At 43.2% G+C, this 144179-nt stretch overlaps 2 long non-coding RNA genes across 3 annotated transcripts; one reads left to right on the forward strand and one right to left on the reverse strand.

Annotated features, from left to right (window-relative positions):
- The first annotated feature begins 12027 nt into the window (after nt 1-12027).
- LOC128339604 (uncharacterized) lies at nt 12028-87637 on the forward strand. Of its 2 annotated transcripts, none has more exons than XR_008313115.1 (3): nt 12028-12140; nt 86301-86420; nt 87261-87637. It is a non-coding gene; the product is annotated as an uncharacterized LOC128339604 (long non-coding RNA). The 2 variants fall into 2 exon arrangements; XR_008313121.1 differs by having other exon boundaries at nt 12036-12140; nt 86297-86420.
- On the reverse strand, nt 78752-97744 carry LOC128339598 (uncharacterized). Its single transcript, XR_008313112.1, has 3 exons — nt 97683-97744; nt 81471-84326; nt 78752-79070 (listed from the first exon to the last, which is right to left on the reverse strand). It is a non-coding gene; the product is annotated as an uncharacterized LOC128339598 (long non-coding RNA).
- Between the last annotated feature and the right edge of the window lie 46435 nt (nt 97745-144179).

The following is a 144179-nucleotide window of genomic DNA, read 5'->3' on the forward strand; positions in this document are numbered from 1 at the left end:
AGTGCAAGAGAAGCTGCACTCAATGACTTCATGCACTCAGCCACAAAGCTATTAAAGGTACAGGAGTGCCCTTCATGGTTAGGTGTTGGCATCTGTATTTAATAAGATCCTTTGATGCCAAGCAGGGGAGGTAGACAAATGATCTCAGTGGTGACTGCACATTATTTGCAGATTTGGCCCTCATATGACTTTTGTTGCTGCTGCAGTTTTAGCACGTTAAAATGAAGTCAGAAATTCTACTGCAGGAGTCTGAGGGAAGAGAAAACTCATTGGTTTTTCTGGCGATTTTCAAGATTATTTCTTCCCATATCTATTTTATATCTGCATTTAAAAATAAGAAAGGACTCATTGTGCAGGACTGCCATTGGGGTGGAGAGCCTGTACACATATATCTGTACATGTGCAAACACCCTATTACCGATTGTCCCATTTGAGACATGGGCCTTTAAAAACTTTTATTACATATGTTCAGCACCTGATGTTCAGGCATGCAAATCGTGTTTATCTTGATTCAGATATCAGAAACAGGGTGATAATGAATGTTATATTATGAATGTTACACCTCTCAAAAGTTGGCTCCTAGTGGACATTTTACTTTCCCCCATTTTATCCTTCTTTCTTCACAAGGGAAGAAGACTTGTGAGATCACCAGGTCTATGTGTGCATCCCTGAGTGTGTGTCTGTGCCTCTCTCTCTAATTGATTGATTGAGGGTAGTGGCCTCTCAGCTCCAGGCAGTCTTGGAGGAAACTGATTATCTAGACCCATTTCTAACTGCCTTTCAGGTGGGCTATAGAGCTGAGACTGCCTTGGCCGGCCTCATGGATGATCTCCAATTGGGCATTGACAGAGGGAGTGTTGACTCTGTTGATCCTTTTGGATCTCTCGGCAGCTTTTGAAACCATCAACCATGGAATCCTTCTGGGTCTCCTAAGGGAGCTGGAAGTTGGTGGCACTGTTTTACAATGGTTCTGTTCCTAACTCTCTGGCAGATTTCAGATGGTATCACTTGAAGACTATTGCTCTGTAAAGCAGGAGTTAGTGTACAGAGTTCCACAAGGGTCCATACCATCTCCATTGCTTTTTAACATCTACATGAAACCGCTGGAAGAGATCATCAGGAGGTTTTGTACAGAGTGTTATCAATATGCTGATGATACCCAAATCTATTTCTCCCTAGCATCTTCGTAAGGAAATGGTATAACTCCCCTAAATGCTTGCCTAGAGGCAGTAATGGGCTGGATGAGGGATAACAAGCTGAAGTTGAATCCAAATAAGTTGGAGGAACTGACAGTGGTGGCAGAACTTGAGAGAGGGTTTAGATCTGCCTGTTCTGGATGGGATTGCACTCTCCCTGAAAGATCAGGTATGTAGCTTGGGAGTGCTCCTGCATCCAAAACTGTCTCTGGTCTCTCAGGTTGAGGCAATGGCCAGGGATACTTTTTATCAGCTTTGGCTGATACGTCAGCTATGCCCATTTCTGGCGGAAAATGGCCTTAAAACAGTGATACATATGCTGGTAACCTCCAGGCTTGACTACTATAATGCACTCTATTTGGGGCTGCCTTTGTCTGGAAACTACAGTTGGTTGGTAGCCAGACCGGTCTCAGGGATAACCCGAGGAGACTATATATAACACAAACCTTAAAATAACTACACTGGTTGCCAATATGTTTCTGAGAGAAATATAAAGTATGGGTTATTACCTATGGCTTGGCTCCAGTCTGAATCTCATCAGCTACCTCACTCCTCCATGGCCTTTTCTAGAAAGGAAGTGCAGCAGCGGAGGGACACACTCATAGCATGGGAGAGAACTCCTGGCCTCACCCAGCTTTCTGCTGCTTCCATCTTCATCAGTGCTGTATTATAATATTAGAGTCTTTTTCAAAAAGCAGTTAGTCTTTGTGGGGGATATGATTGAGTTTAATTAACAAAGTGGGGGCTGTGAGACCAGGGCCAGTGTATTTATTTATTTATACATTTATATCCCGCTCTTCCTCCAAGGAGTGCATGGTTATATTTATCCTCACAACAACCTTTGTGAGGTAGGTTAGGCTGAGAGAGGTACATGACTGGCCCAAAGTCACCCAGTGAGTTTAATGGCTGAATGGGGATTCCCCAGTCCTGGTCCAACCTTTTAAGCACTATATCACACTGGCCCTGCATATGCTGACAGTCAGATACAAACCAAGTTATCCAGAGGGTCTTAGGTACAAGTCACCGTGTTAAAAGAAAGCAGAAACCTCATCATATCCCTGCCAGCAACTAATATGATAATTGCATGAAGTACTTTCTCTGGGTTCAGGCAACTGATTCATGGCTTCATAAGAAACTCTAGGCCCAGGGATCTGCTGAAAAGTAGGTTAGGGGTAAAAAAATGGTTGTAATTGTAAGATTACAACAGTTTGGAATCCTGGTCTCAAAACCAGAATGCATTGTTCAGAATTCTCACAACGCTTTTGCTCTACTACGTGAGAAAAAGTCTCGAATGTTTCCAATGAGATAATGAGAAAGAAACCGAACATACTGAGTTTTGGGAACATGATTGGACTGCATGTGATGATAATATAATTCTTTGGATGATATTTCATAGGTCTTTTTCAGGATATAACTTTATCCACTCCAACTGCTATGCATATCAGTCTTATTGTCATACATTTTTACTTGCTCTCTAACTTTCCTCTGCAAATTAGATACTGTATGGTGTTCAGGGCCAATGGCAGCTGTTTTGTGTGGTATCAGGAGAACATGACACACTAGAAAAATTTCAATAGCTGAAAGTCAGCCATTACATGTTTTGGTCCAAGAATTCTTGACTGTTAAGCAGACCTGCTCAACGTAGCCCCTGCCCCAGCTGTTTTTGGACTACAGTTCCCATAATCACCAGCCACAGTGGCCAATAGCCAGGGATTATGGGATTTGTAGGCCAACATCTGCAGGATGGCCAAAGCTGCATTGAAATATTTAGTCTATTGGTTTCAGTTAGCATGACTAACTTCTCTACAATGTACCCATCATATATGAAATACTATATTATGTTGCAGCTTGTCAGCACTAACTTTCAGTTATCTCCTTCTTGTCATAGATGCTTTTAGACCACAGATGTTTAGAGAGGTAACTTTCTTTTCCTACCTGTCCACCCATTCACTTGTGCAGAAATGAACACCTGGAGAGGGAATAAGGTTGTACCTGCTGGACTCTCTGGCCACCTTCAGTCATAACACAGAACCGTGGGTCCAATAGATGTGGATCCACGCCCCACTCCCCCTGTTCTCTCATCCACTTCCGTAAGTTCAGGCAAGCTACCTCTCGGCAGTCAGTGAAACTGCAGAGAGGCAGGGGAGCTGGCTGTGCAGGCTTCCTTCTTGATAGAAGGACAGCCTGCACAGCCAATCCAGCCGGAGTGAGGGAGGTGCTTCTTCCCTCAACTCCAGGTCCGTGGAGCTGAAACTGCTTGCCAGCATCCAGATGTAATGCTGGCACCGCAGAGCTGGAGGTAAGGACGGCGAAATTCCACTCTGACTGAAAGTTCAGAGAGGAGTTTGGGAAGCGAAACCACAGGTCCCTTCTCACCCTTAACTCTGGTTTCATCAAGTCGGACATGTGGCTTGGGAAACCAGAGGTGAAGGGACCTCCGGTTTCCTAGTATGTCTAAATTCGGCAACTGTCTAACATCCACATGTTTATCCAAACTTGTGTGTAGGCTCTGATTACACAGTTGAATGCATGGAGGAGGGGACCAGTGGGTACGATCCTGCTTTCTCTCTCCATGCAGTCATCTCTACATGGGTAAATACATGAGCAGTTGTTATGACTGTCCCTTTGTTATAACCTAAGAATATTCCTTAAACAGGTCATTCTTAAACAAGTGCATACAGTAAAATCTCCCTGTCAGGTTTAGGTGATAAAGCATTATGAATACTGTTATCTCACTGGGAATGTTAGGTTGCAATCATATTGTTATGCACTCTCTCTGCTCTCCTCCATGTGGTGAGAATTTCATGGGATGCAGCACTACTCAGATTCTGGCTTTCTTTGGAGGAGATATCACTAGAGATTCCTGGTGTCTTTGTAAGAGTTGGTTTATTTACGCATCTATGAGTTGGGCACTAGAAATAGCAGAGCTTTCCTACCAGTCAGTAAATTAGAGCAAACCCTGCACCCCAAGGTGCTTCAGCCCTCCCCAGCTTTTACATTCCAGGAGAGCAAAACACAGCCTCTCTCACATCTAGCTTATATCTGCTGTTCCTTCACACTGGCCATTCAGACATCCCTGGCTGGGGGAGAGAAGGAAGAAGGATGAATCTTTTCATACCATCCCACCCCCTCCCACCAGGTGAAGAATTCTTACCATCTTGCAAGATGTTTAATGGCTTCCTCTTTCAGGCAGATAATTCAGCCACTTACTAGTGATCTGCCTAACAAACCAGTAAGCTAGCTAGCATTCATAACTGAAAATTCATTATTGTATTTTGGAAGGTGTTTTATTTCTTTGCCTTGCAGGTTAATGTCCAGGTAATTCAGGAAATAGTCTTGCTAATCGCCTCTTGTATGCAAGGGTGTGCCTTTGAAAACTTGGCCACCCTCCTTCTCATTGTCATTGTTCAACTTCACAATTTTCCTTTGTATCACCTCATCAAGGCACTAATTTCAAACTGTCCGACAAACAGAACAGGCTGCTTCCTGAGTCACCAGCACTGTTTATTAGAGCACCTGAGCTTTCATTTGAGGCTTCTCCATCCAAATATTTCACGGAACAGGCCTAGCCTTGTTTCCTTTATGAGGTCTGGCATGATCGCAGTCAAAGGTAGGATGGCTTCTAGCCAAGGGTACAAAAAGCCTTGCATCTTGAGCATATGTAGGTTCTCATTCTGTGCGCACACACCCACCGACACACACCTGAAACATGTTTGTTCTCCTGTGGCTAACCAAATCTCATATGCCAATCTTTAGAAAGAGCACTTACCAATTAAATGGAGACCTGATTTGCAAATGTCTGTTTAATTTTAATATACCTTTTGTGAGGGTGCAGACTGAACAAGAAAGGTGTTTTATAGCTGCTTCCCTAATACACACAAAGAAAACTAGAGAGAGTTAACTAAAGGCCACAACTCTATTTTCTCTTTCTACTTTCCCTCTCTTTTCCTTTTTGACCCCACCCCCCACACTTTCTACAGGATCCCCACCAGGACAAACATCCAAACAACACAAGAGATAACTAGATAGAATACAATAAAAGGCTTGTGAAATGGAAGACCTGTGCATCAAAGCAGAATTTGATGTCATACTTATCATGTAACTCAGTGGCTGCCGGTGAGGGCAGAGCAGGGGCGGCGATGAGATGTAGGTGGGGCAGCTGCTGCACAGGATGCTGGGTGATGTTCCGCTGCTCCATAGGGACCTCTCCATGCCCCACCTGCGCCACCCTCACTGGCTGCCACTGGTGTAACAAAACAGTTAAGCGTACTTATAGACGGAGCTCGTGTATTTGGCTGCATGGCAAGCAGGTTTCTTTTAAAAAATAGTTACTGGTATAATTCCATGAGGCTCAGGCAAGAGACATTCCCAGTGGATCTGGGCCCATATTTCCAAATGACCTGTGGGTACTCTTCACAGAAGCCAGGCTGAGACTATATCATGATTTAAGCAGAACAGTAAGAAGTAGGGATGTGCAAACAGGTTCAATGTCAAACAGGTCCAATGGTCTGATATCGAACCACAAACCCCTGGTTCAGTTCATTATCATACCCAACCCCGCTGGCTGTTTGGGGGGGAGGGGGTTTGCAAGTTTTTAAAAAAAAATTCGGGGCCCAGGCCATGCAGAGGCCCATTGGGCATGAGTGGCAGCCTCCAAAATGGCTGCTGCAATGGAGGGTAGGCCAGAATGGGCCAAACCCCCCTCAAACTGGGCAATTTGTACATAAATGGAGTCCAGCAGAGGGGAGTGGGAGACTTCTGGAGACCCCTCCCCGTGGCTGAATGTAAGCCCCTGGACCGGGTGGCAGTAAGTAAAAAAAAATTTTTTTAAAAATTATTTTTAAAATATTCATGGACGCCCCTCCCCCCCAAAATGGGGGGGGGGTTGGGGTGCAAAACCAAACATGCCCAGTCTGTTTTGGGTCTGGTCCTGACTCGAACTGAATTGGGCAATCCGGTTTTGTGCACATCCCTGGTAAGAAGTCAAGGAAAGAACAAGGCATGATTTGAACACTATACAAGTGGCATTAACATATAGTGTTCAGTAAGTAAGTTATGTGTGAGGGAACAGATAAGTGAAAATATTGTGCACTGGGGGAAAAAGTCTATCCCAGAACACTTCAAACACAGTTCAAGAAGAGCACTAGTAGGCTTTTGTGCAAGCAACTGATATACATCTTAGTCCACTATTTGGATCTATATCATGATGCTCATTAGGTCCCATTGAACCTGTTGGCTATATCTTTTGATATGGTGCACTGTCTACACATTCTCAACAAGCACACTGAGTTGTTGCATACATATAGGCTATTTTTTGGCAGTATCTCTCATAAGCCATTTTCACATGTTCACTGAACGCGTGAAATGGGATGCTGCTGCCCAGTCCTGATCACGAATGAAGCCCATGGGGTTGTACGTCTGGCACTGCAGGATCTCAGACAGCTCTGAGTGTGTAACTTGCTGCTCTGCAGTTCAAGTGTCCTTCTCAGCTCAGACTATCCTTCGCAGATTTCCCCCCCTCCCTGGCGAATCGTGAACCTTAAAGAGGCAGCCTTTTGGCCTGGAGCCAAACACACCTCTTCATCAATCAATCCCACCTGGTTCATTACTTGTGCTGGTGTCTAGGCTCTGAGGAGTGTGAGATCCTTCCTGCAGGCCAGTTCCTGGGAAGACTCAAAAGTGCCGCATGTACATTATCTTATCAACCATCCTTCAACATACTTAATTATTAGCTACTGGACTAGAAAGGATATAGGAGTTTATGAGCCAGACCAGGGAATCTGAAGAAGTCTGGATTGCCTGGTGTTCACTCTAGTTCTTTATTTTAAATCTGCCACTATACTCTTTCTGTTTTCACAACATTTTCAGATCTGACAAAAACATTATAGGTCACTGGAACTGGTCTTTTACTAGCCTCCCTTCGAAAGGAGTAACATTTATCTGCTCTTGAACAATTCAATGAGCCGTGCTGTCAAATTATGCAGTGCCTACATTGTTGCACAGCAGACCCAAGAATTGCAGAAAGGCTTTTTTGGTCACTGTTATTATCTTTTATTCTTCTATGTCATCATAATTCTTGGTTTCAGCATAATAGCTGAGATAATGTACGTGAAGGTCTTTAAGCATTCTAAATGGCTTTATAAATGCTGTCATCATTATGTTATTTTCATTCAGTTTGGTTCAAAGAAGCAGTCTCTGTTTCAAAAATCTGCAATGTAATCTCATAGAAGGTGTATTTATAAAGCAAAATTGTACTATATCTCTTAGTTTTAAACACTAACTTCATGTTAAGGTGGTGCTTTTATTGACAGCTATTCCTGACAGTTTTGCATTAATAATCTGAACAGACTGCTGCATAAAAATCTTTCGTCTAGTTTTAGCTTTCCAAGTATAGGCACAGAATTTCCTAGTAACTCCACCTAGTTAGGCATAAGCTGCCCTTCTTTTACACACACAAGCTGGGAAAGAAGGGTTTAAAAACATGCATTGTATCTTGTATCCAAGCAATGCACAGTGATGCTTTGTGAGGCACTGGCAATAAAACATAGAGTGCAAAAGAGAGAGAGAGAGAAAATCTGCACAGAGATACAGTAAGACTCCTGTTGTATTTGTTGTTCCTCAAGACTCAGGTGATGATTAAAAGCAAAGACTTGACTTGAAATGGCAAAGATTTGAATTAATGTGAGATGCAATTTGTTTCTAATGTACTTAGCAGAGGTTGCTGTAACACTCAAGATTTCTCTCTCTCTATCTTTCTCCTGGGAGACAAAAACAAACAACAGTGAGGAAGGGAGACATTTCAGGATAACCAAACATTTTGTTCCTCAAATTTCATTGCTCATAAAACAACCTTTTTCTTGCAACCTTTTCATACAATGGCCTTATTTCAAGATGTCTTTATGAGATTTCCAGATTTATGAGAACATATTTTTTCATATTTTTTTTTAAAAAAACAAGTCTGTATTTTTGAACTGTAAGTTGAACACTTCCCTTGATCAAGTGTTTTTGTTCTGTGTTAAAAAAAAAAAAAAGTCCTGGCAGGGCAGCAATTAGATCACAAATTATAAATATCTCATAAAAGCTTTAGATTGGTTTGGTAACAACAATCCTGGTTGGAGAACACGATTTGTGTAAACCATAGTTTGCCACATTCAGATAAAATGGGAAACTGCAGCTTATTGCAAACCTCAAGCAGAATTTCTTCTAGTGGATGAAGGAGAAGGGAAAGGGGAAAGGAGGAGACAAGGGAAGAGAGTGCATGCAGGCCTGGGGCTCACACATGGCTTGTTGTTATGTCTGAATCTTGCCTTGATTTGGCTCAATTTCCCTAGTATGATGGTGTGAAAGAAAAGACAAGAGGTACCCCTGTGCAGTAGGTTAGGCTGAGATAAAGTCAGTGGCCCAAGATCACCCAGTGAGGTGGCTGAAAGGCAGTAGAACCCAGCTTTCCCTGGTCCTAGCCCAAGACTCCATCCACATGAGGGGAGAAGAAAGCCTCTGACAGACTGCCTCACTTTCTAGAGGAGTCATCTGCCTTAGTAGGCAATGCTGCTGTTCTCACAACCAGCCTAACCCAGCCTGGGGCAGCCCAGCCAGAATCAGGCTGTTCATGAGAAATGGCAGGATCCTCACGGATCCCTATGCTCCCCGCCTGCCTAACCCTCTTAAGAAATCCAGCTGTTAGCCGAGGCTACGGGTGCACTTGCATCCTTACCCTGGCTACTGGGTTATTTATTTATTTATTTATTTATTTATTTGATTTGATTTGATTTGATTTGATTTGATTTGATTTGATTTCTATACCGCCCTTCCAAAATGGCTCAGGGCAGTTTACACAGTGAAATAATAAATAAATAAGATGGATCCCTGTCCCCAAAGGGCTCACAATCTAAAAAGGAACATAAGATAGACACCAGCAACAGTCACTGGAGATACTGTGCTGGGGTAGAAAGGGTCAGTTACTCTCCCCCTGCTAAATACAGAGAATCACCAGGTTAAAAGGTGCCTCTTTGCCAAGTTAGCAGGGTATCATGTGTCTCCTCGGACTGAGTTCAGCCTGACAGGGGAATCCCCACTGCAATGTGTGTGTTGTGTTGCCTTGTGGGATTTCCAGAGGCTGGAACAAGAAGTTCCAGCCCCGGATCCCTCCACCCTGCTCCATGCCTCACAGAACTGCGAGCAGCCCACCCCTGGCAATCGTGAGAAACTCCTCAGAATGTCACAACACATGAAAGAGCAGTTAGGCAGCTAGGTCATGCAACAGCTGGTATAGCTTTGGTACTACCGTGTTTCCCCCAAAATAAGACAGTGTCTTATATTAATTTTAGCCCCAAAAAATGCACTAGGGCAATTAGCGGTACATCAGAAATTACTGCTAGGTCTTACTTTCAGGGTAGGTCTTATTTTCGGGGAAACAGGGTAGTATAGCTAGAACAGTCACCAGGAGAAATGTGGTTGGCAATTATTTCTTTACCAGTGTACAACTGGTAGCTGTTCTTATCATCAATGGCTTGAGCTATGTTTGGTACAATAGATACTACAATCCTGCCAGGAAGCCATTATCCTTCATTTTTAATTATTATGCGCCACAAACACTGGTCTCATATGTACTGAAGAAGAGCAAAGCTGTGACTCTGCTCTCCACCATGAGATTGTACAAAGTGGATGAGGGGCCACACATCATTCTACATCAGGGATTCTCAACATTGGGTCCCCAGATGTCATTGGGCTTCAGCTCCCATAATCCCTAGCCCCAGTGGCCTTTGGTTGGGGATTATGGGAGTTGGAAGTCCAATAATATCTGGGGACCCAACATTGAGAATCCCTGTTCTACACCACACTGCTACTAAAAGTGGCATGGATAACCTGGATGTCCTAGTCAAGATGTATAGTAGCAAATGGATAACCAACCACTGGTCAATGGGTTCTGTGGTATGATCAATATTACTTGCATTGCAAACGTCATTGTCTGGATTGGCAGCACTCCAGATTTAGACTTCAAAGTTGCCAAAATGAGCAGGCATTTTCCCCAAGTGCACTAGAAAGAATTCACTAAGGTCATTCACACAATCAAAAACTATGTTCTACCCAGGTTTGGGAGCTGTGTGTGCCCCAATTTTCGGTTGTGTGGAAGCAAGGTAAGAGGAAAACCTGGGTAAAAGAGATTGTGTGGAAGCAAGGTAGGAGGAAAAACTACCCAGGTACCCACATGTTGCATGTGCACATCTTTGTTGTAGTAGTGCAGAGTTAGTCTGAATGTCAGTCATGAGTTCTAAGAAAGAGTCTTTAGATTCTGGGGAGAAATGCTGAAAATGCTGAAAAACCTAATTTATACCATTGTTTCTTTTGTTCCAGGTTTACTACATGTGCTGGGTGACTTTTAAACAGTAGTGAAATTTTAAAGCAACGCTTGATCATTGAATTCTTCTGCTAAAGATAAGTGGCTGTGGTGGTGCTCACTGGACTATTGCTTGTTCACTGCAATGTCAAGGCTGCTGTGCACTCATAAGGCAACCCTGAGGCTGCAGGGAATGAGTGGTTGCGCAATCAATGCTACCACACTTACTTCACAGTTATCTGAGTTGTCTTATGAGTCCACAAAAGCCCTGATGTGCCACTCAGCAATGCTGTAACACTCTGGATAATGACAGCCACAGCATATATGGCAGAGACCTTAATGGTAATTCATTTTGAGTTCTGGGAATACATCAAGTAAACTTTGGAATAAACCAGGGGTGGAGCCACCATTGGGCGAATGGGTTCAAAGAACCCAGGCCACCACCAATCAGGGGCCACAAATGTGGCCCCTGACACGCCCCCCGTGTCTGATGCCAGACGCGGGGGCATTATTTCGGTCCCAAACAAGGCTGTACAATGCAGCGGGGCCAATCGATCTCCCTCCCAAACATGCGGCCCTGTTTAGGAGAGAGATCGGCCCATGCTGCATTGGCAGCATGGCCAGAACGGCTCTCCCTGCCTTCAAGGCAGGAAGAGTTGCTCGAGCCCACACTGCCCAACGCAGTGCGGGCTGATCTCCTTTCCAAATGGGGCTGCACAGGGCGGCAAATGGGGCCACACGCAATCTCAGACACAGGGGTGGGGCCAGGGTGCCGTGGCGGTGGCCATACATGGGCCACCGCCAGCCACGCTCCATTCCTGGTGTGTTCTACATATTTCAGCAGGCATATACAGGCCAGATGAAATTATTTATGTCTGGTGGCTCTCCACTTACAAGTATAACCTTGCCACAGCTGAACACATGGAGTTATCCAACTGTCCCCACAAGGATAAATGATCTCCCATGCTACAATGGTACCATGTGTAAGCAGCCACATTCCTCATACTTTTATTTGCTTCAAGCCTAACTGGCCAGATGCTTCAATGTTTCTTTGTTTCTGTATCAAGTCTGATCCATTTCCTAGATTATACAGAGCAAAACCCAGGTTTGCCAACAACCATAGAGAGCAAAACCTAACAACCATACAGAGCAAACCCCAGGTTTGCCAGCAACCATAGAGAGCAAAACCTAACAACCATACAGAGCAAAACCCAGGTTTGCCAACAACCATAGGTGGAACTCGGGGGGGGGGAGGCAGGGCACGTGCCCTAGGTACCACTGAGGTGGGGGCACCACACCAGTTCCTGCCACCCCCACCCAATTGCCCACCTGCCCAGCCCCAGGGCCCCTCAGCCACTTGCCTACAGCTCCGGCCTAGGATCGGCAACAAGGCCTAGGATCGGAGCAGCCTACAAACTGCAGAGCTCTTCTCTCCCCGCCTCTCAGCTGATCAGCAGGTGGGCGGGACTTCCAGAGAGGCCTCTGAGTAGGCCTCCCTGAAGCCTGAACTCGGCAGGTACGAAGGGAGGCAGGAAGCCAGGAAGGAGGCTAGCAGAGTTCCCTGCAGCAGACCCTCTGCCCAGACCATCCAGTACAGCCTTTGCCAGGTAGGCTGTGAATTCTTTTTTGTGGTTACCCCCCCACACACACACACACAATATAGGGATCTGCTTGCCATAGGGCTTTGATATGGGGGGGTGGAGCGAGACTGAGAAGTCTCTGAAGATTTAATTTAAAACAGATTGAAAAATGTGCTGGCTTTAAAAACAAAAACCATCTAAAAAGGCCTATAAGTGGCTTGTTTCAGGGCAGAAAATTACAAAAACTTCTGGAACAAATATTCATTCATTCATTCATTCATAAATGCACTTATGTTCAAGTTGTTTTGCAACCCAGAAGGTCTGAGTGAGAACTGTGAAGCATGTGTTGTGCTTTTATTTTATTTTATTTTTCTTGTGTGTGAACTGCTCTCCAATAGCTTGCAGGGACTTCAGGGTAAATCTGGCCAATATGTGAATGCAGCACCTCCATTCCAGAGGAGATGTGTCTTAAAGGGCTTTAAAAGCCTCCTGTGAAAAACCTCCTGCAATCAAACTTTACTGAATTTGTTCAGAATTCTGAGAAAACAAACATAGGCTCACCCTGCATGTTTGGATGTCTCCTTTGCTAATCTGCAGCGAGGGGGCCATTTTAATAATTAGCATTGCTAGTGTGTTCTAGGCAGAGGCGTAACTAGGGAAAATGGTGCCCGGGGCAAGCACTGAAATTGCGTCCCCCCGCCGCGTCCCCCCCCACCGCCCCCCCCAACATACATCTGACTGACACACATGTTTCAGAAAACTTTTATTTTAAAAATTTAAAAAATTACAAAAATTACCAAAAATTTCAAAATGCACTACATACTTAGGTTTTTCCTCACAACAACCCTGTGAAGTTGGCTTGTATCTCAAACATCAGAATTATGATGCAATGATGATTATTATGATTATGATGCCCCTCCCTCACGCCCTGGTTCTGTTCCTGACTTTCCCTTGTGAGTGACTGTATTTTAACAAAACAAAAACCAAGGACTCCAAAGTAATTCGAGGGACTAGGGTGATAGTGCTAAAGACTCCTTATTCTCCCGCTGTTAAAGAAAGACTCCCCTTTTCCAAAACCACACACTATTTACACCAGAAAAGGTTTCAAATGGAGGGGGAAGCATTTATGCATTTATGCTTTGTTTTATGTTACGATTTCAAAGTTAGAAAAACTATAAAAGGGCCATTTTAGAGAAGATATGCACTGCCTTAGTTGCAAATCCTGCTTTTTTGAGATTCCCTGCAATTGAATAAAGCGATAATATACACCTTTGCTATTTAAATTGGTTGGAGAGTATTTATGACAATAAAAAATGAAATGGCATTTCAGATGCAACATTGGTTGCCTAAGACCACTCAGATTTAACTAATCTTCATCACATTGACAAAAAGAGCAATTAAAATTAAAATCCATGACTAAAAGAGCCCCTGGTGGTGCAGTGGTAAAACTGCTGCCCTGTAACCAGAAGGTTACAAGTTCGATCCTGACCAGGGGCTCAAGGTTGACTCAGCCTTCCATCCTTCCGAGGTTGGTAAAATGAGTACCCAGAATGTTGGGGGCAATATGCTAAATCATTGTAAACCGCTTAGAGAGCTCTGGCTATAAAGCGGTATATAAATGTAAGTGCTGCTATTGCTATTGCTAAAACCAAACCACTTTGGGGTTGTTTTTAATGAAAGGTGGTATATAAATTTAACAATAAATGTTTAGAAGTATATACTTTCACCCCCTGCCCAACCTACAATTAATTCCAGCTTATTTTCAAAGGGCTTCAAGTTTTATTTACAAATTGCTTGGCAGCACCAATGTTTAAGTAATCGCTAATTGCTCCTAATGATAGTTTTATTTATTGTTAAATTTATATACCACCTTTCATTAAAACATTCTCTGTTCATCTGATTTTCAGTCTGGTTAATTAAATCGGTGGAGGTTTAGACTTTCCTGATGGGCTGAAACAGCTAATCCATTTTGATGATGACATATAATTAAATTAGCTTGCATTACATAGTGAAAAAGTCCAGGAAGGGAGAGATGGGGGGATGTGGAACCCAAGGTTCCACATCCCCCCATCTCCCCCTCCCTGAACCTTTTCAGTTAAAACGTGTTTAGATTATAGGGGAGGAAGGACTTGAATGAGCAAAAAGGGGAACTGGTTCGGGCATTCAGGAAGTTGTTCAGAAGAGGGAGTTGTTCAGGAAGTTTGCTCTGGTGCGTGTCCTCCTTTCGACGCATGCGCGACTGGTGGCGGGGTGGCGGGGCGCGCCGGGGAGTGAGAGTCAGAGACTTGGACTACGAAGACGCCGCGGCTCCCAGTGCTGAATGAGCAATGCCAATGGGGGGGGGCACACCGGGACCGGGGGAGGGGGACTGCTCTGCAAAAAAAAAAAAAACAAATAAAAATAATAATAAAAAATTTTCCGGCAAATCGGCGGGGGCACTTTTTGGCGCCCCCTGCCAAGTGGTGCCCGGGGCACGTGCCCCCCCGCCCCCTATAGTTACGCCTATGGTTCTAGGCATTAAAGGAAGCACACATATATAGTACTCAATTTATATTACTATATATTGTGAAGTGTGCATGTGTGTATTCAGTGAAATGTATTTCCAGGCAGCATACTTATTTTGAAATATCAGACAAATCGTTGGGGGCCTGGGGTGTTTGGAGGCCCTGGACTTTGAGGGGCTGGGGGCCCATTTTGAAATCTCATCTTGGCCCATTCCAACCTTGCTATGCCCCTGGTGGTCACTACACATGGGTTTCTGCACAACACCTTTACAGAAGAAACTTCCATGTAGAAAATGTGTCTCTTGTAAATTGACCCTGAATTTTCCATCCATGACTGGGATATTTGAGAGTTAGAGTCAATAATAAAAGAACAGCATGCTGCTTGTGACAGGAAGGGGCAAATTACAATGATTTCTTAGTCTAGCAGGGGCTGGTTTTGGCCCTGGCAGAACTTGGCTGTCTGCTCCTGTTGCAAATGCCTCTGTCTAGTGTGGCAAACTAATGTATCCTCCTCCCTCTTGGTGTCAAAGTAAGCACTGGTGTGGTGAATGCACATATACCCCATCATGAGCCAACAGTCATCATAAGACAAAGGCTGGCAGGAATAATTCACTAGTTTATAGACACCACCACCTTCTTCCCCTATTTTGCTAGTGGCTATTTGGGCAGGTGATCCTCTAGAAAAAGGTCATGTTTTTTAAAAAGAATGAGATGAGACACTTGGGATGAGAAATGAGAAAATGACACTTGGAACCCTCGCATAACTCCTGACTGTTGTTCTAAGTCTTTTACAGAGATGGCTCATGTTTTCAGGTTTTGATCAACAACCATGTCTAGATGGTACAGTGTTCCTTTTAACAGGGATTTCCAGATATTGTTGACTACAAGTCCATCATTCAAATTTGGACAGGGGTGCAATTTCAGTGCTTGCCCTAGGCGCTATTTTCCCTAGTTACGCCTCTGCCAACAACTATATATGTAATAAGAAGTTGCAGCCAAAGGCTGGCATCCTATTAATGCACTACATAGGAAACACTGAATTTGCTCTTGCGATAGCTGAACTCCAGACTACAGCAGTATGGGCACTCACATGGGGTGCATTTTTCACTGAGCTCCTCTTCCCTCTGAAGCAGTGGTTCCCAACCTGCGGCCTGCCATTTGTTGATGAACTACAACTCACAGCATCCCCAGCCATAATAAAATGTAGCTGGGGAAGATAGGAGTTGTAGTTCAGCAAGATCTGGAGGACCACGGGTTGGAAACCCTTGCTCTAAAGCATTCTGTGCCATCCAAAAATATATCCCTGAGTGCTGCATGGAAGAGTGTACCTCTGTGATACATGTGTTTGCAAATATGTGGTTGTTGCATTCATAGGTTACCAACACTCGCATGCTTGTGTGAACCCATGCCAAGGTAATTTCTAGCCTAAGAATAATCCGAGATTCCCACCTTGATGTTGGTTCACACAATCATTGTAATGTTGTGACCTACATTAAATCTAATAAATTATGTGAACAAGGCCACTGTTTTGGAAGTGGCTAAGATGTGGAATAGTTGCTCTGAGAAAATAGATCTCAGTTCAGAGGGTCTTTTACTTCCTATCACTACGGGCTCACCATCATCTCCAACACCTCCATGCCTCACTGGTACAATATCTTGTTCTTTCAGTCTCTGCTGTCATGATTTATATATCTGAGAGTTCATTACTGATAAAATGCACAAACTGAAGCCAATACCAACTCTAGCAAATGGCATATATGACGGCATTTTGATATTTTGGATTCAAAGACTGGATGTTTCTGGCACAGCCACCTGAAAAATAAATTAAATATCAAGCTGACATCATCCCCTAAAATGATATTGGACTAATCTTTCTAGCCACAGTGTGTCATACCACCAAATATATTATAAAGGAGTGGTCTTTACTCATTGCCTGAAAAATGACCCTTTAAATTCCTGAAGCGGTGAAATCACTGAGATGACATTACTGAAACACGAATTATCTAAAGCAATATATAACTTTACATCCAAAGTTTATAGCCCAAATGCTGAAGCCAAACTCCAGCCTGGGTTCATGATGATATTACTGTGCTTATCTTTAGTGTGGCTAGTTCTTCCTCTTCTTCCAACTCTTTATCTGCACGAATATATCATCCCGGATTGGATTGTCAATTTACATCCCTGCCCCCTGTGCTATTTATTTTAATCACATTGTAACAGTTTCCTCTAGTGTTAGAACAAGTCAACAAGAGGTGACGTAATGGATAGAATGTTGAACTTAATACACACACCTCGCCGTGTGTGTGTGTGTGTGTGTGTGTGTGTGTAAGCTACTCTCGCACAATCATAAGGCTGCTACCAGGCTCATTAACTGTGCATGGTTATATGGAGCCAATTGCTATGAATAAGTTACTGGCCAGTTTGCCTTACATGGGGGTGGTGTGTGGACATGCAGTGGCTACAATGTAGTCAGTTTTAAAAAAAAGGGCCGCCACAATTGTGTCAATTACATCAGCCAAGCTGGGGCGCAGCTAGGGGAGAGGAGGCCCAAGTTTGCCCCTCTTCCTGGCGGCCCCTCAGAGTGAGGGAGATAATGAAGAAAATAGAGAGGCGTAGAGAAGGGGCCCCCTCAGGAGCTAGGGGGTCTCCCAGGAGCTGGAAGGAGGTTTCTTTGAACCCATCTGCTCAATTATAGCTATACCCCTGCATTGAAGAATGCACACCAATGCACCGGCAATAGTTAACACAGCTGGCACATTGGCATGGTCTGAGCTAATTTAGTCTGTTGTTTAATTGGATTTTTAATGATGCTTGGTTTTGTTTGTTATTTTGTTCAAGTATTGTTTGAGTGTTTGTTTTTTTAATTATTGTGAGCTTCTGGGTCCCATTGGGAGCTGAAAGGCAGGATATAAATTCCAGTATCAGGGGTTTTCAAACTTGGGTCCCCAGATGGTATTGGACTACAACTCCCATCATCCCCATCCACAATGGTCAATAGTTTGGGTTTAGTCTTGTCCCATGCTGTAAAAAAGAGAGGATATACATGTAACAAATAATACATGATTCTGGCCAAGATGCAAGTCAGGCAGACACTACGCACTCCTGTGAGCACTCATGTGGGGTGTCAATGTGTGACCCAAGCCAAAAGGGTTGGAAGATGCTTATCTAGTCCACTCTCATGCTGTATCACACAAACACACATGCACAGCCCTTTCCATTGCTATCCCTTTCAGCCCAACTCTGCTTTGGTTCTAGAATCCACCTGTATGATCCCTTTCTTTCTCTGAATGGATTTATTCCAGATTGCATTTTTTGCAGCTTTCATAAGAATAAAAAGAACAGCCACAATGAATGTACTAATTTGCAAACGAATACATTTTGTGGATTCCAGCATTTCTGTGTTAAGTACTGCTGCAAAATGCCCATATTTATTCTCTATGGTGGTGATATATTTTTTAAGGAAAACATTGATGTAAGAGGACCAGTTAAGATATTGAAAGCAAGTAAATGTTTAGCTGAGAATTTACTAGGAAGATGAAAAATCCTAGCCAGCCACAAATCTAAAAGCAACTGTTACTGTGGAGAAAGGACTACTGGCACTCAAACACTGGCACATCAACTATCATTCCTTTACTATTACAGCATTGCCAGTTTTGTGCCCTTTAAATGAGAACATGAAAAAGTAAATACAAAGTCTTGGGGGGAAAAACATAAGATATTTCTGTCTTCTTAGATAAGTCCATAATTAATCTGTTTGGTCATTAGGCCCTTTCCAGTCTGAATTTTGGTAAGTTGCCAGCATTCATTTATGAAGGTATACTATGCACACAGCTTTATGTAAGTCCAGCATAATGCATTATCTCACAAGAGATATAAGTAACCAGAAAGTTTTAGCAAACTTCTTTTTTTGTTCTGTAACAAACAAATTTAGGTAAAGGGATGAGAAAAAATTAATGTTCTAAAAAAGAGAAACAGTAAATAGTGTAAAGTAGGGGTGTGTACATTTATTTTCAGTATCATTGGATAAGGAATCGAATGGGGTCCATTCATTTGGCCTCCATTCTGAAATGAAGATGATGTGCAGTTAATGGGGTTTGTTTTTGGATCCTCGTTTGGACTCATTCATTATCCACTTGGCATTCAAGGAAGTTCACTGGGCAGAGAAAATCCTCTTTGCAGCCATGTGCTGATAGCTGCCATTTTATGTTGCCACAATGCCCCGGCTAATATTATATCCAGGAATTGCTAAGGGAAATGATAGGCGGTGGTGGCAGCAGCAGCTATCCTTTTATTTTCTCCCAAAGTCTGGGACACAACATTAGTCCAGACCATTATGGGAAAACAAAATGGTGGTTTCTACTGGCAGCTGCCATTCTACCTCATGATGTCCTGGACTGTTGCTATATTTCAGACATTTGGCAAAATAAAATGGTGGCCACCAGGAAACACCTGTGTAGAGGATCACTCAACCACAGACAGCAGCAAAAAGCCTAAGGCCAAAAACAATTAAAAAGGAAAGAGCGAATGAAAATGAATGTGAATAAAGAAATGTGTGTGTGGTGGTGGTGGGGAGAAACTGTATGTATGAGCACTAAAATGAATGCTGGGGAGTGAATCTTTCAGCATTCCACAAGTAGTGGAATTAACCAAACATTTAATAGCAAAAATAATGTGTAAAAAATGAACATTTTTTTACATGCACAACCCTACTTTAAAGCTTACACTAAACAATCATATCTGCTGCTTCCAGTTTCTTCATTGGGCATTTGAATCTCTTTGGTGGCCACAGAACATTTTCATTGATGACTAATAAGATCTAGCAAATAGCATTTCCATCACGCAGAGTAATCTGCAGTACGAGTGTGATCCAGACCAAGTCTGGCCCTTTTAGGTTGCATACACTTTGAGTTTCTGCTTCCATAGTATATGTTGGAGGTCTATACTAATACTAGTATGTATATGTAGGACATACTACTTTGCAAAGATTGTTTTTATATTCCATCTATGTGAAGGAAATCAATTTCCAATGCAATAAAATAAAATGTATGGAAAATTTTGTGTGTATGTGTTGATGCGCATTTTTCTAGGGAGGGGATCCATAGCTTGCATCAGATTCCTAAAGGGGTCCATGACCCAAAAAAGGTTAAGAACGATTGGTCTGTAGCCTCTTTGTTTATTCACAACCAGTGCTCAGAGTGGAAGTAGGTATTTTTGTTTCAAATTATGCCAGACTCAATTACATCTGTTGAAAATAAGTTGAATGGTTTTAGCACCATCTGAAAAGAAATGTGCTAGTATCCCACCAGACTTAATAATGCACTATTTATAACAAGCAACTTAGTGGATGCTTTCAGATGCAACTAGAATGCTTAGTTGGATTAGAGCATTCTGTTTTTCCACTGAATCTGCCTCCCTGATTAAATGCTGATTCAATTAGGCCAAATTAACCAAGCTCTGGAATCAAAGTTTGTAGTGGGTTTGTTTGCAACTGCAGTTGAATTTGCCATAATGTTACATCCGACCTGACCCTGATGGTTTGTTCTTGGCTTGTTGCAAGAGGCACAACACAGAGCAGCTGAGAAACAGCCATGGATTGGGTCAGGAGCGTAGCAAAGTTGGAGTGGGCCCAGAGACAATATTTTAAAATGGGCCCCTCGCTGATATACACACACAAACACACTTCACAATATATAGTGCACTCACACTCACATCGAATAGGGCTGGAAGAAAAGTTAACCCTTTTTTTACTCTCTGCTACTGCTGATCTCCAAGAGACTCAATATTAATTCATAGGGGGTGCAACACAGGTGGGTGGGGAGTCATGTGACATGCCTTTGGGGGGGCCCTTGATGCAGTGGGGCCCCTTGCCTAATGGTAGTTACACCCCTGTATTGGGTTGGAGGGAGGGTCCAAAGAAATCACTGGCAGGCAAAACAAACCATTCTGCTGCAGAGCATCTGCAGAGGGAATTCTCTGCTTGTTTTAGGATAATTGGTTAGAAGTTTCCATGGCTCTGAGTTGTGTCTGCAAAAGCCCAATGTGAAGGACCAGAAGGTTAGTCAGAAATATAGTTGTGCCTGAGGAATAATCCCCTGTGATCTGAAATGTAGCAGGGAGGTAGAGATCATATGCCTGTCCTTGCCAAGACTAAACGGTCTTGGTGTCTTTCAGAGACATCAAGCACCTGATAGAATTTTATGACTTGTCATCATTGACAGTGCATAACATGTGATGCTCTTTTCCAGGAATTGATTTACAGAAAGACTTTAGTTGGCTTGCCATGTGGATTTTATATGATTATGTCCGTGGATAAGCTGGTGCTTAAAAAGGACATAGCTAGGATTATTATCCCACGCGTCATCTCTTTCATAATCAAATGCTGGCACAATATTCGATGCATATACTGTATATGACATGGTGTAGGAGTGATTCAATCTGTGCAGCTCATGCTGTGTTTTATCTTTTTTTCTGTGAAAAAAGGCAGATTTCCTGGCACACTGATATGATGGATATTTGGGCTAGATAATGAAAGTTAGCTCCTGTGAATCATTGAGGATGTTCTCATGACCAGCCTAACCCTGCCTGGGCTGCCTCAAGCAAGCAGGGTTAGGCTGGTCGTGAGAAGCGGATCCCTCCACTCCTTGCCCGCCCAACCCTCTTAACCCTAACCCTCTTAAGAAATTCTTTAGCCTCTTCCCGATTGAACTTGATGTGAAATTTGAAATATTGCTCTAAAACTGTTTTTAAAATTTTCAACATAACCACATTTCCCCCCCAAAATTTTGGTTCAAAATACAAAAATGGTTTCTAACAACTCTGACATTCCTACAATTGGTTTCATGTTCATGCAACATTTGTCAAGGACCTGCTGACCTGGTTTTCTTCAAGGTATACAAATATTCTTTGAATATCACTATTCTGGTCCTGGGCTTTTCACCTTGCAAGTTGATCCTTATTTAATTTTACTTTAAAATCTGGTCATAATAGGGGTGTAGTGGTTAGAGTGTTGGACTAGGACCGAGGAGACCGGAGTTCAAATCCTCATTCAGCCATGAAACTCACTGGGTGACTCTGGGCCAGTCATGTATCTCTCAGCCTAACCTAACTCAAAGGGTTTTTGCAAGGGTAAATATAACTATGTACACTGCTCTGGGCTCCTTGAAGGAAGAGCGGGATATAAATGTAAAATAATAATAATAATGATAATGATAATATTGTTTTTAAAAGCTAGCAAAATATGCAATTAAGTAATTTTGCTTTCTTTGTACATTCTGTGTAAAACTTGCATTCACTATTTATTACTGAGACTATCAATCTCAGGATAAGAAGTGAGGGATCAAATACATTAACATATGGTAATTTTTTTTAAAAAAAGTATAGCAAATGTTTAAAATGTTGACATAGAAATCTAAAGATGAATGAAGCAAGAGAGTCCATATGCTATTATAAATGTACAATGGTTCTGGTTTTGATATTTTGGTTTATATTATGGATATAATGAGTTTTCACATATGGCTAGTAATGACAATTTTAGACAAGAGGTTTAGCTACTTGAGAAAAGTTTTATTGCCAGGTTTTCCTACAATTTTTATTGCACTGTGTTTACATTAAATGTGACTTACATATAAACTGTACTAATATTTTCTCTTCACATGTTTGGCTTTATGTTGCTCTGCTGATAACTATAATTTGACCTACAGTTATTAATCTGACATACTGTTATGTATCTACATTGTCAACAAAACAAATGATCTAACAAGAAGTGTCTGATGTTTCACTATTAAATAATATTGCAAAACTCTGTTTTGGAACCTGATTATTTTAAACATTCATTACAGAACCACAACTGAAATAATTCATGTCTAGCTCATGTTTCACAGAGATTTAAAGCAAATGGTGATAGGAGTCTTTCACCATCATCAATTTTCTTTCAGTAACACCACTGATAAATATGAAGCCTGAAAGAAAACAGAAGCACATCTATCTGTCTCCATTAGGGATACCTAGGTTTGGGAACTGTGTGTGCTCCCAATCTTCAGTTGTGTGGAAGCAAGTTAAGAGGAAAACCTGAGTAGAAGTGATTGTGTGGAAGCAAGGTAGGAGGAAAAGCTACCCCAGTTTTCTTCCTACCTTGATTCCATACAATCACTTCTACCCAGATTTTCCTCCTACCTTGCTTCTACAAAACCGAAAATTGGGAGCACACAAAGCTCCCAAACCTGGGTAGAACAGCTTTTGATTGTGTGAATGATCTTACAGAATAAAAGGCGGTGACTTGATATAATGCAGAAAATTCTCATCCAGACACCCAAATCTGTACTTTGGTTTTGCTATAACTGCCCCCCACCCCTGCACACCAACAAAACAGACATTAAAAAAAAACAAACCATGCAAAAACCGTGAAGTGTTTAGCATCAAGACTTTATTTTTTATACATTTTTATACAATAAAAGACTTGCTAATGGGTGAGGTGGCAGTGCTTCAGTGCTACTATCCTTAGTCATCATAAAGACTCTCCAAGCTTGGTAATAGCATCGACACAGCTTAGAATTTGATGGAACCAGTGCTGGTAGTTCATTCTTGGTTTGTTGAGGCATTGAACAGTATGTAAGCCCTGACCTTAAACTATAATACACAAATGGGGTCTTTTATATTTTAGGGCAGGCCTCTTCCCATATGAGCACCAGGGGTGGATTAAGCCTTTTGTCACCTGTAGGTGGCCAAGGATTTTCCACCCCCATCGCAGAGAGGAGGGTAGGAGTGGTGAGGAGGAAGCCCCCCCCTTACTACCAAATGCCACCGCAGTGACTGGATGAGGGCCAGTGAAGGTCACACAGTGGTGGCTGTAGTGAGTGCCGGAGGATGAGAGGCAAGTCCCCACTTTATATTCAAATATCCCTGCATGGCAGAATAGGGTGACTGAGAGGGTTGCGGTTGTGGGGGAGGAAGTTTCCCCACTGTACCTTAAGTACCTTAAGTAAGGCAGCTGTGGAGGCATTGGAGCTAGGGAGAGCTCCTTCCAGGTCCCCTCCTCCTCCTCAAATGAGTGTACGCCCAGAAACAGCCCATCCCAAAACAGGCTGCTTTGGGGCATGCCACTCATTTGAAAGGGAGGAGGGGACCTGGAAATTGCTTCTCATCACTCCAGGATGTGGAGCAAGGAGTGCTTTCCTTCATACTTGGGAGGGAAGTTGCTCAGGGGTTTTGCCCTGTGAAACAACATTATGAATGGGATGGGGGTTAAGACACTGGTTTTGTAGACTCCCCCCTCCAAATAATACTACTTTTCCAGTTTCCAGGAAGCAATTCAAAATGTTTATATTTAGGTCTTCTACAATGTTTAAATTAAATTGTTTTAATTTTTTTGAAATTATTAACCATTTTTGATATTTCTAAAATAGTATACTTTTCCAGTTGCTTGATTCTGTGCATTTTATAGACCTGTAATGTGTAGGGTTCTACACATTTTATAGAATTTTTAATCTGTTTTCATCTAAAGAAAAGCAAGTCAAGCTTAGCAAATAAACAAAAACCTAAATATGAGCTTTTTGATTACTGCATCACCATTGTTAGGCTAATAAAATTAGCCACAATATAGCACATGATATGCAGAAGCCCTCTGAGAAATGTTGTTTCTATTATAGAACCCATTTGGCTTTTCTTGAAGATTCTTAGATATTTTGCCTTGGTAGGAACTCTGAAATTTGCTTTGAATTTTATCGTGGCATTTCAGCACCATCCTTAGCTGAAGTGTGTCTAATTCACTAATGAATAATGATTGTACTGCATACTCTCATTCTATGGATACAACATAGCAACAATTCACTGAAATAAGCTTATCTGAGTTATCAACTTATTTGGAATAATTCACATCCTGGGAACTAACACACACACACACACACACACACACACACACACACACACACTTCTTTTTAAGAATTATGCTGGCCTTTGGCTTCAGTTTTGCTACGGATATTTAAAAGATACTTTATAATTGCATATAATCTTGTCTAATTATAGCGTTATTCCTTTAATCAATGGTTGAAAGTGACCAAAGCTGGAAGCTTGCATTGCAACATCTATTTACCACAATCTCAGGCATTTTAAATGAGAATAACATGGCAGCAGTAGATGTGCTGTTGCAGAGATGACCTGGCCAGCTCTGACCTAGATTTTTTCAGCGTGATTTAACAAGATAGATAGATAAGTTTATTTGGTCATTGACCAGAAAAATGTGATTTAACCATTCCATGGAGAATTCCAACAAAATGGAGCAAAAAGAGCATTTGACATCACTCTCCTAGCATTTGTAATCAATACTATGGTTCAGTACACAAGTGACTAGCACTCACATTGCTATACTGTATGGTCACTTACAAAAGGGCTCAATATGTGCATATAATGTGAGAAAAGTTAATTTTGCTTTGGATTTTGCCATGGTCCCTTCATAAAGGAGGAATGACTGGCAATTTTAAAATCCTGAGCAAGAGAGTCAGCTATTGGGCCCCTTCATTTCCTTGTCCCTATCCTGTTCAATAACTTCTGCCATTTTATTTCTTATAACATTGCTGATGTTCTGGTGTACCAAGAAACATGTACAGACAAACTGTGCTGTGTATGCAGTTCCCAATCCTACTTCCAATCCCTGAGGCTGGATACATGGTTCTGCTTGCTAGGTCCAGGTGATGTACACGTTTGGTTAATATTGTCAGATTTGGTGACACAGTTCTCCTTGCTAAAGGTGTGGGAAATCAGAATCCAGGCAGTACTGGGGAAAAGAACGTGCTCTTTTCTTCATATATACTGCTCAATCTGTGGTTTTCTGGGCATTTTGCCGCCAACAAATTGGTGCATTGATGTTGATGTCATGAAATTTCTAGGGACTGGCTGCTTACTTTGATGCAGGTTCTGTCTGCTGCAAACTATATTATGATTGTATATCTGGTCATTGACCATAATAAAGGTTCTATCTGTCTAGGGACTGGCTATGCTGAACATGCATGTCACAAATTTTTTCTCTCACTGCAATATATAAGGCTCAGTGGTAAAGAGGTACCAGTGACAAGTTGAATAAAATGCATTTCTATGGCAATTTCCAATTAAGACTCTCAAAATAATACACAGGTGTCAATTCAAAAAGTCCATATTTAAAGGGGCTATATTATAGTGTGACCTTCATTACTTCACAGATCAGAAGGCTGAACGCTAAAAAACAACAATAACAAAAAAACACCTTGGCTTATGGCTCCGGCTCCTACTGATGTCAATACAACCTAACAATCTTGCCCAAGGAGTGTCTCAAAAAGAAAAACACAAACAACCTGTAACATAACTGGAAACAGAACACAGAACTCCAGGTCTCTTGGCCCATGTATGTCAAAAGAGTATCACTTCTCGGAAAGTGTTTTGATTGGTAAATAATCTATTGTAGGTGTCACTTCTCATGCCAGTGAAAATATTTTCAGGAACACTAAAGAAAGACTTTAGAAGAAAAGAAAACAGCTATTTAAACTGCACTCCCCTCTAGACCTCCTCAAGTAACTGATACAGTACAGTCTACTTCAGAGTGAACAAAGCATCCACTACATAGCTAATGAATGGTAAATAAAGCCTTGTTCTGATCAGCAATAAATTAGCATTTCTTCTTTCTAGAAGCACACATTTGTCTCTCTGTTTATCATAATAGTGCACAAAGAGGGCATCTACATTAGCTCCTGCTTGATTTATGACTGAGGAGTATAATTTTCCATCTGTGTAGCAACACGTGTTCATGTCAGCCCATGAATACAGAAATATGAAGGGGAAACAATGTGCGTTAGAGTATTTGATGTGCATGAGATGGCAGGGAAACGTGCCCTTGAGTTGTACAACAAAGTTGAAAGCATTGATACCATAGATTTAAATATTTTTGTCTTCTCTCCTCATCCCTTTTTCTATTTGTATTGCATTTCAGCCATTATATTAAAATTGTAAACCACCTTGAGTGTTTTTAGTATCTATTTTGCATAAATATTATTATTATTGTTTACACAGTCAGACAGGTGTTATTGACTGGTTTGTTTTATCCAGACATCGAGTCCTTCCCAAGGAACTAGGAGGGCTGAATTTTATTATCTCCCCCCCCCCAAATTCAATTTTTATTAATTTTAACAGTAGTAATATTGTCATTCATTGCAAATACACACAAAAAGGTGGACTTCCCGCACATATCTCTTCGTGAATCATCAGCTATAAAATTTACCCTTGCTATAATAATAGGAGGGCTGAATTTTATTATCAATGTTGTTGCTGTTATTATTATAGATATTGTCGCAGAATATAGGCCGTTGCTAGTAATGCTGCTTTTTGTATTTGGCTGATGGTGATTTCTGTGGCCACTATGGTGTTGAGGTGCTCTTCAAGTTGTTTTGGAATTGCACCTAGGGTGCCAATTACCACTGGGAATATTTTGGTCTTCTTCTGCCACAGCCTTTCGATTTCACTTTGTAGATCTTTGTATTTTTTTTTTCTATTTCTTTTTCTTCTATTCTGCTATCCCCTGGTATTGCTATGTCGATTATTTTAACTTGTTTTTCTTTCTTCTCGACTACAGTTGTTGTTGTTGTTAATAATAATAATTCAGTTTCTATACTGCCCTTCCAAAAATGGCCCAGGGTGGTTTAAACAGAGAAATAATAAATAAATAAGATGGATCCCTGTCCCCAAAGGGCACACAATCTAAAAAGAAACATAAGACAGACACCAGCAACAGTCACTGGAGGTACTGTGCTGGGGGTGGATATGGCCAGTTACTCCCCTCCTGCTAAATAAAGAGAATCACCACATTAAAAAGGTGCCTCTTTGCCCAGTTAGCAGGGGTAAGTAGTGATAACAATATACTGTGGATATAGCAAAGGTCATTACAAAATTATAAGCTTTATGCTGAAAAAATAGAATTATGCTCCTACCCATTCAGAATTACCATTTTAAAACAGTAAACTTATATTCATGCAACATTATAAGCATAAAACAGAAACACAGAATGATATCCATACAATTCTGGACAAATATACTTTCCAAACAAAAGATCCCCCAGCTGTCTTTGCCAAATATTTTTGATGACGCTTCCTTGCCGCAGTGGTGAATAACGCCATCTTATGTGTGATAAAGTTTCAGTTGTTAGCAAGCAGTCTCCAAATTATTTCTTCCACTGGCCAGCTGTATTTTGAATGAAGAAAACACACCAAGAATCTCTGTGGGGGGTTAGGAAACTTAGGCTGCCTCCAGTTTCCCCACTTCCCCAAACGGTAAGCAGTTCCAGGAGCCTGCCGAGCCTTGGATTCTGCTTTCTTTTGGAAAAAGAGTCACTGGAGACTGACTGGTCACTGGTGTCTTTGTAGTATTTGGTTTACTTGAACAAATATACAGGTTGCGCATGGATGGAGACAGAAGATAGCACGTCATTCATGCAAGTCAGCAACAGATGACATCAGAGATGCCAAACCCAGCATCCTAAGATGCTACAGCTTTCTGCCTTGGCTACTGCATTCCAGGCCTTCTGTCCAAAAATATTTGGAGTATCATCCTCTAGCTAGCAGCCTGTTCTTTTTTACACTGGCTTAACACACACATCTTTCAAGGGAAGGGGGAACAGAGATTGAGATCATCCTTCACTTTCCCCTGATCTCTGCCAGAAGGCAGGAAATACAGGCCTTTGTCACACACAGTCAACGGCAGCCTTCTCTAGAATGAGAGCCACCTCGGATCAATTAGAGTAAACAACATGTCGAGATGTCTTCACCTATTCGCCAGCAATTAAACTTGCAAAAGACAGGCAGCCAGCTAAGTACCACAGTCTCACAGCAATACAGAGGGCATTCACTGACTTCCACGTTTTGTGTGCCACATATACATTAGCAGAGTCGATCTGGCAATTTCCTATATCTCTTTCCTGGACCTTGATTATAAAAGGTTAGGTCTGTAAAGGATGTCCTGAGAGCAGGAAACATTAAATCACATAAATATTCTTGTCTGCTATAGCTTATTTTTAGCAGACAAAACCACAAGGAAAAGATAAGATCAAAGTCAGAACTAGCTTTTCAAATATGGCATTTAGCTCTTCCAATAAATTTATCCTCCTTTTCAAATATATAGTGCTTCACAGACTTTGGTACTTCTTAGCTGAACCATCTTTAACAGATATGCTATATATTTAACTCTAAGGAGAACAGCCACTGCACTCATGGTGTTGAGCACCCTAGGATGCGGGAGGGGGAAGGCCTCCCTCTCCCAGCTCTTGCTGTCACTGCACTGTCACTCAGGTGGGCACACATCTGCCGGGGAAGGCAGGCGAGCTCCTGGCTTCCCGCAGCCCTTGGAAGCGGCAGCCAAAGGTTGTGTGTATGACCTCAATGTCTATCCTAATGGAAATAAACTAGTGGAGTTAATATATGTGATTTTATTTTTATTTTTTGTCAGAATTGGGGTCCAACACCCCGTATGAGATTTAAAGAGATCAGTTATCTTCATCTGATGCTTTTTTAGAGGATTAACATAATTAGCCAACAATTTATAAACCTCAGTCTGCCAAGTCCTCCTGAGCTCACAAACGTGAGAGCTCACAAACAAAATCAGAAACTGATGGTTTTATGGCTCTGGACAATTTAGGCAGCTTTTCTACATTCCCCATTAAACCAACCATGACTAGAAAAATTAGAAATCCTAGGAACATCAGAGTAGACCAAATAGGGCTCGATTATACATTAATAGCTCTCCAAAAGATTAACATTCTTAACTAGATGATGACATCTAAGCAGTTCAGTGGTGTTTCACCAATGAAGGTTCACCACCAAGCAGTGGTAACTAACCAACAAATCAGAAACACCTTACACAGGACTCTGGTCCATTTAAAATGCCTGTCCTCATAGAACATTGATCCTGATTATGGAACACTGGGAACTGGAGGGTCTTCCTTAACCAATAAATTGCAATTTTAAGAGAGAAAATTGGTCTGCCTTCCACTAAAATTTATTTAACTAAACAGACTAGGGGGATATAAATGTTGAAAATAAGTATAAATAAAATCTGGGTGGATTCTTACAGTCACAATGAGCCCAGTGAGAGGGGAATCAGGTGATTTCTGTGATGTGCATGCTTTCAATTTCTGATAGTAAGAACCTGGACATTTTCACTGATGACTGGTTGGCACTGTGTAAACCCAACATTTAATGGAGATCAGTTATCTGGGATTTGATCTACGGTGGAGAATCTCTGTTAAATGTCAGGTTGGTACATTGCCAACCTGACATAGACAAAAATTTCTGGGTTCTTACAATCACAAATCAGGAGCATGCAGACCACGGGAATCTTACAATTTCCCTTCCACCAGACTCATCATGATCATACAAATCCACCCTCTAAGAGATTTTTTCTCTACTGAAAGCAATAGAACTTAAATGCTTAACAAACATACAGCTGATCTTAATGAGATTCAAGTCCAATTAATGTTATCTTTAAGATATTATTGCCATTGCATGCACATCTGCTCCCTTTGGTGGCTCTCATGTTGCATTGGTACAGCATCTTTAATCCCAGGGAGAGGGGCTGGGGCTCTGGTTTGGTAACAGGTCACATGCTCTGAGCTATCCACTTGGTTAAAACCATGTTTCAATGAGAAAGTTATAAATGTACTTACAGTTCCTGTGCTGGAATGAATGGGACCTAAAAAGGCTTAATTTTGGTTGGGTCATGCCCTAAGATTTGTTTTTAAAGTACAGGCTTCCAGTAGTTCAGGGCAGCAATAAGGTAAACAACAGTATGGTTAAACCGAAGGGTCAACAGGGCAGGTACTCATTAATCTGAAATTTGCTGAACCACAATGTACAAATCCTGTCAAATATGTAGCAGAAGAAAAAGTCTGTCCTGTGGGGGAAAAGACTTTGAGATGTAAAGTTTTCATCCACTTTTTTGAACCTTTATTATCTCACATTCTTGCTCCATCACTGCCTGTTTAAAAGCTATAAATCACAAATCAAAAGAGAAGGTTATAATCTGTAGTTGGTCATATAGGAAGATAAAGATATATCTGGCCAAAAGAGTTATGTTTGGAAAAGTTATTCATAACCTGGGGAAACAGTTGTATTTCAAAATCACACTATCTCTTGCGAGATCCCACATCACTTTAGAAAATGATAAAAACAGTCATTATCATGAAATTGCAGGCATACATATTAGTGATTGCACAAAACTTTCACAACAGGTTCTTTTTCAAATTGATGCACACCAAAGGCTGTAATAGAGTCTCAGTCACAAGTACAGCTGTTTTGTAAATGACTATATTTTCTTTGGAAAGTCAATTCAAAAGCCTTGCCTTTGGGACTGATCTGCATTTTTTCATATTCCCAGTATGTGCAACTTAAAATAATGATATTCATATGTATGCAATGATCATTGCTGATTCCACATTTAAAACAAGGTAGACATGCTGCACTCAAGGTAAAATCAGTCCAGGATTAAAATGAGGAAGGGATCCGAATCCAGTGACACATTCGTGGTGTGAGAGCTGCTTCAGTATGGTCTGGTTGCATGCTACTAATGGTAACACATGTAAGTAAGCACCGCAGTGGGCAGGCATGATGACATGATTGCTTCCTGTGCCACCCTCACCTTGTCCCAGGAGTTAGTGTTGCTGTTTTGAGAAGTAATCATGCCATTCCATGTGATGCTTCATTACAGAAACAAGGTGAGATCAATTTGGCTGAATCAATGTTTATGCCAAACAAACATTGAATAGGTTCTGAATGTAATTTTGAGCTTGGTTGTTCGGCTAGGTGAGTGAGAAAGAAAGGGAGAACAGAAGGGAGCATAATAATTATGTCACCACATTAGCTGTGCTATTAATGTGTTATTAAAAAAGGACTAGACACAGAATCATCAAGTGAGGATAGCTGTGTCTAGCTACAAACCACAAGAGGATCCTTATGGACCCTCTGCTAGACATCCTACATTATTGCAGGTCCTAGTTTTTTGCAGATTCCTTCCTAATCCAATCCAATAGACAGGAATATCTATTACTTACAGCAAAGGATGTGCTCTAAATGCACTTGAAAAGAACAATAAAAGAGAACCTGAGTGTCAGGAACAAAAACATTAATAGCCTGCTTAAAGCCTACATTGAAATTCAAGTTCTGAATAGGTAATAGTGCCAGCGTGTGCACCTCCATGAAGCAGACTCAAGTGGTTGGCTCAGGAGATGCATTCACGGTGTGCGGGACTGCCATGGCCATCTGTCCCTGTTTCTGTCGGTTGTCTGCCACTCCTTCTCCTTCCTCACTGCCTGGATCTTAAAAGGAAGAGGGTGACTGAGATGAAGAGACAGTGTGGAAGAGAGGTGGGCTAGAGCATCTCCTCAGGGGGTTTTGTACTTAATTATTGATCAGGGTGGGTCTGTTCATGAGGTAAACTGAGGCAGTTGCCTCAGGAGATGAGTTAGCAGGGTATGGGACCCACATCCACCTCTGCTGTCCACTGCTGCTCCTCCTTCTCCTGTACTCCCTGGATTTAAAGAGGAAGAAAGGAATGGAACAGAAGAGGAAGTATAGAAGATAGGTGAGTGGTGGGCTAGAGCGTCTCCCAGGAGACATTCTAGCCCATCACTCCACTCCTCCACATTTCTTCATTTGCTCCATTCTTCTCCATTCTTCCAATATAACATTGGAACTTATTTCTCTATATCTGTTTACCTCTATTTTGAAAAGACTTAAGGGCTTTGTCATCTTTCAGGTTTATTTAGTTACAAAGTTAAAACCAAGCAGCCATCAGTTAGTGATGAAACTTCCTGAATGAGTTTATACAGGCATGCCATAATGTCAGTTCTAGTCTCTGCTTTCTATACTGTCCAGAGACATGGATGACAGCTTTCTGTTAAATAAAAGCATTTTTTCTTTTGGTCAGGTTTCCACCCCAGTCCTAAGCAGATTCACTTGGAAAGAAGTTCCAGCAAACACAATAGAACTCATTTCCAAGTAAACATATTTGGGATTACAGTGTTTAGCATCAAGAGTCAAAAATAGCTTCAGGGTCTTTTCTTCTTCTTTTCTTTTCTTGAAGTGTTTATCTAGAGTAGACCAAGTTTAAAAAGACAACAGAAACAGCACAGGGAGCACTGGGTGGATGGGAAGAGTATGCCAGCAATGCAGTTAAGTTATAGCTATCATTACTTGCTGGAGAAAACGTACAATTCAGATTTTACAGCACAGGAAGAAAAATTCTACAAAGCAAATACTGCATTCAGTCCCTGTCAATAACTTTGGAGAAAGGTTGAGGAGAAATGGCTGGTGGGAAAAATTTAATGCATTTTTAATGGCATTTCCATTTGATGTATCTTCAGGTTAATACTGTAATTGGCACATCAGAGGCCCGCTGAAACAGAGCTTTATTTTGGTAGGAGTTGTTTATACCTATAGTTTAGAGCATGGCTCTAAAATCCCTGCAGTCCAAAAATCCCTGCAGTCCAAATACACATAGAAGAAATGATAGATGTCAAGGTGGAAAGAAATGATGAAGTATCCTGTAGTCATTGTTTTAATTTATCCCTCACAACATCTTTAAACATGTGGAGAGTTGGTCATCTTTAGGCTCGAGCTGAGATGAGATAATCATTTTGGTTTTTATTTTTGTGGGAAAGCACTTTCCATTTTCAGTGCGTTTTCAGCTGCCCCTTTGAAATTTCATCTATCGTCACCCAACTCCTGAACATTAGAGGGAAACATGCAAAACTCTCAGAAGCTGTTTTTAAAGACTCTAGGGAATTGTGCAATCTAACCAAGCTCAGGGAAGCTTCCAGAACGGACTGAGCAAAAGCTTAGGCAGAATATCTTTATACTTATGCTAAAATTTCTCCCATGCATTCTAGTGACTGGTAATAATTCTGCCCTATTCCCATTCCAGCAATGCCAACAGTCACATGTGGGAAGACTATATAAAGGGACTCTATCTAAACTTTAGTTCAGTCATATTGGACAGTTTCCCTGAGTTTTGTCAGTGCACTAGCTCTGGGATAGAGTTTTTTCCTATGATCTTCAATTAATCTGCAGCTTTTGCACAATTCTTTCTAAGCCAAACCTGTACAACCTAGGGCCCTGGGGCTGCATGGATCTTTTTTCTGGCCCACAGGTAGCCAGCAACAGCAGGAACCATGAAAAACTCTTGGTCTCTCCTGCCCAGGGATTCTCAAACTTGGGTCCTCAGGTGTTATTGGACTTCAACTCCCATAATCCCCAACCAAAGGCCACTGAGGCTGGGGATTATGGGAGTTGAAGTCCAATAACACCTGAGGACCCAAGTTTGAGAATCCCTGCTCCTGCCCATATGGAGAGCAAGACTGGAGAGCACTGTGGTTTTTGTTCTAGATGAAAGGAAGGGTGAAGAGTCAAAGCTCAGGCAAGAGCAATCAATAGCTGTTCTTCTCAGTAGCAGAAGATTGGTTTGAGTGGAAAAGTCATTGTGAAGAAAGGCGACTGGCTGGTTGCTGATGGAGCTGCAGGAGCAGCTCCAGCTTGCTGTTCACAGCCTCTGCTCTGCTCACTTGGTCTGTAAAGCCGGCCCACAAAGTCATAGTTGTTTCCGGCCCACTGGGCCGTTTGAGTTGTGCACTCCTGTCTAAGCTGTGATTAATATCCAGGACTTGGATAAAAACCAGCACATCATTTTTCTTAGGTATTTGATGAAAAATTTCCCCTCATTGCACATAGAAATTGAATTGAAATGTGCTCTCTCTCTCTCTCTCTCTCACACACACACACACACACACACACACACTCTATAGGGTACTTGAGCTGAAGGTTTATGACAGAAAGAGTACATTTGTTTTAAGGTTGGGAACTCCTAGTCTAGAGGGGATAAGGAGGGAAATTCACTAGACATGCACAACCGGTCTATGTCAGGGTCAAGATTAGAAGTAGTTCCTTCAGAAACAAACACGCAACACGCTTTTCAATTAACTGTATTTTCTTCAAGAGCAATGTAACTGGCCAGTGTTTTCAAGCAAACACCAGTAAACGTCATTACTAGCAAATGGCAATGTTGAATCACAGAGCGGCTTCTTGAGTATATACTCTACCGAAGGAGCCAAAACCTCAGTCCTTATATAAATGACACTTGCAAAAATGTTTGCATAAGCTTTCAGGTTAAAAGAGAGAAAGGACACATGTTCACACCTCAAATAAACACTGCTGTCTGGAAGTTTATTTTATGTAAAATTCCTACATCTTGCTATTTTAAAGCTGGAAATAGCTCATTTACATTCTTGCATACAGTTAGTGGAATTGGGTTTGTGTGTTTCTTGCTCAGGAGTTCAACCACTTAAACCCTAAAAGATCAACATCTGCCTAGGATAAGGCTGCTATTGCTATTTTATGGGGCTATTCTTAAGATCACAAAAATCGGGCTACGAAAATCCTAGTCCAATTTTTGTGATCGTAAGAACCACCGGGCTCGCAGCCGGCTAACAGCTAACCTGCTCCTGTAGCCCACCCCTTAGCCTGGGTTTGCAGAGCGAGCACTCTGCAAACCCGGGCTATCTGCTCGTGAGTAGCCACGGCTAAAAAAAAAAGCAGCCTCCCGGCTCGGGGGTCTCCTCAGTATGCCCTGTGCGCTCGCACAGGGCATACTGGGGCTTCCGGGGGCTGCGCGGCCCCCGAGCTCCCCAGCTCCCACCGGCTCTGTCTCGGGGCCGGCCATCATGTGGGCGGCCGATCTGGCTACCCAGGGCTCCCTCCCTGCTCGTGAGCGGGGAGAGCGGACTTAGCCCGCTCTTCCCGCTCACTTCCAAAACCGGGTCTCACGGATCGTGAGACCCGGTCCTATATCTTTCTCTAATATCCAGCTTCTGATATATATGATGGCTGAAGCACACACAAGTAGACCCCTGAAAACGATTCATGGGGTGTGTGTGTTTTGTTCCTAACTCATCCATTGTTGCTGCTGCTGCAAGGTTCTTAGATTCTGTTAAATTCCAAAATGAGGTGGTGGTGGAGGAAGAGGAGAAAGGAAAAAGGAGGAGGCCCCACCCCATATTCCTCCCTCTCCACCTCCTATCAATTTTTGCTACTTTGATGCAACTAAGGAGAGCTTCACATAGAAAGTGCCTACTGCACATATATCATTCAGTGGATCAGGAAGCACTGAGCCTAAGATATGCATCCAAATGTGCAACCAGATATGAACACACATTTGACTGAAAGCAATGCAGTGCAGCTAGACCACATCTGCCCTTGCAATTTGAAATATGGAGGAAGGAGAAGAAACTTGGCGTAAGATACGTACACAGAATAACTCCAGGCAGATACAGAGCTCTTAACAAAGCATTTTCACTGAGCAACACACACACACACAAAGTAATATAGCAGATACAACAGATGTAGTTAGGTTCTACAATGCAGATTCAACGTATTGTTGCAGTAGAACCCAACTGCAGATTCACCCTTTCAACCATATCTAATACTGGGTTTTTAGGCAGTGCACCTGAGGACATACATTCTCCTCACCAAATTCCTCTCTTCCTTGTGTCCCTTTAAAATGAGAGCTGAATCCCCCTCACAGTTTAAAAAATGCTCTGCGGAAAGACATAGGGCTCAGAGGAGGTATGCCTGAGCATATGCTTCCTTTGAGGCCAATTGCCCTCCCCAAGATCCTTTAAACTGCAAGGGGATAAATCCTATAAACTATGAAGGAACAGTCCCCTTTCAGAACATGTGTGCCTGGATCTGAAAAACAAAACAAAACAAAACAACATATATTTATATACCACTTTTCAACAAAAGTTTCCAAAGTGGTTTACATAGAGAAATAATAAATAAATAAGATGGCTTATTTAAGATACACATTCTAGCCAGAGATACACATTCCAGCAGCTATTGAGTCATCTGGGATGCGGCAGCCTGGCTGAAGCAAAGTATGGACCTGATCAGTCCTTTGGATGAGAAACCAGTGGGAGCCCCTTGTAAGGGATGCATGTGACCATAATACCTATTACATACATTATTTTTGACCTATTAATAGCCTATTAATAGGATGCTGTAGTCACTGCCTTGGAGAGTTTGCTTTTTCCTTGTTTCTGCCTGTTCCTTTCTGTTTCAAATTAAAATAAACTTTTCATTAAGACATGACTTGTAAGCCATGTCTTGTTGCATATTCTGTTGTTGTATGTACTGGTTTGGTGCTTTCTATTTGTCTGTAAGGCTGTCACTATGGATAATATTGCTATTTCTCCATGAAAAAATAACATAATCATTGTTATTTTAAAATCAGTTGTAAATACTGAACACTCTCAAAATGCTTTGCCTAGTGTTAAAAAGGGGGAATCATTTACCTGCAAGGAAGAAACTGTAGGGGAAGAATGGCAGTTCAGTCCCCAAATAGCAAAGCAAAACCGGTTTGGTGAGAAAGCAGCAAAGCAAGAGGTCTCGAGACAGTGCTTAAGTGTTGAGGAACTACAAGGATTTATTTAAAGAAAAGGTTTCAAACATATGTGAAAAAGCCTGAAGCTTAATTTCAGCTGTAGCTCATGGCTGAAGAGAGGGACCAAAATAAACAGCCATCTCTGGAGAGACAAAATGGAGACTAACACTGGAAGAAGAAAGACAGGAGGAGTCCCCCACTTTTATTGATGACCCTAACCCTGCAGCCCCAGTGGTCACTATGGGACATTGCAGCTGAGAGCTGATGATGCCAGGGTGCTAGCTCCAACAGAAAATATGATTACTAGTGCTGACAGGCAAAGGGGGCAGTTAACTATTTGCTCAAGAAGCACAACCCACCAAAGAGATATGGGCCTCATTTGCACATAATGTGGTACTGTGGGTCCAAGTGAGCCATGGCTCTGCTTCCCCCACTCTCCCATCCGAATTCAGAAGTCATGGAGAGGTCCCTTTCTGCAGTTAGTGAGACTGCAGAGAGGATGGGGAACTGGCTGCCTCGGCTTCCTTCTTGACTAAAAGACAGCCCCAGCAGCCAATAGCAGTAGGAGCAAGGGAAGTGTTGTGGTCCAGGACTGATTTATATACTAAATATGCTCATTAGCTAGCATACAAAATTAGGCCTGTCTCATAGTGTCACCAAGTGACCAAGTTCTTTTATATAGTGACCATGTAGGATCTGGGTGCAAGGAAGAAAGGAGATCAAACCAATCCTAAATGATTCAATGGGCTTTATTGAGTATAAAAGAATAACAACATCAATCTAGCTGAGCAGAAAGCAGAACATCCTATCAGTATTACTAACAGTATTTCAACCCTAGCCAGCAACAATATTCACCCAGTGTTCCTAACTAACATATGTTTGTGTATTAAATCTTCCTAGAGCCTAAAATAATTCAGATATAGATGGAAAAGGGGGGTAAGGAAAGCTGAGGGCTGGCATGGTTTGGGGAGATCAGGAATTAGTAGAGGGAAGGGGGGGGGAGAAGGAGGGGAAAGGATGGAGGGATCCAAGCCTTGTGGGGTGGCATATTACGAGGATCAGAGGCTTGAGAACGGTGGATCTTTCAGCTGAAGGAGAGAAGCTTTTGGCTGGAGACAGGAGCCTTTGGATCAAGCATGCAGTTTGCTCAGAGCACGGCTGAGAGGCAGAGCACCATGGCTGGGGAAGCCTTGACTTCTCACAGCGCAGTGGAAGTCACAGACAGTTCCTGTCCATGGACAGAGTTCCTGCCTCTAGCCCCGCGGCTTGGGCAGCAAACTCTTGGATTACTCATGAGCAAGTCTTGCTTGTAGGCAGAAGATTGCGTGTAGGCACAAGACGGCTAGTTCTCTGTCCAGTAAGCCTCACTGTTTATAGTTGTATTTTCCTTTGATCTCTCACAGAGTCTATTCAAATCTCCTCATCTTTTCCTGGGTCCCCAAAAGGGTGACAATGCTGTTACCTTCTGGATAATGTCTTTTAATTATTCAGGATATTGGGCAGTCCAGAGAGATCTGAATCTCATCTTCTGTAAACTGTGCGCTTATAAGGGGGGGCATTGCCCAAAGCAAATCTGCATCTCTGAGCTGCAAATGGGCATCTTCTCTTGTCCCAGATTTGCTAGCCTCATCCCAAAAAGGTGTTAAAGTGTTAGTAAAGTAAGAATTAAAGTCTATAGGTGTTTTCTTTGTATGCATCTACCTATGTTGAATTTCTATAGAGAGCAATTGAGTCAATCATTGACAAGGATTAACATGGACTCTTGCAACAGGAGAGGGGAGATCAGCCTCTGGCCTCTTCCACAGACATTATCTGATAGTGAGTCACATTTTAGCATTTGGATTGTTCTGGCCTGGCTTTTGTGCTTCCTTGAGTACCCATTTCACAATACAATGCTGGATCGCCTCTTCCCTCACAGACCAGTTGAGATCTGGGGTGTCAATTCACCCTGAGTCCAGGCATTAATTCATTTCTTAATATAAAATGAAATCAGACACAGGCCTATATTCCACATACTTCTGGGTTGATACCTCTGAGTCTAAGGTTGGGGTACATGTGCCCCAACAGAAGAGCTTCTTCCCTCAACTCCGGATGCAAAACAACCAGACTGTATTGCCTCATTCAGATGAAATGCTGGCACTACTAAACCAGAAGCAAAACTCACTTCAAACCAAAGGTACAAATCAGAGTTTTAAGTCTTTAAATTAGTCCTTCTGACCTGCCAATAAACAGAACAAAATTGTGCAAACAACATTTAGCGCAAGGTCAGTGGGGCTATTGCCTATCGAAATCCATTGATTTTTTAAAAATTGCTCCTTTATGAAGGTCTCCCATAGTGCAGGCTGATATGTACTAGGGTTTCCAAGAAGGAGGGACATCCCCCTTTCACATTAATGCTTTGATTAGATGCAGGATCCTTGCTTTACTTGGATGCTTAGAAGCATTGCTAGGTCTTTCTGAAGGACTTTGTTCTCCAAAGTGCAGCCTGATCTGTGCTTGGATTGCTGAGAAGATGTCCTGCCTAATCACATTTCTGCTTTGCTTGGATGTTTGATATCCAGTAATCCAATAGGAGAGTGGAAGGGCTGCACCCTCACAGAGAGGCTTCAGCGTACCTGTGAGAAAGGTATGTTTGGCAGCCACACATGGCCAGAGGCAGTGTTCTCTCTAATTTTTTTCATCTGTTTGCGGAATGAATTTTGTTCTGGGTGGCAGTATCGAGGCAATTTGTGTGCAAGTATATTCAAAGTGGGACCATGCAGATTCTATCTGAGCAGGATCTAAAATTAACTGAGTGGACATCAAAAAACTTGTGTGCGCACGCCTTAGAGGGAACACTGGTCAGAGGTGGATGGGGAAGTGATTTTTGCTTTTCTCCCCTTCCTCCAAAAGTCCTTTTTACTTGTAGAAATATGATCCTGGGGATGTATGTAACCCCATGGGGACATAATTCTGTAAGTAAAAAAAGATTTCTGGAGGGAGGGAAGAGAAGCAAAAAATCCCTTCCCCTTCCCCCACTGCCCATGGTTGGCTGTAGATTAAGCCTTTGCCAAGGGTAAGCTGCAGCCTCTCTGCAAGGGTTCAGCCCTTCTTCTGCTCTCCTATGGCTGCACATGTGGGCCATCATTTCTATATTCCTACCCAAAAGCACTGTGATTGGAAAGGAACAGAGATACACGTGAACCAATTGCAGCAGCACGCTTTCAGAATATATTCAAGCATTGCACAGCTACAGATGTCAATCAGATAACTCCTCTCATTCCCCATGCCATCTCAGTATTTTTCATACATGGATCCTCACCAGATTTCAAAAGATACATGTTTTAGGACAAAACAGAGGAAAAGGTATCCCCATTCAATCCTTCAATACAGCCCAATGTGAGATGGAAAATATCAGTCAGCATTGTATTGGAGGGAGCTTGCTATTAACATATTTCCATTTAAAAGAAATGATACAGTGCAAAGATCACGAGTTATGGAACCTATCACATTGGAAACAATTATTGTTAGGTTGATGCATAGCCCTCATATGTATGCAATAATCCTACTCTTAAGACACATAGGTTGCTGCTTCACAACCTGGTCATTGGACATAATCTTTTGAATGTACAGCAAAAGCAGAAGACAAAGTAACCATGGCTCTTCTTTTCCATTCCCTCCATGGTCCTGGCCCCTTCCCTCACCTGCTATGAAGTACCCCGCAAGACCTGCTCACCACAGAGGGTGAAGGAAGGTATGGACAACAGAACTATGAGCAGCCTAAAGAAGAATCAAGGACTGCCTTGCCTCTGACATTAGCAGATAATTTCAAAGGCTATGTCCATTGTCCAAGTTTTGATGTGGACACCCAACGCACAAATGATACTATTTTTTCATGATAAATGGAACTGATCCAGTTTCAGATTCAATAACAAAACATTTATTGTTCTGAACCAGAACCAAAGTGGCACCATAAATGAATTTAAGTGTGTAATTGGTTTGACTTCTTGGTCATAGGGGCAGAAGCAGGGAACATCTAAACATGGGCCTCCCCAGCACAACTATTCCATAAAATCAATGAGCTCCTGCTGATTAGAATCTCTTCTGGCCAAAGGCAACATGGCTGGTGGTCAGAAGCAACATAAATGAGTTCATTCACTTATTTGTCATATTTTTTTGTGCTCACACCCAACACTGTGTGTCGTGCTGTGACCCAGATCAGCTGGATCTGGGTCACGGGCGGTGCTTTTACTGGAAGCTTGAAAACATCCTAAGAAGTTTTGCAAAGAACGTTTTAGAAGTTCACACCATTCCACTCTGCCGAAGCAATTCCTGGGACTCTAACAAGACTGAACACACACAGCCAACAAATGCAAATCTATGCCTAGTCCTGTATATTGAAAATTACAGTTCTGTAAACTATCATTCCAATGCTGGCTAAGATCAGCCAGTTTAAACCTAAGCACAACAATAATAATGCTCAGAGCACATGATGCCTCTTGAAGGCTCCAGTTCTCCTAATGCCAGGGTTTCCACAGTGGCGCCAAGTATCAATCCCCAACAGTGGAATGATCTTTCTGTTGCAGGAGGAAGCCCTTGGAACAGGAGTTTTCACTCTTAATCTTTGAAAGAGTTGATTCCTGTGAGAACATTCTTGCTGCGTTTATTCACAGTCTTGGTTTTTATTAGAAGCGCAGACTCCCATGTTTGTTTTGTTTTTTGTTTATTTTTTTACATTTATATCCTGCTCTTCCTCCAAGGAGCCCAGAGCGGTGTACTACATACTTGAGTTTCTCTTCCACAACAACCCTGTGAAGTAGGTTAGGCTGAGAGAGAAGTGACTGGCCCAGAGTCACCCAGCTAATTTTATGGCTGAATGGGGATTTGAACTCGGGTCTCCTTGGTCCTAGTCCAGCACTCTAACCACTACACCATGCTGGCTCCTAATCCCATGTAGTCTGCATGTTACACATACTAGAGAGGTGAATTTAAGATTTTGGATTTCAGCTTTGGGACAGCTTCTACATTATATTTATTTCAACCTTATGTCTGTCTGGCTCCACATATTCATCAAATGTTGTAGAATGATACTAAGCTATTCAGCTATTTACATTCATTTAGAACTTAACATAATAAATTGAACTGCCGTACCCTGAGATCAAGAGAAATACGAACTGTACAGAATGCCCTGTTAAAATATCTTTCTGTTCTTGAACGGTTACTTTATTTATGTTGCGATGACAATTACGTTTCCAAATAGCTCTATAACATAATATATCTCCTTTGTAAGTTACAGACACATTCCAGTGCAATGAAATGCTTAAACCCCATCTTGATGGGCTCACGCCTGCCTAGTTTGCAGCCACTATGTATTCAATATGGAAAACAATGTTATATAAATTACTGGAAATGTAAAAGGTTGTTTCTTTCTGACCATTTAGGTCAGAATTTAAATATTTAATAGTTTTGATTCTACAGATAACTAAGCATGCATTTGCACTGAAGGTATGAGTGAGGATCAAGTGTGGTGATGGAATAATTTCAATTACTGCAAGCGACAGAGTACAGCTTGTGGTGGTGCTTAACTTTCCCAGCTACATTGGTCATGCCATCTGTGGAGGGATGTTTGTGTAAGACTTTCCCGTGCCATTTCATAGATTCTTTTTCGGTGATTTTTGTCACTTTCAGTTCAGCGCTGAAGACCTGAGCTGGAAGCAAGGCAGCTTTTACTGCAGACATGTCTTCATACAGTGCTCTCCGCATGAACTAATTACTAATTTCTTCCAGCCTCTTGACCATGCCAACAATGCCACCCTGTAAAGTATGCCAATAAAAAGAAAAAGCAACAGTCCAGATTGCAACTCCAGATTGCAACAACCAGTGTGTCGGAACTGCTGTTCAGATGATTTGGCAATCCATCTAGATGAAAGCAGGAGTGTCAGGGGTCATCATGTCAACACAGGCCAGTGGCCACAAGCCAAAGACCATCAGGAGGCCCATGGCCCAGTGTCCAACTCAAATGGGAGCCTAGGTGGCTGCAGCATGCCAGAAGGTTTTTTGGCAGCTGCACTACTGCCATCTTTTTTAAACAACGTAATGCACTTGTCCAGTCATTGCCTGGCTGTGATATAGAGAGGGGGTTAGTGCATTACATTGCTACTAAAATGAATGGCAGTACAGCATGGCTGTTGTGAAGCAGACCTCACCAACGCCACTCCACCACCCAGGTAAGCCTTCTCCAAATCTTTACCTGGGTGACAGAGTGCAGTAGCAGTCTACAGCACTTTGTGGGAGTTGGCACAGTTACCAAAGTGCTCCAGACTACTGTCACCCTGCTGTCCACCACTCAGCACACCATTAAGGGCCCAGTGCAGGGCTTTCCCTCAGGGCCCCATGTCAATTGCTGCATGAGGTGCTGCAGTTACCATGTTTGGAGGCAAGTGATGCTGTGCAGAGCTCAGCTGACCTCAGAGGAAGAGGTTGATCTCGCTCTTATTTATTAATTGTCTCCCTAACTTTGGTCAGAAACAAGTCAAGACATTTTGGGGCCTGAGGAAGAAAATCCAAATGATGCTCTTGTAAGCATGTGACTTTGTTTTGTAACTAATTTAAAAAAACACAACACCATCTAGGGCCATTTAGTTGATATTCCATTCCTCATGAAATGAATGTAAGAAAACTCCAAATGAACTGAATGGCATATGTTATTTGGTTCATTTGAACTCCACATCTGTTTTTGTAACTGGGCTGTTGCGGGGGTGGATATGGTAGCGTGCTGGGTGGGTTTTTGGTTGTTGTTTCTTGCCTTTTAAAGAACACTCAAGCTTTAAGGAGATGACAGAGGGCCTTTTGGTGACCACCTCTCAGCAGCTGCCATTTGTCCCATAATGCTCTCGGCATTGCTTAATTCTGAGGCATTCTGGAAAAAATGTGGCCACCAGTGTTGGTCATACGTTTTTGTGGTAGGTGCCATTTTTTTCTTGATAATGCCCCAGAAAAATGCAACGTCAGGGGAATTGTGAGGGGGAAATTGCAGCCACTGCAGTTTTTAAAAAGAAAGAAAAAAGGTTGCCACATTGCCACATTAGAGACAAGCCCCCGAGCCTCCCACCTTTACAAAAACAAATGGAGTGATGAGATTGATCAAAATAACATCCAAAACAAATGCTATTTTTACAAATGAATAATGAAACAAATGATAATGCTAAGAACACAGATGAATGGAATAGTAATACAAATATTTCTTGCACATAACAACCCAGTGGTATTTTACTGAATTAAATAATTGTCAATGGTCTGTGTTTTAAGGGTGTTTCTGCATTTGTCAGTTGAGGTGGGCTCCTTCACCCCACCTGATTGTAGGGCCTGCTCTGACACTGTTACAAGGCCTTCTGTCACTAGGATCACACAGCTGCAAGTGTGCAAGGTTCCTGCAGAAACAGTCCCATTCCCATCAAGAAACCTTTTAAAAGGAGAGTGGAAGAAAATATTCTGGTGCTTCGAGCACCAGGAAATTGAAGGTCTGCTATAAAAAAATTACTATGCTCTAATAAATCTATGTTTTGTTTAATGTACATGTCTAGGCAATCTTTGCAATTTGTAATTTTTATCGTTCTTCATGTTCTTGCATTATTACTGACTCTCTGTTGTTACATTTATGGCCATTTTTGTTTAAAAGAGCTTTTGTGGTTGTTAACGACTGTATAAGGGGCTCCCTGTAGCCTGTTCTAATATTTCTGTAATTTAAGGGCTGGAAAGGCAACAACTGGATGACAGTGACTCATGTGATTGTCCATGCACATGTGGTTGTGTCATGCACACACTCACACTCCCTGTTCTTGAGGGATCACACTGCTGAGAGGTGCATGTGATCAGGACCTAATGCTTTAAGCCAACCTGCTTTCTTCTGTTTCTAGTATGTTTGACCTCACATACATTACACAGGATTCAGAGAAGTCAGGGTGGTCCTAATTTAAGAGCATTTAATTAGACAAGAGGTGGAGGAGAAAGACTGATGAGTACAGCATTAGTAAACACTTCTAAATGTTCTTTTCCCAGTGGGAATAAAAATAAGAGTCAGCCACAATGAATAGGAGTTCTGTTTTGCTTAAGCACAGGGTCATTTTGAGCTCTGTAGCTTCATTTTCCAAATGAGCTGCTTAAAGTCAAAATCAGACATTAAACTAAAGCCCTCTTAATCTGATCACAGTCTCGTCATAGAAAGGAATAGCATAGCAGATTCATCATTGCTTTAATTAGCTAATACCTTCATGATGGTTAATCTCAGCTCTTTTTGAAGAATAGTATTTTATTAAATTCCCAAAGGTCAATTATTTGAACCACAGCTAAGATGCTTTCGTTAAACATGGAGCAAAAGCGGGGCAGGGGGAGTGAGCCCTGATTCACCTGATACAAAAGAATCAGGTAAGCAGAAACACATTCAGAGGTAGGCTTTCCTTGCTTTTTTGTAATACAGTATTATCAACCAGCTCCATTTTGGGCCAGGACTCATACTGATGTGTATCCTGTTGGTATCTGTCTTTGCACAAGCAAAGCAAAGCATGAGCTTACTCATTTCACCTGCTATAACTATTGTGATCAAATCAACCCCCAGAGGTTTCTCCCATGAGTACAAAGTCCTTAAATAGAATAGGCCACTTGTATGCATGGTGAGTCTTTTCACTCTCATAATCCTGGGACAGTCCAGATAACAATAAGCACGTCTCAATCGACATCAATCTCTTTCCTACCCATTGGCATCATCTGTTTGATCTAGTTAACTCAATTGGTCAGTTCAGGTTATACAGCACTTTACTCAACATGGTAAAGACATGAGCATGCCACGAGTGTGCCTATCTCTCCCACATTGTACTGTTTTAAAATCATGTGGGGGCATGGTTAATCTGAACTGATTTAAAGTAGTCTTTGGACTGAGTGTAGAGGGTGTTGGGGCAAACCTCTCCATAGATTAAGAAACGGTGTGTTAAGCAGAGAGATGTGCACACTCACAGCATGTCATGACTGTTTCATATGGGGTGGGCAGGCAAGCAAAGTATCATCTGAGCCAGTGCAATTAAGAGCAAAAGTGTGAGCTTGTGATAAGATAATAGCAGCATTCGAATGTAACGTGGAAACACAGTTGAAGAGGCCAGAGCGTCCATGAGCTTTACGTGTGAATACAAGCAATTGGAGTTTGGCGCGGCAATGAACCTGAGTTTCAGATTTGGAACTCAAAGCTGAACCCTTGGGTTGTAGTGAGTTGCATTACCGCAACCCAAGGTTGGAAGCTCCTCCCTCAACTCTGGCTGTGATAGGCTGTGAAGGCTGTCCTTCAGTCAAGAAGGAAGCCCACACAGCCAGTTCCCCCTCCAGCAGCAGAGGGAGGCTGGTGGGGGCCCATGTGCAGCTGCCTCCATGGTCCCCTGGCCACACCCCCTGCATCTGATGTCACATGCAAGGGCCAGGCTAGCCAAGTCCGTGTGACTGACATCAGATGTGGAGGAAGTGGTCTCCCTTCCAAACAAGGCCGTGCAGCCCTGTATGGAAGGGAGATCGGCCTCCGCTGAATTGGGCAGCGTGGGCCAGAGTGACTCTCCCTGCCTTAAAGGCAGGGAGAGTCATTCCGGCCACGTTGCCAATACCATTCTGGCCCCATTCCAGCTGCATGGCCCCTTTTGGGAGGGAGATTTATCTGCCCCACTGCGTTAGCACTGAGACCAGGAGCGGCTCTCTCTGCCTTTAAGGCAGTCATTCCGGCTGTGGTGTCAACACAGTGCAGGCCGATTTTGGCTCCAAAAGGGGGCATACAGCCCTGTTTGGGACCAAAATAATGCCCCCCTGCATCTGACAACAGACGGGGGATAGGGTGTCTGGGGCCACGCCTGCGGCCCCTGATTGGTGGTGGCCCAGGTTCTTTGAACCCGTTTGCCCAATGGTGGCTCCACCCCTGTCCCCCTCCTCTCTGCAGACTCACCGACTGAAGAGAGGATTTTCTTCATTATGTCCAAATTAGGTCCAGAGGGAGGGGAGTGGAACCATGTTATGTGCAAATGTGACCAATGCGAAAAGCATGCAGTCACAGAGGGTGTTCGAAACAGAAATGGATGGATATAAAATAGGTCAGGTAGACAAGAAAAACAAGGTGATCATTGCTGAATGTGATTATCTGAAGTCAGTAAGGCTAATTCATTCAACCTCAGCTAAGAGTTGAAATGTGGGCTATCTGAGTTTCTGAATACTTTTCAGTGCGTGATAACATTCTACTTCCAAGGCTTCCAAGTATTTTGTTGGCATATATTGAAAAAACTGGCCTCTTCATGCATAGGTGCATAACGCCCTGAGCCATTTTGGAAAGGCAGTATAGAAAATGAATAAATAAATAATAATGATAACAATACATAAATAAATAAATAAATAAATGGGTGTGAAGTCATACAACCAAATGTTCAGCAATATACAAACTTATTCAGTGTACAAAATCATATTGTCAATCCACAGTGACCTATTCTCAGAGTCATGTGAATAATCAGCCCTCTCACATGACAATATCAGTTTAGACAAGTCCAGCACCAGGCTTTTTAAAGAATTGGAAATACCGATATCATACTTCCCCAGAGGCATATCTACCCAGGGTACAGTATATACATTTAGAATGCAGGCATGCCTTCAGTTACCAACTCCTCCTCCTCACCCTCCTCTTTCTCCTTTTAAGCGAACACATAGCAGTAGCAACAACAACAACAATTCATAGATTACATGTCCTGGCATAAAAGAAAAGATTTCAGGTCTAAGCCTGAAACCAAATTTAACAGACAATTTATTTTTATTTCAAAAATTCACATCACGCTTTTTGTAAGAAGAATTCAAAGCAGCTAAAAGCAATTAAAAAAAAAATTAACCATCAAAGTAACAAAACAAATCAAAGCAAATGCACAGCAACAGAACAGATGGATAGGAACATTTCAGCAGAAACTCAAAATCCGACAATAATCAGCAACATACAATGACAGCACAATCAGAAAGGTCTTCTTAAAAAGACAAAGAGGCTATTCACACACGTGTGTAAAACCAGGCTAAGGGAGCCCAGATCCCATCGGCACCACAATGGCAAACTCGCCTATGAAGCCTCACTTTTAAATGAAGTTAAGGTAGTGAGTGCTTCCTTAACCTCGTTTTTACGATCGTCTGTCAGTCGCGGCTGCAAGCAGCCACGGCTAGCAGACTCGGGGAGGGGAGGGGTGTTGTGAACCAAGCCTGATTTGTATACTAGATATGCTCCAGAGCTAGCATATGAAATTAGGCTGGTTTCACCAGTGTCACAAAATTACCAGTTCTTTATACAACGACCATATATAGTCTGGGCACGAAAGTAGAAATAAGACCCAAAATACTTCCAAATAATTCAATGGGCTTTATTATAGAAAGTTGCTCATCAGAATAAAATTCAAACAGGTCATCCAAATTAAACATGTTTCTGATTCAAGGTGTAGTGCAATGTGCCTAGCTATCATATGTGTGTGCAATCAATAATTGCAGCTGTCTAATAAATCCTACTAAAACATTTAGAGAGAAACAGAGAGAGAAGAAGAAAAGGGAGGGCTTAGGAAAGGGGGTGACAGAGAAACAGAGAGAGAAGAAGAAAAGGGAGGGCTTAGGAAACGGGGTGGTAGGGAGGAGGGAAGTGGGAGAGCAGGCTGGGCTGTGAGTTGAATCAGCATCTCACCAGGTTCACGAAGAAGCCTTCAAAGGACTTCTTCATTGCTGGGGCTTGAGAGCGATGCAGGCTTCAGCTGGGAAAAGGCTGGTGCTGGATTTCACAGACAGAAATCGCCCTGCAGCAAGAATCACTGAGCAGCCTCTTGTCTTCAGGTTCCAAGTCTCTGCTAGCTGTGCAGCTAAACAGCAGCACTTGAGCAAATATTGCTGTTTAGGCAAAGATTGCTAGCTCTCTGTTATAGTTGTTTCTTCCTTTTTATCTCTATAGAGTCTATTCAAAATATCATCCTCCTTCCTGGATCACAAAAGGTGTGAATTGCTGTTACCCTCTGGATATTGTCTTTTAATTATTAATATTTGTTCAGGATATTAGCTCAGTCCAGAGTGATCTGGATCCCATCTGCTGTTAACTGTTGTTGAGCAGAGTATTGTTCTAATGACATTCCCAAAGAGAATCTGCATCTTTGACCTTGCAAATGGGCCTCTTCTTTTGTCCCCAGATTTTTCTGGAGCCTGGTCCCCTGAGAGCGTTAAAAGGTGTTAGCAAAGAAGAATCACAGCTATAGGTGTGAGACAACAATTAAATCATTTTCTTTTGTGTGCATCTACCTAGGGTGGACTTTCTAAAAAAAAGTATAACAATACTTCTAATTCTACATAGCAAATACCTCTCAGAGAGAGACGGGATTATCCCCTTTGGGCTAAGCAGAGCAATCACCAATGATTAACATAGACTTTTCGTAAGACGGAATGCAAGCTCAACTCCTAGCTTCCCCCAAAGACATTACCTGAGAGCAAGTTCAGACAAATTTTAGGAGTTTAATCATTTTACTCCATTTGAATTCCTGTTGCAACGAGTTCAGTGGTACTGGCAGAGATCAGAACCCAGCCTGGCCCACTGGGCTATAAGTTCTGATGCAACATGCATGAGCTGAGCACCAACATATCCCAATTGCTGGTGTGTGTAAATCTTCCTGCCCTGCATCTGTAAAGGCATTCCATAGTGATAGCATGTGTGAGACCGGAAACCAAGCCTGGCCATTGTCTCTCGATTACCCATTTCACAAACATTGAGAAACAATGCTGGATTGCCTCTTCCTTCACAGAGCAAGTACCATCTGTCCAGAGGCAATTCATGAGACCTCGGTCAGTTCATCTGAATTCAGGTAGGCATTAATTGATTCCTTAATAAAATGCATCCAGACATATGCCTGGATTTCACATAATTCTGGGTTGGTAGCTCTGGGTCCAATGCTGTAGTCAGAGTAGCCACAACAGGGGGATCCCCATAATGCCCCCCACACTTGTGCAGTGCATTATTGGAACTCCAGGGGGGTGGGGCGATGCAGGGCAATGCTTCCCAGCACCCCAGCCCTCGGAGTTGCTGGCAGCAGCTGGTGCTCATCTGCGCAAGTGATCTGCCCACCCAGGGAAGGCGGAATGATCGTCTGCGGGGAGGTAAGCTCTTTAGGGCTCCCTGCTTGCAAACCTGTAGCCCTTTCTCACTGCTCATGAGAAAGGGCGCAGAGTTTCACCTGGCATCTGAAGGAACTCAGGGTTGGGGTTTAAGTAGGTCTTCTTCGCATTCTACAGATCTGGAACCAGTATCAAAAGGTTCTGCTCGTAGTAGCCACTGCCAGTCATTGAATAGCTTTGGAATTGGGTAATGATGGCAGATATGTTCAAATATAGGATCACTGTCCAATAAAAATAGTCAATGTATGTGTGTGGGGGGGGGGGGCAAGGGAGCAAACAATCTTTTGCCTATTACTGATCATCATTTTTTATCTTTTAAACTTTCTGCGTTTTAAAAATAAGGATAGCTTAAGTTTCCTTCACTGTAGGCCCATATCAAACTGATTTTTAAGTCATGAAGGGGAAAAAAAGCAGGAATCATTTGCTGATGTCAGTGTATGTTTCTGGCTTGAGCCTCTACCATAAAGAGCAGGAGTACAGAAACCATCCCATCCCGTCTGTTTGAGTCTGTTAACGTTTTGCCTCAAGTTCAGGCCTGCTATCCCATGGTGATGCATACCAAAATACATTTGCCAAAACGCAGTCTCACATCTTGTATCTGGCAAATCTCTGAGCTGCCTAGTAAACCTGAAAACCCTCAGAGCAGTTAGCTTTTATGTGAGAAAAATATAGATTGGTGGATGGAAGTATAAAAGCTGCATGTATGGGATAGGACAATAAAAGAAGTGGATGTTTGGGTGGAGTTTCCTTTGGGTGAGCTATAGGCCTCGGGATGGCTGGCGGGAGGACAAAAGCTCTGGACTGAAGACAGCCTAGGATAAAAGATCACATTTTCGATAGCCTCAGTAAATGTGGCCTAGTTCAAGGAATGTGTGCTGGGACACTTGGATTTGTATTTAGGCTAAGATTTTCTGATCTTTTATAAGCATTGTATAATTTTGCATATAAAAGCATCCCCTTCCCTAGCTGAAAAGTGGCTTCCCATTCGCCTCCTGAGGCCATTTGTTATAGAAGAAGCTCCCAGCTATTTGCTTCGCAGCTAAGAGGGACCTAACAGGAACCAGGCTGCTTCCCTTCAGCTTTTTCTGAAGTCTAACACCCAATCAAAACAGCATTACCTGTTTTGGTAAGTAAAGCAATAGTTTAGTCTTGGAAATTAATGTTTTGGAAATCAGATTACTATTTTGGTTACAAAACATTACCAGAAAGACTTTGGCTTGGTTCAGATATAACACTGAAGGCTGGTTTATGCCAGGGATTCTCAGCATGAGGTACTAGTACCCCTAGGGGGCCTTAAAGGGCTCCCAGTGGGTACTCAGAGCCCTTCTGCCTTCCCATGCTGCAGTCATGCTATTTGTTCCCCATCTGAGGATCACTGGCTTAAAGCTGATACCTCATCAGCGATGTTTCTTTCTACTGCAGAAGGGGAGGGATGAGAGTAAAGACCCTCCTCCACTGCTCCTGATTGGATGGCTACATGCTGAAGCTCAGCATGCCCCTCCTTTCCACCTGACTGACAGAAAATTAGCACTGAGTACTCCCATTGAAGTTTGTAGGATAAATAAATGGGTCCCATTAATTTCAGCAAGACTACTTATGAGGAACTTCGTGTGGATGTGAGTCAGTGACTGAAGTAGCCTGTCTCCCTAACTGTAACACTTAAATTGGTGTGTATGTCTACATGTGTATACATAAAAAAACAAATTTAAGGTTTATAGTTAGGGAGATGGGTTACTCCAGTCACTGGCTTACATCCAGATTTAAGTTACTCAGAAACAGTCTTGCTGAAATTAATGGGCAAGTTTAATTTCAGTGGAAGCCAGTGACTGTAGTAGCTCATTATAGTAACATTTAAATGTGTTCTCTCTCTCTCTCTCTCTCTCTCTCTCTCTCTCTCTCTCTCTCTCTCTCTATATATATATATATATATATATATATATATATATATATATATGGGTACCTGACCTGAAGGTTTGTGACAGAAGGGGTACACTTGTTAAAAGAGATTGGGAACCTCTGGTTTATGCTATGTGAATTGGCCCAAGGACCTGTGATGACTGATGGGCTCCCTGCCACAGTTCTTGCATATGTGCCCCTGTTAACTGCACAAAGAGACACCTTTTAAAGTGATGATTCTCTTACATTATATGTAGCAGGAGGAGAGCAACTGTCCCTACCCAACCCCAGCACAGCATTGCACCAGTGGCTGTTGCTGTTGCCTACCTTATGGTTCTATTTTGATTGTTAGCCCTGTTGGGAGAGGGAGCCATCTTGTTTTTGTATAAACTGCTTTAAGAACTTTTGTTGGGAAATGGTATAGAAATACCCATAGCAATACTAGAATGAAAACTTCCACTTCCACTTTAAGAACCAACTATAGTTCTGTATTATGTAGGCTGAGGCCACCTTCACACTTAATGGCGAACCATGGGTCCAACAGACCTACAGTTTGCCACCCTCCCCTCCCCCGTGTGCTCCCAGATGATCTCAATCCCAGTCTGGGAGTTGGCAGCAGGGGCGGGGCTGGCTGCGTAGGCTTCCTTGGACCATGGAAGCCCACACTAGGCAATCACATGGCAGTCGATGGGAGGCACTTCCTCAACTCTTGTTAAGAGAGGAATCTCAATCCAGATGACACACTGAAGGGAACAGGTCTGGTGAGTGAAACCTTTCCTAGGTTTGGGTGTAAAACTGGGACCACAGCGGGTCTGGGAACCACAGTTCTGATCATTTGGACACCATGAGGGCCAAAATAGAGATGAGATCGTCTCCGGCTTAGTGTGATGTCCAAAGGTGGCCTAAAAAACTAGTTAGAACAAACTGGGATATCAAACTTTGGATTGGTACTGCTTTGTTCTAACTCTACTTAGTTAACACACTGCAATACCCCAAATAGATGCATTCATTCTCCACTTTTATTTTAGAGAGAAGAGAGAAGAGGGAATCTATGTACCTTCAGCTTCCTTAGGCTCATTCACATTATAAAATCATGTAAATGACCATTGATGGTGGGGCAAGGGAGGATGCGGGGAAGGCAAGATCGGTCCTACCTTACTCCCACAAGAGCACAGTCTTCTTTCAGTCACACCACTCACGCGTCCACATGATCGACACTTCAGCGAGTGGCACAGCCTTCTGGAGGCCAGGGAAATGGAAACCGGCCTCCAGAAATCCCACATTGCCCTACACACGGAACATGCTGCATTGGAGGATTTCCCCACTGCTTGGCATTCTAGTTGCATGGCTCAATGAATGCAGGCAGCCTGAGCGTTCATATGACTGGGGAGTGGGGTAGAAGGGCGCACTTGTGCCCTTTTACCTCACTATAAGCCCGGGTAAAAATCTTGGGCTATGCCAGTGAAGAGCACCGGCATCAGGACTGATCCCAGCACTCCACATGAGCAAGCCCATGTAGGACTGCTCATGTAAATAATCTTTATATAAAACACCGTGATTTAGCATCACATGTGAACGTAGCCACTGCATATCTACAGAAGTCAACTACGCAGAGCCACTGGATCATAGTACAGGTGAAACTCGAAAAATTAGAATATCGTGCGAAAGTTCATTAATTTCAGTAATGCAAATTAAAAGGTGAAACTGATATATGAGATAGACGCATTACATGCAAAGCGAGAGAAGTCAAGCCTTAATTTGTTATAATTGTGATGATCATGGCGTACAGCTCATGAAAACCCCAAATCCACAATCCCAGAAAATTAGAATATTACATGAAACCAAGAAGACAAGGATTGTAAATAGAACAATATCGGACCTCTGAAAAGTATAAGCATGCATATGTCTTCAGTACTTGGTTTGGGCCCCTTCTGCAGCAATTACTGCCTCAATGTGGCGTGGCATGGATGCTATCAGCCTGTGGCACTGCTGAGGTGTTATGGAAGACCAGGATGCTTCAATAGCGGCCTTCAGCTCTTCTGCATTGTTTGGTCTCATGTCTCTCATCCTTCTCTTGGCAATGCCCCATAGATTCTCTATGGGGTTCAGGTCAGGCGAGTTTGCTGGCCAATCAAGCACAGTAATCCCATGGTCATTGAACCAGGTTTTGGTACTTTTGGCAGTGTGGGCAGGTGCCAAGTCCTGCTGGAAAATGAAGTCAGCATCCCCATACAGCTCGTCTGCGGAAGGAAGCATGAAGTACTCCAAAATCTCCTGATAGACAGCTGCGTTGACCCTGGACTTAATGAAGCACAGTGGACCAACACCAGCAGATGACATGGCTCCCCAAATCAACACAGACTGTGGAAACTTCACACTGGACTTCAAGCATCTTGCATTGTGTGCCTCTCCATTCTTCCTCCAGACTCTGGGTCCTTGGTTTCCAAATGAGATGCAAAAGTTGCTCTCATCAGAAAAGAGGACTTTGGACCACTGAGCAACAGACCAGTTCTTTTTTTCTTGAGCCCAGGTAAGACGCTTCTGACGTTGTTTGTTGTTCAGGAGCAGCTTGACAAGAGGAATACGACATTTGAAGCCCATGTCCAGGATCCGTCTGTGTGTGTGTGGTGGCTCTTGATGCACTAACTCCAGCCTCAGTCCACGCCTTGTGAAAGTCCCCAACACTTTTGAATGGCCTTTTCCTGACAATCCTCTCCAGGCTGCGGTCATCCCTGCTGCTTGTGCACCTTTTTCTTCCACACTTTTCCCTTCCACATAACTTTCTATTAATGTGCTTTGATACAGCACTTTGGGAACATCCAACTTCTTTTGCAATTACCTTTTGAGGCTTTCCCTCCTTATGGAGGGTGTCAATGATGGTTTTCTGCACAACTGTCAAGTCAGCAGTCTTTCCCATGATTGTGATTCCTAATGAACCAGACTGAGAGACCATTTAAAGGCTCAGGAACCCTTTGCAGGTGTTATGGATTGATTAGCTGATTGGAGTGGGACACCTGGAGCCTAGACTGTTGAACCTTTTCACAATATTCTAATTTTCTGGGATTGTGGATTTGGGGTTCTCATGAGCTGTACGCCATGATCATCACAATTATAACAAATTAAGGCTTGACTTATCTCGCTTTGCATGTAATGCGTCTATCTCATATATCAGTTTCACCTTTTAATTTGCATTACTGAAATTAATTAACTTTTGCACAATATTCTAATTTTTCAAGTTTCACCTGTATATCACTGGCAGCATTAAAAGAACTAGCTGTACTGAGCTGTTGAAATTATGTAATTTCTAGTTAACGCATTGTTCTTAAAAATGCTTTCTTGTTTTGCCAACATGCCCTTCTCAGAACATGCTCCTGAGAACCAGTTAGGGGAAAATATCTATGACAGAAAAAGCACCAGGCCACCACACAATCAGAGCAGCAAACTTTGCCTTAGCAGCTAAATTCTGAAGCTTATATTTGCATATTTATATTTCTGGACACTTCATTTTGGGAAGAGGTGAATAATTAGCATATGACAGCTTAGTGTACGATTTCCTACACTTTACCTTCTGAAGGGGTTACACTATTTGATTCTCTCTCTCCCTCTCTCTCATAAATTCCATTTAGCACAAATCTAAATAACTTTCCATACCTGGGATATTTTGGGTTAGCTGAAAAATCTTGCCAATGGAAAAAACTCTCAGTCAGGTTGAAGTGAATCTCCTGAATATATCTGTAAATCATTTTCGAGTTCTACTCTTTTTCTTTTGCTATGGAGATGATATTACACAGAGTAACTGGCATCGAAAGTGGCCGAAATTGATATTAGCTGGGCCTTTAGGAATAACATATTCTGTACTTGAAATGTCAGTTCTTCTCTGTGCTCTCTTGTCAGCCTATGATAAAACTGAGGTTCCAAAAATAGGCAAGATAATCTAGAGACATTGTGTTAGTTCCATATTTGCCAAATATGGTTACTTAGTTTACATTAAAATGACAGAGGGAGGACAAAAGGCATAGGTAGGGTGGTTCATTGAACTTTTGAGGAAGTCTCAGTCTGACCCATGACAGGTTTACTCAGAAGTAGGACTCACTAGGAAAGTCATAAAACATCTTTCCTGGGGGGAAAAAGTAGGATTTCAACTTTAATATCACTTTTGGGGGTTCTTTTCTCCACACACACACCTATCTATCTACAGGAAAGCTGGCCTTCTAGTAGATACATAATGGTATGCTTTAATGAGTAACAAGTTAAGCAAATGCCATTTCCACAGTGTACAAATGCACCTACCAATTTAACAGTTCGAGTTGCGATAGTATGTTTTTAATGAAGATTCATGAACCTTCTGCAGAACTGAGGCCTAGTTCAGTTTGCCTAGATATAGGGCAATGGTGCTGTATGGTAACTTTAGGCATTGAACTAAATATTTGGGTGGGGGGACTCACCTCCCTTCACCAGTCACCTACTTTCTTCAGACCTCCTTCCCTGCACACACTTGGGCACCTGTCTCTCCACCACTGATTTAAATCAGATTTTTAATTTTCTAAATCAGGCATTTCTTGAAGAGTATACTCTGAAGTTGTGCACATGACCGTTGGGTGGTGGATAGGGTGGGTAGTGGGGTAAGGCAGGGATGGATGTACCTTCTCCCCAGATGATCAGTGATGTTGCCTTCAGCACGTGGCCGCACACCCACATGATTTGCGTTGCTCCGTGTAGCACAGATCACAGGAGGCTGGAACTCATTTTCCTGGCCTCCAGAATTCCCACAACGCACCATGCCTGACTCTAGACTACTGACTCTGAGCATGTTTGGGCTGTGTGCACATGAGCCACCTAACCCAGCTTGGGCTGCCCTAGCCTGCGTTAGGCTGGTCATTAGAATAGCCTTACTATTTGGTTGCTAAAATAATCTAACAGTAGCTGAACCCGCACAGAGCATCTGTGCGGTAGTTTACTTACTTTTTGGGGTTTTGCTGACCCCGCACAGAGCATCTGTACGGTAGTGCACTGAGCCTGTGGCATCCCCCCTCTCCCCACTACCACTCTCACTTGCTCTCTCCCCCACCACTCTCCCCACCACTCTCTCACTCGTTCTCTCGTCCTCACCACTCTCTCGCTCATTCTCTCCTCCCCACCACTCTCGCTTGCTCTCTTGCTCGCACTCTCCCACCACCACTCTCTCGCTCTCCCCACCACAACTCTCTCTTGCACTCTGTCCCCCTACTCTCTCGCTTTCTCCCCCACCAATCTCTCACTCTCTCTCACCCCACACCACTCGCCCGACTCTGACTGTCCTTTCTTCCTCCTCCCCCCACCCTGCCTTTCCTCCTTTCTTCCTCCTTCCCCCCACTCTGCCTTTCCTTCTTTCTTCCTCCTTGCTCCCCACTCTGCCTTTCCTTCCTCCTCCCCCCCCCGCCTTTCCTCATTTCTTCCTCTTCCCTCCTTGCCATGGCTGGGACTGGCGCTGCCTCCACCGCCTCCTAACCGCCCGCCCCGAGTTTTCCCTCTACTGCTTTCCCTCTCTCCTCAGCCCAGCAACAGTCTCTCTAGCTGGCTCCTGCAGGCCTTGACTTCCCGAACAAACTACCCATTCCCTCTCTCTCTCTCTCTCTCTCTCTCTCTGTGTGTCATTTCGCCACCCTCTCTGTCCAGTTTCTCCTCTCCAATCTGCCTTTGCTCCCCCCCCCCGATTCTGCCAATTTCTGCTTCCTCCCTCACTGCCACTCCCTCCCCAGGCAATGGTTCCAGGCATCCAGATGCTCCAGACGCATCCAGACGTAGCTCTCCTTCAGGTCGGCCATAAGAGAATTATATATATAGATAGACATTGGTTTATATATAGATAGACATTGGTTTATATATATGTAGGAGCAAAATCCCAAACCACTGATCACACAGCCCACATGCATTTTGCACTACAGCCCACATGCATTTTGAACTACACCATTATCAACTTAGAAACAAGGGAGGCAACTGTGACACTGATAAACTTCTCCTTGGTTTGGTGTTTCCAGGCACGGATGGTAAGCACAATCACCTATTTGATATCTAGGGCCACAGTCCAGTACAGAGGTGTGTGTGCTGGAAGGTAACGTAAATGCTCAGAACTTTCTGGGAGGTTGTAATAAATACTGGTCAAAAGCAAAATTTCTCCATGAGATAGAATGTAAATGTCCATGCTGATTGGATAACAAATATTTATAGCTTTTGTGATAAACAGACACAGCCTATTGAGGATGGATTTGAAGGAAGGAAAAGAGGTGACATCTCGTACCTGTAAGCAGATCCAGGGTACTTTTACCTCTGTTTTTTCTAGCATCCCAGGTACTAGATAATTGCTTATTTTTTCTTCATTTTATGGACATGGTTTTTTTAAAAACTCAGATGTTGCCAAGATTGGCTAGCATAAGCTAAAGTAACATATCATATTGATTCATCATGAGAGAGGCTGGCAAACTATTTTTGCCTTTCACCCCTCTTAAACTAGACACAAGTGCAGCCCTGTATCATAGCCAAACTATGAGGCGGGTCTCATGATGCGTGAGACCTGCTTTTTTAGAAACTGCGGGGAGAGTGGGCTAAGCCCGCTCTCGCCGCAGACGAGTGGGCAGGGAGCCATGGGCGGCCGGATCGGCTGCCCACACGGTTGCCGGCTCTGTGACGGAGCCGGCAGGGGGTGGGGGAGCGGGGGCCACGTGGGGAGCGAGCACGCAGGGCATACTGGGGAGACCCCCGGAGCTGGGAGGTGGCTTTTCACCTCCCAGCCGGGGGTCTACTTGTGAATAGGCGCGAGGAGAAGGCGCACCGCGGCTAGTCACGATTGTAAAAAGCAGGTTTGCGGAGCACTCGCTCCGCAAACCTGCTTTTTACCAGGGGTTCCAGAGCAGGTTAGCCGCTCCAGAACCACCGGGCTCAGCTGTGAGCCTGGTGGTTCTGACGATCAGCAAAAATTGGGCTAGCCCGATTTTTGCTGATCATCAGAATAGCCCCTATATGTCCCAACATAGCAAGGCTCTTCTCACAATTACTGAGAAGAGCTTCAAGGGGGTTTGCGGGGAGAGCAGGCTTAGTCTGCTCTCCCCGCAGATGAGCAGACAGTCTGCTCTGCTCATGACTGCCGGCTCCATCACAGAGCTGGCTGGAGCTGGAGAGTTTGAGGGCTGTGCGGCCCCCGGAAACTCTATTATGCCCTTTGCAAGCGTGCAGGGCATGCTGGAGAGACCCCCGCGCCGGGAGGCTGCTTTTCAGCCTCCCAGCCGGGGGTCTCCTCATGAGTAGCCATGCTGTGGAGCCGTGCCATGGCAACTCACGAGCAAGAAAACTGGGTTCGTGGAGCGCTCGCTCAGCAAACCCGGTTTAAGTGCTGGGCTACATAAGCGGGTGACGTGCTTAAGAACCACTGGGCTCGCAGCCAAGCCCGGTGGTTCTCACGATGGGATGAGATCAGACTAGCGGAGGCTAGCCCGATTTCATCCCATTGTGTGAATAACCTCAGCATGTTACTAATGACTTGAGTGGAAAAAACTAGAAAACATGTCTCCATTTTAGAGAAGGGGAACACTGAGGTTAAGTCTAGGCTCAAGGACAATCTGTGAATCCTCCTCCTATTCACTTACTGGCAGCCGTGAAACTTCTGAGAGAGGGGGGAGGAGAGGGATATGGAGAGGGAGGGGGCTGAAACTGGATAGAAAATTAAATATATTTTATTTGTAAACTCCTTATTTTTAAATCCTGTTCTTTGCCTGAAAGCAGCAAAACTATTGGATCTTGACATAGAACATTTCTGAACCAGAGTGAATATAAAGGCAAGAATTTCCATATATTAAAAATGTCTTCAGGAATAGAAAACCAAATCAATTTACTAGGCCCATTCTATGGCTTGCAAATCTACGTACACAATTTTGTACTTGGCTTAGATTTTAGCCATTAATTGGATGTATGACAGTGGCAGCAGCACAAGTATTTATGCTGAGGATTATGTGATGCAAAGCCATCTCCTTAACTTCAATATCTTCAGAAAATGTGCCAGAACATTTAGGTAAACTTACGCCAAGTCCTAAATATGTTTACTCAAGCTCAGTCAAGTTTATCTCCCAATAAGCATGCTTAAGGTAGCCATCACAGCTCCACTAACCTTCTCCATTTAGGGTTTTCTAGAGAAGCTGGCAAAAGAGAACTAAACGTAAGAACTTAAGTGTTAGCCAAAGTAAATGTGAAAAAAATATATATACGTGCAACAGCCTTCTCTTCTTTCATATAATTTGATTGACTTCTCTAGATAGAACCCTTCAAAGAGTGAGATATAGGCTTAAACAGAAAACAATTTATTTGTCCATTTTAAGGAGAAAACACAACAAAAGCATAATTGTGCCAAGAGGTTCAAGGGACCCCACTCTGGTCCACTAGTTAGTTATTATGAAGAGTAAATGTGGCTAAATTGTAGATCATGCTTCTAGATGTGTATGTAATATGGTTTCCCTATTTCAATGACTGCAATCACATGTAACAGCAAACCACAGTTAAACATGGCTGTAGTTTCAATTGGTAATTCCAAATCGCGCCATAGATGTAAACCGCAGACCGCCAAACTCCAATTGCAGGAGAGGGTAGCCCCTCCCTTCTGCTTGGACTCTGAAGTAGATCCCAACAAGCTTTATGGCTAGAATGTGGGCAAAGCATCACCACATCAGTGGGGTGGCCATGACTGACCATTTCAAAGAAGGCGTGATGAATGTGATCATGCATTTTTGGAGTGCACTGCCCACCTTTGGCTAGGGGTGTGCACAGACCCCCTGTGACTGGTCTGGTTTGGTTCAAGGCCAAACCAGACCTGAACTGAACTGGGCCAGTTCGGTCCAACACCTCCTTGAACCCCCTCCCCCATCTGGTCTGGGGGTGGTGGTTCGCAGACCTTTTATGGAAAAAATATTTATTAAACACTTACCCCCTCCAGGGGGGCTTCTCCAAGGCAACAGAGGGTCTGTGGAGGTTCCCTCTCTCTCTGCCAGCCTTCCTTCTTTCAAAAATAGCTCTGTTCGGCCATTCTTTGGCCTGTTCAGGTCTTTCCCCTGGCACGGCAGCCATTTTGGAGGCTGTCGCACCTGCGCAATGGGCCTCTGTGTGGCCTGGCTCATGCCAGGCTTCCACATGCCCAGGTCATGCAGAGGCCCATTGTGCAAGGACGGCAGCTTCCAAAATGGACACTGTGCTGGGGGAAAGACCCAAACAGGCTGAAGAACAGCAAAACGGGGCCATTTTTGAAGGAAGGAAGGCCGGCGGGGATGGGTGGCAAAACCCCTGCAGACACACACACACCCCACCACCACCTCCACCTCGGAGAAGACCCTGGAGGGGGTAAGTTTAAACTTAAAAAAAAAATTCCTTAAAAGGTCCACGAGCCCCTTGAACGGGCTGGGGTGTGTGTGTTCGGTGTGAGGTTGAGCCAAACCGGGCGTGGTTTGGCTTGACCACGAGCCTTTGAACTGAACCAGTTTAACTTCGAATTGATTCGCTTCTTAACCTGCTTGCACATCCTTACCCTTGGCATGGGAGGGGAGCGGAGCGGAGCATGGAGACTTCCTAGAAGGGGATATGTAGATGAGGGAGGGCAAAGGATTCTGGGGGGTGCTATGGGCTATGTCTCACCATAACCTTGGATGATTTTGGGAAGGATGACACTGGCAAAGCAGTCCATGCAGACCCAACTGAAATCTGCCCTCCGGCAGCTTGCAGCCCAGCGGGCTCACCCTCTTATGTGAGAATCAGTCTACTAGGGAAGGCTGTGCCCATGTAAGGGCTTTACCCCACCCACAGACTGTGAGCTCAGAAGTTGAGCCTGCCCACCCACTCACCAATGCACCCAAGGGCCCTCCACTTGTGTGGATCCCCCAACAGTCAATGGTAAAAAATTGAACAGATCCCCCTAAACTCCCTACCCCCATTCCCTGTGGAGGCTATAATGCACCCAGAGGACATTTAGATGATCCATGTGACATGGCCTGGATGTGTGCATGGAGAGTTTATCATCGGCTACTAGTTGGCGGGCTATAGTCCACCTCCAGCCTCAAAGGCAGGATGGTTCTGATTACCAGTTGCAGGGGAGTAACAGCAGGAGAGAGGGCATGCCCTCAACTCCTGCCTGTGGCTTCCAGTGGCATCTGGTGGGCCACTGTGTGAAACAGGATGCTGGACTAGGTGGGCCTTGGGCCTGATCCAGCAGAGCTCTTCTTATGAGGGGCGCGGTGACACTGGGACATACCTTAAAAACCATTCAGAATCTAAGGTCCCAGTCCAGCATCATGCTGTATGCAGATCTGCAGTGTGGGGAATCATGGGAGAGGGGAGTTCCCATTCTCTGGCCACCCCAGGACAATGTGGGGTGGCTATTTGGGGGCACTGGCAAGGGCGCACATGTGGCTTGTAGGGTGCACATTTCCATGACAGCTTGGACCTAGTCCCCAAGATGAGGAAAATAGTCTCTTGGGTACCCCTACCCATAGTTTCCCTCGACATAGCAATCTTTCTCTATTTAGAGCTCCCATGACCTGACACTTTCGTGAGGGAGGTGTCCATGGGAGAAGGGGATGTTTTGCAATAAGGCATCATGTCTGAATTTGCTCGGCAATTCTCTCCCCTCCCCTCTGATGCTCCTTCTCATGAATTGTGTGCGGTGTCCCCATGGCCTGACACTCTCATGCCTGGGCAATGTGCCCCAGGTCGGGTCCTTGGCTGCTTGGTCATCCCTGCTGGGAGCTACCTTTTAAACCCTTCCTAATGCACCCTCCCAATAAAACACAAAGCATTTATGTGGACAGGGAAGACAGCGGGTTCAGGCACAGACCTTTAAACCTATTCAAAGTCCCCGAGTCTGATCCAGCATAGCACCGCATACAAATCTGCGGGTGCTGGAATTCCTGGGAGAGGTGAGCCTCAGTTTCCAGGTGCCCCAGGATGGTGGGGCACATCTCCACATGGGTGGGCTGGTGGGATAGCAGGGGGCACGTTTTTTTCAGAAACTTGGCTGCAGTCCCCAAGACAAAAAAAGCAGTCTCCAGCGTACCCCTCCCCGTGGCATCCTTCCACACAGCAACCTGGTTCTATGTAGAGTGCCCATGGCCTGGCACTCTCTTGAGCGAGTGCTGTTTGCCCTGAGTCTGTACCCATCATCATCACAAAGGAAAAATCTCTTCTTTCCACCGGAGCAAGACTGATTCGGCTGCCAGGCCTTGCTTATGAGTAAAGCTAGGGAGCAAACATCCCCCTGAGGAAAGGGCTGTGCCTCCCTTCTCCAACTTTTCTGTGAAAAAAATAGAACTTGGCAGCTCCAGAATCTCTGCTTGGGTCTGCCTTTTATACCCTCCCTGGTTCCCCCTCACCCCCAGGCATTTGCTCCCCTCCCAGAGCTGTGATGGGATGCCCTGTTTATGTTGTCACTTGGAGTGTTTGTGCATGTGAACATACATCACTGCTTCTCCCTTCTTGGGGAGCAAAGCACTTAGTGCCTGTCCTGTCATCCCATGCCTCTTCCCTACCGCTTGTCAGGTGGGCGGAGCATGGGACAGAGTGGGAAGAGGAGATGCACCCGAGTGACTGTGCAGCTTGACAAGCTGACAAGTCCTGGGTGGGCCCTGTAGCCTGGCAACTCCATAGCTGCATAGCTGATAGGAGGGGCAATGGAATTGTGATGTGAACTGAAGAACGAGACAATGGAAGGGGAATGTTGGAATTTTACTGTGTAACTAAGCATTGTCTCTTTTCTTGCCTGAGGCATACTTTCCTCTGTATGTCTGTGCTGGGTCCTTGCGGTGGAGTCAGTCTTCAGTTTTGTTGATTGGTTGTTTTATCAGTCCCATTGATTTTGCTCTCCCTCTCTTGTAAAAATGACTGTTACCTTGTTAGCTGGTGTTAAGACATAATAAATAATTAAGAAGTTGTTTCTACAACTAGCCTCTTGTTTATTTCCTTATAAATCAAGGAATTCCTCTGCCACACTAACATGGTATTGCAGCTGAATATAAGCTGAAGGAAGGGACAAGTATCCTAATAGCCAAGGATGTGGAGAGCCCAGGAACAGTGGGAGTTAGGGCTGTTGGTAGGATATATAGACCATGGAAATGAGTTATGTGTGGTCTCCAGAGTGAATACAAGAAGTGACACTTCGATCCCAGGAATAATATTTAAGAGACATTTTTCAGTTATGTATAATTAATATATGACATACTGCATGTCAGGCTGTCAGTATAAATCAGCAGCCAGAAACATATGGAGCTTCAATCAAGGAACCTGAAGAAACTAAAGAAGACCAATCAATTCTCCAATTTTTCAAAACAGACCAGGCATTTCATGGGGTGGGGAAGGGAAGGACCCATGTTACACATTTGTACCTGACTCAGAGAAATCACATCTTGGCACTGCATAGAAGATATGAACTTTGGACAAACACTGCTTCTGCAAACCTCTGTTTGCTCAATTTGAGTGGTGTGGTAATAGAGTTGAGTGGATTGCACCTCTGTTTTCACAAGATAGGGATGTGTGAACTGGTTCTACCTTGAGCCAGTTTGCCATCAAACTGGTCTGGCTGGAGGGCTTGCCCTCCAGCCAGACCAGGCCCGGTTTGGCTCAAGGTTGAGCCGAACCCCACTGGGCCAGATCGGGGTTGATCTGGGGGTTCTACAGTTTTTAAAAAATTAAACAACTCATTGCCTCCAGGGGTGGGGTGCCGCTGCTGCCACAGCCACAGAAGATTCTCCGGCAGTTCACCCTCTCTCCGCTGGCCTCCCCCGGTCTCCCCCAGGCCATTTTAGCCCATTTGGGGGCCATTCCAGCCCTTTCGGATGTGGTGGTATGGGCTGAAAATGGGTCAAAACGGCCTGGGGGAGAATGGGGGGAGGCTGGCAGAGGGAGGGGGAACTCCTGGAGGACCCGCCAGTGGCCATGGCAGCACCCCCTGGAGGCAGTGAGTTGTTTTAAAAAAGCTTTTAAAACCCCCGAACCAGCTCAAATTCAAGCAGAACTGGGGGGGGGAGGTTCTGTTCAGGGGGGGGGCCGGAAACTGGTTTTGTGCACATCCCTAATTTAGGATATTATTAAACCAGATTAAATGGGTGAAGCAAACAGCATGTTCTTCTCTTACATAAAATGCTTGCTCTGGGAACTACGAATCCTTTCATTTCAGTAATATCAGAACACAGATGTTTTCCCCTGAAGAGTTTGAATGAATGTTGCTCACTGAAGATGCCCTAACGTTTCCAGTTTTCCTGCCACACTTCCTATAATGAGTCCATAGCTCTAAGGACAAGAGTCTTTAGATATCTCATTGCTTTAAGGAAAAGACAGTATTTTAAGAAATGAATCTGCATCATGTTGAGCAACCATGCATTCTTATTTTACATTTAATTGGTGTCCATATCATATATGACCATTTGTACTCACCCTGGAAAAACAAATTCTTGCCTACTTCATAGATGATTGTGCACATATTACCTGGCACCCAGGTTATGTAAAAGGCACCTGGTGGTTCAGTGCATGTCTCCCTATGCTTTTAGGCCCCAAGCACTTCCTTCTTACTCACAAGTAGACTGCCATCATCTCACCCAAGGAGAACATCTGCCCAGCAGGGCTCTGGATTTGGGGTTCCCTAGACCCTACTTAATCATCTCTACTCCACAGAGCCGGATTGAGGCTAGGCTCAAGCCCCAACAGGTCTAGATGCAAGTAAGTAGCTTCACCAGCAAACAGTCATGTGAGAGGATGAACGCTCCCAGAGCACCCTAAAACCCACACTCCAAGTTAGGATTTCTTTGTAAGAGTTATTTATTAAACTACAGGAGGAAGGAATTGGTCTGAAGAGAGGGAAAAGCAGTCATAAGATATAAGATAAATCACTTTCTCCTAGCACTGTTCTAAGAGTCTAATGAATGTACTTACAAGCAGGGTCTAAGTCCATGTTCTGGTTCAGCAGGTGATGATAATTAACAGCTGGCACTGCATATAAAAACAGAGAACTTTCTAAGCATCCTTTCAAAGAAGAATCTGGTAGAGGGGGGAGCCTGTTCCTCCATCAGAGCTAAGCCACGTGGTTCTGGTTGACAGCTGCTCATCCAACAGGAAGTTGCAATGCCCTGCGGAGGCTTGGAGCCTACAGCATCTAGCAAGTCTGAACAGAACAGCAGGTTTGAGGAAGGCACCCCAACATGAGGGCAAGATATGGGGAGCCCAAGTGAGAATCTCATTTCCCCCTGCAAGACCACCCTTAGTATCATGAACCCAGAGTCAAAACATAGCAATAGCAATAGCACTTACATTTATATACCGCTCTATAGCCGGAGCTCTCTAAGAGGTTTACAATGATTTAGCATATTGCCCCCAACATTCTGGGTACTCATGAACCCAGAGTCCAATATAGAGTCTAATACTCATGACAATAGTGTCACGAACCCAGAGTCCAATACTCAGAATGAAGTCCAATACAGAGTCCAATACTCAGAATGAAGTGGTCTTTAAGCCAGAGCCTGACATGGATGACCTGCAGGATGGTTCAAGGGGCTCCCACCTCCACCAGAAACACCTATACCAACTGACCACCTCAACATTCCCTTACCCTCATAGTATCTGAGGATGAAGCAGACATGCCACCATCTCCACCAGTAGTTATCCAGCTCCACTGCAGCCAACACTAGAGAAACAGGGAGCAGCAGCCCCTTAATAAAAGGGACATTTCAGGCTTGGGTGGGGCTGCATTGCTGGCTCTGTACTTGAGGATTCAGTTTGCCTCTGCTAAAGCAACTTTGTTTGTACATGCCCTCTGGTTCCTAGTTCTTGCTGTGTGATTCCCTGGCTTCTGACCTCCTGTTCATGTTTGACTTTGACTTGGCTCATCCTTATGGCACTGATTCCTTGGCCCCTGGCCTCCTGCTCATTTGACTCTGGCTTAGCTCACTCCTGGTGGACTGATTACCTGACTTTGACATCTGGCGTGTACTTGACTTTGGACTAATTCTGCCCCTGGCAGTGCATCTCACCTCTGCTTTATCAGGTGGACTGCTTCATAACACACCAGCCCTGCCCAGGTACGACAATTAGGAGATGTGAGGTCCTGGAGGAAGGCAGTATGTTGAGGATGTGACTGGCCAGCCTTGCCCTGATGGAGGCTTGAAACCGTGGATGGTGCTCTCTCTTGTCACATATTTCATGCCCTGAAAAGTGTTCTACACATGTAAGTGAGCAGCAATTTTCACTCATCTCCCCTTCCTTCTGCATCCCAAACCAAACAGACCACTGTGCGTTCCAAAAATACATCAGGGTAGCCCACAACCCCCAGGGTCATATTTTTTGAGAGGGACAGAAGGCTGCAGAAACAGCCCTCTTTTCCCCCCTCCCCCACTCAACACATAAAATATTTCCCCTCCCCCACTCAACACATAAAATATATTGTGGCACGTGCAAAATTTCTTCCATAGTATAAAGAAGTCATATATGAAGTGTGACATTTTAATATGAATAGCCACTTTGTGGTCCCTTACCCAGGCACAATGCATGGCCACTACTACCTGTTTCTAGCTAGGTCTCAGTTATGAGGGAAGCTCTCCAAGAGTGGGAAGGTTTGTTGGCCATCTCCATTCCCATCTCCTTCTCTAAAGCAGCTGTAGCCGACTCTCTCTGAGCATCTACTTTGACAGTCAGCTTGTCCTGGGGATTTTTGGCCTTCCCTCTCTTCCTCCTTTGTCATACTTGGCCCCTTCCTTAAATATCTGGCCACAGACTCCACAAATTTTGCAAGAAGCAGGCCCCCACCCTACGTGAACCCATCCTCTCACAAGGACTCAGGCCTAGGCCAGTGCCTCCTCTCTACTTCCCTGTGGGCTCTACTTATTGCTTACCCCAGCTTCCTGCTCCCAAAAAAGGTGGTTCTGCCATCTTCCCCACTGCTTCCACTTCTGGATCAAGTGTGTATGTCTGTGCCCAACCACCAGCAAGCTGCAAATTTAATGAACAAATTTACATTACACTCAGTGCAATCTGGAGCCCACTATATGATTAAACACTTGAAGAACCCCTGCTAACTTAGCAAAGAGGCACATTTTAATATGGCGATTCTCTTTTATTTAGCAGAGGGAGAGTAACTGGCCCTATCTACCCCCGGCACAGTACCTCTAGTGACTGTTGCTGGTGTCTATCTTATGTTTCTTTTTTGTTTGTGAGCCCTTTGGGGACAGGAATCCATCTTATTTATTTATTATTTCTCTGTGTAAACCACCCTGAGCCATCTTTGGAAGGGTGGTATAGAAATCAAATAAATAAATCAATAAGACAAATCTTGAGGCAGATTCCGAAGATCAGTAGCAATGGAAGGGATCAGCAAGTTAATACAGAGTTCCTTTAGATTTTACATATAAAGAGTCTTCAAAAAGGAGCACAGGCAAATGTAAGAGAGGAAAACCAGATGACTATTGCATTCATGATAAAATATGTTTTGCACATGTGCCAGTTATTATGGTGATTAAAAATATTCCATTGAAACCAACAATATAGCATACATTGTACATTAAAAAGTTTTGACCATTCCTTAAAAAAAAATATACTCACTAATTCACTCACTATATTTTTACTAAGCCTTTCCACTCAAAAGAAAATAGTGCCTGGTAACTGACCTGTTGACTTTTTAACCTTCCCCAAATACAATTATGTAAACAATGTCAAGAGTGTGGCTCAGTGTCTTCTGGATAATATCTGAAATATGGATTGAACTAGGAGTGAGAGAAGTGATCTTCACAAGTGTCTGTAATGTGTTAGAGCATTTGGGCCATCATTTGCCATGCTGTCATGCAGATTCCACAAGGAAAACCTCCATTTTGCTGAGATTCATTGTCACTCTCAGCCAGAAACACACAGATTTTATCAACTTTTTATCAGTGATGCTTTTTTTTTTTTTTTGGTAACATAAACAATCTACTCAAAGTAACATTGAACTGTAGAGACACGAAGCTCATATCTCATATAATACTCTGATATAATACAAGTCATATGGTACTCTTATTAAATTTTGCAACTCCAGGAGAGAGTGGGCCAGTTCAGATTCTCAACTAATCATAGTTTGGATTGTGAACACAGTCCAGTCTTGCAGACTTCCTGTTTCCTTTACCTCCTTGTCAACATTCTGGCTGACATTTTGGTTTGTTTAAACTGGGATTCCACAGCTCATGCAAAGCCAGAAATAGTGACTTAGCTATGGCCACCTTCGCACACAATGCCAAACCTGAGGTGAACAAGCCAAGGGTCATCCGAACATATGAAACTGCAGTTCGTCACAAAGTGACTCACAGTTTTTGAGCTGAAAGTGTAATCTGAACCTTTGGTTGTAGTGAGTTTTGCTGCCCCAACCTGAGGTTCAGAGGCAGCATCGTGTCGTCTGAATTCTGCCATCACCATAACCTGGATTTTGTGCTGTGCCTGCTGCCAAAACCATACAGAGGGCAGCTCAGATAAAGTAAAGTTGTGCCGTCAAGTTGGAGTCGACTCCTGGCAACCACAGAGCCAGTTTTCTTTGGATGAATACAGGTGGGGGTTTACCATTGTCATCTCCTGCTCAGTATGAGATGATGTCCTTCAGCATCTTCCTATACTGCTGATGCCCAATATAGAATGTTTCCCATAGTCTGGGGAACATACCAGTGGGGATTCGAACCAGCAACCTCTTGCTTGCTAGGCAAGTTATTTCCCCATTACGCCATTAGGTGGCTTGGCCAGCTTAGACCAGCTGAGAAACATGCCAGCTTGATGCCTGCTGCGCTTCTTGCTGGCCACCTCTCTGAGTACTTGTCCCCCACCCCCGGTTGTCCTGGCACTCTTCCAGCCATTGCTATTTCCTTCAAGTCTCTCAATCATTTTGTCAGGTTTGTTTCAAACTTTTCATTAAGAACATTGGCAACATATTATTCCTATAACATTTAAGGCATGTTGAGTTAGTTTTGGAAGAACTTTAGGCTGGGTAAAAAGAAAGCTTGAATTGGAAAGCTCATTTTCCAGCCTAAACTGTGGAGGGAAAATGAATGGGAAAGATTCCCAAAGTAAACAATGATTATTTGGCTGTGAACCTCATGTTTATTTTCAGAACAGTACCTCTGGTGCCGTCATGATAGACTTTCCGGTCATAAACCCCAAACCTTCCTCAAATGCATTTTTGGCAGATTTAACTACTGTGTTGTTAAAGTCCCTTCAATTAATACAATATTCCAGTTTCATTCAATAAGTGCATTTGGGACCGAAAAAACCCCCAATACCCTCCGTTCTCTCTGTGATACTTGAAAATAGGGGATTCAGGTGCCATTTCTTGCTGTGATTAAAGAATGGTGGTAGGAATTATACAACAATCAGGATAACGTGGTTGATAATCAAGTATGATATGTAGTAGGGATGTGCAAATTGATTCAAATTTGAATCAATTTGTCTCAAATCTGGGTCAAAGTCAGATTTGAATTTGAATCGAATCACCTCTTAAAAGGGCAATGAGATTCAAATTAGAAATGAATTTTTGAAATTCAATTTGAGAGCGGTTTTGCACCTTTTAAAAACTATTCAGGCCCCCGATTGGTTTTTAAAAGGCATCAAAACAGGGCCGAATCAAATTTTTTGACTGAATTTTAATCTGATTTGAATTAACAATGAATTTTCAGAATCTATTTGAATTTGAAACAAATCAAAAAATTCATTTTGTGCACATCTCTGATATAAAGTAGGTAATAGTATCATTCACAGGATCAAAACTTGGGTAGGAAAGTGTTCTACCCACATTCGGGAGCTGAACACGCTTCCATTTTCTGATATGTGTGACTTAAAAATAAGGTAGGAGGCAGATAGCATGTGAACCACATAATGGCGCAGTGGGGAAATGACTTGCCAGTTTGAGGTTGTCAGTTTGAATCCCTGCTGGCATGTTTCCCTGACTCTGAGAAAGACCTCTATCAAGACCTATATGCAGCAGCGATCTAGGAAGATTCTGAAAGGCATCATCTCATACTGAATGGAAGATTGCAATGGTAAACCCTTCCTGTAGTCTACCAAAGACAACCACAAGGCTCTGTGGTCACCTGAAGTTGATACTGACTCGATGGCACACTTCAGGTAGCATTTGCAACCCAGATTCCTTTCCCAGCTTCAGAACAAGGTAGGAGGAAAAACTGTCCCACACAGCTGGGCCGTAGCAATCAATCAACCTCCTTGCCTCCTACCTTGTTTTAAACTCACACATGATAAGAAAACAGGAACATGCAAAGCTACTGAACTTGAATAGGATATGTCTCCTGCTCAACATATGATAATGTGAATGAGCCTCATATATATTCTAAAGCAATTGGACACAGTTACATGATTCCATGGCATAAAGTGCATAGGAACTTGTGGTTCTTGAGTTTTATCCACAGTGTTGATTTATGCACATATACAGAAGGTGTACTGGACCACATGGTCTTCCTTTAACCTCCTGCTTCAAGGTTTCTTGTGGCTTTCTTTAGGACTATGTTTATCTTGTCTATGAGTATTCTAGCCATAATTAACCATTTTATTTACATGTCTGCCTGCTTTTTTGCCCTTCTCTTTATATTCACAAAACAAAATTTTCATATACTAGCTCTCTCCCATTTGTTTCCTGCTAGGAGCATCACTGTTCGAATTTGTTGGGCATAAGGTTGGATGGTTTTTTTTTAAAGAAACAAGATAGTGTTGCTGCTATAGTGAGGCAGCTTACTTTTGTTTTGGTGATGTGGCATACTCCATTTACTGAGCTGGAAGACTTGCTGACTTGAAGATACCTTATCCAAACAGCACTGCAGTCAGTTTGCATATTTCCACTGGCTTCAGCAGACTTCGAATTAAACAGGATGTGCCTTTAACCACAAAGATTGTTCAAATGAGCAGCACTTCAACTCTTACATTGTACATATAGCTGTTTAAAAATGCTGATGTAGAAAAATAAGATGTTTTGCGGCACCTTAAAGAAAAACAGCATGAGCTTTTACTGACTTATATTACCACTTCATCAGTTGCCCAGTTCTGGGCATCTTATCTTAAAGAGAATAAAATCTGATCTGGAAGAGGCCAACTGAAAGAAAGCATCTTTGTCATGAGGAAAGGTTAAAGCATTTGGGACTTTTTAGTTTAGGAAAAACACAACTAAACGATGGCCACAATAGAGGTTTATCAGTGCACTTTTTAAAATCAATTCAAAACATCTATATTAGGTTTTCTGGATAAAACTATGTGTTGGCAGAATTCTTTCTAAAGCTGTTCTAAAGCATGAAGCCTTGGCATTCAGAAATATGGTGCTGAGAATATTGTTTTGGCCTTCAATATTTTTATTTCATAGGTTTTTCCATCTTCCTATTAGGAAGTTGGCAGTACGAATATTCCCACACCAAAATGGGTGAGGAAAAGGTTGGACTGAATGTTTGAAGAACCTTACCTGTGTAAATTAATGTTTTCTTTATGGTCTTCATGGAAAAAGTAAAGAATAGAGTGTTCCCACATAATCCTCTGCAGATTCTTCACTGGTGCATGTTAGGACTGACTATGGCAGTTACATATGTGTTGCTCACTATTGTGGGGTTGTGTTCAGCCCAAACAGATTCCATGCACAAGCCACCTGACTCAACGGGGAAGCATGAGAAGGGGAGCATCAAGTCTTGGTGGGCTGTGATGGAGAAGATTCCTATGCTCAGGCCTTCTGCGAAGGAGTTCCATGACCTGTTGATCTATATCGAGTCAATCTGTAGAGAAGTATGGGATGTGCAGGGTGATCTCTCCTCCTGACTGGAGATCTCCATACAAGCTGAATGTATGCAGATCTGTAACCCAGATTCAGCACATTCACAAGCTGGGCAGGCACTGGGGGCCCAATGTGCAGTGGGTGGCCTGTATCAAGAGGCACTTCAAATCTCAAGGCATTACTACAGATAAGCTTCCACTCATAGGTACAGTAAGTGCCTTTTCTTCACTTGTCTTTGCTTGCAGTTCATAGCAGATGGCTATCTTGAACACGGTTCTTCAATTTCTGTTCTAACTGACTGATACCTTGTGGAAACTGCAGGACACTGAACTTCTCTGTTGATTCATAGGCCAGGTGCAGTGCAGGTGGATGCAGGGATGTTCCTCCAATATATTCACTTAGCCACATTAATCCTTCCTCACTAGTCATAGAGAAATTTCCCCTTGAGCAAAAGAGGCATCTGTACTCAGATTTCAGGACCATCTCATGTTGTGTCTAAAGAAAGTAGAATGATCAAATACATGCTTCTTGGTTTTCATTGCACTAGGATTTTTAGGGACTTCCTAGAGATGATATATGTTGCTAAAGTTGTCAGTATTTGCAAACAAATTAACGATTTTATTTTCCTTCCCCAGATTCTCTTTAAACATTCCCCCCACTCCACACTGGTCAGCCATATCTTTGAGGTGATTTCCACTTGAGCAGCTGAAATCATAAATTTTAGATGATCTGCAGGCATTTAACAACTTTAGGATAATGTGGAGTACAATGCAGTTTGGTGCAAAATGGAGGTTCCATTACTTTCTCAGAAGATGGCCACAAGGGTTGGTTGGTACCTGTGTTGAATTTGATTATTTAAGCAAATTGGTAGTTTGCTATTTTCCATCAAATCTGACACACGTGGAAGCATCTTTCACCAAACAGCATGCTGCTTTTTGAAACAATGATTTATTGTTTATTTATTTAGTACATTTTAAAAACTCCCAATACAAAAAGGTCCCTAGTTCACAATTTAAAAACAACCATTAAAACATTAATATGTTTAGAACAATTTAAAATACAAATAATAGCTCTAAAACCCAAAGCTTTAAAATCATAAATGAAAAGCCTAGCTAAACTGGTATGTTTTCAGGTCCTTAAAAACATTCAGAGAAGGGGGAACTCTAATTTTGTTTGGAAGCGTGTTCCAGAGTCCTGGGGCAACTCTAGAAAAGGCCTGGTTTTGAGTCACCACCAACTGAGCCAGTGGCAACTGCAACCAAACTTCTGCTGCTGGGGGGTTGCCAGCCTCCGACCCCTTTTCGCTATCCGTGGGTGAGGGCATGACAAAAATGAGTGAAATGTTATCTCTTTGGGCAACCCCAGAGGCCAACCTGGCTGTTGCATTCTGTACAGTTTCCAAACTACATACAAAGACAGCCCAACATAGAGCGTTAGGTCTGGATGTTACCAGCATATGCACCACTGTTTTAAGGTTTTTTAATTTACAGAAATGGATGTCGCTATCAGCCGAAGTGGTTAAAAACTACTCCTGGCCACTGCCTGAACTTGAGAGATCAGGGAGAGGTCTGGGTCCAGAAGTACTCCCAGACTACGGATCTGCTCTTTCCTGCAGAGTGCAACCCTATCCAGAACAGGCAGATCTAAACCACTCCCTCAGTCTCGACCTCCCATAATGAGTCATTCTGTCTTGCCGGGATTCAGTGTCAGTTTGTTCTCCCTCATCCAGCCCATTACCACCTCCAGGCATGCATTTAGAGAAGTTAGGCCATTTCCTGATGAAGCTGACATGGAGAAATAGATTTGGGTGTTATCAGCATATTGATAACACCCTGCACCATATCCCCTGATGATCTCTCCCAGCAGTTTCATGTAGATGTTGAAAGGTATTGGAGACAGTATGGAACCTTGTGGGACTTCATACCGCAGCTCTTGTTTTGAAGAGCAACAGTCTCCAAGTGACACCATCTGGAACCTACCCAAGAGATAGAAGTGGAACCACCACAAAGCAGTGCCTCCCACTTCCAACCCCTTCAGGTGCCCCAGAAGGATACCATGGTCAATGCTGATCCAAAAGGATCAACAGAGTCACACTCCCTCTGTCAATAGCCAGTTGGATATCATCCATCAGACTGACCAAGGCAGTCTCAACCCCACAACCTGCCCGAAAATCAGTTTGAAAAGGGTCCAGATAATCTATTTCTTCCAAGACTGCTTGGAGCTGAGATGCCACCACCTTCGCAATCACCTTGCCCAACCATGGCATTATAGTACCCTTTAGTCTTATTTGCTGCTCCTGAAAAATAATTAATTTATTTGAGCTACTCAAAGAATTACAAGCTTTAGTCAGTCTGGTTGGTGAGGTTAGCTCTAATTGGTGAAGTCAAATTTTAATCAGCAGAACTGAGTGTTAAGACCTCATGTGTTATTTTTCAGGGAAGGGGTTGGTTCTGGGAATGAAAAAGATTAACAATAAAAAATGGCCTTCCCTCCTAGGAAAAAGTAGTGGCTTAAAAAAAAAGGTGGCAGGGCAGCTTTTGACCACAGTGGGATCGAAGAAGCCCAATGATGCTCAGGGTTCTAGCCCTTGTTAGTTATCTCATATATACTTCACAATGTCAGAGGGCGCTGACTCCTGCTAACTGGTCAAAGAATCACATTTTATAGTGGTGGGTCTCTTTTATATTTAGCAAGGGAACAGTAACTGCCCCTTAAATTGAATCCCAGCACAGTGTTCCTTTGGTGACAGTTGCTGGCATCTGCCTTGTGTTTATTTTTAGATCGTAAGTCCTTTGGTGACAGGGAATCAGAGCTTGCTATGTAAACTGCTTTGATAGCTTCTTTGTTGAAAAGTGATATATAATAATCATATTTATATTTATATGATTTACAATATCCATCATCGTCATCATCATTTGTTTGTCATGTATGCTTGGCTTCCTTTAGGGGCTTTTCAATACCATAAGAATAGGGCACACAAGAGCAAAGAAATTCAAGAGACCTGTGTTTGGGGTGTGAGACTGGCAAAAAGGAGTTTTGTAAAGGAAATGTAGGAAGGTACAGAGTAAGGGTTTCAATATCATGTCACAGGTAGGATAAGGAAAGGCAGGATGGATGAATTGGTGAGGAATGGGAGAAGTTGAAGTAAATTGTAGCTGCAATAGTTACCAATAAGAAGTATTCATAATGAATTCAGAGAAAATATTTACCCCAAAAATGAAGAAGACTGAAGCAATTTCTGACTGAGTACTATGTTGATGAGGAATATAGGTAGGTTACTAATATTCTGACCCTTTCTTGCCCATATCGATCATCTTTTGCTTTTAAGATTATGGACTTACATTCTGTGCAGTGCCCCACTTGATGCAAGAGCAAGACACACATCCTGGTTTTATGTGACGTCAGGTCCATCCATGCTGCCAATGAATGTGGAAAGGCTACCTCTCTATAGTGATGCTTCTCCCATTAGGAATTATGGGGAAATAGTTGCTGCTGTGATAACACAATACTTAGGAACCAAGATGCCTCTCTGCATTTAGTCACAGCACAGACAAGATTTAGAGTTGCACAGAACAAACATTTGTGCTGCGCTCTGGATCAGCTGGGTACTGTGAAGAATATAAGCCATGTTCTTTGTGTTTAAGTAGAAAGCACTGCTGATGAACATAAAACCAGTGTCAAAAAAATCCCTAAAGCCAAAATATCAATCCATGAATTAAACTAAATTTATGTTATTAGGTGTTCTAGTATTCAGTGGATTGTGTTATTTATATGCTTCTCAGAATCCTTCTAGAATCCACTGAAGATGTTTTGCTTTAGATTCAGTCCTGGCTTGTCCTCTGAATATAGCCTTTCTATAGCTCACCATTTTTTGCACCTGATTTTGCACTCCCACATTGGAAACATGATCATAATTCTCAGTGTAAGGCAATTCCCTGAAAAAGTGGATGCAAAGGGCAAAAAATCTGATATTGGAATTTTTATGTAATTTACCACATAGCCATAAAAGTAGATTGATTAAAGTTTTAAATGGATAGTCGTATGGATCCGGTGACTGTCATGTGACATGGCAGCCAATTCGAAAGCTGTTCATGTGCTTCTTAACCTAGGAAAAAATCAGAAAGATCAAACACGTATACAGATTCCAACAAGGAAACTCTCAAAACAAACTAATTTAGTATTATAACCTATAAATGAATGATGATAATTTAAGTTTTTCCATAAATTAACACCCAGCTATTTTCAGAGAGCAGCTGGACTTACTATGTCAGTTACAAGAATAACTATTTATGGTTCTGTTTTGTTGAAATGCAAATGTACACGATTTCTCCCAAATCATCAACTATATTATATAACTAAACTTGTAATCATAATATTCCAATTAGAGAGGTATTATATAGATATTAACTGAGGTAACACTTCATGTGTTATGTCATTCTAATGCCAATTCTATTACTTGTCTCTTGTTGATTTTTGCTGTCATGAACAAGACTGCTAAGGAAAGAATGACAAAATACAGGTAAAGCGTGTTACCAGAAGAAACTAGAGGAATGGGGTAAAAATGTCCTTCAGTAAAAAGCATGCAGACAAAAGGAAAGGGGGGGAAGCAATAAGTAGAGAAGACCAAAAAAGAAAGAAAAAAGAAAAAAGAATGAGCAGATACAGAATGAGGAAGCAGAATCTGTTAGTGGCATCAGCAGTTGCCAAAGATAACTCCAGATGTTCACCAGCAAAAGGTTCATCTACCTAGCTGCTGGGTCACCATAAGTGGCGCAGCAGGGAAATGCTTGACTAACAAGCAGAAGGTTGCTCTGGTTCGAATCCCTGCTGGTACTATATCGGGCAGCAGCAATATAGGAAGACGCTGAAAGGCATCAGCTCATACTGCGTGGGAGGAGGCCATGGTAAACCCTTCTGTATTCTACCAAAGAAAACCACAGGGCTCTGTGGACACCAGGAATCAAAATTGATTGATGACACTTTACCTTTCGCTTTAGTTGCTGGGTAAAGCAAACAGTCATGCCAATAAAGTACAATCCATGAAAGGTCCATGAAAGAAAGTTGTTTAGTTAAGAGAGTAGCAAAAAAAGTACCATGCAGCATCAGTCTCATCAACTCAGAAAAAGTCAGGACCTGGCCACTGAAACAGATCAGGCTGTTATAGGGGTGTGCCAACAGGTTCGGCGTCAAACATGTTTGATGTCGAACCTGTTTGCTTCGACTGTTCGGGGTTGAACCGAACCACCCCCCTTTTCAGACAGACCCCGGACCAAACCCCCCCGAATGTTCGGGGTTTTCTGGAAAACACAATTCAGGGACAGAAGACAAATATTAATATAACATGGAAAGGGACTAAGCAACTAGGGCCCTACAGCATGGACTACAAGTATTAAAGAAAAGGAGGGGGGCAGTTCAGTTCACACTGACAGCATAGCACAGATCAGAGGAGTAACATCTGTTACCACTATAACATTTTTAGCTCCCTTGGACACACTTTATATGCATTTTCACATCTCATCCCAGCTGCAATCCAGCCCATGGTTCCTGATGCTTAAATCAATGGGACTTAAAGCAAGAGTGATAATGGGCTGGAGAAGAGCCCATATTTAGTATTTTGAGCTGGATGAGACCAATTGTACATTCATCAGTTTATCTAACCCTTTACCACATAATGACTGACTCACCAGTTATCTGTGTTGTGCAGCTGGGGTGACGTTGGTTAATTGTCCTGACATGTTTGAGCATATCTGCATAGGGAGTGAGGAGGGACTGTCAAACTGTGTTTTATTTAGAACCCAGTATACTAAATAAAGGGGAAATTAATGATACATTCTGAGGGTATTGTTAAAGAAGCTGTCACTTGCCTTGGGGTGGGGAGGCAACTTCTATATCATAAGAGTGCATCTCTTGTGAAGTATGCAGAGAGATCTCTTATTGCTGGTACTGATTTATCCAAGGATAAAATACAGAGGATTTCCTCTCGTCCTCTTTTTCTAGCCGGTCTCAGGGAAAGAAGGCAGCTACTACTCCTGAGCCCTTCTCTTCAGGGTGCTATTTGTCCGCTGAAGCCCTGCAGCCAGGTCCCCCAATAGGGGTGTGGTGCCCTAGCCCCCTCAGGTAATGTCCTGGAGAAACCACCAGAAATCTCAGGATTCTCCGGCATCATTTGAAGAAGAACACACATCTTCACTGTATATAAAAGAAGAAATCCTATGTAAATAATCAAAAAAAATGTAACATTTAATTTCTTATTAGATGTTTTAATGCAAATAAGAGAAATATACATGCCAAATAGTGGAGGAGGGAGAAAACAACAGGATGGAGGGGGAGATGATAATGAGTTTATACAAGTATGGCCAACTGGTGATCTGCAGGCCAGATGTGCCCCTCAAATTCCTTTTACTTGGCTTTTTTTGACCCTACCAAATTTTAATCAAGATGTTAAAAAAAGATTGTTCAGTTTCAACTGCAAGGAAAAGAAGCGAGGCGCTTCCTTGTGAACCTTTTATGCATTGAACAGCAATGTACATTCTGTAAAAGCACAAACTGTCTTTGGTTATGAACTAATTTACTTCTCTCTTTTCTTTAATGCCATTTTGTATACATACCAAACACATTAAAGCAAAGAGAAGAAAATTAGCTTACAACTAATTAAAGAGCATGCACTAGTCTTCTTGTTGGCACTTTTGTATTTCTTTCTGTGATTTCAGGCACCTTTTAGCATGTGCTAATGTGAAATGCCTGTATAAGCCGCTCCCCACCCCTTTTGCTGTATTAGCAGAGATATGGGATAAGCAGGGGGCGGAGTTGTGGGCCCGGTCCGAGAGACAGGCATGCAGGCTGCCATTTTAGTCCCCCGGCACATGACAATGGCAGGCCAGTCATGTGCAAGGAGCGGCTGCATAAGCAGTCAGCTCCTTTACTCTGCCTTTCAGTTGCTCTATGGGCAGGCACGCACCCACCCACCCCTGGACTCAGTGAGGGATATTCCAGTCACCATTGGGGCCCAGTAGGAATTTTGGGGGTCTCAATTGATTGGCTAATGTTTGGTGCTTTTATTTTTTGGCCTACTTCTCACTGATTTTGTTAAGGCAGTCTCTGGGGTTAATTGGTCACTTTGTGGACGAGTGTGGGTCAGGGTAGGTTAATTTACATTGGTGTTGGGCTGGAAGGTTGTTATGGTGAGTGGGAATATGGAGGAAGGCTTGGTGATCTCGCAGCTCTCAGGCTGGATCCGCTCCCGCTTGGATGCATGCCAGCAAACACTGCTCAGTGCCTCGCAATCTGGGTTGAGGTGGGCTGGCATGCATCTCCTCAACGGGGGTAACCTCATGGTCGAGATGAGGTTTGGACTGGGTACCGAGCAAATCAAAGCCTGGTCCTTCACCCTCTTGTGGGCATACCTCCTATGAGATTGACCCACATAGTGGATACCCACACTTTAGTTAAGATTCCTCATTGAAGGTTTTGTAAATATTTAATAAAGTGGCCCTAGTTTTTTTTCCAACTACGCGTGCCCTGTCGTTATTTGGGCCTGGGTTTGCAATGAGTAGCCAGTGCAACAGGCAAAAAGCATCAGAATTACTGGAAAGGCGGAAAGAACAAGTTTGTTTTGTTGGCTGGTGTTACAGACTTGGCTGAATTTCATATACTCAATTTCCCCCATCATTTCTTTTTTAAATACTTCTCAGTTTCGGAACTTCTTAGACACTTTAGGATTACATGCTGCATTAATGACAAATGAAGAACTCAAAAAGCATACTGCATGTGTGATATTAATTCAGGCAGCCAGGCACTTGGAATAACAAAGTAAATATAATGTATTTGGGCATCATAATTTTTCTTCAGCAATTTTATAGGACAATATAGTTTACAGCAGCCATGTGCTAAAGAAGGTGATAAAAGAGGTGATCATAACTGGACATTGTGATAATGAAACTTCACTTCAGTTTTTGTCCCCTAAATGACATTTTGGTTTACAAGGGCTTAGTTTGCCTCATTGCAATCCATGAAGCAAATGCTAGCGAGATAAATGCTCTGTATTTGATCAGTGTTAGATGCTCGACTTTTGTTAAAATAACAAAACCAGCACATTTAATCTGCAGCACATGGGTTGAAGATTTGTCATGATTAAGGGCTTTTCACTCAACCAGATTTTGAACATTATTAATGAATAGGTAAAACCAAAACAGCAGTATGGAAATCTAAAATTAATTCATTAGTAGAAGCAATTTCCATTTTGGTTCAAAAAATTGCTTCTGAGAAAAAAGTAAGTTTCCTTCCCTTGAAACATCAACTAATGTTGTTGTCATTTATGTACTTTTCATAAATTATGGTATTGGGAACACTGGCATTTTGATGGATTATAAGAAATAATGAGTACTACAGATTAAAGATCTAGCAATACTTTCATTGACTTGCAGAACCAATCTGATCACAACATGAATTGTCCATTTTAGCTTCTACTGTCAAAAATAAAAATAGCCCAGTACTTAAAAACAAACAAACCTGTGCCTGGATTAATTACACATCATACAGTGCAGTAAAAGGAAAGGGGTGCATTAAATTAAAAATATTACATTTCCTTACATTTTCTCAAAAAGGACATGTGTCTCTGCTGGGCAACTAATGATGTGTGGACAACATATCAGAAACCATCAGTTTTTGTTTGGTAGAAATTTCTTGAATCTCTTTTTCTATGAGGTATACCAAATCTGAGTTTTCTGAGTTGTATTTCAGAATAGCTGATTATCAGGTGTCAGTATTCAATAAGGAATGGAAAACCTTTTTGAAAAACTGAGAAAACTTTTGCAAAACTGAGCTTGCCAACATTTGGACGTACAGTTTCCAAAACCGGAGGTGAAGGGACTTCTGGTTTCATGTTACATGCGAATGAAGCCATTCATTCTGTGCATGAAGTTTGGCACAGGATATTGCCATTCAAACTTTCTGAATTCCACAGAATATGTGCTTGTCTTGTTCTTCACAGGGCTCTGCTGTTGGAATGGTTCAGTTAGCTGCGTTCCCTTTAAACATTGGTGCATGGGTTACTAAATTCTAAGACACTGAACTTGATTGCTTTCAGTCCTGTTACTGAATTAAATCTTCAAGTTTGATGAAAGGCATAATTTATGAGCATACACGAACTGTGTGGACATGAAGCAATTTTCACAATGCATTATCACATGGAATTAATAATTGTATCTAAGTATACTTATTACTTCAACTTTGTTGATGCAATTACACAAGAATTTACTGTTTTTAAAGCATATGGTGGCTTGGCTGGAAAACTACAGCTAAATTTTGGCTGGGTTCTTTTCTTTTTCCCCTTTTTCAAATAAGGAGAATTTTGTTATCCCATCCCTCTTCCACTTAGAGCTTTTCTGAACCCTTGTCTCCAGCAGGTGCTGTTTACCCAGCCTCCTAATCTTAACAACTTGATCATGTACTTCCTTCCAGTTCTAGGCCTTGCATAAGGTCTTTGCCTTGTCCCAGTTTCACCTTGATTCATTCTCTTCTTGTTTCTTCTTCTCTCTTTCCCACAGTCCTCTGCCTATTACCACCACCATCCCCTCAGATCCCTGTTTTTCAGTTAACTTCTTACTCTTTTCGGCTTCCTTAAGCCATCTGCAATCTCATTCACTAGCCAAGTTCTCAACTTCCAATCTCATTCACTAGCCAAATTATCAACTTCCCTTTTTGGCACCTTCCTTCTATTAGCAGAACTAGGCTTTTCTACACAGAACCTGTATGGAGTTTTCCTCCTAGCCAAATTGACCTTTCAAGCCCTCTCAGCCACACTATTTGTGAGCATTCACCCTGAGCAGTTAGAATATGTGTGAATATTCAGAGGCAATATTGTAGCTCAGTCAATATACAACTACAATGTAAGATGCAACATTAAAGAGGAAACAAAATGCATATACAGTAGTCCCTCGACCTACGAACTACTCGACAACCAACGTTTTCGACTTACGAACGCCAAAAAAGACTGGAAGTAGTTGGCGGTTTAGATTTGGCTTCCTCGACTTACGAATTTTTAGATGCGGTTTCCTCGACTTACGAGTGTTTCCAGACCTCCGTGGGTGCGCTTTTCGACCTACGAAAATTTCGACTTACGAACGTCTGTTCGGAACAGATTAACTACGTAAGTCGAGGGACCACTCTGTGTGTGTGTGTGTGTGTGTGTGTATATATATATATATATGTATCAACTATAGCTGACCTGCTTACCTTCTCTCAGGTTCTTAACATTTGTGCATTTCCATCACCCCACCCCATCATCCTGCCAACATCATGAATCTCCAAGGGGGGGAAGGGGGGGGGGTTAAGGTTTTTTTTTAAAAAGAAAAGAAAAATGAGGCTAATTAAACACCAGTGCTTATTTATGTTCTTGACAGAATTATTAAACGTCTTAGGTGGTAGAGTTCAATAGAAAAGGCTACTTTTAAAAAACTGAGTTAGCATTTTGGTTAGCTAAACGTTTTAATTGTTTAATGCATCTCTGTAATTATATGGTACAGCATTACAAAACAACATAATTGTCTTCAGATACAAGTGCTTAAGACAGAGAGAAAGCTTTTCAGGGAGCACAACTTCAGTCTGATCTCACAGCTTTCCCTCTGGCTTAAGTAATATTTAAAAGTTAAGTAGTTAAGTAACTAAAATTTTATGTTCATCTTTTTCAGGGAGATTGGCATGTATATATGTTCCCAGCTCTGTGCAGAGCTGAGCGCGTGCGCACACACACACACACACACACAAAATTTCTTCCCTAGAAGATATTTCATTCTACCTCTAGTACACTTATTTTGCTAATGAAGAAATTTTTGTGAAGGGGGATTCCCTTGGAAAGCTGCTGCTGCTTCTTCCCCTTCCTCTTCCCCTTCTTCTCCTTCTCCTTCCTCTCCTCCTCCTCCCCCCCCCCCAAACGTTAGCTATTCTGGCACTCAGAATTGTTTTCTGTGTCCTGTTTAAGAGGGCCAGTATTGAGAGAACTTTTTTGTTTCTCTCCCTGGCTGAAGCCAGAGCAAGGGAGAGAATGCTATCCTTTGAAAAAGTTCAAATAAGTCTCCCTGACCACCCCCGGCCTGCTCACAAGCAGAGAGAAAAATGTGAGAAAAGGGAAAGTAAACAATAATTGAATTACCACCCAGTGGGTGGCAAAATGAGCACAAGCTCTCTGATCCATGCTTCCTTTATACTTCCCTGCTGGCAAATTAGGACAGGCAGAGATCTATAAGGTGATTATAATTTAGGCAGAGACAGAGAAGGTGATTATAATTTAGCATTGACTTCAAGCCTAAGATTTGTGCTACAGTTTGACCGTCTAAGTAAATATCTGACTTCCAGGTCTTGAATAAGCTTGCTGGCAAACCAAATGATCAGGAGCCAATGTTCAATGTTCATTTTCTGGGAATTGCAGATGCCCACACCATTCTATACCTGGAAAAGAAATAATAATTAGAAAGACACAAATCTCACTTGCAGGCAAATGTATGTACTGAAGTAAAGTGAATTCCAGGATCCATTTGACAGAATTTTCTAGATATAAGGATGATCAAGGATAGATTTGGATGCTCTCTTCTGCCAGCTGCCTAATCGTGTGAGGAGGAGCATGTGGAAGAATGTCTCCCCTCTGGCATAAAGTCCCATCCTCACATAGTTTTGCAGGGGAGAGTATCAAAATTAGGGCTGCATCAAAGTTATATGATCCCAGCATTTCACCAAGTTTCCAGCAGTTTTCACATGTTTGATTGGGGTTAGAAGCTCCTGTCACTTTTATGGTGTGACCAAGGAACATTTTGAGAATTTCAATGATGGGGCAGAGGAGCTTATCAAAGGGGACAGTGACAGTCAGGGGCGTAACTACTATTAGGCAAGGGGAGGTGGCTGCCTGGGGGCCCCCATGCCTCGAAGGGCCCCCCCAGAGGCAAGTCACATGACTATATATTGTGAAGTGTGTGTGTGTATCAGCGAGGGGCCCATTTTAAAATTTTGTCTCTGGGCCCACTCCAGCCTTGTTATGCCCCTGGTGACAGTGTTGTTCTTGATTAGGACCCCAAAAAGCTACCACCTCTGTGGGCAGTGGCAATAGTGCTAGAAGCTGCTTATCTCCTAACAGGCGGACCATGTTCCTTCCCAGAATGCACCAGGGAATGATGCAGTGCTCCAGTGCTTTCTGGGAAGAAAAATGGAGTCAGCGGCTGGGAGACAAGCATCTTCTTGCACTGCTGCTGCTGCCCAACAAAATGTAGCTCTTTTGGATCTTAAGCAAGAAAAACCTCACTGTTGCTGCCTGAAATTAGCTTCTCACCCCAGATTCAAAGTTTGCAAAATTCTCATGGGTCCTCCCACAAATGTATCGACACCTCCCATTTCCACCACCCACAAAAAATTGGTGAAAATGAGGTGGGAGTTTTGAACCAGCCCTACTCCAAGCCACCCCAATCACGTGGTTAAAATACTATTTTAAGATATGGGGGAAATCAAATTCCACTCTTGCTTTTACCTATATGGCCAGGAAAACAGCATCATCTGAACTGGTCCTGAATCATATTTATACTTATTTGCTATATCCAGAATAAAGGAACATGAGAATTGGCCCTCCAACCTGGCATTTGACTTTCAGTAAACTTGCCTTATTTCATGCTGTATTTCACCTTAGCAGACTGCTGAATACACTATTCCAGTAATGCACTGGCATGTGTCAGTTTGACCAGCTTGATCACTGCAAATAAGTGGTCAGGGACTTCACAAAACAATATTGCTGTATTTTAGTGAGCATGGATTGTTCTGTAGATGACAATTCATGGAAGGAGGGCAGAGACTAGTGCTCGGCTGTGTGTGTGTGTAAGAGAGCAAGAGAAGAAACAGATGTGCAGCTATGTGTTTTGGGGGAATAGTGACAGACAGAATTGTGAGAGCACGGGTTGGCTGAAGGATCTGCAGACCGTTTTTAGCTGGCCTCCAATATGCTCTGCTTGTATATTTGCAAAGAAAACAAATCTTAGCAGGATGCTGCAAGTCTCCAGTATTCTCTCTCATCATAAGACAACTAACCGGTGTAGCCTTGCTCCTGGAACTTCTCATCACTTGCAGAAGTGGGGAGCACGTAGCAGCAGTGTTTGTATTGGTGTCCATGGTGACTGTTAATTGGAATCACCAGACAATGTGACCCTTAAATGTTGTTTAAAATCATGCTCTTCTAGTAAAGGTTTTCTTTCTTACTTGGGAAATTATAAATTCTTTAGATTTCTTACTTCCTATTTATGAAAAGAGTTGACATGACCATGACAATAATTGCACAGTCAGGAGGAAAAGTCTGAAACAGACATTAGCGTAACTTTCACAACAGATTCTTTATGTCCCTTTATAAGGCTACTTAACTAATTGAATTTCCTTCTGGCATGGAGAAAGAGGCACAACAGGCAGCAGTCGATCCCAAGAGCAGCCACATTGTCCCATATTTACGCTTGCCTGTGGCTGGATTTGGAAGGACCTTGCAAGAGGATTTAGGACTTCTCCAGAAAGAAGAAGGTAGGATATAGGAGAACAACCGAAACAGTTAAGAAAACTAGGGCATATAATGGGTGGACCTATTTCAAACCCTAGTCCAGGGCTGCACAGCTTTGGCCCTCTAGCTGTTGTTGGACTACAGCTCCCATCGTCCCCAGCCACAGTAGCCAATAGTCAGAGATTATGGGAGCTGTAGTCCAACAGCAGCTGGAGGGCCAACATTGTGCAGCCCTGCCCTGGTCAGATAAGAAATGTGCAGGTCTGGGATCCACATGTGGTAGCCTCAGCAAATGCCAAGAGTCAATGCTCCAGAAAGACCCACTGCTGACCCCCATTTCTGACCTTGCGTGTGTGCCCCTTTAATTCCCCCAATGCCTGAAGCACTTGAATCCACCTGAAAACTAGGTTTTTTTAAATGAGATCTTTGATGTTAGAAATGGGAAGGGGGGGGGGCTGACAGCAGAGGAGACGCTCTCCAGTACATCCTAATGCAGACGGGAGAGTGGGGGGCGGGGATGCGGAACCGTGTTTCCATTGGACCCACGGGTTTGTGTTACGTCCCAAGGTGGCCATTCTGAAGTTATTAAAACTAATATAAAGATAGGTTCGAAACAAAATGGCTTGAATCTGCATACTAGTAAGTAGAGTTATAGTTAGAGTGTGCCAGTGGATTGAGAAAGATTCTAGAATACTGGTTTCCAGCCCTATCCCAACTCAGCTTCCCCTTCTTTAAAATGGACATGAATGGAATAAAGTTGGCATTTTAAAACTGTTATATAAATAGTAGGCTCACACATCTTACAGATGCAATATTCTCTGTGCATTATCTGTCTCTGGCACACTCTTTCTTTCTGTCACTAGGCAAGCAAGTTACTGTTACCACATAGTGAACATGCTACAATTCTGGCTCGTGCTACTGAAGATATGTGGAAGCAAAGAAATGTAAACTGGACATGTAGAAGCAACTGTTGGCAGCAAGTTAGTATTCAGTGGTTGTGCCTGGCAACACATCTTTATCAGGAGGAAGAAAAAGAAATATTACAATGTAGTCACTGAGCAATGCAGTTCTCCTCCTGCAACTCATCAGAAACGAGAGGACAAAATATTTGCATTTACATACTGTTAAAAAAGGAACAACTGAATGCCTTTTGCTGCTGGACAAAGCAAACAGCATATTAATGCAGAAGGCAAGCAATAAAAGGAAAATAAATAAATAATACTGAGTTCTTACAAGATAAGGATTGATCCAGCTTGTTTTGTTTCAAAATTCATTGGGATCTGAATTAATGAGCAATTGCCCTAGGTCCTGTTACACACTGATGGCACAGGGAACTGGGCCCTCCCCGTGGCCTGCCCCTAGCTTAGTCACCCTGTAGCAGAAGGCAATGTTTAATCCCAGCCATGTAGACTTCCGCTTGCTTGAATCCCTGGATGCTACTGTGGACACAATGGAAATGTGTGATTCCTAGATGCATAATGGGAAATGTAGGTTCCAAATGCAGAGAAGCCCTGAATCCATGACACATGATGTGGTGTGCCTTTAGGGCCTTCAAGCAGACTGCAGCTTATATGGCAGAGATGCAGCCCTGAAAACATAGCCTCCACAGAGTCAGTCTACTTGGAGGCCCCTGTGCCACTAAACAGACCAGTGTTTGTCAAATTTCATTGCAGCATTGTTAAATACCCCTTTACTATCCTGGATTTTCCAGCAAAACTACGGTTGTAGGGAAAATAAAGTTATTTCGCGATGCATATCTAGGCCTAACCCAGATGAGTTCTGGACTGACAGCAAAGGGAAGTCTGCTCTGTAAAGAACTTGGCCAGACTGAAACCCTCCTCCGTGATCTGTCCAATGTAATTTTTCTCATTCAAATATTAAGTTTCATACAACCCACGTTTTGCTGGCCAATTTAACAATGCTACAATGAAATTTTGCAAACCTTTGAAATTCCGATCTTAAATTCAATTTTCAGACTTTTAGCAAAACTAAAGTCTTGCTAATAAGAATAAAGCCTATACTTTTAAACAGTAGCTTGATATATTAGATATTTTACATTCATCTGAGTATGAAATCATACCTGCCAACATTTCAGAATGAAAAATAGGGACAATGACAAAAAAAAGTTACTCCCCGCCCCCACTGGGTAGGTATTCTGTGTATAGCTAGTAGATGGCAACAAGCCAATGCAACCACCTGATCTCAGAAGATATCAGAAAAGCAAATTCAGCTCTCTCTCAAGTAATCTGACCCTTTCCTGCAGGAATATATTATATAAAAAGAAGAAATCATTCTGAAAAGCAAAGTCAGTGCTCTGCCAAACAATCTGACCCTTTCTGCAGGGATATAAACTGAATTTGAAGCAAGTGTGCTCTCAAATGAATCTGACCATTTTCTGCAGGGCAGGGGCATAGCTAGGGGAGAGGGGGGCCTGTGTTCGCTCCTCTCCCTGGCGGTCCCTCAGAGTGAGGGGAATAATGAAGAAAATAAGGTGGAGCTGGGGAGTAGGGCCCTCAACAGCCTCTTTGAACTCATCTGCTCAATTATAGCTACACCCCTGCTGCAGGGATGGAGATACTGAAGAAATTAATATTCAGAAAAGCAAATAAGTCAGTGCTCTATCAAATGATCCTGTCCTTTCTGCAGGGATATGAAGCAAGTGCTCTCTTAAACTAATCAGACACTGCTTTCCTGCAGGGAAATCCAGGCGATCTAAGAGAGGACCTTGTGGCCAGGCTCCCTTCAGAGAGATGACATCTCTCTGTGATAGTCTCCTCCTTCAAAGCTGTGTCTCAGATACAGATGACTCTCTGAAGGGAGGGGGGAGGAGGGAGTGGTGAAAATCAGGATTTTCCATTGCATGGTCATGAGCCACGAAACTAGGGGGAATTCCCAGGTAAATTGGGACAGTTGGCAAGTATGTGAAATCTTTGCATTCAATATAATACATTATTGGGAATGTTTTAAACCCCCTCAAACTTGTTGGAAGTTAAAGGACTTTGCGCTGTCTCTTTGCCTCAAACAGTGGAGGACAGACTAGTAAATCAGAGGGCTAGAGGGTCAAGACATTTGTCATCACTTCTCCACTGCTTTGATGCTATCCCTTTGATGTGTAGATTGCTAATCTCAGGGACTTCCTTCCTCTCTCTCTCTTCGTACCTGGCCTCCTACCTTGCAACATGGCAAGCCTCTCTCCCTGCACCATATGTGCAGAGAGGATGCAGAACCCATCTGCATCCAGCTAGATAGATAGATTAGAGATCCTAAATCCTCACTTTCCTATCTAGAATGGAGTTCCTTAATAAATGCCTTTTATATTGATTTGAAACTATGAATTGGCTCCAAGTTACTTTACTCTCAGCACACACGCATGCTTAACTAATCCGCTGTGTTGTGCCTCTGTGCACTCTGCTATAATGAGAAAGGAATTCTCTCACCACAGAGAATTTCCAAGTATGTGAAATCTTTGCATTCAATATAATACATTATTGGGAATGTTTTAAACCCCCTCAAACTAAGGGAATTACAAGAGAGAGAGAGAAATGCAAGCAAATGTGAGTTAGAATAATGTGGTTTGAGATTCCTGCCCCAAAACGTTTATTTCTGCTTTGGAAACAGTCCTATCCACCCCACCTTATGTCAGTCAGTAGCACTGGTTTGTAAACAATGTAACAACTCTCAGAGGGAAATCTCCTTACACTATTGAGGAAAGACCACTAAGTATCTATCAACTTGCAGAGCTCCTCCACTGAATACAATAGGTTATGCAACCAGACAGAAATGTTAGCAGAAAGCTCTGAAGCTTGGAGCTTGCCTTTAACCTAGATATGTATGAAATGTATGATAAGGACATGGCCTAAGACTGTAACTTATCCTGTAACACTGGCCTAGAGACAATTTACACTGAAATCAATTGCATTTTCTTCCTGATGATAGTTATTCCTTTGCCATCCTGGGACAGCAAACTTCTATAACAGCCCAAAATGTTCTTGGAACATTCAGTATACTTTGTTGTACAGAATAATATCTTCAGAAGGGTGGAGTGCTTTCTATATTTAGCAAAATGAGTACCTACAGATGACAGACATTGACAAATATAGACCCTTGTGAACTGTCATCTAGCAAATACCTATGAAGTATGTGTATATAATTTTCTGTGTGGGTTTAACAACTGTGCATGCTGGTACGTATACTACAAGGCTCTACTGAGTTTTTCTGGGAACAGCCAATGACAGATTACACTTTTACAATACAGAAGTGCTAAGAATAAACATAAACATAAGAACTGGATTGTATTTAAGCTTTCAAAGTCTATAATATATATTTTAAGAGAGATAAATGTGAAATCTGTTACATCAATGCCTGTGAGAATCTGATCTGCCAGTCCCTGTATTTTCTTAATGCCTTCCTCACATGTGCATTCACCATCTCCAAAGCAAGCATTTGGCATGTTCAGGGAAGCATGTGATCCTAAATGACTTGTAATTATGGTTGTGCAGAAACCTCATGAAAATTTTATCTTGTCTTATAGAAACTCCTTTGGCTCCCCCTGGAAATTCTCAAATGCTGTTCCTTAGGATGAATGCTGAAATCTGCTTCAGATTTCACTTTTTAAAAATGTCAGTGCCAACTCCAGATGTAATATAAAACCTGAGCCCACAATGAATTTTCCAGCTGCTGTCTGAACTTGGTTTCCTCCTGACTTCACAACTGAGCTGACAGACATGCATGCCAACAAATCAAACACTCACTCTGTTGTCCATCTTGGCCCTTCCCTGTGCCTCTGACAGGTATGGCAACCTAAGGCAGGGCTACTTAGCTTTGGCCCTCCTGCAGATGTTGGCCTATGACTCCCATCTTCCCTGACTATTGGCCATTTTAGCTAGGGAAGCTGGAAGTTGTAGTGCAAAAACAGCTGGAGGGCTGCAGTTGAGTAGGGATAATCTTTTGCTCTAAAGCAGGCCTGCTCAGCTTTGACCCTCCTGCAGATGTTGGCCTACAACTCCCATAATCCCTAGCTATTGGCCACTGTGGCTGGGGATTATGGGAGTTGTAGTCCAAAAACAGCTGGGGGGCCTAAGTTGCACAGGCCTCCTCTGAAGGATAATCTTTTGCTCTACAAAAGATGTGGGTAAGCTACTGGGGGCAGTGTTTGGTTTATGCTGTGCATCTTCCTTAGGCCCATATTACATTAATGGGCTGTCCACCAGTTTGTTTATTGGTCACATGAACTTTGCATGCTTATCTATCACCTTATTAATTTTTAAAGGACATGTTTTTAACATGCAAGATTGACTGGGGGATGATGCTTGGTGATAACAAGAGGGGGGCGGGTAGCCAATCAGCACTGTGCACATTTGGCTTCGGAGTCAAAGTTGCATAACTTCTTTTTGCAGAGCTCCATTCTAGACGAAGATGTACATTTGGATACAGTGAGAGGGCTTTCAGAAAACCTCACTGCTTTAAAATTTTGAAGCTATTTTCCTGTGCAGTAAAAACTGGGCTAGGGAAGCCCAGCCCGGTTTGCAATGCACATGAGAACTGCTGGGAGCCACTTGGCTCCTGGTGGAGGCGCAGTGGTAAGCCCTCTAAAGTAGGTCACCACTTAGCCAGGGTTTTGGGCTTGAGTGTGACCCAAAATTGGGCTAAGTGATTGTGCGTCTGCCGTGGCTGCTTGCAGCTGCAGTGGGCACACTCGGTGGGGGTGTGGGGGGTGTCCCCCCCAGTAATGCACCATTTATTTATTTATTTATTACACATTTTATATCCCGCTTTTCCTCCAAGGAGCCCAGAACGGTGTACTACATACTTAAGTTTCTCCTCACAGCAACCCTGTGAAGTAGGCTAGGCTGAGAGAGAAGTGACTGGCCCAGAGTCACCCAGCAAGTCTCATGGCTGAATGGGGATTTGAACTCGGGTCTCCCCGGTCCTAGTCCAGCACTCTAACCACTACACCACGCTGGCTCACACGGTGCATTGTTGGGGCTCGGGGGTGGGGGCACTGCATGGCAGTGCTTCCCTGCTTCCTACCCCTGGAGCTGCCGGGTGAGCTGTGGGAGAGTCGGAGCCAAGCCACCACTTGTCTGGGCGGGCGATCCGCCTGCCCAGGGAATGGTGAGTGCTCTTCTGTGGGGAGGGTTGGGCAAACCCACTCTCCCCACAGACCTCCTTTTAGCACTTCACACTGCTCATGTGAAGTACGTCATTTTGTGTCTCTTCATTCTGCTCCAGCCTGCTTTGATCCCTTTTGAAGCAAAGTATCATCTGGGGCAAGTCGAAGTGCGGTTGAAGTAAAGTGAACAGGACTGAATCCTTCAACTCCCTCAAAGACTGCTTTCACTCCTCACCCCCTACTCCTCTATGCTCCTCCTTACAGCCATTTTTGCAGCCTCAGAATAGACTATTAATCCCAGGAGTTTCCACGCCATTCCCGAGAATCCATGAGGAAAGTGGGGAAAGTGTCCCTTTAAAAGACAAGCTGCGGAATGCAGTCCTTTGCTCTCTTGCAGTGAGAAGGGAAGAGAAATACTAAACCCTTTGGTGCTCACCTTTCCCAGCCCAGGAGGTAGTTTGAGGGGTGGGGCTGACAAGGGAGCAAAGCTTTGCTTTGAGCCACTGAACAGCTGAGCTCAAAACCAAGTGGGTCCCCTCAGAGTAGGGTCGAAAGGGGCCAAAGCAAATCAGGGACCCTTCAGAAGCTCCAAAATGGTCCTCAAAACCAAGTGACCTGCTTCACACAGACCCAATGTTTAATTTAATGTCTAGTGGTACCGGGGACTGGGATTAGTGTACTTTCTCCTCTGTGTGCGAATGGTTTCTGTTAATTCCTCAGAAGTAAAGTGCTGCACTTGGGTGTGACATTGTAGCAAGGGCATCACCTCTCTCCTACCTTGACAGTGGGTCACCTAGCCCTCAGTGACAGAGAAGTTAGTTAGTTGTTTATTTACGATCTTAGATCAAACATCAATATACACAGAATATACATAGTAAAGAGAGAAAACAAAAACAGAAACAAAATCTAAAATGTCATCAAATACATAAAATCAGGAACCTTTGACAGTAACCGATTGCTGTGCTCTAGCTTCTCTTAGTTTGGTCAATGTGTAACAGAATTTAGCAACCGCCAGGGATATTGTTGGGTCCCTATCTTCTAATAAACATATAAGAATCGTCTCCACTGAGTGGCTTTTGAGATCTTTCAGATACTGAGATAAAATAAATCTCTTTCATCAGTATAAAGTGGACAATGTAACAGTGAATGCATCAATGTTTCGGGAGCAGCTCCGCAGGGGCTAGTGACAGAGAAGAATATTTCCTCAGGGGATCCAGAAATGCACAAACCGTCCCTCCATACCCACTCCATTTTCATGCCTTGACAAGTAGCCAAGATGAACTACAGTAGAGTGGTCCAGTTCAGGCATGGTTAGCACGCAGAGGGCCCAAAAGCATAAGATGCAGTTGGTAGGCTAGCCTACCAACGGTGCTCTTACCCCTGACTTTGAGGCCTAAGTCCAGGGCCTCCACACACCCCGAGCCCCCCAAACCTCTTTAGCCTGTCCTGGGTGGTGCGGTCGCCACTGATCTGCACTGCGCCAGGTGGCTGATTGTGGTTATGACCTGTGCTGGGTGCTTTAGAGACAGAGGAGGGAGAGGGGAAAGAAATATGTGGGATAAGAATGAGGATGCTTAACTTGCAGCAGGGGGAGGGTCTCCAGTAAGGGTGCCCCTCCTAAGGTCTGTAGGTCCAGGCTCCAAAATTACCTAGGTGCACTTCTGAGGCCAGGGCCATGTACCAGATCACGTAGACAAAGGAAAGGGCTAGAGGCAGAAGATGTGGTCAAAGCTGGCTGGTATTCAAGTAACAAAGATGGTGAAGTGAGGTTGCATAGCAACAAATTGCTCAGAGTTAAGAACTGCCTTGGAGGCAGGGATCTTAGGAACATAGGAAGCTGCCATACATCAATTCAGACCATTGGTTCATCTAACTCATCTGTATACACAGGCTGGCAGCGGTGTTTCCAAAGTTGCAGGCAGGAAACTCTGTCAGTCCTATCTTGGAGAAGCCAGGAAGGGAACTTGGAACCTTCTGCTGCTCTTCTCAGAGCGGCTCCATCCCCTAAGGGGAATATCTTATCTTACAGTACTCACACATGTAGTAACCCATTCATATGCAACCAGGGCAGACCCTACTTATTATGATAGGGGACATGTCATGCTTGCTACCACAAAACCAGCTCTCCTCCCATCTTGTAGGGCTTGATGTTTTTTTATTTGGTTGTGGGGTCAGCTGACCATTCAGGCTAGTGATCAGCTGACAGTGCTCAGCCTATTATTGCAGCCTATACAACCCCTGTATTCCACTTTTCACCTTTGTGTCTGAGTCCAGCCCATCTGTGACCACATCTCTTGCCTGTTGCCCTCTTCTTCTTGACTTCTCAGTCTACCATCCAACCCTGACCCATCTGCAACTGCCCTTTTTGCCTCTTCATGGCTGCCTGAGCCAGAACCAGACCCTGAGCCATAACTGTGACCTGTCTCAGAGCTTAACCATGACCTGTCTGTGTTCCCCACTAGTAAATGTTTTTCTAGATGCATATTCATTAACTGTACAATTCATGTATCATTTGACCTGTGCTCTGTGGCTTGCTACACTTCCTTGAGTTTTCACTCTGCATGTAAGTTATTTCCTGCTTTCTGGTTTTAGTAGACCTGCAATTTGGATTGTGTTGATATTTGGGAGCCTGATATCAACACAACACCTGATATTTGGGAGCCTGATAATATTTTTATTTCAAGAGTTGGCAACCATAATCAAACTAGGAAGAAGGAAGGAAAGATGTGTTCTCATTGAGACATTAGAGTCCAGTGTTCTTGATGAGTCAGCTAGCATCAAACAGTAGAATTATAAGGTTGTTTTTCAGTGTCTCCTTTACCTCCACATAATAACAGTTGGAAAGGAGCTAGAATCACCACTGTAGTCCCTGGCTGCCAATAATATGTCATAACCCTCCAGTTAAAGTTAAGGATTTACTTTCCCAGCAGGTTTACAGAAAAGGACTCATTTTGATCATACTGTTAGATATGTCCCTGTGAGCCACAATGCCAAACTGTTATGTAAAATTCTCCCCCATCATCTTCTCAAAATAATGCTAGCCAGTTCTTGGTAAACAAAGCAAAATAACACACATTGCTGACAGCCAATGTGCCAGCAATTAGTTTTTATATTATTAATGAACTTTGGGTTTGCTGTGCAAAACTTGTATTTCTGTTGCTAGAGTGTCAATGAGCTAAATGTGCTTTTTCGTATAGTTGAACTGAGAAGTGATGCATTCCAAAGACCCCATTGTGTCAAGTAACTTAATTTTCCTTTTTCATTGCTGAAACTCTATTGCCAGATGAATGAATAAAGAAATTGATCATAATAATGGATTTCAGCAAGAGCTCTCCTGAGTCTCATTTCCCTTGGCTTCCCTTCTGTCATATTTTTAAATGCTCTTGTGGTTTGATCTTCTTACTAAATAAGAGCTCTTGTTGATGGAAACTTGCTTTATACAACAATATTGGCTATCACAAACAAGTTTATATTTTGTAAATTGAGAAAGGAATTCTGTTGTTTTAAAAATTGTGCAACTGTGGTAATTCAGGGAATTTTCTTGATGTGTGGGTTTCCTAATAGTTGGAGGAAGATTTTTTTTCAGAGGTAAAGGCAGCATCATTGCCCATAGATTCATGCTGCACAGAGGCGTAACTAGGGAAAATAGCACCTAGGGCAAGCACTGAAATTGTGCCCCTGTCCAAACAGGGATGGGATTTGTAGTCAACAATATCTGGAAATCCTTGTTGAAAGGAACACTGTACCATCTAGACATGGTTGTTGATCAAAACCTGAAAACATGAGCCATCTCTGTAAAAGATTTAGAACAACAGTCAGGAGTTATGCGAGGATTCCAGGTGTCATTTTCTCTGTCTCATCTCATTCTTTTTAAAAAAACATGACCTTGTCCTAGAGGATCACCTGCCCAAATAGCCACTAGCAAAATAGGGGAAGAAGAAGGTGGTGGTGGTGGTGGGTCTATAAACCAGTGAATGATTCCTGCCAGCCTTTGTCTTATGATGACTGTTGGCTCATTACGGGGTATATGTGCATTCACCACACCAGTGCTTACTTTGACACCAAGAGGGAGGAGGATACATTAGTTTGCCACACTAGACAGAGGCATTTGCAACAGGAGCAGACAGCCAAGTTCTGCCAGGGCCAAAACCAGCCCCTGCTAGACTAAGAAATCATTGTAATTTGCCCCATCCTGTCACAAGCAGTGTGCTGTTTTATTATTGACTCTAACTCTCAAATATCCCAGTCATGGATGGAAAATTCAGGGAGAGACACATTTTCTACATGGAAGTTTCTTCTGTGCAGGTGTTGTGCAGAAACCCATGTGTAGTGACCGCCAGGGGCATAGCAAGGTTGGAATGGGCCAAGATGAGATTTTAAAATGGGCCCCCAGCCCCTCAAAGTCCAGGGCCTCCAAACACCCCAGGCCCCCAAGGATTTAAGTCTGATATTTCAAAATAAGTGTATGCTGCCTGGAAATACATTTCACTGAATACACACATGCACACTTCACAGTATATAGTGATAAACATTGAGTACTATATATTTGTGCTACTTTTAATGCCTAGAACACACTAGCAACGCTAATTATTAAAATGGCCCCCTCGCTGCAGATTAGCAAAGGAGACTTCCAAACATGCAGGGTGAGCCTATGTTTGTTTTCTCAGAATTCTGAACAAATTCAGTAAAGTTTGATTGCAGGAGGTTTTTCACACGAGGCTTTTAAAGCCCTTTAACACACATCTCCTCTGGAATGGAGGTGCTGCATTCACATGTTGGCCAGATCTACCCTGAAGTCCCTGCAAGTTATTGGAGAGCAGTTCACACACAAGAAAAATAAAATAAAATGAAAGCACAACACATGCTTCACAGTTCTCACTCAGACCTTCTGAGTTGCAAAACAACTTGAACATAAGTGCATTTATAAATGAATGAAAGAATAAATGAATAAATAAATATTTGTTCCAGAAGTGTTTGTAATTTTCTGACATGAAACAAGCCACTTATAGGCCTTTTTAGATAGTTTTTGTTTTTAAAGCCAGCACATTTTTCAGTCTGTTTTAAATTAAATATTCAGAGACTTCTTAGTCTTGCCCCACCACCCATATCAAAGCCCTATGGCAAGCAGATCCCTATATACGGGGCTAACCACAAAAAGGAATTCACAGCCTACCTTGCAAAAGCTGTGCTGGATGTTCTGCTCTGCTGCAGGGAGCTCTGCCAGCCTCCTTCCTGGCTTGCTGGGCCTACTCGAGTTCAGGCTTTAGGGAGGCCTACTCCGAGGCCTCTCTGGAAGCCCCGCCCACCCGCCGATCAGCTGAGAGGCAGGGAGAGAAGAGCTCTGCAGTTTGCAGGCTGCTCCGATCCTAGGCCTCATTGCCGATCCAAGGCCAGAGCTGGAGGCAAGTGGCTGAGGGGCCACGGGGGTGGGCAAGTGGGCAATGGGGTGGGGGTGGCAGGAACTGGCGTGGCACCCCCACCTCGGTGGCGCCTAGGGCACGTGCCCTGCCTGCCCCCCCAGTTCCGCCTATGATGCTGCATATATAAGGCAACACTCACCTGTGAAATATTTGAGTATGGGGGCCAAACTATACCTGGTTAGATCTGCAGTTATTCGTTTTCTTTACCTCAAAGCAGCCATGGGAAAGGGGAGGGGTTGGATCAGGAGTCTAGTATATGGGGTTAATCTCCCTGTTCCATTTTCCTGATTTAAATGCCTCCACCGAAGCTGCTGTTAGCCAGTGAAGGGCAAAGTCAGGTACCCATATTTTACCATTCCTTTCACCTTCTGTGGCTAATAGGGGTGTCTCTGTGTGTGTGTGTTAGGGATGTGCATGGAACTGGTTTTCCTGGTTCAGCTTGAATCTGGACCGGATTCGAGCCACCTCATGCAGTTCGGGCTCAATTGAGCCAGAGCTGGTTCCTATCTGGGCATCAAGCCAGGTCAAGCTGGCTCGGTTAGATCTGGGGTATACATATAAAGGGAAATCCAGTGAGGATTCCTCTTTACAAGTAAAGGGAATTCCCTATAGTAAATGCGGGGGAAAGAGGTAGTATTCCCCTTTAAAAATAAGGTGGCCTCCAACACTGCCCCCTCCCCGCTTCCCAAATGACAGGCCAGGTGGGCTGCGACCCAGCTCTGGCCTCTGTACACATGCGGAGGCCATTAGAGTGTGACAGCCATGAATGCACAGATACCATTTGTGTCACCTCTGCAGTTGGACTGGCCTGTCATTTGGGAGGCTGGCGGGGCGGGGTTTGGAGGAGCCCCTGCCTCCATCTCCACAGCTGCCACCATCCCTACCTTTTTTAAAAAAGGTAAATACTAGCTTTTCTCCCCCCCCCCATATTTACTTTATATATTTATTTACTCACTTACTTGTCATATTTCTGTACCACCTGATATAGAAATCTGCAGGTGGTGTACAAGTTAAAACATAAAATAAAAATAATATAAAACAGTTAAAAATTCATAAGACCGATAAAAACAGTCAAAACACATCAAAATTTCGATTTCAATTAAAAGCCTGGGGAAACAGGTACATCTTGAGGTTCTTCCTAAAAGCAAACAGAGAAGGAGATGCTCTTATTTCAGCAGGGAAAGCGCTCCAAAGCCCCGGGGCAGCCACAGAGTTGCCACCGAACGGGTTTGCGGCACCCGTAGTCGGACCTCTCCAGATGTTCTTATTCGGTGACAGGGTTCATGACAGAAATGGCACTTTCGTAAGTACCCTGCACCCTTTAGCGAAAGCCCTTTACTTGTAAAGGGGAATCCTTGCTGGATTCTCCCTTACAAGTATACCCCTTGAGCTCCTTGAGCTGGCTCACAAGCTGCCTCTTCTAGCCATGCCCAACTCGACTCGAGCTTGGATCAGCTTCTCTTCTTATGGGGCCAGTCTGGCTCGAGCACGAGCCTTCAAGCAGAGCTGACTCGAACTCAAGCCCGGCTCACACACCTCATGTGTGTGTGTGCGTGGGGGGGGGATTTCTATCAGATACTGAGAAAGAGTTAAACCTGCACTTGGCTAGCAGCACAACCCCAATCCAATCTGGGCCCCACACAGCTACTTTTAGGTGACGAAAAAGACTCTGTGAAGTCCAGGCATTCACAGATCTCCCATGTTACGCGGGATGATATCACAGAGATGTTGCTTTGGAAACATTGCACCGGCAAACAGAGGAGGATCCCCATTTGGGGAAGTGGGTGCATTGCCCCTCTTCTTGCCTGCCCCACATTCTTGCCAGCCCCACATTCTCTCACCAAACATACCATTTCTTCCTCTCTGTCTTTCGCTCTGTCTGTCTCTCGTGCTTGAATATTGCTTTTTCATTTTCACTTCTTGCCAGCAGATGGCGATGATTCTTGGTCTTTTTTCTAACTTCCTTTGTAAAGCTGTTTCCTCCCTCTTAGAGTGTTCAGTGGGATCCCTTGCTCCAAATGCAGTAATTACCATATTTAGTCAGTACCCAAATTGCATATTTACTTCCTTAGCACCAATGTGCCTTTTTTTTTCCTTTTCCCCCACCCCCAAAGGGTGTGCAGGGGCTAGCCCAGACCCTAACCAATCAGAAATCAGAATAGCTTGCAGGTACCTATTCTGACCACTAGCCAGCAAACAAGGCCACCCCAGTTATCTGATTTCCCAGGGTCCTTCTAGGAGGCTGAGGAGCCTCGCTGGAGATCCTTGTGTAAAATGGGAGCACTCCATCTGCAAGCAAATGGAGTTCAGAACAGGTTGGAGCCCTGGCCACCTTTCTCCAGAGGTCCTCAGTGTAAGTTCTTTGGACAGGTTTGTGATTTATATAGCTTAATTTTCAAATCTTATAAAGGACTATATAAAGTAAATGCTGCTTAGAACTGCAACCAATTCTATAATGTTTATTCCAAATAAAGGCTTAATAAACTCATTGGGGTTTGCTCCCAAGTAACTGCTATGTGCATAGGATTACAGCCCAAGGACCTATCCCAGAAACGTTTATATTGTGAGAAAAGGAGTAATAAGGCTTGTTGTTGTTGTTTTTAAAAAATGCATGTCTCTGTTTGTGAGAAGAAAGGAAAGTAGTGGTGTGGCCAAATACATTGTGGTATCTTCAGGTGATGTGAGACATGTGTATGCAGGTGCTACCTGCAAATAGGTCCTCAAGATTCAACCCCCTCCCCTTCAGTTGATCTTTGCCTAGTCCTGCATGGGGTGAGGTGGAAAGGGCCGAGATTGCAAGGAGGGGGAGAAATTGAGGCAAAGGTGATAGAAGGAGGGATGAAGCTACTGAGGGGAAGAAGAGGCATGAGGACTTGAGGAGGGTTAGGGTTAGGCTACTTTGAACACACGCCACGAACCACTCTAAGGGCAGGATTCCTTTACTCACAGCCAACCAAGGGGTGAATTTAGCATTAAATCAGCACTCAGTAGCCAGCTGCCAAGTGTTGGTGTGAAAGGTGGAGATTTTGACTGAGACAAGTAAACAACTCCACAGAGGGAGAAAACCATGGGTTTGGTGATTCACTTTTTAACTTAGGGTTGGATCTGCGTACTATTAGCCCACCCTATGAACACCTCTGCTCCACCCCCTCCAGCCCCTGATGGTGTAGTTGGGAAATGACTTGCCTAGTGAGCAAGAGGTTGCTGATTTCAATCCCTGCTGGTATGTTTCCCAGAATATGGGAAAACATATGGAGGAAAAGCCACCTGTACTGATGCTGATGCTGTATGGCTCATGGCCAGAATATGAGAAACACATATATCGGGCAGGAGTGATATAGGAAGATGCTGAAAGGCATCATCTCATACTGAGCAGGAAATGGCAATGGTAAACCGCTCCTGTATTCTACCAAAGACAACCACAGGGCTCTGTGGTCACCAGGAGTCAACATCGACTCGAGGGCACAACTTTATTTTATTATGGCTTGATGGAGAAGGTAAAGGGCTGTCTCTTCTCAGACACTACATCAGGAGTGGCCAATCCAAGGCTCCCCTGGTGTTTGCTGGACTACAAGCACAATCCCTGGTTGTAATCATTTGTGTTCACTGCCTCTAGCCTCTACCCCATCTTGTACCATTAGCTTTCCCCAATAGCAAATTTCTACTGAAAAAGAGTTAGTATAGCACCTCAATTTTGGCAAGTGTTGGCTGAATCTGATTGCAGGGTTGGGGAAGGAACTGTTTCTTCTTCAGAGAGCTACCAGGCTGGTGAAAGATCGATGAAATATCATGCACAGAAAAAGAAAGAATGAATGAATAAATAAACACATAAATAAAAAGTTCCCATTCAGAGTGTTTCAAATTCAGGCAAGGGAGAGATTGAGTGGCTGCTGGAACCCGATGGAGACAGCTGTTAGTATCATTTGTGCTGAAGAGCTAACAAATAGTTGACACAATGGAGGTGTTAAAGGGAAAGATGTTTCATTCCTGGTGTTTCCTTATAAGCTCTTAATAACAGGAGTGCTTTCATGTTTGAGATACACTTTTTTAAAACAAGGGTGATGACCAATTGTTAACAATCCTGTGAGAAAATTCTTCCTGCAGTTCTCAGGACAAATGTGTTTCAGTGACGGGAAAGCAAACACTATTCCACACCGGATGTCAACATCTATGTATGGCTTTGGGGATGTGGGAAGCACAGCACACTCTGATCGGGAGGATGCGTGACAGTAAACAGGAAGTTCTTGCGGGCACAGCTGAGTCCTTGGACATGCTCTGGAGCACTTGACATTTCAATGAAGCAGGTAATTGCTGCTGATACGGCTCCTTTGTCCAAAACACACACACATTTGGGATGTTATTCGTACAAGAAAGTATCTTGTACATTTCATAAGTCTTGACCACAAAAGAATTCTGCTTGGAGAGAGCCTGGAACTCTGGATCTGAAACAGTGTTGAAATAGTGTTGACAAGAGGAGAGCTCATATTGCCAACTTTCCCACAAGCCTCTGTAGCTGTACTGGTAACAGTGGCTTAATATGCAGACATTAGCATGTCAGGCTATTTATCTTCATGTCATGACATGAAATGCTTTGTCTGTTGATTTCTGTCAATCAAGCTGCTGTTAAAAACAGAGGAACAGGATGGGCTGGTTTTATTGTGGTCAGCTGGCAACCCTAGTTGAACAGTAGGAGACAGACTAACAATCTGACTTTGGGGGAGAGACATAACTCAGAGTTTGAAGTGTGTGCTTTCAGTGCAGAAAAGTCCAGGTTTAATCCCAGACATCTCCAGGTAGCGATAAGAGAAACCTCCTTCTGTTACCCAGAACAGCTGTTTCCAATTGGACAATACTGAACTAGATGGACACATGGTTTGACTCTAAAAGGCAGCTTCATAGGTACAACGGACATAATAAGGCAGCTGGCCTGGCACAGTGGCTAAATCCTGGTACATGTAAGTAGCCCAGGGAAGTGCAAAAGGTCCTGTTCATATTAGAGACTGTTTGTATGATGGAGGGAAGGCAGGGCTCTTCCTGGTTTGGGGAAATCCCCAGCAACATGTCCTTAGTGGGGCCCTCCTCCTAATTCTCCTATCCCTCATCTTTACTTCTTTCATGTCTCCCTGAGAGAAAGCAGACAAGCAATGGTGGCAACGTCTTCTGAGTGGTGCAGCAGCAGTGGATCCAGTACTCACCACTTCCCAAAGGGAGAGGACAACGGTTAGCAGCAGTTCCTTGCAGGGCTGCTGTGGCTTTTCATCTCAGTGGACAGCACAGCAGAGAGGAGGGGAGCCCATCCACCTAGAGAGCCCCAAACCCTAAAGTCCCCCATCTGCACCACCAGCCATGGTAGATGCAGTTCCTTCTTAGTAGCAGCAAGTCAAAGATTGGTGCTGGGCCCAGAGCATCTGTCTAATGAGGCCAAGTCCTGATGCTAGCCTTGTGGGGGGCGGTGACAGTACCATGTTGCATATTTCTGTGAGCTGGAAAGTCCCTAGATCAAATCTTTTCTCGGTCATAGTCTCACTGAGTTGCTTTAAGCAAGATACCATTCTCTCAGCGTAGTCTATATCTGTAACATGAGGATAAAGAATACCCACTGCTAACTGAGCATCTTTTAAAGTGGTGATTCTCTTATATTTATCCGTGGAAGAGGAATTGGCCCTATCCAGCCCCAGCACAGTATCCGTCCAGTGGTTGTTGCTGGTATCTGCCTTATGTTTCTTTTTAGATTGGGAGTCCTTTGGAGACAGAGGGCCATCTTATTTATGTATTTATTTTTCTATGTAAACTGCTTTGAGAACTTTGGTTGAAGAGTGGTATATAAATATTCATCGTCATCGTCGTAGTAATATTGGCCTACTTTACAGGTCTGATATAAGGATTATGAAGATCATGCATGTGAAACAGTCTGTTGGCTTGAAATCTGCTCCGTGAAGGCTAAGCTATATGCACAAAATTGGAGAGGTCAGCTGTGTTTAAAGAGCTATTCAAGTTAGCCTCCTCCCATCCGTGAGAAGTGATAATTAGCTGAGCAAAACCAGACAGATGGAAGAAATGGAGCCACAATAAGGATCATGTAATAGCAACAGGACTTTGAATTTTTCATAATGCTGGCAGCCAAAACTGAGTGAACTGAACATGAAATTCCTAAATTAGATGTTTGCAGGAAAAGCTGGATTGGTAAAACTGCAGGTTTTAATTGGAACTAAAGTAAGTTCATGCCAGGCTGAGCTGATTTCAACCCACTGGTGATCATTGGATCATGCTGTTTTTTAATCTGCATGGGGCAGCTACAGGTCAACTCACCCTACTTGCAAGAGTATTAATGGAAAAGTACTTGGAGGAGGAAAAAAAATTGTAAGCCCTATAATCCATCAAGTGCTTTTCAAGATGAAGCATCCTTTGGAGCATTATAGCTCAGCATGAAATAATCTGTTTTTTAAAAATGTGTGATGTGGCACAGAGCATCTGATTCAGACATCTGTACTGATTTATCAGCTGGCACCTTTTAAACTGACTTTTTGTAACAGCCAGAATAGTTTTTAAGTACTTGAATTTAAATAAAGACTAATTTCTTTCTGATGGCTAATGATACATGAACATCATTCAAAGGATGCAACAAGCCCTGAATGAGCAGCAGTGCATTTGTTCTTATTTGTGTCTCCTTCATTCCTTTTTATCTTGTTTCCCCTGCCCAGCAGCAGCTAGAACAGTGATTCTCAAACTTGGGTCCTCAGGTGTTATTGGACTTCAACTCCCATAATCCCCAACCAAAGGCCACTAAGGCTGGGAATTATGGGAGTTGAAGTCCAATAACACCTGAGGACCCAAGTTTGAGAATCCCTGAGCTAGAAGGTCAGTGAGAAGAACTTCTGGTGGGTCTGTGGGAGAGCGGGCTTAGCCTGCTTTCCCCACAGATGAGCAGCCTCCAAGCCCTGGGCAGCCCGATCGGCCACCCACACAACTGCCAGCTCCATGACTGAGCCAGTGGAGGCTGCAGGGATCCGGGACCTCCTGGCCCCCGGAAGTTCCAGCATGGAACTTCCAGGAAGTTCCGGGATGCCCCGTGCAAGCGCGTGGGGCATTCTGGAGAGAACCCCAAGGCTGGGAGGCTGCTGTGCTGTGTCACTGGCACACGAGCAAAAAATTGAAGTTAACAGAGTGTTCACTCCATTAACCTCATTTAAGGAGAATTCCTCATTTAAGGAGAATTAGGTGGGCTAGCTGCCTTGAAACCACCGGGCTTGCCCACGAGCCTGGTGGTTCCGACAATCAGTAGAAAGCGGGCTAGGTTCCCTTAGCCCGCTTTCTACTGAACATGGGAATACCTTCATATTTTAATCAAACTGCCCAAGAATGTTGAACACAGAAACCTCTAATCACAGAATGGCAAGAGGAGGGATGTGCAGATATATAAAACAGAAAGGCAACACGTAGGTACTTCACCCTATCCTTGTTTTAATTTTTGCCAGGGAGAAAAAGAAAGTAAGAAAGTCTTGTCAACTTTCTGCTTTCTCTCATTGCAAAATTAAGGCTTCTCTCTTTAAGGATTTATATTTAGGATTTTAATTTCTCTGCGTTTGGGGCTTGCTTATAGACAAAGGATTTTCTCCTTACATAACCCTAGTCTGACTTCTTTATTCTTCTGAATAAGTGAGATTGCTTGTGTTTAGCCAGTTATTCCTTGCTGTTCCTTAATATTCAGAGGACATCCCCGCCCAAGTTGGCAGTGTCTCTGCTATGCAGGAGAATAAGCAAAAGACAACTGTGTCTGTTCCTCCTGACCCACCTTCCAAAAAGAGGAAAGGAAGAAATCTCAAATGACAAATGATAATTGCCTGGTTTTATATTTGTTATTTATTGAGGTATCTTCCAACTTCTCCTTTCAAAACATATGTGTGCATTATACAGTATTATACTTGAAATAAGTATACTAGATATCTATTCTATCTATAGATATCTATAGATATAGATATCTATAAGTATACTAGATATCTATTCTATCGCCCTTTAATTTTCTCTTGGCTCTCTTTCTTTCTTTCTTTTTCTTTATTTTCACACTGCATATGTGCATTCAGTATCAGGTGAATTTCAGACAGTTCCAGAAGTAAGCCACATACAAAGAAAGCCATACACATAACCAATGTTTTTTGCTTATATTTTGTTCAGAACAAATATTAAAGGGGGACATTTAGCTTTCTTAAGAGTTGTTGTAGTAAATGATTATAACAGCTAATCCAAATCTGCAGGTGGATTTGTTAATAATAATCTTACCTGCACACAGGTAGGTGCATCTTAGTGTGCATCTTACTTTTCAGGTGAAGCTGTGCATCTACAGTTTCACTTGTAATTAGATACAAAGTGGGATATGAAAAAGAAACTGAAATATTTAGATTTTTTTAACATTAATTTTGAATACAATCATATTCAAAATTAAAACAATTGCTGTGAATAATACATTAGTTTCCTTCCATTGTAATATTTATTTCCTGACTGTGGATCTTGTTAATTAAAATAGCTTTGGCGCATGATTTTTTTATGGTCACTGACAATAATTGATGTGTTCCTTTTTTTTTTTTTTTTTTTTGGTATGTCAGGGGTAATATCCCCCACCCCCCATGATGCATGCAGGGATATCCTGATTTAGGGCACAGGCTGTGAATACATAGGAGATCAGTTTCCCATGTGCAACATCAGCTATTGTTATGAAAACAATTAACTGGAAAAGCCTATGAGAAGAACATGATCTGGATTTGCTGAGCAACTGTAGATATGATAGCTATGACGTTTAATGGTGGGGACGCTTGTCAAATTGTCTTCCTCTGGAAACTTTATTTCCTCCTATTATCAATAGTTTCAGCTGTGATGTGTTAACTTCTTATTTTTAGTAAGATAAGAAAATACATTTACAGGATCTGATTTTCTCCTCCATCATACACGCAAACACAAACTGTGATTCCCAGACTACGTACTTGTGGAATAGCCACTGAGGACTTCAACTGCTCTTTTTCTGCATGTAATTAATTAAGATAGCCACACATTTCATATATAGTTTGAATGTGAATCAGTACTTTCAAAGGGAAAGGACACACTCCCTAAGAAGGTGCTGTTACGGGAAGTTCACTTTCCCCTTTATCCTCCATATTCAACAAAGGACTGGCTCATACATTCAGATTCATCACTGAAGGTGAGTGAGTGAGCAAGTGCGTGCACACATAAGCACACACACACAGGGTTCACAGTCTGGTTCTCAGTTACATCCTATTAAGGCTGCCATAAGGAAAAGAGGTCAGAGATGCACAGAAGAGATGCACTTTAAGAGTTGCACAGAAGAGGGCATTTCAAGGTGCAGCTTTTCTTCCCTCCACATGGCAAGCTACACTGCTGAAATGCCCTCTTTGGTGCATCTCCTAAAGGGCTTGTCCTCTTTTCCATATGGCACCCCTGACAACGAAACAATAAAACACAAAGTTCTTCCTCTTTCTCCTTCCCCTCACAGACAATTGATGAGTTTGTATGAGGAGCAAGGGGCTTGTTCCAGTTTAGGCTGAAAGGCAGCAGCAGATGGAGGGAATAACTGTGAATTTTTCACCTAGCTGCCATTTCCTGCTGTTCCTCTCTCACAGGCAAATGGTGTTTCTTTGTATAAAAAGGGTACACCAGCAGCAGCTAGTGAGATGTTTCTAGTCCTGTTCAGGTGTTATGCTATTTGGGGAGAGCAAAACATAAGGAGCACAGCCAGCAATGCCCCCATTGATGATGCACTGGCTAGACAAGCCCCACATTCAGTGTTCATATTCAGAGACAAGTACTAAATGCAGGGAGGGCATCTCCCCATGACTGTGAATCATAGAATTGGACCTGACCCAACAGTGTCAGTGTCAGGAGTGACCATGTCATCTCCTTCCAACACTTGCATCATGTCATGTCAGAGATCTGACAGCTGTGTTAGACCTACCCTCCCTCACTGCGCTCTCCTCCTCCTCCATCTGTGACTGGGTGGAGACAGGTGAAAGTTGATGTTGCGTCATCATTGCTCCAGAAGGAGCACACACGACACATATGGCACTGCCTTCCTTGGCTTTGGTTTAAAAAGACTACCCCCCACCCTTAACATTCCTTCTAGACCTTCTGAGTGTTGCAGGTGCTTCTGGAATTGGTAGGGTTTGTTGTTGTTGTTGTTGTGGCTGCACCCTCAGCCAGATGAGCAAAGATGAAGCTATGCAGCCTGTCACCTGCCCCCAACTGGTCACAGGTAAAGAGCGAGGGAGGAGTAGGGGGAGGAAGCAAGGAGGGCAGGATCCACCACAGCTGTTGGAACTCCAGTGGAGTTCTACCTTGACAGTAGGGAGCCACCTGATGGTTCCAACTGTTGGAATCTCCTTCTGTCATGATGGAACCCCTTCGACAATTCCTGACAATGTTGAATCTGGTATATCCGTCAGGCCCAATAGCACACACAGTCTGACCTAGAATGCTCACCATTCTCAAGCATGTGGCGAATCCTTCCCCATGTTCAGCACTTGCTCTGCAGACAAACTCTGAACACAGGAAGAGCAGGGGCATGGATACCTGGTGTAACATTAGGGGTATGTGGTTAATGGCAAGACCACTGTGCCTTCATGCATTTGCTCTCCCCAGAGAGCATACAATGCTTGTGTCACAACTGATCATGTCACAATAAATGTGACATCATCTTGTGCCATGAGCACTGCACCTCCTCTTTCTCCTCCCCCTCACAGGCAGTTGGTGGTTCTGTATGAGGAGGGAAGGGTTCATTCCAGTGCAGCTAGAAAGGTTGCAGCAGAACCAGGCAGTGATGGTACTCATGTCACAATAAATCTCACGTCAGCAACAGAAGCATGGTCTTTGACACTGTGTGGAAATGAAAGTGTCCAGTGAAGGCACCAAGTGGAGCAACAGGAACTGTTCTGCATGAAGTACGAAACTACCCAATTTTCAGACCAACTTTTGCATCAGCTGGTTTGTGGCTTTCTAAAAAGACAAAAAAGATGCCCACAAATATTGTTATGGTTCTGTCTGCTTCTTACTTGAGACTTATACAGGAAGTGGAAATGTCATTATAAAAATAGCCTCACTCAAGGTATTTCAAGACCAGCCTCAGTCTGCTTTCTCATTATTTCCTACTCAGTTTCTCTGCCAAGAAGTCAGGTTAAATGAAGCTGACTGGAAATAACACATTTTATACGATCCTCCCATAATTGTCCCTAACCAGAAATGAGATAGGATAACCAAATATGGCCTGTTGAAATTGGCTCGAACTATAAAATGGGTTGTGTCAAAGCATCATGCCAAAAGGATGAACTGGGAAGTCCCCAGATCAAATTTCATCTCAGCCACCCAATAAGGGCCAAAGTGGACAGGAGTTGGGAGCCATGGAAAGGAATAAGCAATTTCAAATTAAAGTATTCACAAATAAACCTGCACAGGGGGGAAATGTACAGGGTTATAAATGTCCCATGCTGCATCACCAACCCAAATCAGGGGTCTCCCATGACTGCAACACTTAAAATAAAATAAACAAATGTTGGGAATTCTAAATATGGGACTTCAGTGTTATATACCCTAAGGGCCAAAACAAGTGCAATGTGGCTTGATGGGTTCACTTCTATAGATAGAAGTGGGGAGTAGATTTAGTTGAGAGAAATTACATGAGGGGGAAATTTTAAATTCTCCCACCACGGCTGCTCTATTTAAAACCAATATGTCCTGTGCATGGCTCCTTGAAAATAACAATAATAATAAAATAAAACCTCAGGAGATTCTATCATGGATATCTCCCATGTCACATCTGTTTCAGCCCTAAGAAGCCTGCTCCAAGAATCCTAGTACTTACAGTACATATTTATTGATAGTTTTACTGCACCATCATTTGGAGTAGCAGCTCTATCCTGAACGTTAGCAAGGGCCTAGCCTCTTTCTACAGGTCAGGCCTGCCAGACTGCAGTGAAAGATTCTGGTAAGTCTTATTCTATCATTCCAGTTCAGATTAGACCAACTTTGATCAATTCTGTCTGTTTGCACTGAATAACATTCAGACTAGTCAGTCATGACTAAGGATCATTGAAATCAGTGAGATAGGTTAGTCATGATTAACCTAAGTCTCATTAATTTAAATGGGACTTAGTCATGACTATCTTAGCCTGGAGGTTGCCACTGTCTTTTTCATCTTTATGGGTTCATGAAATAGACACAGCTTTAGGCAAGCAACAATCTCTTGGCCCCAGTGGTCTGCCATATGTAACAGGTATGTAGTATAATACATGTCTACTTTGCAGGGTTGTGGCAGAGATTACCGAGATAGTATATAGCAGGTACGGAACCAGCCCAATGACGGCCTGTGCCCGGCTCCGCCCGGAGGCCCCTCTAATGATGCCCCATGCACATGATGTCACGTGCACGGGGGCATGGCTTGGGCTCCAGAGAGCCCAAGTTAGCTCTCCCCCTCTTCGTTTCAGGCAGCGTTTGCTGCCTGACAGCCTTTATTTCCCTTTCTCTCCCTCCAGCAAGGGAGGGAAAGAGAAATCAATGCTGTCAGGCAGCAAGTACTGCCTGAAATGACCAGGGGGAGAGCTCGCCTGGGGTTCTCCAGAGCCTGGGCCCCGCCCCCTTTGCACATGGTGTCACAAGTTTAGGCTGCAGGCTAAACTTTTTTAAAGAGCTGCAGTCTCTATAGTAACATGACAGCCACTACAATATGTGTCCAGTTGATATATTCAGCAAGTGCTAAAGTTCTTCTGAGCTGTACCACTTCTAAATGCAGGTGCAGGTACACAAGTTTGAATTTGCCACTGCACAAAAAGCTTGCATGCAGAAATCTAGAAAACCTTAGCCTTGCCTTTTTCCAGATGTGCAGTTTTAATATGTGCATGTCACTTTTCATGGAGAAGCACTGAAACATACAAAAGCCTATCTGCTTGAAGTGATATACAGGCCAGAGGCAGCATTATCAGCTCATTCATCTCCATTTTTTGAAACATGCAGATAGATAAATAACATGCCAGGGAGAGAGTTGTGGAGGAAAAGCATCATACAGCATATTCAATGCGACTGTGATACTGTAGGATAAAGAATGGTATGTAAGGGACACTCCTTGTATTAAGGATATCCTTCAGTGCCTCACTTGAAACGTTTATTCAGCAATTTCTCCTCACCAGGCATTGTCCACACTTTTTCATAGATATTGGCACATTCATAAGGGCTAAAAACATGTATGTTAAAAAAATCTAAGCTAAAATGTTCAAGTAGCTGAAATATTTGGCTTATAATAATGCATGTCATGCTTTATCTATACTTCTGTGGAATCATGGCATTCATACAGCCTTGTTTATAATAATTGTTTCAGGCCTACAGTGGCAAAGAAAAAGGAAACAGGCCTAGCAGATGTCTTAATAGGACCAATTTGTATTCTTTTTATTTGCAGCGCCTGAGGGGTCAAAAACCTAATGGTCTAAAATGAAATCTCTTGGCAGGCAGATTTTATGTGGTATTTATTTTGTGCTGCTTTCATGCTCAGCTATGCATAAGTAGTCACTGGGGTGACTCTGGAGGATTAAAGTTTTAAAATCCTGTGGATTAGCATGTTCAAACACATCTTTCAGCTGTCAATAACTGGTAAGTTTGAAAACAGGATTTCTTGAAGAGTTGATGTTTCATGTTCTGTTCTTACTACAAAAGAATATATGATGCTGACTCTTTCTAGCAACTGTCTCTTTTCCCACAGAATCATAGTTTAATTAAAAAATAAACAGGTTTTTAGGCAGCTAGGCTGCCTGCAGAGCAAAAACCTGAAAACATGATATGAAAGTGTTCTCAAAGTGTAGAGTTCTGAGGCAACCTAGAGACACATATTTTCTTGACAGTTGATCCCTCCTAGGATCCTCCCAGGATGACTAACTGCCTTGATATCATTAACCTGATAATCAAATACAAATCTATTAACTTCCACATTCTAGCTTAAACTTAGTCATCAGAAGTCAGCTTAAATAACAATGTTCCAAAAAGATAACATGGGTTCAGGTGCTTTTCCACAAGAAAGTGGTTCTCTTGTTATATGGGCTTGTTGCATGGATGATGCACTTTAATGCATGACCAGAATTGGGGGCTGACATTGGCAAGCGTTGTTGTTGTTGTTGTTACATTTATATCCCGCTCTTCCTCCAAGGAGCCCAGAGCGGTGTACTACATACTTGAGTTTCTCCTCACACCAACCCTGTGGAGTAGGCTCGGCCGAGAGAGAAGTGACTGGCCCAGAGTCACCCAGCTAGTATCATGGCTGAATGGGGATTTGAACTCGGGTCTCATAAGAACATAAGAACAGCCCTGCTGGATCAGGCCCAAGGCCAATCTAGTCCAGCATCCTGTTTCGCACAGTGGCCCACCAGATGCCACTGGAAGCCACAGACAGGAGTTGAGGGTGTGCCCTCTCACCTGCCATTACTCCCCTGCAACTGGTACTCAGAGGCATCCTGCCTTTGAGGCGGGAGGTGGCCCACAGCCCTCCAACTAGTAGCCATTGATAGACCTCTCCTCCATGAAGTCATCCAAACCCCTCTTAAAGCCATCCAGGTTGTTGGCTGTCACCACATCCTGTGGCAGAGAGTTCCACAAGTGGATCACGCGTTGTGTGAAAAAGTACTTCCGTCTGTTGGTCCTAGACCTCCTGGCAATCAATTTCATGGAGTGACCCCTGGTTCTAGTGTTGTGTGAGAGGGAAAAGAATTTCTCTCTCTCTACTTTCTCCACACCATGCATGATTTTATAGACCTCTATCATGTCACCCCGCAGTCGTCTTTTTTCTAAACTAAAAAGCCCCAGGTGTTGTAGTCTTGCCTCATAAGAAAGGTGCTCTAGGCCCCTGATCATCTTGGTTGCCCTCTTCTGTACCTTTTCCAGTTCAACAATGTCCTTTTCAAGATGTCGTGACCAGAATTGTACGCAGTACTCCAAGTGTGGTCGCACCATAGTTTTGTATAAGGGCATTATAATATAAGCCATTTTATTTTCAATCCCCTTTCTAATGATCCCTAGCATGGAATTGGCCTTTTCACAGCTGCCGTACATTGAGTCGACACTTTCAATGAGCTGTCCACTACGACCCCAAGATCCCTCTCCTGGTCCGTCACCGACAGCTCAGAGGCCATCAGCATATACTTGAAGTTGGGGTTTTTCGTCCCAATGTGCATCACTTTACACTTGCTAACATTGAACCGCATTTGCCATTTTGTCACCCACTCCCCCAGTCTGGAGAGATCCTTTTGGAGCTGCTCATAATCCGTTTTGGATTTCACTACCCGGAAGAGTTTGGTATCATCTGCAAATTTGGCCACATCGCTGCTTACCCCTGCTTCTAGATCATTTATGAATAAATTCAAAAGCACCGGTCCCAGTACAGATCCCTGGGGGACCCCACTTCTTACTTCCCTCCATTGTGAAAACTCTCCATTTATACCTACCCTCTGTTTCCTGTCTTTCAACCAGTTAGCAATCCACACTACACCACGCTGGCTCTCTCCCTGTTGCACAGGGCCCAATCAGAGCTCACAGTGGAAGTCAGAGAGAACACTTCTGTGCCCACAGCTTTGATGTGCTGGCAGTGAAGCAACTCTCTTGGAGCCCACATAGATAGGAGCAAGCCCCTGGAGTGCAGTTCACTGAAGGCCCCTAAAACCGGAAGCTGGCCCAAATGCTCAAATGGGCATCAAGAGCAGATGACCAATGCCAGGTTACTCCACCCAGTTTATTCTAATCATACAAGAAGCTGATTAGATTTTATAACTCTCGAAGAGTCTGAATTTCTTTTGCTTTGTCTGGTGCTAGATATCTTTTCTTTATTAATTAGACAAATGAGGTTTTTCATTATGAAAAATGATTGGTTTTATACTGTCTTTATGGTGATTTGTCTTTGTCTCCTTTCGTTTACTTCTCAATAAAAATTCTTATTAAAAAAACAAAGATATTCTGTGATGATACTGAGGCCTCTGAGGGACAGTCCTACTTGCAGATAGATACCAAACAGCAAGCAGTAGCGATGTGATTCTCTGTAGTTAACATTGCTGCCATCACAAATGGGTTAGCCTGAGTTTCTGTAGTCCCTTGCGTGATAGCTGGTGTGTGTGGTCTGTCAAGCCTATCTGTCACCCTTGATACTGGCCCTGCAGAAGCAAGGGCCCCTGCTAAATGAGCAAAGATAAATGAGCACATGTCAAGTGGTTATTATCCTACACTTAGTAGGCGAAGAGCAAATGTCCTTACCCATTCCCAGCACAGCATTTCTCCAGTGGTTGTTTGCTGGAGTCTACCTTATGTTTTGTTTCAGATTATGAGCCCTTTGGGGACAGGGTACCCTCTTATTTATTATTTATTTGTCTATATAATCCTCTTTGAGAACTGTTGAAAGGTTGTGTGTGTGTGTGTGTGTGTGTGTGTACGTACGTACGTACATACATACATACAGTAGTAGTAGTAGAATGATATCCCAAAAAGCCGTCTAATGGCCATAAGACACTGAAAGCCAGCTCCTGTTATCTCATCTGGTGTGTACTAGTTAACATCGGTTTTGATGCATTTCTCAAGAATATAATGAGATCATTCACATAGTCAAAAACCGTGTTCTGCTACCCGGGTTTGGGAGCTGTATATGCTCCCAATTTTCGGTTATGTGGAAGCAAGGTTAAAGGAAAAGCTGAAAAGAAGTGTTTGTGTGGAAGCAAAGTAGGAGGAAAAGCTACCCAGATTTTCCTCCTACCTTGCTTCCACACAATTACTTCTACCCAGGTTTTCCTCTTGCCTTGCTTCCACACAACCGAAAATTAGGCACATACACAGCTCCCAAAACTGGGTAGAACACAGTTTGTGATTGTGTGAATGGCTTCAGTGTTAGACATATAATAATAATAGCTGTATAGTAAAGTAACTATGTTCTTTTTAAAAACAAACAAAAAACAAACTCCTTCTCTTGCTGGACAGTCTTTTGGTATGTGATTCAATTTGTGTTTGCTTTGAAGTTTCTGGTGTACTGGACTCTTACCAGCCTTCTGTACCCTTGACAGTCTGGTTTTTAACCTAGATGTAACCCTGTTCTTCCAGTTTTTATTAACAATGTTCACCTTCAGATGTCCAATGTGGCCTACTGATCCTATTCTATCTTTCTGAACCTTTTCATTCCCTTGGTCAGCAGAACGTGGTGTTTGTTTCAGTGCATCATCCATGCACTAATTGCTTTCGCAGAGAAAAGCAGCAGAGCCCAGTTCCCCCCCCCCCTCAGTGTTCTTTCAGAACATTATTTGACTTTTTGTGATTCAGGTTAAGCTAGAATGTGAGGGTTAATAAATTTTGTATTTCATTATCAGGTTAACAGTATCAATTCATCTTAGAAGTTTGAAGGTATCAGCTGCCAAGAATAGATTTTCTTGGCTCCTCAGAATTCTACTAAGAATGGTTTCTTATCTCTTCCAAGTTGTCTCAGAGTGCTTTTCAGAATTGTTCAGTATGCTGTCCTGGAGAGGTGCAGATTCCATCACCTCTTATTCTTCTGAAAGGAATGCATACCAGCACATAATAAATTCAAACTTCGCTCTCCCACCAAGGAAGATGCTAAGCTCCTGGCTTCTTAGCCATCATTCCTTGCCTCCTGTGGCACAGAATGGGTCTGGCAGATGCATTTAATATACAACCAGCAAGTTGTCTCTTTCCTGAGCAAAATCTAATGGATTGAAATGAAATCTTTTGGCAGGCAGCCATTCACAGCATTTGCTCCTTTGTGCAGTTTTCATACTCAGCCAGTTGTACCAGGAATTGTTTTCTGAAATGGCGATCACATGTAAAATGCGGAGCCAAAGTTACAAGAAATACTGCTATCATGATAGCACCAATTACTGTTTGTAATTAACAATTGCTGTCCATTGTCACCAAGCTGGTCTTGTATACTTTGAAGTTTTATGTAACTTGTCACAGACAAGGGCCTTGTTCAGGCCTTATATAAAGTGGTGATGTGATGAGCTACTCAAGTACAGTATCCCTGAGAGCATACTTGGAAGTCCCATCCCTTAAAATGATGTGCTCTGAAACCCTGCCCACTGCTCGCCACATGTAGAGAGAGTATTCCCACGATCAGAATGCTGAGGCTCTGTGATGCTCTACATCAGGGGCAGGCACTCTCGATGAGTATAGCATTTGTCTCTAGAGACAAGCACTGTACACATGGAGAGGAGCGGGCAGGGTTTGGGAATATTTCAGCTTGGGGATGGGGCTTCTAAGTGTACAGGATGTTGTTCATGAGTACAACATTTCCTCTTTATATTACACCTAAGCAGGGCTGAGACCTCCTGCATTTCCTAGACATTTGGCTCCAGTGTTTACTATGTTTTCATCTGTCTACACACACACACACGCTACAACTAATAGAAACTATTCACACACGCAGGCAAAACCAAGCTAAGGAAGCCCAGCCTGGTTTTGCCTGTGTGTGTGCACTGCCAGGATCGGGCCCAATCTCAGCGGTGCCTTGGCAGCTGCTCCCCTCTAAAATGAGGTTAGGAGAGTGAGCACTCTCCTTACCCCATTTCAGCGATTGTCTGCCAGCCGTGGCTGCTTGCAGCCAGGGCTGGCAGACAGTGGGGATCCCAGCCAGCTTTGGGGAGGAGAAATCCCCATAATGCACTGCATACTCACGTGGTGCATTATGGGTGCTCCGGGGGGGGCGGGGTGACGCGGGGCAACATGTCCTGGCCCCCCACCCATTAAAGCTACTTAAAAACAATGTGGGAGGGACCATGGCAAAGCTCTTCCAGGAGGGTTTTCCAAAGCCAAGGGGCCACAACCAAAAAGGCCCTGTCCCTAGTTTCCACCAACCAGATCTCTCTTAGTAGCAGGACCATCAGCAGGGCCTGAGATGCCGGATGACACATAAGCCCTGTTAAGACATACCTGTATTCAGATATTGAACACAGGTATTTGTATTTGTGTGAATGACTGTCCCTGTGTTCATTTTAAAAGCGGATCTGAATACAGGTCTCTTAAATGCATGGTACAGACAGGAAGTGTACTGCTGTACCTGCATTCAAGATTACATGTGAATGTACCTGGGTACGGTGTGTACTGTACACAGTACAGATAGTATGAGTGTAGAACATAATGTGTGAATACGTCTATGGTTCTACCTCATTTCCCTAGCAATTCCCAGGGAGGCAATGGAAACCCTTGGAGGCAATTTTGGTATGGATGAGGGCAAGCATCCTAAAGCTCAATCCATACACGACAGAGGTCCTGATGTGCAAACCAGCTCAACGCATTTTAAACTTACCTCCAGGTCCTGGAGCCTCCGCAAGGGGGGAAGCCTCAGCCGTGGGGGGGTCTCCAAATGTCCCCCCTCCCCCTGTTGGCGGCCACTGGTCTTTTTTTGGCTATTTAGGCCCATTTTGAGGACTTTTAACGCCTCTCCATGCTCACCGTGGCCATTTTGAAGGCTGCTGCTTGTGTGCATGGACTGTTTGTGCCAACTAGGCATGCAAATGGCCCATGCACATGAGCAGGGAGAGGGTCCCAAAGGCCTGGAAATGGCTGCCATGAGCAGGAAGAGGCCCCAAAAGGCCCCAAAATGGGCCTAAACAGCCTGAAAAAGACTGGGGGGTGATGCCGGCAGGGAAGGGGAACATTCAGAGACCCCCTGTGGCTGAGGCAGCACCCCGGCCACCACCTGACATGGTGGTAAGTTAAAAAAACATTGTTTTAACCTTTAGAACCCTGAACCAGCTCAAATTCTAGCCGAGTTTGGGTTCTAGTTGGGGATGGCAAAACCGAACATGCCCGGTCCAGTTCAAGTTCAGTCTAGATTCGAACCAAACTGGGCAAACTGTTTTTGTGCATACCCCTAGATCCTGATAGTTGAAGTTGCTACAGAACAAGTTGGTTATGATAGACTTGTCCTGCATGAGGTTAAACTCCTCCTGAAAGACCAAGTATGTAGCTTAGGAATTCTCCTGGACTATCTCTGGATAGCTAGATGTCAGCCCTGGCCAGAAGTGTGATTACCCAGTTTCAGCTGGTGGGCCTGCTGTGGTCCTAGCTGGAAAGGACAGACATGGCTTCAGTGACTCATGCTCTAGTTATATTTTTAAAAGACCACAGAAAGCTTTTCTATTTCATTTGGTCTTTTAAAATGTGTGGGTTGTATAAGCTAAATTATGCATGGTTTTACCTGTGGCTTCCAGTAGTTTTAAATTGTATTTCATTGTACTTCATTGTATGTGAGTAACTTGTTAGTTACCTTGAAGTGATACATATAAAGAAAACTGGCATATAAATTCATAAATAAAGGTGGTACAAGACTCATTGCTTTTGCTACAATAGGCTAACATGACCACTTCTGCTTCAGAAATGTCAACCATTTACTCATTTATTTAATTTGCCATGTTTGCTGAACTGCTATATGACCCCATCAAAAACAGCAGTTTCATTTGAGGCAACCCAAATCTGAAGGTCAACATCTGGGATCATCTGAGGCAACCGGGGAAATGGAATTACACAATTGGAAAACTGCAAAAAAAAACCTGGCAGATGTGGATAGTGCTATTCTATGTAGCAAGGAGGGACATCTGCGCTAGCAACTGGTTTTGGTCCAGTAGACCCTGCTCCACAAACAGTTGTTGCATCCCTTATTCTCCCCTTGCATTTATTTTGCCAGAGTTTATGTTCCTAATCAGCCTACTTTCCTTTCACTATCCTTATAAGCAGACTAAATTTGGTTCAAATTAGTTAGGCAGTTCACAAATTAGCCCACTTGCACCTCAAAAATTCATGCATACGCCATCTTGAATTGGGGTGGATGGCATTATCACAACCTATGCGTTTGAGGTGACTCTACAACTGTTTTAAAATTGCTTTCCACCATAAAAACAAAGCAATCTTATGTTTGTTTAACTAGGACTTTATTCCAGAAAGAACTCCATTTTCTCCATCTCCTTTTCTTCCCTTTTAAAAACATAAGAACATAAGAATAGCCCTGCCGGATCAGGCCCAAGGCCCATCTACTCCAGCATCTTATTTCGCACAGTGGGCCACCAGATGCTGCTGGAAGCCACAGGCAGGAGTTGAGGGCTTGCCCTCTCTCCTGCTGTTACTCCCCTGCAACTAGTACTCAGAGGCATCCTGCCTTTGAGGTTGTAGGTGGCCCACAGCCCTCTGACTAGCAGCCGTTGATAGACCTCTCCTCCATGAAGTTATCCAAACCCCTCTTAAAGCCATCCAGGTTGTTGGCTGTCACAACATCTTGTGGCAGAGAATTCCACAATCGGATTATGCATTGTTTGAAAAAGTACTTCTGTTTGTTGGTACTAGATTTCCCAGCAATCAATTTCATGGGATGACCCCTGGTTCTAGTGTTATGTGAGAGGGAGAAGAATTCATCTCTATCCACTTTCTCCACACCATGCATGATTTTATAGACTTCTATCATGTCTCTCCGTAGTCATCTTTTTTCTAAGCTAAAAAGCCCCAGGTGTTGTAGCCTTGCCTCATAAGAAAGGTGCTCTAGGCTCCTGATCATCTTGGTTGCCCTCTTCTGCACCTTTTCCAGTTCTAAAATGTCCTCTTTTAGATGTGGTGACAAGAATTGTACACAGTACTTCAGGTATGGCCACACCATCGTTTTATGTAAGAGCATAATAATATTAGCAGTTTTATTTTCAATCCCCTTCCTAATGATCCCAAGCATGGAATTGGCCTTTTTCACAGCTGCTGCACATTGAGTCGACACTTTCAACGAGCTGTCCACCACGACCCCAAGATCCCTCTCCAAAATGTGTTACATTTGCTACTCTCCAGTTCTCTGATACAGAGCCCGATTGTAGGAATAATGTATATATTTTAGCAAGGAGGTTGGCAATTTCACATTTGAGTTCTTTGAGGACTCTTGGATGGATGCCATCTGGCCCTGGTGATTTGTTATTTTTCAGTTTTTCCAGACAGTTTAGAACACTATCTCTTTTCACTTCTATCTGACTCAGTTCTTTAGCCTCCATCCCTAAAAAGCCTGGTTCAGGAACAGGTATATGCTCAGTATCCTCTGCCGTGAAGATGGACGCAAGGAACTCATTTAGCTTCTCTGCAACCTCCATATCCTCCTTAATGATCCCTTTCACTCCCTCATTGTCTAATGGTCCAACCGCCTCCCAGGCAGGTTTCCTGGTTCTGATGTATTTAAAGAAGTTTTTGTTATTCCCCTTGATACTTTTGGCTAAATGTTCCTCAAACTCTCTTTTTGCCTCCCTTATTGTCACCTTGCATATCTTTTGCCAGAGTTTGTGTTCCTTTCTGTTCTTTTCATTTGGACAGGCCTTCCAATTTTGGAAAGAAGACTTCTTTCCTTTTATGGCTTCCTTGACGGTACCCGTCAGCCATGCTGGCATCCTCCTGGACTTAGTGGTACCTTTCCTCCTTTTGGGTATACAATCTAACCGGGCTTCTAGTATTGTGGTTTTGAGTAAACTCCATGCACTCTGGAGCAAAGTGAGTCTCCTGATTTTCCCTTTCAGTTTTCTTTCTTACTCCACCACCCACACTCTCTACAGGATCCCCACTGGGACAAACTTCTAATCTCCCAAACATAAAGGACTGCTGGATAGAATATAACACATCCCTCCCCTTAATAACAAATAGAATAAAATTCGGTGGTCTCCTGTCATGCACACTTCTCCGAATTCTTGTGGTCTCTGGCACAGGAGCTGTTAGTAATTTGTTTTCTGGTACAGAGGATTGTCCATCACTTTCATCAGCCTCATCCATGAGGATACACATATTTCTGATCAAGTAAAAGAGAAACAACAATAATATAAATAGTATGTGGATCAGACACAGGGTGTGAAACAGCAAACATTTCCTGAATGAAAATGAATAATGGATGTTCCTGATATTCATTTACAAGCATTAGAACTGGAGTTGATTCTGGTTCTAGGCAGGAATCAAACCACATGACCAGTTTTAGGTACCAACACAGACTGGACAGCTGAATTCTAGTCCAGTTTGGAATCGAACCAAGCTACCTGGAGCAGTTCAATGCACACTCCTTATCAAAAGTGTTGGAGCTAGGACCCTGGAAGCATCAGCTCTCAGCTGCAATGTCTCATAGTGATCACTGGGGTGGGTGGGTCTTAGGGTCATGGATAAAAGTGCTGGATTCCTCCCCTCTTTGTTCTTCCAGTGTTAGTCTCCTTATTGTCTTTCCAGAGATGGCTGTTTGTTTTGGTCTCTCTCTTCAGCCATGAACTACAACTGAAATTAAGCTGCAGGATTTTTCACATTTGTTTGTAACCTTTTCTTTAAATAAATCCTTGAGTTCTTCAATACTAAAGAACTGTCTGAAGACCTCTTGCTTTGCTGCTTTCTCACCAAACTGGTTTTGCTTTGCTATTTGGGGACTGAATTGCCATTCTTCCCCTACAAAAAGGCCCCAGTATTAGGGATGTGCACAAAACCGGTTTACCCGGTTCAGTTTGAACCAGGTTTGAACCAGGAAGGGGTGGTTCGGTTTTGGTTTTGCTCGAACCTCCCCCTAGTTTGGTTTGAATTCGAACTGTTTTGAACCATTTTGAACTGGTTCGGACATCCAAAAATTGGTAGGTGGTAGCTGGCACCCAGGGGTACCTGCCACCCAAATCCCAAAGCAATCGGACACTCGTACGATTTTTAATGAATTTTTGAAAATTATTTTTATTTTTTCTCATAGGGTATAATGGGACTCGAACCAGCCCATTATTCCCTATTGTGGAGCACCCATGGGTGCCAACAACCACCCAAACCCCGAAGCAATCGGACACTCCTACAATTTTTTATGAATATTTGAAATATTTTTAATTATTAACTAATATGGTACCAAAGAATCTACACTCAAAACACTTCAGAAACAACAAAACCCAGTACCCCATGGGTTAGCAACCCATGGAGGTGGTTGGTACCCTCGCTCTGGGCCACCTCAGCACCTCCCAAGCGCAGTTATGGGGCTGCTGAAACCTCCATTCTGCCCTATGGAGAAAAACCTTAAAGCCACTTGTGGGGTGCTGGGATGGCCCAGAGTGAGTGGTGGTCTAGTGCAAAGAGGGTGCCAACTACCCCCATGGGTTGCTAACCCATGGGGTACTGGGTTTTGTTGTTTCTGAAGTGTTCTGAGTGTAGATCCTTTGGTAGTTTTTCAATGACATTAGTATTATATTAGTTTTTCAATGACAAGCCATGAATCCACTCTCATCTGCTAACCTTAAAGACACATAAACTTCAAAAATCACTTAAAATTCAGCCCTTTGCCCAATTCCTTTCAAATAATTCTGATAGCTTCCTTGCCCACCCTAGGAACTACCAACTACCACACTAGGACACTCCTTTCCCCCCCGACGTGAAGCTATACATTTGCTGCAATCCTAATTATTCCCTATGAGGAATTCAAAAACAATTTTAAAATTCACCAATAATCAGAGGAGTGTCCAATTGCCTTGGGGTTTTGTGGGTGGTAGGCACCCCTGTCTGTATACCACCCACCCCGCTTTTGTGCCCCTATGTGCTCCACTTACGGGATATGGGCTGGTTCTGGTCCCATTATACTCTATGAGAAAAATAATTGAAAATATTTCAAATATTCAGAAAAAAATTGTAGGACTGGACGATTGCTTCAGGGTTTGGGTGGTTGTTGGCACCTATGGGTGCTCCACAATAAGGTATAATGGCCTGGTTCGAGTCCCATTATACCCTATGAGAAAAAAATAAAAATAATTTTCAAAAATTCATTAAATATTGTACGAGTGTCCAATTGCTTTGGGGTTTTGGTGGCAGGTACCCCTGGGTGCCAGCTACCATCCTACCAATTTTTGGATGTCCAAACTGGTTCTAACCAGTTCTAACCTACAGCTCGAACCTGATGGCTGGTTCGGTTTGAATTCAAACCTTCGAACCACCCTGGTTCGAATTTGAACCGGTTCGCACATATCTACCTAGTATATCCATAGCAAATTTTTCCAAGGGACCATTTGGATACTCTGGAGTCAAGGGGGTGGCAAAAGTCTTCTGTGATTTGTAAGTTACAGTACAAACCAGAGTCTGCCTGATTACATCTTTGATGTGTTTGTCCATACTTGGCCACCAAAAACTTTCTCTCATTCGCCTTTTAGTCAAGCTTATGCCCAGGTGACCTTCATGGGTAATTTTGATCACTTTTGCTTGTAAGGAGGTTGGTACCACGAAACAATCAGTCCTCAGCACCAACTTTTGGAGAAGGGACAGCTTACTTGCTACATGTAAGTAGATGAAGATGTTCAGGTACCTTGTTTTTGCATGGCCATCCATTAGTTATGTAAAGTTTAAGTTCTGTAAGCATGTGATCAACACTAAGGAACTCTTTTCATTCAAAAGATGTGATTACTCCATGAGTGGATGAAGCTGTTTGTGCAATTACCACTCCTTCATCCTCTTCTTCTGGGATCTCCTCTTGGCCTGGAAGTAGAAGTTGAGATATACAATCTGCAGTTGTATTCTGTATACCCTGAAGATATTCCACCTGGAAAGTATTACATATGTCTGATGATCCATTTGGCTATTCTTGGGGTTACTCAACTTGATCCCTGAGTAGTAAATACAGAAGATAGGGGTTTGTGGTCTGACCATAAAGCAAATGTTCTGCCCCACAAGTAAGTCCTGACCTACTGCCCAGAAACATGCTAGAGTTTCTTTTTCAATGACATGATAGATCTTCTTTGATGTAGTAAGCACTCTGGAAGGAAAGGCAACTGTAACTCCCCTGTCCCCCTTTTTACTGGGTCAAGACAGCGCTCAAACCATATTCGGAAGCATCAGTGGTTACCACAGTGTGCTTGTTGGAGACATGAGACATGAGAGCAGGGCTTTCAGCAATGGCAGTTTTGATAATCTGAAAACTAGCCTTGCAGGATGAATCCCAGTTAAATGCTACATGCTTTTTAAAAAGAAGATGCAATGGTGCAAAGATGCAAAGAAGATGCAACCCTAACAAATTTAGAGTAATACTCACAGAGTCCTAAAAATGATCAAAGTTGCATCCTTGTTGTATGGCTCTGGTGCTTCCTGAATGTTCACCATGTCTGTTTTGGAATATACGTCTCTCTGATATATTGTGTGTCCCAAGTACATCGCTGAGTGTGCAAAACTGACATTTCTCTGCAGAGATAGTAAGTCCATGTTGTCAGAGTTTTCTTAAGAGTTCTGTAGCATCATGCTCCTCAGTGGTTTCGCTATATACTAAAATGCCATCATGAAAGTAAGTGATACAATCTATAGTCCCAAAATTTCATGCATCATTCTTTGAAATACCAAAACTGCAGAGGCTAATCCAAATGGCAGTCTTTTGAACTGAAAAATACCTTCTGGGGTATTGAATGCTGTGTATTTGCAAGAACTTTTGAGCAAAGGAATTTGATGATAGGCTGAAGACAAGTCCAATGTTGTGAACACTGAGGCCTCTTTCAGAGTAAGCAGCATTTCATTGATATTGAGTAACCGATGATAATCCACTACCATGTTGGAGTTCCCATCTCTTAAATCTATGCACATTTGAAGAGTACCGTTTGATTTTCATACAAGAACAATGAGAGAGAACCATTCTGGTGAATCAACAGGTTCCGTGATGTCAGCATTCTGTAGTCTTGAAAGCTCCTCTTTCAGTGGTTGGCACAATACTATGGGTAAATTCCTCACTTTGTGTTGTACACCTACTGCATTTGATTTCATCTCAATTTTGTTTGAAATGTATGGCAGTGCTAGGAGTATCAGTAAAAACGTCCAAGAAATCAGCAGTCATATCGGTTGTGGATGCTCCATCATCTGTAATACAGGTTCCGTGCTATTTGGGTCTAACACTACCCATAGATCTTTCTGATATTTCCATCCCAATATTGAGACTCATTTTTGTGACACGTACAATTTACCTTTTGCAGTGCTTGCAGATCTAATGTAATAAGGAGCTTCTTGTTAACCAGATAGAAAATGATGAGAGTACCAAGAACCAGAATCAGCCAGCATCTGCACCTCATGGCCATTAAGTTTTATTTTACAGTGTAGAGATGCAAGCACAAAGGCTGTCACACTTAAAATGCTGCCAGGAAGTGGTTCATCTGCCTCATCCTTATATTGTGAACCAGTAATGGAGCTGAAGTAGACTTGCAAACCTTAGGAAAATGTTTGCTTTTCTTGCACCTGTTGCAAGTGACCTTCCATGCAGGACAGTGAGCAGAATTGGCATTGTGGGCAGAGTCTCTGCATCAGTATCAGCAGTCTTTCTTGTGCTGCCATTTTCTGAGACAGTGCCATATGAGAAGATGAAGGATTTAGACTCAACAGCCTGGATTTCAGGAAGCTGGTTTTGGGGTACCCAAAAGAGCAAGTTGGCACATTGCAGAGCATTTCCCACCCTCCTAGCCATCTCTATAGCTTGATCCAAGGTATGTTTCCACAACAGTAGCAGTTTGTTGTTTTTTTTACACAGTTTGGAGCAGTTTGTTTTCATAACAACCTGATCACTGATCACTTCTTCAGTAAAGTTGGCAAACTCACATGTTACACTTAAGGCACACAGTCCTGTGACCTACTAATTGATATGATTCACCAGGCAGTTGGGATCTAGACTAGAGCCTGTAATATTCAGCAATCATGTTCAAAGTAGGGTTGAAAGTCTGGAAGAGCAGCTTCATAAGGGTTGGCATCCCCTTCCAAGTTGGTCGGAAAAGGCAAATGAGTAATATATTCTTTGGCCTTTGGGGCCCAGGCAGTGAAGCAATATAGCTTTCTGCTTTGCTGGACTAAAATCAAGGTTCTGTATAGTGAGGAGGTAATTGCAGAGATAAGACCTCCATTGTTTCCAGTGAAGGGTAGGGATGTGCATAAACCAGTTTGGTGGTACTTTTCCAGACTGCCGGACTGGTTTGAGGGTCTGCTGTTTATGGAACATCAACTCTTGTCACTTCTATCTGACTCAGTTCTTTAGCCTACATCCCCAAAAAGCCGGGTTCAGGATTGCTCAGTATCCTCTGCTGTGAAGACGGACGGAAAGAACTCATTTAGCTTCTCTGCAACCTCCATATCCTCCTTAATAATCCTGTTCACTCCCTCATTGTCTAATAGTCCAAACGCCTCCCTGGCAGGTTTCATGCTTCTGATGTATTTAAAGAAGATTTGTTATTTCCCTTGATCCTTTTAGCTAAATGTTCCTCAAACTCTCTTTTTGCCTCCCTTATTGTCACCTTGCATATCTTTCCTTTCTGTTCTCTTCATTTGGACAGGCCTTCCAATTTCGGAAGGAAGACTTCTTCCCTTTTATGGCTCTCTTGATATTACCTGTTAGCCATGCTGGCATCCTCCCGGACTTAGTGGTACCTTTCCTCCTTTTGGGTATACAATCTACCTGAGCTTCTAGTACTGTGGTTTTGAATAAACTCCATTCACTTTGGAGTGAAGTGGCTCTCCTGTTTTTCCCTTTCAGCTTTCTTTTCACCATACTCCTCATTTTGGAGAAGTTTCCTCTTCTGAAATTCAAAGTGTCTGTGTTAGACTTCCTTGGTGATTTTCTCCCCACATATATGTACGGATGTGCACGAACCAGTTCACAGGCCATGTTCGCTGGTCCGGAGGTCTGATGGACCAACGCCAGGGTGGGGGTGTTGCTTTAGGGGCGGCAGGGTTGTACTTACCCCTCCCACTGCTTTTCCCTCTCTGGCACTCAATTTTCAAGCAAAATCTTCGGGGTGGCAGTGGTCCTCCCTGCCCCTTTGTTGCCCGCTAAAAGCGGAAGTAACTTCCGCGCATGCGCCCGCTGCTGACGTGCGTGCCCCGCGCATGTCACAGTGACGTGCATGACGTGCGTGCATGGCAGCAACAGGCGCATGCATGGAAATTACTTCTGCTTTTAGCAGGCAACAAAGGGGCAGGGGTGGCAGGGAGGACCACTGCCGCCCTGAAGATTTTGGTTGAAAATAGAGTGGTGGGAGGGGTAACTACAGCCCCCCCACCCTTAAAGCAACACACAGACCCCAGCGTCGGACCGCGCCTCTGCAGTCCGTGCACATCCCTACATGTATGCTGAATTGGAACGCACTATGGTCACTGTTTCCTAAAGGGTCAATGACACTGACATCATGCTCCAGGTCCTGGGTGCCATTCAGGATTAAGTCCAAGGACGCCTTCTCTCTGGTTGGTTCCAAGACCAACTATTCCAGGGCATAGTATTGATTAGATTAGATCTCTTTGTCAGTACCTGACTGTGAATTTACCCAGGCTATGTAAATATGTAAATTTTGTAAGATATGTAAATATGTATGTAATTATGTAAATATATAACTATGTAAATATCTGGGTAATTGAAGTCACCCATTACTACTGCCCTGCCTCACCTTGACACCTCCCTGATTTCCTCCTGCATCTCCCAGTCACTGTCAGCGTTTTCATCCGGAGGGCGATAGCACGTCCCCAGTAGCACATTTCCTTTCAGGCCTTGTATTGTCACCTACAGGGTTTCTGTGGAGGACTCCGGTCCCCCTAGGTTTTCTACCTTGTTAGATTCTATCCCTTCCTTGACATACAGTTCTACTCTACCTCCAAGTGTCCTGACACTCTGGAACGAGGCACATTTTCATCAAGTGAGGGACAGATGTCAACTTTTATATTTGATACTTTATGTGATAGCTATAACTATCTTGTGCTGTTACTGAGGGTGTGAATAGTACATGGTTTTGTTTTGTTTTGTTTTTTCCTGTGTAGGTTATTAATTAGTTCATGGTTGAAACTGGTCAAAAGAATGATCAAAGGGAATTCTAATCTTTATGATCTTTTTACCTATCATGTATTAATATTCCCAGTGCTGATCCATGGAAGCTGTGACCTATATAAAATGCCAGAGAAATTGGGCTCCCTGTACTAGCAGAACAAGGTATAGAGCCTGGAGTGTTCAGTTTAACTTTTCTGACCAAAAAATATGAACGTTGGGGGAAGGGAAAATCCAATTGCTCAGTCTTCTCTGTGGGATGACCACACAGAGCACATCTGGCCTTGCAGTCCTTCCTATCACCCTTTGCTGTGGAACTACCAAAAAGGAAACAAATTGCTCTGCACTTATCTCCACTGTCAAGGACCTTGAAACCTTCCAGCATGTATTGTTTGAACAGACAAGTGCAATGATAACACCTGGAAGCGACTGTGCTTTTTTCAAGGGTATCCTGGGAGCAATGACACCACAGAATTACAAACACTTCAGTTCCTACAAGTAAAGTAAACATGTATAACTAGCAGTGTTAGAATTTGTCTTTCTTTCTCCCAAGATTAATTCCTATGTCAGAATATGGAATTCATTAGATATTTCCTTTTGATCTCTCATCAGAAAGCTTTAGCTGACCACTCTAGGAATGAATTTCATATCTGGTTGAATTTTCTCCCATTAATTTGATTTAAACCTTTATCCTGAATCCCAGATTATATGCAGGAGCAGCCTTCTTCAAAGCCACTCCCACAATTCTTTTGATGTCGCTTGCAAAGCAACACATGCCTCTGCATATTGTAGCATCAAGAGGAGAGAGTTGTGGTATGCAAAGACAAGACAGTAGAGTTGAATCAGGAATACTACCAGTTTAATGAGATAGATCTTATTTACAGAGAGACAAGTGCAGTCTGCCTTCAGTGCTTTTGCTGCTGGCTGTTTGTGAGCCCCGCCTCTACTCCAGGACTGGAATACAAGTAACTAAAGTGCCATTCAAAATCTGGCCTGGATCAAGGAATAGATTAACCAAAAACACCACACACATCTCCTGCTTTTCTCACTTCCCATATTTTAGTCCCTACTTGTGTTCTTAAGACATGCATTAAGTAAATGACTGGAAAACAGGTGAAAATTCACAACTTCACAGAGAGCTTTTTGGTAGCAATGTGCACGAGCCAGTTTGGCACCTCCTTTGGGAAGTTCTGATCCAGCTTGGGAGGCCACAGCCAAACCGGTTCGACGAGGCAGGGAGCCTCGTACCCTTAAGGAGCTGGTAAGCAGGTCCTTACCTGCTCCACTGCCACCCTGCTGTTTTTCCGGGCATAGTGCTCTCCCTAGCAATGGCTGTGCAGCACTGTTACCCACAGCCTTTATGCCCAGCATCAGCAGGCACATGGTGTCCACAGTGCCATTTACATGGTCATCAACACCATCCTGACCATGAAAACCGCACCTGCGCATACATGGATGCCATGTGCATGCCGATGGCGTGCACGCAGGCCGCAGGGCACAGCGCTGCAGCCCCATGTGGCCATTTGCTAGGGCAAGTGCCACGCTTGGAAAACCAGCAGGGCATCAGCGGAGCAGGTAAGGACCTGCTTACCAGCTTCCTAAGGGAACCGCTCCCTACCCCACCAGCCCATGCATGAGCCACTTGTGCACATCCCTACTTATTAGAGCCAATTTTGAGTCATGTCTGACAAACGCCAACGAAACTCAAGGTTAGAAGCTCTGTTTCCTATTGCACAGTAGGTGATAGGGATAGCTTACTCCCATCCACAAGCATGCAAGGGAAAACAAGAATGAATAGAAAAAGATAGGTTGACATCCATACTAATGCTGCACTGGTGCAACAGAGCTGAGTTCCACACTGATGCTACACCATCACATTAGAAGAGGAAGGGGCCATTTTCAACCATCTGAGTTTCCCTCTGAAGCCCATTATGCATCATGCTTGACCCTACAGTACATATTTTTTATGTTGCACAGTATGGAATTCAGCACTGTTGCATCAGCACAACAATAGTGTGGATGTCAGCCAGAGAGAGAGAAAAACACAAGGGAAAGCAGGAAGAGAAAAATGAGAACGGCAGAGAGGAAGTAAGAAATATGGAGAGGCCTTGTAAAGAATGGAAGAGAGTAAGGAATGGTTCCAATAAACCTTTTGAATGGGTATGAAGACTGAAAACAGTATTCATCTCTATTTTGTCTGCCTTTTTCTCTCTCCTCTATTTTTTAAAAGAAACCACCTTCTTCCTTATTAAACTCTACATGTCCAATTGCTCAAAAACTCTGTGGCACAATGTGTGTGTTTGTGTGTGTGAGTTTTGCACTGTACAAAATGTGTCTAGCTTCATGTTAGAATAAACCTTGACAAAACTGATTCTCAGTATCCATGTCTCAAACTTGTGAACCTGGGCCATTTTGGGCCCCTTCCCTGCACATGTCTTAAGAACAAAGGTGGTAAAAAAAACCCCAAACATGCAAAACAAACAAAACATTATGGATGTGAGAATCAATTTGGGTACAAATAGATTTGTACCCAAATCTAGCTGATTTGAGCAATTTGGAGACAGAGCAAATCACCCCTGTGGTCCATTGGCTAGATTCAATCCAAATCGAATCATGCCAGATTTGATTCAAATTGCTTCAAGATTCAGAGTCCTCCTATCATTTCCCCCAGATTCCCAGATTTCATTTTAAAAAATGAAAAAGAGCTAGCTCTAGCCCTTGTAGAAGTGGAGTTATGGAGCAAAACGTGTGGTCACTATTTTTCAAGTGTTTGGATTCTTTGGTGTATAATAACTTTTCCTCATAATGAATCCCTATGAGGAGTCCTTACACACCTTCATTTCTTCTATTCATTTTGACTGTCATTGGACAGTGCCAACTATCAACTGCCATGTGCCAACTACAGCCCCCTCCCACCTGCATGGCAGTGGGGTACTACTCAGTTTATGTTCTAGGAGTTTTTTCAAAGTTTTTAGACTCTTTAGTGTCTAATAATTTTTCTTCATAATGAATCCCTATGAGGATTCATTATACACCAAAGAATCCAATCCCCCCCCCAAAAAACCCACCCTAAAATATAAACTGAGTACCCAGTGGCTTGCAGGTTGGGGGGTAGTGGGCTCATGAGATACCACTAATTCCCCAACCCCACCTGCAAAGCAGGGGGGTCAAAATGAACAAAAGAAATGAATGTTTGTAATGAAGACACCAAAGAATCTAAACACTTCAAAAATTCCTAAAAAATAAACTGAGTACCACAGTGTGTGGGGGCAGGGGCGGGGGGAGGATTGTAGTTGACACATGGCAGTTGACAGTTGGCATGGTCCAATGGCAGTCAAAATGAATAGAAGAAATGAAGGTGTGTAATGAATCCTCATAGGGATTCATTATGAGGAAAAGTTATTATACACCAAAGAATCCAAACACTTGAAAAATAGTGACTGAACATTTTTCTCCATAACCCCACTTCTACAAGGGCTAGAGCTTAGCTCTTTTTTACAAAATGAAAGCTGGGGGGTCCATGTTAGGGTTAGTATAGGGTGACTTTGAATCCCCATTATTTCCTATGGTGAAAATATATACAATCAGTAAAAAGAAAAGAAAATCATTAAATATTAACCAAGTACTCCAATGCCTTGAAATTTGGATGGTAGGTGGCATTCATGGAGACCTACCCACCACCCAAATATGGTGCCCCTAGGACCTTTATAAGTGGTCCAAATCAATCTGAATACAAATCAAATACAAATCAGATCTGGGGTGATTCCGGGGGGACAGATTCGGACACAAAACAAATCAGGGGTGATTTGATTTGAGCACAAAGCAAATTAAAAATTGATTCATTCACATCCCTACAAACCATGGCCCTGAATGTTAATTTGAAGCAATTAGATACATCTTAACCATGGCCTCTGTTTTCTTTTCCTGCAAAATCAAAGTTGAGGAAAATAAATCTCACATATGATGGTCATGTTTAACCTATGACTATTTCGGCATCAGTCACATCCAGCTCTGATGAGTGGTCTCTTTTGGGTCCCTGTTGCCCAGTCTACAGAATGCAGAATCAGACCCTTGCACATCAGGAGGAAAGGAGAAGAATGGCTTTGAATGGCTATCACTGGCCAATAATCTTAGGCAAGATTATTTTTCTTCATGGTCTCCCCCACACACACACCTAGGGAAGTATTTCTATTGTAACCTTTCTAGTAAGCTGTTGCACCTAAATCCAACAATTTCGGGGACTTCTTATCACCTACATGCTAGAAGCAAGTAGGCACTGACAGAGGACAAGTTCAGGAGCTGGAAGCAGAAACTATTAGAGCAGTTTGTGTCCTGTGTGCTTGAATATGTCCTCTGTCTTCTGTTGTATGTGTGCAGGGGGAGCTTTGGATGGTGGAGTGCCTTTATGTGCAATAAAGTTCTATAGCTCAAGAGCCAAATTAGGTGCCTTACATTTTGATGTACATATTTTATGAAAAGCAAGGGGAAGTTATGAAATGGTTATAGGCATTTATGCTTGGAAAGTAAAATACCTGCGGTGCTGGTTTGGAAAATAGATCTGGAGACTTCAACATCTCTCTCAACAAAAATGTCTATCAGGCCCTGTACCAGAGGACTAGAAAGTAGCTAATGTAACTGCAATTTTAAAAAAGGATCGGGGGTGGGGGGTGGACTGGGAAAGTATGGGTCAGTCAGTTTAACTTCGGTGCTGGGTAAATTGGTGGAAAGCATACTTAAGGACAAAATTCTTAAGCATATAGAACAGGCATTGTTGAAGGACAACCAGCATAACTTCTGCAAGGGCAAGTCTTGCCTCACTAACCTTTTGGAGTTTGAGAGTGTCAACAAGTGTGTAGATCAAGGTGATCCAGTTGACATAGTATACTTGGACTTCCAAAAAAGCTTTTGACAAAGTTCCCCCACAAAGGCTGTGTTGAGTAAACTTAGCAGTCATGGGATAAGGGGACAGTTTTATGTGTGGATTGGTAACTGGTGGAAGGACAGGAAACAGAGGGTAGGAATAAACTGAGTTTTCACAATGGAGGGAAGTAAGAGGTGGGGTCCCCCCAGGAAATGTACTGTGACCACTGCTCCTTAACTTGTTCACAAATGATCTAGAAGTTGGAGTAAGCAGCAAAGTGTCCAAATTTGCAAATGACGCTAAACTATATAGGGTAGTGCAATCCAAAAGAAATTGTGAGGAGTGGGAGACAAAATGGCAAATGTGGTTCAATGTAAGCAAATGTAAAGTGATGCATATTGGGGCAAACCCCCCCCCCCCCAACTTCACACATATACACTGATGGGGTCTGAGTTGTTGGTGACTGACTGAGAGAGAGATCTAGTGGTCATGGTGAACAGTTTGTTGAGGGTGTTGTACTAGGAGTGTGCATGGAACTGAGAAGTCTGTTTGGTTTGAATAGAACCATACTTGAACTGACCCGGACCTGGTTTGGTCATGTGCATGTTGAGCTGGGCTACAGTTTGGCTTGAGGCTGAACTGGTTTGGGCCAGCTTGAAGGGGATGTGTGTGCTAAATGTTTTTGGTTTTAAAAATAATTTCAAAACTTACGGCCGGGTCCAGCGGCCTCTGGCGGGGTGCTGCCACGACCTCGAGCCAGTTTGCATGTCCCTACAGTGTGAGGCAACTGTGAAAAAGGCATTATGAAGGAGGTTGAAAATAAGAATGTTATTATTATAATGCCCTCATAAAAATCTATGGTGAGGCCACATTTTAAGGACTGCATACAGTTCTGGTCACTGTATCTTAAGAAGGATATTGAAGAACTGAGAAAGGTGCAGAAGAGGGCAACCAAGATGATCAGGGGCCTGGAGCAGCTTCCTTTTGAGGCAAGGCTGCAGCATCTGGGGCTTTTTCGTTAGGAAAAGAGGCAACTCTAGGGGGACATGATTGAGGTGTATAAAATTATGCATGGAGTAGAGAGAGTGAAGAGCCACCTAATGGCACAGCGGGGAAATGACTTGACTAGCAAGCCAGAGGTTGCCAGTTCGAATCCCCACTGGTATGTTTCTCAGACCAAGGATTCTCAACCTTGGGCCCCCAGATGTTGCTGGACTTCAACTCCCATAATCCCCAACCAAAGGCTACTGGGGCTGGGGATTATGGGAGTGAGTTGAAGTCAAACAACATCTGGGGGCCCAAGGTTGAGAAACCCTGTCCCAGACTATGCACCTCTGTTGCCAGATTTGGCTTTTTTTTAAAGCCAAATTTTGGGTTATGGCCCGTTTGACTCACGAGTATACCCCTTAGGTTCTGGCCACCCTGCTATGCACCTATATCAGGCAGTAGTGATCTAGGAAGATGCTGAAAGGCATCAACTCAGACTGCGCAGGAGGAGGCAATAATAAATCCCTCTTGTATTCTACCAAAGACCACAGGGCTCTTGGGCTGCCAGGAGTTGGCACCGACCCAACGGCACACTTTACTTTACTTAGGGAGAAAATTTTATCTCTGTTCACTCTCTCTATCTCACAACACTAGAACCAGGCGTCATCCCATGAAACTGAAGGCCAGAAAATTTAGGGCCGACAAAAGGAAGTACTTTCTTACACAGTGTGTGATTAATCTATGGAATTCTGTGCCATGGGATGTAGTGATAGCCACTAGCTTGGATGGCTTTAAAAGGGAAGGGGCTTAGACAAATTCATGATGGACAGGTCTATCAATGGCCGATCATCTGGTGGCTATAGGCCACCTCTAGCCTCAGAGGCAAGGTGCCTCTAAATATCAGTTGCAGTGGAGCAACAGCAGGAGAGGGGGCATGCCCTCACCTCTTGCCTGTGGGCTTCTCAGAGGCATCTGATGGGCCACTGTATGAAATAGGATGCTGGACTAAATAGGCCTTGGGCCTATTAGCAACTGAGATAGACACTGGTTGTCTTTAGTGAAATTGCCTGAACCTCATGTTTTTCCTTCTGTAAAATTGGCATAATAGTGAACAGTTTCACATGGAATTTGTCTCGAACTTTAAGAATGTTAAGTGAAATACTAGTACATTTCTATATTATAATTCATTTGAACAGGAATCTTACAATATATACTTGGAGTATATCACTGCTTTGTTTCTGTCTTCAATATTTTAAAGGGCTTTAGCTTAGCTGGCTAAAGGGAATGCTCCTGTTGACTTAAATAGGAGTTGTTTATACAAATCTGAGGTCTAAATTTGCATCTTAAGTTCATGGATTACATACTGTTTGCATAAACCTCTTTCCTTGATAAATTAGCTGTCTGTAAAGAAATACAGACACAGACTCATTACTGCTGGAGAGATTAATGTTAACATGTCATTTCCTATCTTCCTTATACTATGTTATTTTGGCTGGAGACAGAGATATTTACTACAGGGAAATAAAATAAAATAAAAATTATAAAGATAGGGGAAGACAGGGTGTTTGTGTCTACTTCTCAATATCACAGTAGTGTCTAGTGTGTATTAAGTGATGCAAAATATTGCAGCAGATCCACAAACCAGCTGGTGTAGGATAGTGGATAAAATTTGTAGCCAGGAAGTACCTGGTTGAAATGCTACCTCATCCTTGAACTCAGAGAAGGCACTGTACTCTCAGCCTCAATCCCATTCACCTCTGCAAAATGTGGGTAATAATAGTGAATAATAGTCTGGAGGACTGGAACTAGTTGTCACCAGCCATGTCTAGAAAGAAGGTGGTGGTGGTGATATGCATTTAACACCATCAATGTGCTTCCTCAGCCCCATCAACGAGGCTGAGACAACCAGAACCTGAGTAGACATCAGGTGTAGATCTCCTATAGAATTTCCATAGTCTGTTCTTTTGTGCTAGCTAGAATATCTCCAGCACAGCATCCTTCCAGTGGCTGTTGCTGGTGTCTATCTTATATTCCTTTTTTATTATTATTGTGAGTCCTTTGGGGACAGGGAGCCATTTCATTCATTCATTCATACGTAGACTGCTTTGGGAACTTTTGTAGAAAAGTACATAAATATCTGTCATATTTGTAATGTCTGTGTGCATGCCTGCTCCTGCTGAAGCAACAAAAAACTTTATACAAATAGGTTTGTAACTGCTTTGCGTGGCTGAATGGTGAAAAGGTAGGATATGAATCTGTTAAATAGCATTCAAATGTGCATAAACTGTTAAATCAAATGGACTCCCATACTGTAGAGCTCCCATACTGTAGAGCAGGGCTGCTCAATTTTGGCACTCTTGCAATGTTGACCTATAATTCCCATAACCCCTGGCTATTGGCCACTGTGGCTGTGGATTATGGGAGTTGTAGTTCAAAAACAACTGGAGGGCCTAAGTTGAGCAGGCCTGCTGTAGCTGACGATCCAAGCAAAAGGTGAGCTCACTGCTTCTGAGCCACTGTACACCTGCCTGTGCTGTTTGTGAAGGTGAGGCTGCTTTGTGGCTACAAAGCTGTGTGTTATCACATTTCTGATGCTATTCCCATTGGTAAGGATGGGAGCAGCATCAGAGGTGTGATGATGTACCCTTCGGTAGCCATGGAGCAGCCTGGCCTTTGCAAAACGTACAAGTGGGTGCAAAATGGCATGGAAGCAGCAAGTGCACCAATTGCTTGGATCAGCAGCTTGTGGGTGTTGCAGAATGTGACCTGTCCACGTGGTTTTCAGAAAAACCACCAGTGCAAGGTTTAAGACAACTTTACTTGTGAGACAAACAAAAGAGGCACTTAGAGATCAGTATAGAACTTGCTGACTCACATAGGAACAGGGACAAACAGGATACAGGAACAGAAAAAAGAATAGAAAAACTCCTAGCTAGTCCATCCAGTACTGAGGAAACTACAGTGCCCCCTCTGGCTTCAAAGCAGATTACATGCAAACTATACACAGTAAGTTAGGCTGTGGCTGTTGCGTATGTATCCCAACAGAGTTTTACTGTTGTTTTACAAGGTACAAGAAAACAGGCTCCAGTCCTGAGAGGCTTGCAGTCTTCAGTCATTGTGGCTAGGAGTGATGGAAGTTGTAGTCCAACAACTGGGGACCACCATCCCTGACTAGGGTGTTGTGCTAAAGCCTTTGTGGGAAAGGTGGGTTTCAAGGAGGGGTTTGAAAGAAATCATGCAAGTCTCCTGGGAGGTAGTTTGGCATGATGAATTGGAGGTGGAGCTGTTTAACATTGATTTTTTTCCCTTTTTCCTTTGACAAACTGACAGTCCTGAATAGAGGCAATGGAATCTAATCAAGATGGGGGAGAAAGAGGAGAAAGGAAGGTAACGGGAAAGTAGAAATAGTTATAGATACTGAGCACATGAGCATAACATTTTTTTTAGCAACAGTCAGATCAGTTGAGAAGCTTTGTTACTTATTCACATATAAAGCAATGTTTAAAAAAAAAATAGAAAAATGATGTGACTAGGGAATGGAGAAACACTCAAGAAATACATCTCAATGGCATCCCAAGGGTAGGAACATAGGAAGCTGCCATATACTGAGTCAGACCATTGGTCTATCTAGCTCAGTATTGTCTTCACAGACTGGCAGTGGCTTCTCCAAGGTTGCAGGCAGGAATCTCTCTCAGCCCTATCTTGGAGAAGCCAGGGAGGGAACTTGAAACATTCTGCTCTTCCCAGAGTGGCTCCATCCCCTGAGGGGAATATCTTGCAGTGCTCACACTTCAAGTCTCCCATTCAGATGCAACCAGGGCAGACCCTCCTTAGCTATGGGGACAAGTCATGCTTGCTACCACAAGACCAGCTCTCCTAGAAAGTATCTAAAGAACCATATCCTTCTGACCAGGTGTGTGGGGCTGGGAGGAGGTGCTGAATGTTATGAGCATGCATTCAGACTTGCACAGGTTTCTTCATATGATCCAAGGACATGTATGCTGGGCAGCTGTTTTTCTCCATTATTTATTTCTAAATTTGAGAACCAAAACAAGGAAAAAATATCCTTGGAAGTGGCCCTGAAACATCCACCCTTCATTGGAAATATCTTCGGTTGCAACAATCAAACAGGCCGTGAGGAAGCAGATGTGACAGATGTCCTGCAGAGAAAAACTGTGGCATGCTTTCCTGTGCCACTGTGGTGAGAGGAAATCTCTCTTTAGGCTAGTAAATAACAACATACTCCGACCATTTGTTTAAAGGCAGTCATGTGTGAAACTAGGCTAAACATTAAAGTTCCTGGCAACAAAGGCTCTTCAGACTCCAACATCTGGTCAGTATATTGCAGTGGTTTTTAACTGGCTGATGGTAAACTGGTGGAGTCCAATAAAATGAAACCCCCTCTTCCAAGAGGTTGGGGGAGAGAGCTAGTAGCAGTGTATTTCAGAATTCTGGTGGGCAGAATTCTCAATAAGGCTGAAAGAAATCTTCGGTATTACAGTGGGTTGTTTTGCGATTTTCTAAATGAAAATTTGCTCTTGTTACTTTTTTAAAAGTCACAATATCTATAGCAACAGTATCAGCATGGGTCAACAATCATTCATTTTTCTTGAGAAAAGGGATTGTGCATTTGGTATACTTGGCCAGCACAGGAGTCCATCAGACACTAACCACATTATTTCTGCTTCCTCCCCCACCCCATAACTAAGGTAGCAGCCTCAGGGTGCTGGTCAAGAGAAGGTCTGTGGTGCATAGGTAGGGTACATGTACCCTTTCATCTGACACCATAATCTCAATACAAATACTCCCCAAGCTGCTACAAGCCTCAGGAGAGAAGCTTTCTTTGGTGCCAATTAAAGCTTCCCCTGAGGGATGCACAGCCCTCAAGGACATCTAAACTGGTGGCACTGAGGGCTGCCTGGAGAAGGGGAGGGCATAAAAAATTGCCCTTTCCCCAGTGCACCGATGCAGGTAGATAAGGAAGTTCTGTTAGGCTGCCAGTGACTGCAGAATGTGGCTCATAATAAGAGCTGGTTTGTACAGAGAATAAAATAGTGCAAGAACAAAGTACAAGTTACTTTGCTTCACTTTTCCCCTCCAGTGCCAGTGCTTTGTGGGAATTCACAGATCTCCTTGATAGAGAAATCCATGGGCAATATGGGAGATCACTGAGTCCTACACCCATGTTCTAACAGAAGAAATAAAAAGCACAAGATCCAGAGAGCTGCAGGAGAATAATACCCACTTAATGCCAAACTACAGATTTCATTAATAACATTCTTGAGCAAGATGTGTTTTGTTGCTGTTGTTTTACTCAGCAGCAACTGCAGGGACCATTGAACTAGATTGGGACCATGGAATAGGGAAAGGGTGACTTAAACATTTTGCTCCCACCAGGATCTTGATCTGAACTGCCCCCCCCCCCGATTTACTATTGGGGTGGGACCTAACCTTATTATTAACATAACATATTATTTGGCTTTTAAACTCTATTAACCAGAAACTTACGGGAATGGAAGTGTTACTTTAGATTTGGTTATTGTGGTAGATTTGCTCAGATAATATTATCGACAAATACCTGAATTTTTTTCAGGTAAAATGCTTGCTTTTGGCTTGCTCTGATTCTTGTGGTCAGGTTATCTGTTACTCATTAACATCTGGATTAAGTCTAGGTATTTGCGAAGATCTTCATTAATCCCAGATAGACCACAAACTTTGCCTGCATTTCTATACAGCCTCTTTGTATATGTAGTGGCATGTATTATATTTAGACAACCCCTTCCCTTAGTGTCATTGTTGAGGGCGCCCCCCCCCCCCCAACATATTAGACCCAGAGGTACCAACTCAGAAGTATGTGGAATTGAGGCCTGTGTCTGATTTCATTTTATATTAAGAAATGAATTAATGCCTGGGCTCAGGGTTAATTGACACCCCAAATCTCAACTGGTCTGTGAGGGAAGAGGCGATCCAGCATTGTATTGTGAAATGGGTACTCAAGGAAGCACAAAAGCCAGGCCAGAACAATCCAAATGCTAGAATGTGACTCACTATCAGATAATGTCTGTGGAAGAGGCCAGAGGCTGATCTCCCCTTTCCTGTTGCAAGAAGTCTATGTTAATCTTTATTATTATTTATTTATTTTCACATTTTTATACCGCCTTTCTTTAAAAGAAAACCCCAAGGCGGTTTACAAAAATTAAAAACATACAGCAAAAAGCAGTAAAAACATCAAGCTAAAAACAAGCATAAAAAGAAGACAACAGATAAAAACACACAAGAACAGCAGTAAAAGATGATTATGTAAAAGCCTGGGTAAAAAGCCAAGTCTTTAAAAGCTTTCTAAAAGCTGTGAATGGAGTCTGAGTAACGAATGGCCACCGGGAAAGCATTCCAGAGTCTAGGGGCAGCAACAGAGAAGGCCCTGTCCCGAGTGCACGACAGCCGGGCCTCCCTCATTGTCGGCACCCGGAGCAGGACCCCCTCAGATGTCCTCGTCAAGCGGGCAGCAACCCTTGGGAGCAGGCGGTCCCTCAAATACCCCGGGCCCAAACCGTTTAGGGCTTTAAAGGTCAAAACCAGCACCTTGAATTGGACCCGGAAACAAACCGGCAGCCAGTGCAGCTCTTTCAAAATGGGGGTGATATGTTCCCAACAGGCAGCTCAGGATAGAACCCTCGCTGCTGCATTTTGCACTAGCTGTAGTTTCCGGATATTCTTCAAGGGCAGCCTTGAAGCAGCCTTGGGCAGCTTTGTCAATGATTGACTCAATTGCTCTCTACAGAAATTCAACATAGGTAAATGCACACAAATAAAACATCTATAGACTTTAATTCTTACTTTACTAACACTTTAACACCTTTTGGGATGAGGCTAGCAAATCTGGGAGAAGAGAAGATGCCCATTTGCAGCTCAGAGATGCAGATTTGCTTTGGGCAATGCCCCCCTCCCCCCTCCCCCCCCGTCTAAGCACACAGTTTACAGAAGATGAGAGTCAGATCTCTGTGGACTGGCCAATATCCTGAATAATTAAAAGACATTATCCATCTTTTGGCCAATATCCTGAATAATTAAAAGACATTATCCATCTTTTGGCCAATATCCTGAATAATTAAAAGACATTATCCAGCTTTTGGATAATGTCTTTTAATTATTCGGGATACTGGCCAGCCAGAGAGATCTGAATCCCATCTTCTGTAAACTGTGAGCTTAGAAAGGGGGGGACATTGCCCAAAGCAAATCTGCATCTCTGAGCTGCAAATGGGCATCTTCTCTTGTCCCAGATTTGCTAGCCTGATCCCAAAAGGTGTTAAAGTGTTCGTAAAGTAAGAATTAAAGTCTATAGGTGTTTTATTTGTGTGCATTTACCTATGTTGAATTTCTATAGAGAGCAATTGAGTCAATCATTGACAAAGATTAACATAGACTTCTTGCAACAGGAAAGGGGAGATCAGCCTCTGGCCTCTTCCACAGACATTATCTGATAGTGAGTCACATTCTAGCATTTGGATTGTTCTGGCCTGGCTTTTGTGCTTCCTTGAGTACCCATTTCACAATACAATGCTGGATCGCCTCTTCCCTCACAGACCAGTTGAGATTTGGGGTGTCAATTAACCCTGAGCCCAGGCATTAATTCATTTCTTAATATAAAATGAAATCAGACACAGGCCTCAATTCCACATACTTCTGAGTTGGTACCTCTGGGTCTAATATGTTGGGGGTGGGGGAGCGTCCTCAACATAATGGCACAAGCAACAAACAGATATATAAAAACCTACCAATTCATTGAGACAATCGGCACAATTAATTGAGAACCCTTCATCAAGGTTCACTGAAAGGAATGCATACATTCACTATATTGGGTCTTGATCCGGAAAGATCAGTCTGGCCTTTGCTAGGGCCATTCCCAGATGGCAGATTTAATTTGAAATATTCGGGGAGTGGTGGGTGTGCATTCACACATCGGGGGAATTTACCTCAAAGTCCCTGTGCGATATCAGGGAACATTCCATACACTATTCAGGGTTATCCCTGTGCATTGGGACTTAGCCCGAATTATGCTTGAGCTAAAAAGTTCCACTTTCTACAATGGCTTTTGGGGATACTTCAGAGACCTCCTTTTCTTCTGAGATGTATGGAAGAACCATAATGACAGGGCAACTTTATCTAAAGTCTGGTTTCTGGTTTCTGGTTGTTTTGGGGTTTTTTTGGGGGGGGTACATTTCCCCCCCCCAACTGCTAGGTGATCTTGTGGAACACCCAGCAAGACCACCAACTTTGCTGAGTTGGTGCTCCTTAGGAAGTCGAGACTGGGGGAAAATAAAATAAAGAGAAATAAAAAAGGATCCACCCGTCCACCTCCCACCGCCTTCCTTCGTCGGGGCAGGCCAACTCCCGGTCTTCCCCAAAGTCTACTCTCTTTGGCAGCAGATGGCAGCTGGGCCATGGAGATGGAGCCCTCCCTCCACTTCAGGCCGCTGCAAGTGACTGGGCACCAGTGGGGAAACAGCATGGTGCTGGCTGAGCAAGCACTGCCAAGCCAGCTGCCAGAAAAGCTCCCTCCTGAGAGCTGGGTTTTCTCATACACCTCATTCAACCTCATCTGGAGTAATGATTTTCTACACATGAGTAGAACTTCCTACTCCCAAGTAGTACCATTGGTTACATTACATGTGCAGGCTTTATGTAAGGGGGTTCTATGTTGACATTCGGCGGTGGCATTGCAAGAGAGTGGTCTTACAGAACACCCTCTCAAAACAAGTAGTAATAATAATATTTTTTGGTGTGTGTGTGTGTGTGTGTGTGTTTGTGTGTGTGTGTGTGTGTGTTTAATTAAAACAAAAGTTCTTAGACGCTCACACCATGCATGTACAATGGTGGGGGGAGGAGCTGAGACATCCTGCCTACTCTAGAAAGCCATTGGCTAGAAGGGACCTGAAAAAGACCTGGGGGCAAGTGGTATGAACGGTCCACAGGAAAAATCCAAAAGGAACGGAGGGGCACCGCATCAAAGCCCCCTATGCGAACACCCCCATAATTATTGTTATTCGGCTTCTTTGCGGCTTCTATGTGAAGTTGCATAATACTGCGGTTAGGTCTGCCATCTGGGAAAGGCCCAGAGGATAGCTGTGCTGCAGAAGGACAGCTATGCCATTCATTGGGGTCAGGGAAGCACATCTTTACACTATATCCAATTAATTTTTTGTTTTTTGTTTTAATCTATGCTAGGTAGGGAAGTTTACGAACCGATTTGGCACCTTCTTTGGGAAGCGCCAAACCAGCTCGGGCCCCCACAGCTGAACCAGTTCTGCAGGGCGGGGATAGGTTCTATAAAAAGCAGGAAAGACTGTCCTTACCTGCTCCGCTGTCACCTCACCACTTTTCCGGACATGGCACTTGCTCTACCAAAGGCCTTGCACAGCTGCTGTGCTGTTCCCTGCGGCCTGCATGCAAGATTTGTTAGAGCGAGCACCACGCCTGGAAAAACAGTGGGGCAGCAGTGGAGCAAGTAAGGAACTGCATACCTGCTTTTTAAGGGAACCCCGCCCCACCTGTGCCTGCATGAGCCATTTGTGCACATCCCTAATGGTACGTAGAGTAAGAGAAGGGATGTGAAATCCAAGCAGAGTCTATTCTTACATCACTAGCCTATTTATAATACTTTTTTTTAATCAAGTTCGCAGCACAGACAACAACACACAGATTTATAGTACTCCAGTTACCAAGAACTGTCAGAACAATTCATGTTTAGAGCACCTAAGGGGAAGTCCAGACAGAAACTATCAACAAGTTCAAAAACAGATCAGGCTGTCTGAAGGAATCATCAACGTTTTGTTTTGCTAATGTGCCTAGGGAGAGGAACTTTTAACTATTACTTCTGAATTCAGGATTGCTTGGGTCTATGTTTATGGGCTGAGCAGCTCTCTAAATCAGTGCAGGTCACAGAGTGCATTGGATGCCCTTGCGCTGTGTCACAGGACTTACTTTTTTGTGCACTGAGTTCGGTGCATGTTTACACCATTATAAATATGTACGTAGCATTTTCCGGAATTCTCAAAGCACTTCACATTAATTATCTCAGTAATCCTTATAACAGCTGTGGTAATTTAGGGGTTCAATCACATGAAGGTCATACAGAAGAAAAAGTAAACGTAATGGTTTATTGCCAAAGACAGCTTCCCTGCAGCTTCTGCTGAAGCTTCCCGTTGTTCTCTTGCTCAGCTCTGCCCCCTAAGCCTCCAGGGATTCTCTGTGAAGTCCCATCCTATAGTCTATGTTTCTTAAAAGGGTGCAGGTTTTTAAAAATTACAACCAGGCACAAAATGTGCAGTTCGGGGTGGGGAATGCCCAATTTTGAGAGACCATTTTGTTCAATTTAAAAATTCAAGTACTGCAAAGGTTTTATGTTAACTGATGTAAAAAGTGTCTGATAACAATGTGAAAAGTAAAGTGATGAGTCCAGATCCTGATCAAACACTTCCATTTCTCTTCTCTCTGCCCAAGATGCTCTCCCCTCTACTTTCCAGAGTGTTCACCACTGTTTCCGAAATGAAAAACGTCCTTCTAGAACATGGGGATCCTTCTCCTGACAAGTCACGTTGACACCATTTT

Source organism: Hemicordylus capensis, chromosome 1 (genome assembly GCF_027244095.1).
Source record: "Hemicordylus capensis ecotype Gifberg chromosome 1, rHemCap1.1.pri, whole genome shotgun sequence".
Taxonomy (NCBI): domain Eukaryota; kingdom Metazoa; phylum Chordata; class Lepidosauria; order Squamata; family Cordylidae; genus Hemicordylus; species Hemicordylus capensis.